Source organism: Crocuta crocuta, unplaced genomic scaffold (genome assembly GCF_008692635.1).
Source record: "Crocuta crocuta isolate KB4526 unplaced genomic scaffold, BGI_CrCroc_1.0 scaffold397, whole genome shotgun sequence".
In the NCBI taxonomy this organism is placed as follows: domain Eukaryota; kingdom Metazoa; phylum Chordata; class Mammalia; order Carnivora; family Hyaenidae; genus Crocuta; species Crocuta crocuta.
In genome coordinates, this window is record NW_027527387.1 from 101,420 (window position 1) to 245,598 (window position 144,179).

At 36.6% G+C, this 144,179-nt stretch overlaps 2 protein-coding genes and 1 long non-coding RNA gene across 3 annotated transcripts in view; 1 reads left to right on the forward strand and 2 right to left on the reverse strand.

Moving 5' to 3' along the window:
* Positions 1-2,105: 2,105 nt before the first annotated feature.
* On the forward strand, positions 2,106-105,015 carry LOC144221715 (uncharacterized). The gene is made up of 3 exons (XR_013332158.1): positions 2,106-2,172; positions 41,723-41,843; positions 104,936-105,015. It is a non-coding gene; the product is annotated as an uncharacterized LOC144221715 (long non-coding RNA).
* TMEM168 (transmembrane protein 168) lies at positions 86,798-117,600 on the reverse strand. The gene is made up of 5 exons (XM_077752232.1): positions 117,383-117,600; positions 111,309-112,565; positions 96,984-97,126; positions 95,449-95,723; positions 86,798-89,985 (listed from the first exon to the last, which is right to left on the reverse strand). Exons 2-5 carry the CDS (start codon positions 112,434-112,436, stop codon positions 89,438-89,440), a joined length of 2,094 nt encoding a protein of 697 aa, XP_077608358.1. The 5' UTR covers positions 112,437-112,565; positions 117,383-117,600; the 3' UTR covers positions 86,798-89,437.
* A 19,528-nt stretch (positions 117,601-137,128) lies between these two features.
* SAMTOR (S-adenosylmethionine sensor upstream of mTORC1) overlaps positions 137,129-144,179 on the reverse strand; it is a 136,729-nt gene continuing 129,678 nt past the window's right edge. The window contains exon 6 of the mRNA XM_077752216.1: positions 137,129-140,319. Coding sequence (XP_077608342.1) covers positions 139,690-140,319 — 630 coding nt within the window. The 3' untranslated portion in view covers positions 137,129-139,689. The remainder of the gene's footprint in view (positions 140,320-144,179) is intronic.

A 144,179-nucleotide genomic window follows, 5' to 3' on the forward strand; every position in this document is an offset into this window, starting at 1 on the left:
ATATCTGTTAAGTCCATCTGGTCCAATGTGTCATTCAAATTCATTGTTTCCTTGTTGATTTGCTGTTTAAATGATGTGCCCATTGCTGTGAGTGGGATGTTGAAGTCTTCTACTATTACGGTATTATTATCAATGAGTTCTTTATGTTTGTGGTTAATTAATTTATATATTTGGGTTCCTCTTCACTGGGGGCATAAATACTTATATTTTTAGATCTTCTTTGTGGATAGTCCCCTTAATTATCATATAATGCCCTTCTTCATCTTTTGTTACAGTCTTTATTTTAAAATCTAGTTTGATATAAGTATGGTTACTCCAGATTTCTTTTGATGACCATTAGCATGATAAATGGTTCTCCATCCCCTAATTTTATTTTTCTTTTTTAAAATTTTTTTAATGTTTTATTTATTTTTGAGATAGAGATAGAGTGAGCAGGGGAGGGTCAGAGAGAGAGGGAGTCACAGAATCCAAAGGCTCTGAGCTAGCTGTCAGCCCAGAGCCCAACGCAGGGCTTGAACCCACAAACCGTGAGATCATGACCTGAGCCGAAGTCAGATGCTTAACCGACTGAGCCACCCAGGTTCCCCTCCATCCCCTAATTTTCAATCTTCAAGTGTTTTTAGGTCTAAAATGAGTCTCTTGTAGACAGCATATAGATGGGTCTTGTTTTGTTATCCATTCTTATACCCTATGTCTTTTGACTGAGCATTTAGTCCATTTACATTTAGAGTGATTACTGAAAGATACAAATGTAGTGCCATTATGTTACCTATAGAGTTGGAGTTTCTGGTGATGTTCTCTGGTCTTTTCTAGTCTTTGTTGCTTTTGGTCCTTTTGCTATGTTCATCGTTAGTCCACTCAAAGAGTCCCCCTTAAAAAACCTGCAGGGCTGGTTTAGTGGTTACAAACTCCTTCAGTTGTTATTGGGTTTTTGTTTTGTTTTGTTTTGTTCGTCTGGGAACCTCTATCTCTCCTTCTATTTTGAATGACACCTTGCTGGATAAAGAATTATAAGCTGCGTATTTTTCCAACTCAGCATGTTGAATATAACCTGCCACTCCTTTCTGGTCTGCCAAGTTTCTGTGGATAGATCTGTTGTGAACTTGATCTGTCTTCCTTTATAGGTTGATGACTTATTTTTCCCCTTGCTGCTTTCATAATTCTTTACTTGTCTGTATTTTGTGAATTTGACTATGTTACCTTTGACTGTATTATGTGAATTTGTGTTGCTGGTGGTAGGTTTTTGTTGAATCTAATGGAAGTTCTCTGTGCTTCTTTGATTTTGATGTCTGTATTCTTTCCTAGATTAGGACATTTTTCCAGTGTAATTTGCTCACATAAACTTTCTGCCACTTTTTCTCTCTCTTCATCTTCTGGGACGCCTATGACTTGGATATTCTTCCTTTTTAATGAATCACTGAGTTCTCTATGTCTTGTATCTTGATCTTTTGTCTTTGTTTCCCTCTTTTGTTCTGCTTCATTTTTATTTATAATTTTATCTTTTATAAATATCTTTTATCTTTTATCAATTTATAATTGTTGATTTACTGCTCCACTTTGTCTGTCCTTGCTGTTGTGGCATCCATTCGAGATTACATCTCAGTTATGGCATTTTAAATTTCAGCCCGACTAGATTTTGTTTCTTTGATCTCTGCAGAAAGGGATTTTCTGGTGTTTTCTATGCTTTTTTCAACCCGAGCTAGAATGCTTATTATCATGGTTCTAATTTCTAATTCAGACATATTACTATGTCAGTGTTGATTGACTCCCCAGCTGTCATATCTTCCTATTTTTTCTTTTGGGGGTGAATTCCTTCATTTTGTCATTTTGATGGAAGAAAAAAATAACAAAATTAAAAATAAACATTTTAAAATTTAAAACAAAACAAAAAATTAAATAAAAGAAGCTAGATCCTAGGTGTAGGTTTGTTTCAGTCTTCTCGTTGAAAGAAGCTTGATAGAATAGAGAAAAAATGGAAAGGAAAGAAAAAATTGAAAAATTAAAAAAAGATATAATAAAAAATAATAAAAGAAATGAAATGGAGTAAAAAAATAAATCAAAGAAAGTAAAAAATAAAAATAAAGTTTTCTTTTTCTGTATCTAAGAAAAAGAGAGAAGAGAAAGAAAAAAGAAAACGATTTAAGCAAAAACAGAAGCAAAGAAAACGAACAAGTAAGTGAACCTACAAACATAATAAAACACAAATGAAGTTACATTCAGTTTCCCCTAGAACTGAAACTATGAAACTATAGAGTATGAACTACTCTATAGTCTGTACACTAAGAGGTGGAGTGACTTGTGCTTGTTTTCTGGGGGATGTGCTTGGAGGGCTAAGTTGGGTGGGACTTAGTGTAACAGCTCCATTCTCCACTAAGTGGCACTGCTTAGTTTACTGGGGTGGATCCCTTTGTATGTGCAAGAAAGGTGGAAATGGCTTCTCCCAGCTCTCTGTCTCCGGCACAGGAAGTTTGCACTCATCAACCTGCTATCAAGCACCCTTCCTTTGTCTTAGGTTTCTGTCCACTCCCTGCCTCTACCCTGTCCGTGTCCAAGCTGTCTGCCTGCCAGGCAGCACCTCCCTCCAGAGTTTTATCTCAGATGGCATTGTGTTCCAAAACCCACACTTCAGAGACCCCTGCAGCTTGGACCTGTGCTGACTTTCTGGGGGACAGTCTCACTGAGCAATGGCCAAGTGCTGTCTTGCCCCAGAAAACATTCATGCAATAGTGCAGTGGCAGAGGTTTAGAGAATATGGCAAATCACAACACACAGCTGGTGCCAGGTTTTGCTGCACTCTGGCATCTTTGCTCAATACCAGCAAACATGGCTGCTCTCTGGGGTCACTGGGACCTTTGCCTGGGGAGGCCCAATGGTCTCTACCAAATGCAGTATAAGCAGGGCAACCGTTTCTCCCCATGTGGCACATGGACTCCTCATACCACACTACCTGTTCCTGGGGATTCTCCCTACTCCCTCACCAGAGCACCACCAGGCACTGAGCTCTGAAACTTCAAACCCTCTGCTCCACTGTTTATAGAATCCTGGTGGTATTGAAACCCTCTGCTTTCTCCCCATGAGTGGTCTTGGGGAACAGATTTCTTGTTCTTTCCCCTGTGAGTGCTTTTACTCTTTCTCTTTCTTTTTCTCCAGCTACATTCAGGGGGAGTGCTTTTCTTACATGTGCCCAATGTACCACACTCTCCTCCTTTCTCTTTCTTTCTCTGTTTGCTGTCTGTGAATAAAGCTCCCTACCCTCCATGGCTTTTCTCTCCCCCAGTTCACCTCTCTATACTGTGTACCTGCTGTGTTTTGTGGCTCAGCTTATGCAGATTGTTGCATTAATCCCCAGATCAGTATCCAAGTGTTCAAAATGGTTTGGTGTTGATCCTGCTGCATCTCAGGGATGATACAAGCTCAGGGTCTCCATGCTGCTCCACCATCTTAACTCCTCCTTTGTCTTAGGTCTGTCTTAATTCAACTTTACTGCTTTGTGGCTAAAGGTCCAAATAGAAATACAGGTGAATTATCTGCAAATGTTCTATATGTAAGGAGGTATATCAGTTGATTGCAAGCAACAGGCCAATAAAAGATGATTGTATTAGAAGAATTTTCTCACCAGATTTCACATGGAACAAGAATTAGGGCTGCTTCAGGATCTCTGTAGCGGTCTCATCAGGGGGTTTTGGAGACACTTTGCTTCATGTGTTTGAGAGATGAATACATTAATATCTTGTGGCAATGGCTTCATCTTAACATTGTAAGTATAATTTAAAAGACCAAAAAGAGGGGTGCCTAGGTGGGTCAGTCATTTGAGCATCTGACTCTTGATTTCATCTCAGGTCATGATCCCAGAGTTGTGGGATGGATCATTTGTTGGCCTCTGTGCTGAGCATGGAGCCTGCTTAAGATTCTCTCTCTCCTCTCTCTCTCTCTCTCTCTCTCCATCTCCCTGCCCCCTCTCTTGTTCTCTCTCTTTCTCCCTCTCCAACAACAACAAAATGCCAAAAAAAGTAAAAAACCCAAACAAAAAAGCATCTAACACACAGAAAAGTACCTACTATTCATATTTTTGGAAGGCAACCTGACCATATAAATATAGCTTGGAGAATTACCATGTCCTTTGATCAAGTAATCTTAACTTCATAACATTTAAAACAAAAAAGGGTTTGTGTTAATAAGTTTACACTTTTGACATATTTTCAAACTGCAGTTGACTTTCATTTGGAGAATACCTTCATAAATTATGATTCTATGGAATTGAAAATTTAATCAACATTTCAAAATATTTTGGATAGCATTGTGACCATAGGATTTAACACTCTCAGTCAAATTTGTGACTTAGGGTTGCAGCATCCCTCCCAAGGGGCACCATTCCTGAAGATGGGCAGTCTCAGTTTGTGACTTAGGCAGAAAACCTTAATTCACAAAGAGCTGCATTAAAGCCAGGTCTCTGAATCTGAGACTCACAAATACGCCTCTGCCTCCAGCTAAGAGTACTTTCAACTTGGAATTGGAATCAAACTTAGCACCAAGTCTTATGAAATGAAAGGTCAGCTATTTAATGGCATAGTTTTAATTAAATGATAATGGTTCTTTGTGTTATATAAAAAGAAAGTAAGCAAGTTCCAAAATGGAAGACTGAAAAACTAATTCTAATGAGGAAATCAGACTTAGGAACAGACAGCAAAGTTCTTATTAATTACTTTTGTTAATGAAAATTTATTTTGTTCCATTTGCCTCTGCATTAACTTTTATAATAGAATGTATTTCCTATATTTATATTAAGTTTTTAATTACAGTAAGTGTTGCTGAGTCATCTTACGCAGAATGTGAAAAATAGAACAGAAATACTGAAGATGTATTGCTATTGGAATTTAAAATAAACTGTATTGATCATTAAAACCCACTTTTCAATACTCGCTATTTTAAAAACAAATTTTTAAGTTAGATGTAATATTAATTTAAAGTCAAAACTATTTTTGCTTCAGTATTGGCCATTTCTCTCTCAAACTGGAAATGTTTCTTGTATCTGTAGATAGGGTTATAAATGTTCATTATCAGTTTATGGTTAACTATGGTTGGTTAATTTAGATAATAGGAACTAGAGCAAATTTGTGAAGGTAATCACTAAAGTGAAAATAAAGACTGAATGATCCCCAAATTTAATATTCACATAACAGATAGGCTGGCCCATTGTTTATGTTTGGGTGAGCTGTTACTGTTTGCTCCACTCTTTTCAACATTTATCTACCCACTGCCTCTATTTCTTCCTCACTCTTACCTGGTTTTAGCCAAATTACTCTATTGAAAATTTTCTGAGAAATCCAGTGATTTTCTAATTGCTAGTACCAGTAATTTTTAATATTAACTGAAGTTTAACGTAACATGTTGAAAATTACATAGATCATAACCATATATCTCAATGAATCCTCTTATCTAAAAGTAACCACTATCCTTACCTTTATGGTTTAATTTTGCCTGAGTTTTAAACTTCATGTAAATCCAACCACAGAATTCTGTCTTTCTGACTTCTTTGCTCCACAGTGTATTAAAATTTTTTTTAATATTTATTTATTTATGGAGAGACAGAACACTAGCAGGGGAGGTGCAGAGAGAATGGGAGACACATGCTATCAGGCAGGCTCTAGGCTCTGAGCTTTCAGCACAGAGCCTGATGCGGGGCTCAAACTATTAACTGCGAGATCATGACCTGAGCCATAGTCAGTCATTCAACCAATTGAGCCACCAACGAGCCTCTCTCCACAGTGTATTTTTAAAGTCCTATATTGTTAGATGTAGGGGTGTGTGTGTGTGTGTGTGTGTGTGTGTGTGTGTGTGTGTGGAGAGAGAGAGAGAGTGTGGGCAGAGGAGAGGGGCAGAGAAAGAGAGTCATAAGCAGGCTCCATGTTCAACATGGAGCCCCTTCTGGAGCTCAGTCCCATGACTCTGGGATTGTGACCTGACACTCAACTGACTGAGCCACCTTGGTGCTCTGTTAGATGTAGATATTTATTTTCATTTCCCTAGAGTGTTCTATTATAGACTATATTTTAATTTATCCATTTTACTGGTGATGGACGTTTGAGTTATAGCCAGGTTTTGATCACTGTGAACGTTTCTGTGAACACTTCTGTACATATATTTCTTTTGAGTTATATATATATAGGAGTAGATTGATACATCATAGAATAAATATTACAACTTCTGTAGACAATGCCAAAGTTTTCTCAAAGTGGTAACAATTCATGCCTCCACCAGTGGTATATGAGACTTCATTGTACAAACATGTTAGTTTGAGTCTTGACTTTTAACTATTTCAGTAGGTGATTAGTGATATCTCATTCAGTTTTTATTTGCATTTCCTTGATTACTAATGAAATTTGTCACGTTTCACAATCTGCTTGGATTTCTTTTGTGTGCGTGTATGTGCGCGCAGTACTCTTTCAAGGCTCCTGCTTTTTTTTTTTAATGTTTTTTTTTTATTATTAATTTGTAGTTACATGTATTCACATATCCCCTCCCAGTCTGTGGCTTGACATTTTAAAAAACTGTCTTAAATATGTCTTTTGATCAACATACATTTTTAATTTCAATAAAATCAAATTTGTCAGTTTTTCCCTTTGCTATAAGTGTTGCCAGTAGGAGTGTCTGCATTGTGTGAATGGAAGTCTCAGTTCTTGGATTCCCCAGGAAAAGATTTATGTGAGGATTCTGCAATGAAAAAAGGCGGTCAGAAGGAAAGTGGCAAGCACAAAACAGTTTTTTTAAAGAAAAACTACACTCTCAAGTTGGGAGAATGGACAGGTTTCCAACATAGTACCAGCCCAGAGGTTGTTTGGGGATCGGATACTATTGGGAATTTCTGGGATGGGAGGAGCTGTGACATATAGTGGAGTGGTTTCTAACGGAGGCTGTTTCCAATCATTTTCAACCATTTGACAAGGGTGTATTGGAACTGTCATGGCAGTCTTTCTCCAGTGGAGGGTGGAGGGCCATGCTCTGCACCTGTGGCTCTTGGTCTGTCAGCCCCAACGTCTTGGAAGCAGCAGGATCTGGATGTTGTGCCCCAGACTTCAAATTTGTAACCTATTTATCACTCTCTTTGCCTCCCTTCCCACTCCTGTCTCTACAGTCCTCCCCCACCCTCATAAAGGACTTGGGGCTCTGCCTGGGAGAGCTCCCTCCACTGCTCACATCCAGCTTCTACCTAATATTAGTACTTTTTACATTCTGTTGAAGAAGTCACTTTCTTATCCTGAAGGCATGAGAGTATTTCCTATATCATCTTCTAAATGTTTTATTGATTTACCTTTTAAAGATCACTTTTGGATGTTGTGGGAATTAGAGAACAAGTCAAACAAGACTTGTATTGAGTGTTATCTAGGAAAAGTGGAGATCTTAAGTTCGATATAAATGGTTCCAAGTCAAGGACTCAAGCTGCCTTTACCGAAAAAAAAAATTACATAGACTGAAGTTCAGAAGAAGGGAGATAAAAATAGCACTTTGAGGGACAGTGATGGTTGTGGATCCTGGCATCAGTGGGCTTTGTGATTTGCTAACTGCATTGCAGTATTACTGAGTGTGTTAAGGAATGAATTACTTTGGGATGTGAGGGATGCAAACCCAGCTTCCCTGAAGACCATCAGGGGGAGCAGCTCACTTCACTCAAAGAAAGGGCTTTGAACTCCTTCCTTGTAGGAAAGGCAATACATTTCAGGTAAGAAATAGATGTTTGGAGAAAAGCATAGTACTGTTTTTTCATAGTTGAAGTTTTATCTGAATTCTAGTGTGTTTTTCACTGAACAGAAACTAAAACATGAGCCATTTCACTGAAAGAAAAAAGTATCAAGGAAATCAGCTTCACAGTTTCCTAAAATGGAATCTATTCTACAGTTTTTCTTTTTTAAAATAACTCTTATTTTATACTTCCCAATCAGCAGTATTTTCATGAAATAGCTAACAAATGAAATAAAACTATTTATAAATATGAAGACAAATATACTGGTTCCACTTGCCTTGTTAAATTAGCTTCGAAACAAAGTGGTTTCAATACTCTTGGTTGAGGAAATTATTAATGATTAAAGTAGTCAGGATTTCTGGAAAGGAGCAAGACATGAACTGTGTCATGAAGGAGTTTGATATTGTCATTTGAAAAGACTTCAGTGAAGGAATCACAGAAATGTCAATGACATGGATGAGCTAGGTTCTTGATGGGTGGGAGATGGCAATAAGGTTTGCTTATTTAACTAAGGCCTGATTTGGAGGCCATTGAAAACTAGGCAGAGACGAGTGCATTGATACATCAGGAAATGTGGGAAACTATTGGAGAAATTGAAGAGTGATGAAAACAATGTTTAAGAAAGGCTACCTGTGCCGTGCTGAGCAGAAGGAGCTGCTGTGGTGATTCTTTGGACAGCAGGCCAGCTGAGGAGTATATGTGGTCAGGTCAGATGGACAGGTGCTTTCAAATCAGAAAAGCCTAGACTCTCAGAACCTCCTTTTTCTCATGTTGGTCAGTAATCATTTGCTGGCAAGTGATTGAAAATTCAATCTAGGTTTAAAAACAAAATTTACTGGACAATTACTGGATTGACTCCCAAAGCTAAGGGAGAGCTGAGTAGCCAGCTGTTGGGAAAACAAGAACTAAGGCAGCTGTCGGGGGGGAGGGGTTCTCAAGAAATGGAACTAGAGATTTGAAACCTGTGGGAACTCTCTTCTCCTCTCTGAGGAAGAGCAGGATGCAGGTAGTTTTCACTATGGAGTACTGGAGGTGGCTACAATCACTCACTTCTTCCTAGTTCCTTCACCAGCAAGAACAGACTCTTTCCTTAGCTACAGTTATTAAATTCTGAGAAAAGAATTTATGACTTAGCTTATATCCTTGGGCAGGTTCCTTAACTTCTTTGTGCCTCCATCTTCTCATCTGATAAATGAGCAAAATATTGGGACCTATGTCATAGGGCTGTTGTGAGGATTGAATGCCTTATAATAGTTACAACGTTTGAAATAGTTGTTAGCACAAAACTACTATTGTTGTTGTTGTTGTGTCATTGTTTTTAGGGCAGTCCTGGACCATCCATTTGGCCAGGAGTGTGTGGTTTCATGGTGGACCTAAACATGCCTGGGAAGAGGGGTAAGGGCACTATCATTAGTACTGTGAAAATGTGTGGGGAAGGAGCAATGCCCCAAAAGATGTTGAGAAGAAGACAAGTGGTGCTGGAAGACAAAAATAATAGCTTTCCTCCATTTCTCACTTGTAAAAGCTTTACTGTTGGGTTGCGGTGCTACTGTGAGAATTAATAAAAATGTATGTAAAGTGTCTGTCATGCAGCAGGCCTTTCTTATGATAGCTCTACAGTCTGCACATAAGTAAAACCAAGGCATGGATGGGAATTAATGAAATAAATATTTGGAAGGAAAATCACATGGACTTGGATCGGTTTGTGGATTGTGTTGATGGTAGACAGGCACTACCACTTCAGATGTTTTACCTTTTGACAGTCATATACGTAGACCTTCATGTTAAAAACATAAGTTTTGTTAGTCCCTCCCATGGGTGGGAGGCTTCACCTGTGTGTGGGAGGTGTATCCTGCAGTCTCTCCAGCCGGGTGCTATTCAGTCCATACTAATAGAAACCAAGGTCTCAGTGTTCTGTGGGTCCTCTAGGACCCTGGGTTATGCTTCCTTCAGTCACAAGCAGTGACCTCTTCAGTCATCAGCTCCCAGCAGAACAAGCATTGTGCATGGAGGGCCAAAGAGATGCTGCTAAGCCAACAGGTTTGTGGAGGAGGAGTCTCCCTCTTTATGAGGCTAGGAGGGTATTGTGGTTTTTACCAGTGCTACAGATAATCTGGTCATTTACTCTTTTCTCCATTCAAACATTCACACTATTTAAAACCCAAACCCAACATTTATATCATCATGTTACATTGTTCATAATTTGGGGGCTAAAGGCTTTCACTAATTAAATTGTTACTGTAGTGGTTATTTTTTTTTTTTTAACAAATCCATTATGTGGCGAATTGAGAAGGTGAATCAGGTGTAAGAGAGATAATCCCAGACCTTCTCCAGGCTCAGATATGCAAGAGAGCCATGAGTCAGGATAATTCCAGGTCTTTACAGCTTCAACTAAGAAGGGGGAAAATACATTTTCATTTCAAATTCTTTGGAATATGCAAATATGCAAGCACTTGAAGATCTTTTTGTGTATGCTGTCCTCAAAATGAGCAACAAAAACAACAAATTCCAGAAAAACTTAGCATTGCGACATTGCTCTGAGAAAATTTTGTGAAAGAAGGAGATGTGTAGAGATTTAGATTTAGACATAGATTATCCCTGCAGGAAAGAAAAAGCCTAGGAAGACAAAGAGGCAGAGAAAATTGGACTTTTGATTTATCCTACAAGAGCACAGCAGACCAGAGGGAATTAAAGGGGAAGTCAGAAGCAAAACAGAAAAGGTAAAATGTAAGGGGTAGAAAGAGAAGCTGCAGAGGATTCTATAACACAGGAGATTATGAGATATTTTTGTCTCAAGATGATACTCTCCAACATGTGGAAAAGTGTGAGAGGGGCTCTTTTTTTTTTTTTTTTAAAGTTTATTTATTTTCGATAGAGCAAGAGAGAGAGCAGGGGAGGGGCAAAGAAAGAGAAAGAGAGAGAATCCTGAGCAGGGTCTGCACTGTGAGCTTGGAGTCCAACTTGGGGCTTGATTCACTAACCATAAGATCATGACCTGAACTGAAATCAATAGTCTGACACTTTACCAACTGAGCCACCCAGGCCCTCCAATGAGAAGGGTTCTTATTTCAGAGGTTTATTTGACTTCATGTTAGGTGTTTATGGTATTCATTGACCAGAGCTTATATCTAACTTTATTATTTCTTTATAGTCTTAATAATCCCTGGGCCTGCCATATGTACACACACCTGTGTATATATGTATAAATATTATAATTATTTTAGGAAACAAAGAAGCAATGCTGCTCACGTACATTTGTGGTGTGTGCCTATGGACCTATACCTCATTTACTTCTATATCAGTTTTGCGTTAACTTTATTATTAATGCACCAGTTCACTGTGCACTTCAGTTGGCTAAATTAGTTAATTGTATTGATCAAATGAATCCATAATCACCAGTCACCATCCTAATTAATTAATAACAGCAGAAGCAGTAGCAGTAACAACTTCTGCCTCTCAAGTGTTTTATAATTTATAAAGTTCTCTCACAGATTTACCTTATTTGATAAATGAGCTTGCAATGCATGTACATATACTCAACCAGGCTTTTGGCAAACAAAATGCCATATTTAAGTGGGGGTATCTCTTTTCTCATAACCACAGAGAAGGACCTCTGTTCTCAGGCCCATTTCAATAAAAAATTTATGTAGACACCAAGAGAGCACTCTAACATCCAAAATGACAGTGCTACCCCTGGAATGTGCTGAAAAAAAGCAGGCTCCATTGTTACGTAAGATTGATTGGAAGGATTTCTATGAAATAGGAGGGTGCGGTTCATTTTTGCTTTAAAAATGTTGAACATATTTAGAACTTAGTCCTGGTTTTGTGATTAACTTATGGATTATAATTATTTTTAAAACAGTTTTTGGTCTTATGTTTTTCTTACAGTTTTGCTGAGGATTCATTGACATAAATGGCATATATTTATGGTACACAATTTGATGGGCTTTGAGTTTACATATACACTGTGAAACCATCACCACAATAGAGATAATAAATATACCCATTACCCCAAAAGTTTTCACAATGCCCCTTTGTAGTTCACTTTCCAAACCCCTGCTCCCCAGGCGACCACTAATGTGCTTTCTGTCACTCCAGATTAGTTTGCATTTTCTAGAATTTTATAAAATAGAATGATACAGTAGGTACTCTTTGTGACTTGAGATTCATTCATATTGTTAATTGTATATAAATAGTTCTTTGCTTTTTATCGCTGAGTTGTATTCCATTGTATAGGTATTCTATGATTTGTTTGTTCACTCACCTGTTAATGGACATTTGTGGGGTTTTTTGTTTTGTTTTCTTTTTTGCTTTTTTTGTTGTTGTTGTTGTTCTTTCCTAACTTCTGACTCTTGCAAATCTGTTCCGAACATTTATGTACTGTCTTCCTGCAGTTATCTTGGGTAAACACTTAAGAGTGGGGTGGCCAGGTCATATAGTAAGTCTATGTTTAACTATTTAAAAAAGTGCCATACTGTTTTCCTAAATGGAAATCAAGCAGATTGTTTACAAAACAAATATTTCCTCAACATAAACTTAAACTTGCACTGTTTAGGACATTTGATTCCCTAAGGGGTGGGAGGAAGGGTCCTGTTAAAACTGGTTAATGAAAATGAGTCTTGATAGAGTTCATAATGTTTTAGAATTTCTGATTGACAAGCTCAAGTTTGTTCAAATGGTTTCTTTCAAGCTATTTAGAACTGATATGCCAAATATAATCTCATTATCCATTTGAGGCATCCATTCATTGCCTGGGCTGTAGCACAAATATGTCAGTCACTTGTCCTGCTTCTGGCCTTGTTTATAGTGAAGTTAATGGAAAGATCTTTACTAAAATTATCCAAGTTAGGATTTTCATTATATGGAGATTTTAGTTATAAATACAGATTACTGAAACCAGGAATCTCAGGAAAAAGATTTATTTCTAGAAATATATATGCATTTCCTTAGAATGAAGAAGTAACCAAGTTTGACACAGAGAACATACAGAGAGTTAAATACAAATTTATAGATCTCTCTTCCCAGCCCTCCTCTCCTATTTTTTAGGGCTTTCTTTAACATGAATGGCATGGAACAGTTAGTTTTCCTTTAGCATGATAATAGCTCTCATCCCTGTGCCATACATGGAACCAGCAACCCTGCCCCTTCCCACATTACTGGAGATCTGGGGGCCTGTGTTTCTCCTCCTTATCTCTTGCTTTGAGTTCCTGCTTTTACCAAGCTCTTGATCTCCCCTGTGCCTTGCTTCCTGCAGCTAGTCTCCTCCGTCTGCCCCACACCAACACAAATGTGGGACGGCCTGCTCTCCTGCAATCCACAAAGTAATGGGAATACAAGACTCTTGCAGTTAACAGAGTAGTATTGCAGTTTTGGGGACATGGAGGATCTAACAGGTGAAGGACAAGGAATTATATCACTGCACGGCAAATAAGAAACAAGAGCAGTCCTTCTCAAACCTGATGTATACATAGACCACGTGGAGATCCTGTTAAACTACAGATTCTGATCCAGTATGTCTGGCGTGGGCCCTGAGATTCTGCATTTCTACTAAGCTCCCAGGTGATGCTCCTGCTGCTAGTGTAACTACACATTTAGAACCACTGGTCTGGAACAGTCTAACTGCTTATCTTATTTTTATTCTCTGCTATGTTGGCATGAAGAACATACAGGAGACCTCAGCCATCCTCCTAGCATTAAGAAAAAAAAATTGTTTTATAATGTATAAGGAAAGGTAAAAAAAAAAACAAAACACAACAACAGTCTCATATTTCCTCAGCTTCTACCCATGAGCTACCCATCATAGCTCCAGCTACTTGAAGGTTGTGTTTAACTAGAGTATAAAACCAATATGCATGATAGCAAGTAATCCTCAAATAATATAAAAGAAGTGATCTTGACAGAATCAAGAACTCACCAATAGTGAGCTTCGAGGGGCTGGTATTGTCAACTCTAAGCATAACCCCACAGGGGCTCAAATTACATGAAAGGAAAAAGTCCTAGATTAGTGTAATGGTTAAAGGTAGGAGCTGGAGCCAGAGTGCCTGGGTTCGAATCTTAGCTGCACTGATGACTAGCTCTGTGACCTCGGCACAGCAACTGCATACAGCAGTATAGGGTATATAATGGCACCCGCTGGAGTTGTGTGGTGTACAGTCTGCACAGCTGTATGTATAGCCCTGGACCTTGGGCACCTCTTAAAATCATACTCTGTCTCTTTTTCCTTATTTGCAAATGGAGACAATAACTACCTACCTCATAGAATTGGGGACAGTTTTAAATGATTTCCTACTTATGAAGTGTTTAGAATGGAAGCTGGCATATGGTAAACATTCAATAAGTGCCATGTTGTCATTAGTTTTCTTTAAAATGTAGGCAAAAGGGTAGTAGAGATTTCCACGAAGCACAGGATTTCTTTGTGGCTTTTGAAAGAACTAAGAAGTAGGAAATAGAGAAAAGAGTATTTGATATATACCCTTATTATGAATACAACTCTACTAAAAATTAGTACAGCAAAATACTAGGCACTAACTTTGACTCCAGACATCCAGCTTCAAGCCTCTGAATTCAGAATGAGAGACAATTCTCTTTGACTAGGAAGAAATTGGTCAGGATTAAGAACGGTAGAAATAGCTAAAGGAGGAGGATGTGGGAAGGCTTTCGTTCAACATTATTCAACAAGTATTTATGGAACACAAACGATAGGTGCCAGAGATACAGTGAGGAACGAGATTACAAGGTCTTGCCCTCTGAAACTTATTTATCATTCAGCCAGAAAGACAGACAAGAAAACAAGCAATTACAGTGTGATCAGTGCTGCTACAGGAAAGACAGGGTGATTTGAGGGCAAGCATTTTCTGTTTCAGCCTAGGATTTGCTGTATTTTTTCTGAAAAATTTGAAGGGATGTGTTTAAAACCATTTTAATGGCAACAATTGAAATAGAGGTAAATTGTGACTGTAGAACACCCTCATCCTAAGATTTCCCACAGGGTTATGATTCTCTCTGGCCATCTCTGGGTGGAGCATGTGACTGCCTGGGTCTACCCTCTCTCCACATTTACACCTTTGGCATTCCTTCACCTCCCGCGTGCCAGGGAACAGGTTGAGAAGAGGGCATATGTGATAATATCCTGTTGCAATGAAAGGTGTTTTGGGTTAACCTGGTGAGGATCCTGTCAAGGTAATAGACTATTTGTTCTCTGTCAGTGAGACCCCAGAGAAGACAGGGAGATCAGAGGTTCCTGAAGAAACATGGCCAACTAGCTTCACTATTAGACTTTGTCCATTTATTCCTTCACTCTTGGACCAGGTCTTTGTATATCCCTTTTTGCTCCAGAATTCAGTTTGAGTATCTCTAGTGCAAGAGGGGATATGTTATAACTTGCCTCTCCACCTCAGCCCAGCTCCAGGTCCTAGTCATGAGCAGACTGTTAACCCCCCCTACTTGGTCCATATCAGCCTCATTTCATTTAGAAAACACTTCACGCACTATGACTTAAGCATGCCCACAGATTCTCTCAAGTATTGATCAATAGATCAGTCATCCAAAGATCCTTTTCTATAGCTTTTAAGGAACCACTACTGAGACTATATCTATTACAAGCATATCCCAGACATGTTGCAGGTTGGGTTCCAGACTACTGCAATTAAGTGCATATCACAATGAAGTGGGTCAAATGAAATTTTTGGTCTCCTAGTGCATATAAAACTTAAGTTGAGGGGCACTTAAGTGGCTCAGTCAGTTAAGCATCCTACTTTAGCTCAAGTCATGATCTCACAAGTCCATGAACTTGAGTCCCACATCAGGCTCTCTGCTGTCAGTGCAAAGCCTGCTTTGGATCCTCTGTCCCCTCTGTCTTCCCCTCCCTTGCTCATGCTCTCTCTCTCGCTCTGAAAAATAAATTAAAAAAAAATTTAAAAAGTTAGGTTTACACTATACTGTAAACTATTAAATGTGCAGTAACATTATGTTTAAAAATTGTGTAAACCTTAATTTAAAAATACTTTATTGCTAAAAACTAACCACTGGAGCTTTTAGTAGGTCATAATCTTTTTACTGGTGGAGGGTGTTGTCTCAGTGTTGATGGCTGCTGACGGAACAGGGTGGTGGGTGCTGAAGGTTGGGGTGGCTGTTGCAATTTCTTAAAAATAAGACAATAATGAAATCTCCCTCATTGATTGATGCTCTCACAAGTAATTTCTCTATAGTCTGTGATGCTGTTTGATAGCGTTTTACCCACAGTAGAACTTTCAAAATGGGAATCTCCTCCAATCCTGCTGCTGGTTCATCAACTAAGTTCATGTCATATTCTATATCCTTTTATGTCATTTCAATAGCCTTCACAGCATCTACATCAGGAGGAGAATCTATCTCAAGAAACCACTTGCTTTGCTTATCCATAAGAAGCACCTCCTCATCTCTTAAAATGTTATCATGACATTGCAGCAAATTAGTCACATCTTCAGGCTCCAGTTCTCATTCTGGTTCTCTTGGTATTTCCACCGCATCTGTAGTCAGAACACATGCAACCTTTATCGATTAAGTTTGCCATCTTATATGGGCATGTTTCATGCCATGTTTCATGGCAACCCAAAACAATTACAATAGTACCCTCACTGCTCACAGATCACCATAATAATACATTAATAATGAAAAAGCTTTGAAATATTGAGGGAGAATTACCAAAGTGTGACACAGAGATGTGAAGTAAGCAAATGCTGTTGGAAAAATGGTTCTGATAGACTTGCTTTGATGGAGAGTTGCTACAAATCTTCAAATGCAATATCTGTAACACACACACACACACACACATACACAGTATCTGAGAAGTGCAATACAGTGGAATGTAATAGAATGGGGTATGCCTGTATAATACTCACTAAAGATCATTGTGATTTCTTCCAGAATTTATTACCAGGCTGGTGATGGACTCTGGAAAGAATGATATAGATAGTCACAGCTGTGAAGCCACCTGCCTCAGCTGTAAGGGAATTCAGAGCTAAATTTAGTACTTAGAGGATTCTATCACCTTCAGTTTCCTTTTTTCCTATTAACTTAGATCTCTGTTTTAATTTAACTTCCCTGTGTATATATATATGTGCCTTTTCTATAAGAAGACTGGATTCCATTATGAAATTAGGAAAGTTGTAAATTATACATTTATTTTTAAAATAGTAATAAATTTGATAATGTCTCTTCCATTTTTCAAGTCATCTAGGCCCATATCTTATAATCTTCTCTTTTCCTCTCCATTCCCAAAGCTATGTCACATCAATTTTTTTTCACTAGAATATCCTTATAGCCATTTTTTTCCTCTTCATTACCATTGCCTTCACTGAAGTTCAGGCTCTTATTATATTATGCTTAGACTATTACCTCATCCACTTGTCACACTCTTAAGTGTGTCCCCTTAAATCTAGCCTCAGTATCGACATTCAGTGAGTGCTAATTTCATCATGCCACTCCTATGCTCAAAAACTTACAATGATTCTCTATTTCTTTGCTAAATTTTATCTTCATTGCCAGGTCCTTGGGCAATAATTGCTACTTGTCTGAATTTTCTTCCTTTAACCTCTATTATCCAAACTCTATTCTTGTTTCACTCGTTTCTTCACTGCCCAATGCCTGTCTCCAAAACTTTGCTCATGCTTCTCTCACAAAGGATGCTTGCCTTCTCCCTTCCCTTTCTCAGTTGAGATGCTGTTTTCCTTTTCTTCCTTTCTTCCTTTATCTCTTTGTTTCTTTCTCTCTCTCTTTCTTTCCCCTTCCTTCCTTCCTTCCTTCCTTCCTTCCTTCCTTCCTTCCTTCCTTCCTTCCTTCCTTCGAAGTATTATCTTAAGTGACATCAAAGCTTTTCTTAGGGAAAGAACAAAGGTTTGTTAAGATGGTTGAAGTGAAAACTGGGACCTTAGGGCATGGGTCAGCAGCAGCTAAAGCAGGAGAAAAATTCCTGATGCCTTTGCATTAGAGACAGAAGAGAGTAAAGGGATGGGCCAAGCAAGGGGTAGAATGCTTTAAGAACAGGGAAGTTTGGTAATCATTTTGAAATTATTTTCTTTGCTGTAATGGAAGCTCCCTCTTCCATTTTCCCCAAACTTCCTTCACTTTGTTCTCTACACGGAAGCCTAGTATGAGGGTTTCCTGATAGAAACCACAGAAATGAATTGTTTCACATTTGATTCAATGTAGAATAGAATATGTTTTTTTTTTCCTCTCTCTCTCTTTTTAATGTTTGTTTATTTTTGAGAGAGACAGTAAGGAAGGGTCAGAGAGAGGGGGAGACACAGAATCTGAAGCAGGCTCCAGGCTCTGAGCTGTCAGCACAGAGCCCAACACGGGGCTCAAACTCAAGAACTGTGAGATCATGACCTGAGGCAAAGTCAGAAGCCCAATCAACTGAGCCACCCAGGTACCCCAGGAGCATCTGTTTTCTCTCCAGTTAGATTTTAAGCTCTTTAGTCAGAAGTTACAATGTATTTTCATTCAGGATTCTCTATAGGGCCAAGCACAAAGTGGGCAGTCACATACCCAACTTGGCCAATGATGAAACTTGCCCTCATAGATGGGATGAGTAATTCTCAGGAACATTTACAACCGGCACAGTAGATAACTTACCCACGTGTAATAGGAAAGCAAATTGTTGTAAAATCTTTTTAGGGGATGAGTTAAAATATTCTCATTTACAGAAGAAGTTGGCAAACTTTTTTTGTAAAGGGTCAGATAAAAATATTCTGACTTTGTTGGCAATAACATGTTTGCCATAACTACTCAAGTTTGCCCTTCTAATGTGAAAGCAGCCATACACAACAGATAAACAAAGGACCATGAATGTGTTTCAGTAAAATTGTATGGACACTCAAATCTGAGTTTCATATATTTTTCATGTCTCATGAAATATGATCCTTCATTTGGTAATGTACAGGCACTTAAAAAAGGTAAAAACCACTCTTTTTGGTATGCTATATAAAACAGCTAGTGGGCTGGGTAAATCCTAATTTAGAAACTCTATCTTACCTGCTTATGTACTTTACAAAATAAACTCTTATTCCTTAATTTTTTAAAAGTTTATTTATTTTGATAGAGCAGGGGAGGGTTAGAGAGAGAGGAAGAGAGATAATCCCAAGAATCCCCCCAGTAAGCTCTTACTTTTAAAAATCTACATTCTGTTCTGGGAATTCCATGCATAATTTTTTTTGAAAATAAATTTTCCCTACTTTATAAAAAGTTTGAGGGCTCTTGGTAATAATTTTAGACCATCATCAAATGGTTTTATTTCCCTTGATTTATTATCGGAACCGTGATGTGTGCATCAGTGCTAATAACTATTAATGACTCTGACACATGGGTTGAGAGAACACATGTAGGGTGTAAATACCCAGGCATTTGTATATTAAATGGCTAAATCACAGAGACTGGGTCTTTTTCCAAATGTCTAGAACAGTTGGAGACAGTTTCAATTAGGTACTTAAATGTACGCCCATTTGTATCTTTGCCAGTGTTGGAGTACTTAAAATGTATCTACAGTAAATTTGTGCAACATCCCCATCCCTGAGCTTGGTATCTGGTGGCTGTAGGGATGTTATGTAAGTTTTTAAACCAAAATTCAAAAGAATATTTTGGCTTCAGACTGAAAATAATGCAAGATTGTTGTTTTCTTACAGAAATTCCTAAAGTTAGAGCCTGACTTGCCTAGGGAAGAAATTCATAATTCAGTAGACCCTGTTAGTTTTTCTGAAGCCCAGAAAAGCTTGAATTTAACTCATATACTTATACCCATCAAATTTTTATTTTGCATTTTTCCCACTGGGGGTCATTTAGCTCTAAAATCTCATTAACCATTTTCATAAAGATATCACAATATACTGAAGGGATTATTGTAAGCATTAAAAAAACTCATTCTGATCACTCATTTTACATTGATTATACCCCTGACTCACCATGGTTACAACACATTCTGTTCTAAATTTGTCCAAAAGGCCTAGAGAAAAGCTAAAGATAGAAAAAGATAACGATACCAGGAAAGTGAAATACACTTTAGTAAACTCATGGAAAAGAGGCATAGGTATTATCATACCAAAGGAATGCAAATGTATTGGGTCCCTCAGTAGAACTAAATATGACATGATTCATAATCTGATTGCCTCACAGTATATATCAATATGATTTCCCTTCTTTTTTCAAAAAAAAATCATTTATTATTGAGAGAGTGCAAGCAGAGGAAGGGCACAGAGAGAAGGGGAACAGAGGATCCAAAGCAGGCTTTGTGCTGATACCTGCGAACTGATGTGGGGCTTGAACTCATGAACCTCAAGATCATGACCTGAGCCAAAGTCGAATGCTCAACCGAGCCACACATGTGTCTCTGATTTCCCTTCTTATGGCTGTATTGGATTGTTTATGGAGTAGGTATCAATTTAATCTAGTTTTAATTTTTTTTCTATCGTAACACTGCATCATTTTGTGTTAAATAAAAATGTGTGCAGTTCATATTGCATTTAAGTTAACCAAAAGAGTAAAGAAAATTTGTCTTAAAATTGTCTTTCTTCTAGATTCTTATGGTCCCTGGACTTCCCTCACACTATTACAGTGATAAAGCTATCAGAAAGCCACACTTTATCTTCTAGCAATATACATTCAGATCTAGGTATGTATGTGTAAGTTGAGAGTTAAGTGTTAATGAGAAAATCTGTGTTGATTTTCAAGCCATTAGAAGGAAATGCAGTTTTTCAACTAGAAACAAAGCTACCAGAAGGACAGGCAGAAGCAAAAGACATGTTTGAGTCCCTGCTGTGCTTATGTGTGATGGATAATTAGTGTCAGTTCATTTTTGAAAATTCAAACTGCTTTGTAAAAAGTAAAATTTATAATTTTGTGGAGTGACTTTTTCACCTTTTTCAGAGCAGTTAGTTTTATGTTACTTAGCTACAACCTCTGCAATACAGTGATTGGAAGTGTAACGTTATGAATGATCATAAATCAGAGAGAGAGAGAGAGAGAAGAAAGTGTCTGATATTGGCCCCTGGAAATGGTTGGATAGTCTTCCCCACCGACCTCAGTGTCTAGTTTTCAAGATTATGTTGACTATAAAATTCAGTCAGTTGAAGAGGATGAGAATCAATTTTCAATTTAAAAGCTTGTCAAGCAGATTACCAAGCAGCTTGGGGGATTGTTTGTTTGTTTGTTTATATTTATGTTTTTAGTCAATGCTAGAATTTATTGGACATAATTAGATTTAAGAAGTTTTATTTTTTAAGAGGTTTTCAGTATTAAAATCAAAGTGCAATGCTTTTGATTTCTTTCTTCCCAATCTCTACCCAGAGGCCTACATGGAATATATGAAGAAAATCAATGTTTTTAAAACCTAAAAATTATTTTAGAAATTCTTCTTTAGTTATTTCTCTGTTCAGTCATAGTCAAAGACAGGGGTCAGCAAATTATGATTCACAGGTCAGATTCAACCAGCCACCTCTTTCTGTAAGGCTCATGAGCTAAGAATGCTTTTGTATTTTTAAATGGTTGAAAGTAATCAAAAGAATATTATCCCCTAAAGTTTTCACTTGAAAATAATAAAAAATTCAAATTTCTGTGTTCATTCTAAAGTTTATTGGAACACAATTATGCTAATTCATTAACAAATTACTGCTGCTTTTGCACTGTAACAGAGACCTGATGTTCAGAAAGCCTAAAATATTGACTAGCTGGCTCTGTAGAAAGGGTGTGCCAGCCTCTATGCTACGATAGTCTTGTCCACTAACTATGCATATAATTTAAGCAAAGGACAAAGTAGTGGGGGAGGGGAGGGGAAGCCCAGCTATTGACGGATAAGAACACGAATAAATTGTTAATAGGCAAGTCTGTCTTATTGATCTGTGACTGCCTGGCCAAGACATAGGAATTTGGTGAAAGAAGTTACAATGAAAGAGATTAGAGTTTATACTGTTTAGACTATATCTGTTTATTCCTTGTATATAATGAGACTGGAATTGGTATCAATTTGATCTGTGGAGTTTCACCTTTCTTTACTAGAACATGTAGTGGCTCATTAATAACCACAATTATGAGTGAGGCTACTTTATAACTTGTAAAGAGTGATATAGCTGTCAAGAATTAGATCATATTTTTAATATACCCATCCATCAAGAGCATTTAATAAGTGGTCTCAATCTTTTTTGATTGTGTACCATCAGCAACAAAATTCATGAAACATAATTTCCAGTCTTTTATTAAAAAACAATTTTATTAAGATATGATTCACACACCATATAATTTATCCACTTATGATGTATAATTCAATAGTTTGTAGTATATTTTCAATCACTATCAGAATAGATTTTAAAACAATTTTATCACCTCACAAAGAAACTCCATATTCTTTAAGTATCCCATTTTTCCACTTCTCCCAGCCCTATGCAATCACTACTATACATTTTGTCAGTATAGATTTGCCTCTTCTAGGCATTTCTTAAAAAAATTCTTTTAACGTTTACTCATTTTTGAGAGACAGTGTGAGTGGGGTGGGGGAGAGAGAGAGAGAGAGACAGAGACAGAGACAGAATCCAAAGCAGGCTCCAGGCTCTGAGCTGTCAGCACAGAGCCTGATGCAGGGCTCGAACCCACAAACTGTGAGCCTATGACCTGAGCTGAAGTCAGACACTCAATGCACTGAGCCATCCAGTTATCCCTAGGCATTTCTTATAAATAGAATCATATAATATGTTGTCTTTTGTGACTAACTTCTTTCACCTAACGTGACATCTTCATGATTCATCCATGTTATAGCATATATCAGTACCTTATTCCTTTCATGGCTCGATAATATTCCATTATACAAATATACCACATTTAATTTATCCACTCATCAGCTAATGGTCATTTGCATTGTTTCCACCTTTTGACTATCATGAATAGTGTTGTCATAAACATATGTGTATGAGGTTTTGTATGAACATACAGTTGTCATTCCTTTTGGGTACATACTTTGTAGTAGAATTGTTGGGTCAAATGGTAACTTTATGTATAATTGTTTAAGGAACTACAGAAACGTTTTCCAAACTGGCTGCACCATCTTACATTTCCATTAGTAGTGTATGAGAATTCAGCTTCTCCACATTCTCATCAACACTTGTTATTATCTGACTTTTTAATTCTAGCCATCTGAGTGGCTGTGAAATGGTATGCTATCTGGTTTTATATGTGTTTATCATATGACTGATGATACTGAACATCTTTTTCATGTGCCTATTGGCCATTTTCTTTGGAGAAATATGTATTCAGATCCTTTGCCCATAATCCATTTTAAATTGGTTAAAATGGGTCTTAACTCATTTTATAAATATATTGTATAAGTATATAAATTATGAGTACATAAATGAAGTCCAACTTATCAATATTTCATGGATCATGTCCTTGTTACTGTATCTAAAAGGTATCACCATATTCCAAAGTCATCTAGGTTTTCTTCTATGTTATCTTCTCAGAATTTTATAGTTTTGTATTTTAAATATGGGTCTATAATCCATTTTGAGTTAATTTTTGTGAAGGATGTAAGGTCTGTGTCCAAATTCATTTTGGGATGTGTGGATGTCACTTGCTCCAGCACTGTTTATTGAAGAGACTATCTTGGCTTCATTGTATTACCTTTGCTCCTTTGCCAAAGAATAGATGAGTATATTTATGGGAAGTCTTTTTAGAGGCTCTGTATTCTATCCCATTGATCTATTTGTCTATTCTTTAGTCAGTACCATGCTGTCTTGATTACTGTAGCTTTATAGTAAGTTTTGATGTTAGATAGCATGAGTCCTTCAACTTTGCTCTTTTTCAATATTTTGTTGGCTTTTATAGACCTTTTGCCTTTCCGTATGAGCTTTAGAGTCACTTTATTGATGTCCATTAAAAGAAAATTGCTAGAATTTTAATTGAGATTGCACTGAATATATAGATCAAGTTAGGAAGAACTGACAACTTCACAATATTGAGTCTTCCTATCCATGAACATGGAATATCTCTCCATTTATATCATCCTTTGATTTCATTCATTAGAGTTTTATAGTTTTCATCAAATAGATCTTATATATATTTTGTTAAATTTTACTGAAGTATTTCATTTGTGGGGAGACTAATGTAAATCATAATGTGCTTTAAATTTCACATTCTTCTTTATTTTTGGTTTATAGGAAAGCAATTGACTTTTGTATGTTAATTGTGTATCCTACAACCTTGGTATAATTGCTTATTGATTCTGAGAGGTTTTCTGTCACTTCTTTAGGGTTTTCTACAAAGATAATTATGTCATCTGTGATCAAAGGCATTTTCATGTCTTCTTTCCAAATCTGTATAACTTTTATTTCCTTTTCTTGCCTTATTGCATTAGCAAGGACTTCCAGTATGATGTTGAAAAGGTATGCCTTTCAATTAGATCTTGCCTTGAACCTGATCTTAGTGAGAAAGTTTCTAGTTCCTCACCATCAAATATGATGTTAGGTATATGTTTTTTGTAGATAGTCTTTATGAAGTTGAGGTGATAGATTACATCAATAGATTTTCAATTATTAAATCAGCCTTGCATACCCAGTATAAGTCCCACTTGGTCATGATGTATAATTCTTCTTATATATTTTTAGATTCAAATTTGCTAATATCCTGCTGAGGAAATTTGAATGTGTTTATTAGAGATTTTGGTCTGTATTTTCTTTTATTATATATAGTGAAGTTTTCATTTCACTTATTGTACTATTAAACTATGCTCTCTCCATTTGTCTTTTAAAATAATTTTTAACCTATTAGTGTTGTCTTTTTGATACAACATTGTTATCATGCCTTCATTTACTTCTTTTTTTTTTAAGAATTTTTATTATTGAAGTATAAATGACATACAATGTCCTATTAGTTTCAGATATACAATATAGTGATTTGACAATTCTATACATTATTCCATATTCACCACCTTGGTTTCCTTCATCAGTCATGGTTTGTTTTAGTTTTGGAACATATTTATAATAACTACTTTGAAGTTTTTGTCTGTTAATTCCAACATCTGATTGGTCTTACAGGCAGTTTTTGTCATATGCATTTTAAAAGATATTGACCATATATTTTTTTGTTGTTAGAAAGTAGACATTTTAGAAAATATATTGTAGCAATTCTGAGTACTGGTGCCCCTCACCAACATCAGGGCTTGTATTGTTATTTGCTTTTCTGTTTAGTGGCTGGCTGGATTTTTTTTTTTTTTTAGTGATGTCTATTTCCTCTCTCAGTATGAAGTCTCTTATGTTTCACAGGGTGGTGGAGGGGGAAAGTGTAGACTTGAGTAAGTATTAGTTACCCTGGGTTTTGGCATGGTTCTCTTAGATTGTCTTCTTCCTGACCATACCCATCTCTTAATTACTAGTAGTGTTGTCTGGTTCCTCTAAGTTTTCAGCATGCCCTGGGACATAAATTGCATCATCATCTGATCCAGTCAAATTCAGGCTTCTTTGAAGGGATACTCTATGTCGGTGCTGAGATTTTTACTGAGCCCGGGAAAACTTCTCCCACATATCTCATCCCAGCTGTCTGTTCTCTCGGACAAACTGTGTGATGTGCAGATTAGCTTTTTATCTCTAATGAATCTATCAACATCTTCCCAATTGCCTTTCACCACCACCTTCAGTGTTTTTGAGAGGATGCTTAGGCTTTAACTTCTCTACAGTCTGTTATAAATGAAGCCAATTACTTGAGGAAGAGATTTGGAGTCCTTTTATATTCTGGTTTCCACTCTGAGCAAACTCACTGAGTCAGAGCATGAGCTGGGGATAGGGACACTGTTGCTTCTCTCTCAGAATGATACTTTCACTGTAGGAGTTGATTGCTTAGTGGAGGTGATGGCAATAGTTTCAGGTCTTCTCAGCTTGCCTCTCCTGGCTTGGAACCGCTGATTAAAAACTACCAATGAGTCAAGACAAGGATGATCTTGGCCCTAGTGTTGCTAGCATGCTGCATGCAAGATAGAGCCTATATCCTGCCAGTGGGTATTAGGTGGAAGAAGGGAATGCCCACCTCTCAACTGTACTCATTCAGAACTTAGCTTCATTAATAGGTAACTGGGGGCAAGATGAGAAATATTGACATCCTGCTTCTCCTGAGATGATAGTCCTCTAGCTGGGATGGGGTGGAGAGGGAACCCTGTGTACCAGTCTGGAAAGTAGTTTTTGTCTCACTGAGCTGTGAGGAGATAGGGAAGAAACAAATATTAGTTCAAATATCATAAATTCTCTTGTTACATAGTTATAGCAAATCCTGAATAAATGTTGCTTTATTTGCTGTATGCCCTTAAAACCATTTCCCAACTTAAATTTTGTTTTAAAATAATATTCACCTGTTTCACTAGGGAGAAATTCTTGGAGCTTCTCACAGTGTCTTGCCAGAAGTGGAATTTGATTTTAATTAATTGGATATCACACAGATACACACACACACTTTACTAATATATTATTATGCACATCATAAATAATTTACTAAAATATAAAATTTTAAATGATGAAATAATTTGAAATAAACTGTTTTTAAGAGGTACTTTATATATATTCATGGTATAAAATGTCTTGCTGCTCTTATCAAAATATTATTATATAATTGTATTGTAAGTGATTATAATTATGCTAATATTTTTAGTGAGAGTAGTATAATTGAAATGCTTCCTTAATCATAAAGTCTTGGATCTCTTTCAGTTTATTTGATAGTTTGTTGTAATAATGCTTTAGCTGGAAAAACACTGACAAAGAACTCTAGATCTAAATGGAAGAAACACATCATTGGATGTACTTACTAAATCACTTTCAATTATATTCAATAGTGAGCCAAAGGCTTTTGTTGAAATTTAACTAGTAAATTTTCATCTTGTTGTGCCCATCACAACTTGCTTTTGTAAACTAAATTAGATGGTTTTGCATTTTTATATATTTTAAATGGGGGTTCAAAAGCCAATGAAATACTTTATTTGAAAGATTTTAAAACCAATTATAAAGTTCTGTTTCTAATTTTTTAAATTGTTCAGATATAAAGATTTGTCAGTGAAAAACTACATTGTTTTGCTTCAAAGAGCGCATAGCATGGGAAACATTTTCAAAATACTGTTTGTATAGCACAATTTATTTTCGGGTCCTTTCTTTTTTCTTTTTTTCTTTAACCTTTAAAGGAGAGGCAGATTAGGTGTGTTCATGTGTTTGAAAAAGCTTGATGGCCAGCATACTACTTAACAACCACCTGTTATCACAGATGTGGTCAGCAAATTTGTCTCTGTAAAAGAAAAATTGTCCAACATCTTTAAATCTGGTAGCTTTCTTAAATGTGAGGTAACCAGTGAACTTCTGATTAAAATTTTAAAATTCACTATCAGCTGCTCTTTACAAAATATTGATAAGATACTATATTTCAATGTCACAATTTTATATAATTACATGACTATATGTGTTAGTACTATATTCACTTGTAACTTTATTATTTTGCTGAAGTACTTATAGTGACCTGGAATCATTTAAAAAAAATTATTCCAGTCAATGTAGCAGTTCTACCTAACATAGTTTTCCTACAGAATATTTTTTCAAGCTAAGAAGCCATTTACTGTTAAGACTATATCTTCTTTATGGGCATTAATGAGGGCACTTGTTGGGATGAGCACTGGGTGTTATGTATAAGTGATAAGTCACTAAATTCTCCTGAAACTATTACTATACTATATGTTAACTAGTTTGGATATAAACAAACAAACAAACAAATAACTATATCTTCTCTGATGCATTTTTTTCTTTATTGATTGACAAAACAGGAACTCTGTGTTTTAGAATTTAGAAGCTTATCCTTAACAAGTGAAGATGTATATTCAAATATTTCAAATAGAAATATTTGGTTCTTGGTTCTTTCTTCTTTCTTTCTGACTTCTTATCAAAATACAATTTCATCATCATTGTTTTTACCTTGCAATATGGCTGCCAAGGGCTTATACTAGGAATAGAAGTATCAGGTCTGCCATTTTCTTACTGTTTGTCTGCATTTACCTTATTAGGTCTGTTTTTATTCCCTGTTTTCTTTGCAGACATCTTTTTAAACTGTTTATTGACTTTGTGAAGTTTATTTCATTAAGATTATAGAATATAATCTGTAAACTCCCTTTCCCAGCACACATAGCTGTAATATGTTGTATCACAATAAAAGCTAATGAATGAGGATGAATATCATGGTTACACCCCATTACCCTCCACTCCATTATAGGATGCTCACTCCTTCTTTAAGACATTCTCCGGTCATATGGACGGACTCATGAGTGGAAGGAATAAGAACGCCACTGCCTCTCTGAACACTGAACACTAATAAAGCCTAACTTGTTACTTTTAGGGAAACAATTTCAAGAGCAGTCCTGATTTTCTTCTGTTTCGAAAAAAATTTCTTATGCATCTCTTAGGCATGCACCTATCTTTGGAAACTTAGGAAAAGTTTCACAACCCAGTGTTGTTGTTTTAAATGTGAACATTCTAAAAACCAATGAGATGTAGCTGTTCTTATTAACACAAGGATTTGCTAACTCATCAAAGGTGTTACGTTTTTTACTGACTTTATATGGCATTCACTATGCACCAGGCATTATTTTAAGCAGTTTATACATCTTATCTCATTTAATCCTTATAATCATCCTGTGGAGTAAGCACAATTATTTTCTTATTTTACTTATTTAACTGAGGCCCTGGAGCTAGGAGGCTGTTTGGTTTCTAACCAGTACACTCAGCTGTCTCTGCCTATTGAATAGTTATTAGAACAGTAGAACCCAAGTTTGGAATGCAAATGGCAAATCAGGTTCCACACTTCTTCCCCACTCTCACGCCCACCAATTCCAAGGTCAAAACTGCTTCATTCTAGGTAACAAGTCCCCCATAGATGGCTCTATTTTCTCAAAATAAGTCTGTAGGTGATGTCTGGGAAAACAAGTGGTAGAATATTATTTTATTCTGGTTAGAATAAACTCTGCTCTTGGGAAAACCAGGGTTTAGGAGATAGAAAGTTCTTATAGATGGAAAAAATGAGGCTCTGTGAACCCGGGTGGTGATTAGACAAATCAGAGGAGAAAGAAAGCAAGTATCCTTTGGAGGTAAAGCAAAGTGGGCTCAATATATTTCCTATATGTTTGGGGGTAGAAGGAGAAGGTGAATAATAACAAAATGACAAAAACAAAGGAGGAAAGATCTGCCAAGAAAATTAGGGGAGTGAGAAGGAAGTGTAATTTTTAACTTATTTTCATTTTTAAACCTTTTCTTGAATTGTAAACCCTCTTTATTATGAGAAACAAATACCAAAATAAAGGTAATTATGTGCAGGACCCCCTGTGTGACCATCACCAACTTCACTCATGGTTAGTCTTATTTCATCTGTGTAATTATATTCCTTTTCTGTCAGAGGTTTTAAAAGAAAAATCTCATATATCACAGAATTCATCCATAAATAGTATATATCTCAAAAAGATAAGCTGTTTTAAAACATGATGTCAGTACCATCATCACACGTAAACAGATCTAGCAAGAATTCCATAATATTACCATATAGCCAGTCAGTGTTCAAGTTCTCTTGACTGTATCATAATTTTTTCCCAATTTATCAGCATCAGATTCAAGATAAGATCCACAAGATTGATATGTGTCTTAAGTCTCTTTAATCTATAGGTTTCTGTTATATTTCTCTCTTGCTTTTTAAAATATTGCATTTTTTTGTTAAAAATGGGTGGTTATTGGGAAAATGAACAATTCAGTGTTGCTCACATTTGAAAGCGCCAGGTGAACATCCAGGTGGAGCTGCATAGGAAACGGCTGGCAGTGTGGGTCAGTTTAGGTCAAAGCAAATTATACTGATTTGGTAAATATTTAAGCCAAGGTTTATATTGGAGCCATGGGAGCAGATGAAATCTCATATTGAGAGGCCATAGTGCAAGAGGACCAATTGAAGAGCTGGGCTGTGGAGGGAGAGTGAGAAAACATGGGGCCAGAACAGATCACGGGAGGAAAGTGCTTCAGGAAAATGTTGTTAACAGTGCCAGTTTCTGAACCAGGACTAAGGAGGGTGACTGACAAATGAATTCTAGTATATGGTTATCCTGGGAGCTCTGACAGTGAGGAGAAGCGATAGCACATTGTTTGGGGAATTGTGTTCCGTTTTACTTGAAAAATACTGGAACTCCGAGCTTGTTTTGGCAAACCAAAGAGAAATACCCAGTGGAGAAGGGAAGACGTGTGGTCTCTCCCTGGTGAGAGAGAGAGACAGTGGTGATGGGAAAGAATCATCGACGGGAAAGGTTTTGGAGGTTATGATTGACCATGGAAGCAAGTCCACAGTAGAGGAGGTGGTACTGGCAATGTGGAAGGGAGACAGGATGGATAAAGGTACAAAGAAACTTGGAGTGTAGAAAAAGGGAAGTTGAGGGAGCCAACATGGAAAGAGTTTTGTGACTGAGAGTCTAGGAAAGTGAAGGTAAATTTTGGGACATGAAGAAAAGTAACTAGTCTTTATTTCTGCTAACATAGTTTTTTTTTTCCTCATAACCTTATAATACCAATATAAAAGATGAAGAGTGGGGAGTTAGGGACTGCCAAATTGATGTCATGTCAGCTTTAGAGTTAATCCTGATGGAAATTCTGTTAGTACAAGTTTCCCAGCTCTTGTAAAATTTCTACCCTACAATAAATGATCTTCTTGACTTTGGGAAATTTTGAAATCTGGAGCAGATTTCACTGTTTGAACACCCTCCACTAAAGAGGAAAAGACTACTATTATAGACTAAATTGTGTCCCCCTCCCCCAAATCCCTGACACCCAGTACCTCAGAGTGTGATTGTATTTGGAGATAGGGCCTTTAAAGAAGGAAGTAAGGTAAAATGAGATCATATGATTGGACCATTATGCAATATGGCTGATGTCCTTGAAGATTGGACCCAGACACACAGAAGGAAGCCTAGATGAAGCCACACGGAGAAGACAGTCATCTATAAGCCAAGGAGAGAGGACTTTAGAAGAAACCAACCTTGCCAACATCTTGATTTCAGATTTCTAGTCTTCACAGTTGTGAGAAAGTAAATTTGTGTTGTTTAAGCCACCCAGCCTGTGGTATTTTGTTATGGTAGTCTTCCCTGCCATACATGTATCCTCTTGTGAAGGTCATTTGCATCCTCCAGACATCAGTGGCCACAACTGCAGGAGTAAAGACAGTTATGGCCTCAGGTACCATTGCACTGGAGAGCATGGAACTGCCCTTCAGCTCTCTGAAGCCATCACAACTCTCTTTGGAGAAGTCATCAGGACACAGCATCCTCCTGGACAGTATGTATTTAATAAAGTGTGGTGCAGTGCGGAAAAAAAAAGGAAATTGATGTGCTTGTTAGAAAGTAAAAATGGAATTTGGAGAGCCAATAAATAAAAGGCCATTTAACAGAGTGCTTTTTTATTAAATGTAGCAATTTGTCATTAGGTTCTTTTAAATTTGCCAGATGATTATCATGCATCACAGAGCATTACTTATCTCTAACATGAGTAATGTAGCCATACTGTGTTATTTTCCTCCTTTGTACTGCTAATTCTGTTTTTCTTTAAGCTTATGTATTTATTTTTAGAGAGAGAGCACATGTGTAAATGCAAGCAGATGAGGGACAGAGGAGGAGAGGAAGGGAGAGAATCCAAAGCAGGTTCCACTCTGTCAGTGCAGAGCCCAAAGTGGGGCATGATCTCATGAATCATGAGATCATGACCTGAGCTGAAATCAGCTTAACCAACTGAGTCACCCAGGGGCCGCTGTACTACTAATTCTTAAGGTTCACAGTTTCCCTCCCAATCTCCTTACTCTCCTCAGATAACATTTTCTTTTTAAAAGATCATGTGAGGGGTGCCTGAGTGGCTCAGGCAGTTGGAAGTCCAACTTTGGCTCAGGTCATGGTCTTGCAGTCTGTGAGTTCAAGTCCCGCATTGGGCTCTGTGCTGATAGTTCAGAACCTGGAGCCTGCTCCAGATTCCATGTCTCCATCTCTCTCTGCCTTCCCCTGATCTCTCTCTCACTCTCTCTCTCAATGATAAAACATCATTTGATAAGGACTGGAAACAAGATAGGGGAAAGCATCTAGAGAATTGCAACAGACAAACACGCTGATACAGTGGAGATAGAGGATTATATGCATTTATCATTTTTGTGGTTATCTTAGAAGGAGTTCTTTAATCAGAAAAAAAGGAATTTGCCAAACTGAAAGGGCAGGAATTAGGATTAGTCAACTGAAAATTTTGATTCTGTTACTTTTTGTTCTTTGTCTTAAATAAAATTTGTCTTCTGTTAAATAGACACATTCCAGTTAGGACTGATAACAAGATTGTAGTGGGACCTTTAGGGCTCCCATTGGGCATAAAGTCAAATGTTTAACATGCATGACTAATTGATTTTGTGGCTACTGATTACCCTAGGAGAGAGCAAGGACCTCCTGGCCAGGCAAAGCTCTGATAAAGATCCATGCCTCAAGCATTTCTGGACTGCTGCAGTGCCTCATCCAGATGAGTTTCCTGATAGAAAGAAACAGAACACTATCCTCCAGATATATATAAATGGTAACGGATAGGCAGAACTGATATACCCTCTGTAGAGGTGGTTATAGAGATGGGAATAGTTTAGATTGGTTATGTCCTCTGAGAAAGCTTGTCATTGTCTCATTTATGAGACAAAAATTAACTGTTCCTTAACTCTACCATTTAATGTAGCATCATTCTAAATATCTTTAGGCTGCACTAACTTCAGATTACACTGATATTGATATCCCTGTGTTCTATTTTACAAGATTCATAGGGATACTATTATCAAGAAACAAATAGGAATTCCTAATCCATGGGCAGACATGATATCAGTAGGCTGGGGCATAAGGAAAGTGTATGGACAATTTGGTATAGAGGAGGTCAGGCATGTTAGTCTCGCCAGAAAAATTTCACATAGAATGGTTAAAATGTGAATAAGTACTACCGCCTCTCATCCTTCAATCTGACAGTTTGGCTATTCTATTTAACTTGCTTCTGATAATTGTGGGAGAAAGCAAGGCATAATGCTGAAATGGGTGTGCCATGATTTATCTTCTGGGATTCATTTCCTGGAGGTATGTTAAGTAGTAAAATTAGTAGTAAAACAGTAAAACTAACTGGGGTACTGCTATGCCTTACTGTTACTAGAGGGATAATTCCTAGTTTAGCCTGTGGGAAGATATCATTTATAAGTTAGTTCCCATTCTGCCCACCATCAAAACACCCAGAACAAACAGAGCCCCATAGCCAGCAGACACACTCCTCTCAGCAAGGGCAAGCAAGGGAGTGGACAGTGTTCCAACTGCAGCTGCCCACTTGACCACCTTGAAGTTTACAAAGTGACCCCTTTTCATTCCTTGGGTCTTTTGACTCTGAACTTGAAGCTTTTCTAAAAGCCACAGCAATCTTTTCTTTGGGGCTAGTTTTGAGTTATCATTTCCTATTTTTTTCTCCAGGGATCTGACCCTGTCTACTTTTCATTTTTCAGGTATTTCCCAAAGATTTGATCCTCCATATTGTTTTCTAGTGTTGTTAATAATTTATTATTTTTAGAAATAAATTTTTTTCTTTGATGAAGGTTGGAAGGAATAGGAAAACTTGCTATCTTGATTCAACAAAAAATGAAAAGTTACTTTTAAAAGGAAATCATAGTTTTTAAGAAGAAAACTCATTTATTTACCCTGGGTGTTAAGCTATCATTTTATTCATGAATGATAGATATTTAAATAAATACATAGATAATTTTAAAAGCTGTTTTCTAGGAAGTCATATACCAAAGTCATAAATACCACAGCTAATAAAACCTGGAGATTCATTTTCAAAGAATACTTTCTTTTTTCCTTCCTCCCTCCCTTCCTCCCTCCCTCCCTTCCTTCCTTCTTTCCTTCCTTTTTTCCAGAGAGAGAGAGAGAGAGAGAGAGAGAGACTGAAATAACGGGCAGGAGAGGGGCAGAGAGAGGGGGAGAGAGAGAATCTTAACCAGACTCCATGCCTGGTGCAGAGCCAATGTGGAGCTTGATCTCACAACCCTGAGATCATGACCTAAGCTGAAATCAGAAGTGGATGCTTAACTGACTGAGCCACCCAGGTGCCCTGACAAATCATATCATTCTAAAGAGGATACCTAATTTATATGGAATGAAAATTATTTTATGTTAAAGAAGATGCCGAATTTATAAGACAGATTAAGATAATATCAAGTTAACCAAATAGATGCTTAAATACCCTTACATTTTCCTATCTATTTTCTAGTTAGATGTTCATGTTATTTTGCAACCTATTCCCCTATCCTTGCTCCATGTTAAAGGTTTTTAGGTAATAACCACTCTAGAATGCCAGAAGTAGCAACTTATTTATTGCTAAACATATACATCCATATATCTATTTGACTCTACTCTGACTACTTCAAAATTTAGAATTAAAGCAGTAGAAATACTTTGAGTACAACAATAATACTGCTGGGGAATAGGAAAGAGACGTTTTCTTACTTTTGGTTGGGAAAGCACCTAGAGAGGAGGATAGACTCTTAGGTAAGGACCAAAAAGCACAGGACCTGGAGAAGAGCATGACCTCAAGAAGGTAGGCCCTCTGTAGAAAGGGAAACATTAGTTCATCATGAACATGCCATGTCTTCCTGACTCCCAGGAGATTAAGCAGTTGCTGAATGGGTGAGCTAAACCTATCTTGCCATTGATAAGTTTGGATATAGGAATATTAAGCTGCAGAAGTTATCACCAGTACGTTAGCAGGGAACTGGCCCCTTGCCTACTCCATCGTGATCATCAGCCCACAGGGACAGAAGTCACTTTGCCTGCCACCTTTCACTTAGTATACCTTCAAATCAAACCTGAACTCAGTCAGTCAATAAACAAAAATAACATCTAAGGGAACCTAGTATCCAGAAATGAAAATTAGGCCAAAAAACCAAACACATAGTGAAGTAGAGCTGTTACATAAGACAGATTAAAAACTCGATTTATAAAATATCAGTATGACTTAAGGGGATCCAAATGGAAACCATTAAAAATACTGTCTGAATTTTATAAGTGGTAACAAAACATAGTTCTTTAATTAAGTGATTTAGTAAATAAATGACTTGAATTAGTGACCTGGAACGTCCAGTAGGAGAATTATCTTGCAATAATTTCCTGGGGCAGCTGTAACAAATTACAATAAATCGGGAGCTTAAAACAATAGGAATGTAGTCTCTTACAGTTTTGGAGGCTTAAAAGTCCAAAAAGTCAACAGGGCCATACTTCTGCTGAAGGTTCTAAGGAGAGAATCCTTTCTTGCCTCTTGTTAGCTCCTTGTGGCTGCTTCCAGTCTTTGATGTTCAATATCTGTCCTCATCATTGCATGGCTTTCTTCCATTTTGTGTCTCTTAGTCTCCAATTTTTTTTCTCCCAATAACAATATCAGTCATTGGATTTAGGGCCTACCTCATCTTCACTTATTTACATCTACAAAGCCCTCATTCCCAAATAAGTTCACATTTCATAGGTTCTGGGGATTATGACCTTAACATATGTTTTAGGGGACACAGTTTGACCCACAATATATTTCAAAGCAGAAACAAAAATATAATGAGATATAAATCATTAGAGGAAAGGTAAGAGAATTAAGATCTCTGGGAAAGTAAACCTAGAAATAATAGTAGCTCTAGTAGAAAGGTAAATTTGTAAATGAAAATAAGGTTACAATGAAAGCTCAGTGTCCCTGAGCTGCAGATCTGAATTTGTAGATTGAAATGTTCGTTCCTGGCCAAATTGATGAGGAGAGACCTATACTTAGACATATCATAGGAAGTTTCTGAGTTCTAAATATAAATAGAAAATATTCCAAACTTTCCGTCAAAAAGAACAAGCTAACCATAAAGGGAAGAAAAATTGTACTGACTTTGAACTTCTCAATTACAACACTAGAAGCTAAAAATCAGTAGAATAGTATCTGAGGACTATTGAGAGTAAAGAATTCAATCTGAGAATCCTATATACAGTTGAGAAATTATTCACCTGTTAAGGCTAAGTAATGATATTTGAGGATATGCAAGTGTTCAGAGAGGAAATTAACAAGAAAAGGCTAATAAAAACAAACAATAAATGTCATAGAATACATCAAAATTCTAAATATGGGAAATCAAAGACATGAGAAAGTGATGAGCAATAATTGTTTATATATTAAATCAGTATTACCTATTCAATTGAAATTCAAATTGATAAAATGATTATAAGTAAAAACCATAGACACAGAAGAGATGTACAATAAGGGATATTCTAATAATAGTTTAAAATTAAGTGTATTAAATTGGGGCACCTGGGTAGCTCAGTCTGTTAAGCATCCGACTTTGGCTCAGGTCATGATCTCACGGTTCGTGGGTTCGAGCCCTGCATCAGGCTCTGTGCTGACAGCTAGCTCAGAGCCTGGAGCCTGTTTTGGATTTTGTGTCTCCCTCTCTCTGTGACCCTCCCCTGCTTATGCTGTCTCTCTCTCTGTCTCTCAGAAATAAATAAAAACATTTAAAAAAATTAAAAATTAAATTAAGTGTATTAAATTATATCGGTGAAACTCAAGAGTTAGTAAAGAGTAGGAAGGGATAAAAAAAAAAGAGTAGGAAGGGATAGAGATGGGAAAGTCAAAGTGTTTATTGGGAGAGGAGAGGAGGTAATAAGGGAAAATGAAATTATTTAAAAATCTCATCTTATTGGGGAGGAGTAGAAAAACATACTGTCTTTGTGGCATCTTGTTTTCAAATAGTAGTAGAGATGTATATGCCTCTTATATGACCAGAGGAGAGAAAAATAATTTTAATAAAAATTTTAAAAATAGAATAACTTTCAAATTAATAAGACCAAAAAATTGAATGAGGTACAACTTGATCAATCTGATAAACAAGATAGAATATCAATATAAAATAGATAATAAGTAGAATAACATGTTAGAAAACTGAACTAAAATGTCATTGCACTAAATATAAATGGAATTTCTCCACTGAAGGGCAGAGAAGATCAGATTGAGTTAAAAAGTAAACCTAGTTGTAAATTCTTTATAGGAAACACATTTAAAATACTAAAGAAGTGTTGAAAATATAGAAGTGGAAAAAGAGATACTAGATAAACTAAAAAATTGTAGACAATATAAGATAATGTAGAATTTAGAGTAAAAACACTAAAAATATAGAGGTAATTTTGTAATGGAAAAGATACAGTCGGGGCGCCTGGGTGGCTTAGTTGGTTAAGCGTCCGACTTTCGCTTAGGTCATGATCTCACAGTTCGTGGGTTTGAGCCCCGCGTGGGGCTCTGTGCTGACTGCCAGCTCAGAGCCTGGAGCCTGTTTCAGTCTGTGACTCCCTCTCTCTCTGACCCTCCCCTGCTCACGCTGTCTCTTTCTCTCTCTCCTAGAAATAAATAAAAACATTAAAAAAGAAAAGATACAGTCTATGAAAAATGCACACTCATAATTCTCTGTGAATCAAACATAATAGATAAATATATAAAGCAAAACCAATCAGATACACAGGGACCTTTTTAAAAATGAAGTTACATTGTAAGACTTTAATACATGATTGGAAATATATAACTTAAAAATGTGATGTAGTGGATAGAATGTGTGTGTACTTATTTTCTAGCTCTTTAATAGAAAATAAATTTTGTCTCATATATTTCTGAAGAGATTTGTAAAAATTGATTATACTACAACTATAAGGAACACCTTATTAATTTAAAGCAATATCTTATAGTTCATAGTCTTTTCTTATCATCCAGTAAAACCAGAAATATGTTAAAAAGAGTGACTCAAAATACCGTAACTCTTGAAAATGAAATATCTTATTCTTTGGGGCACCTGGGTGGCTCAGGTGGTTAAGTGTCTGATTTCAGCTCAGATCATGATCCTGCAGTTTGTGGGTGTAAGCCCCAGGTCAGACTCTGTGCTGACAGCTCAGAGCCTGAAGACTGTTTTGGATTCTGTCTCTGTCTCTCTCTCTCTTTGCCCCTCCCCTGCTCACATGCTCATATTCTCTCTCTCTCTCTCTCTCTCAAAAATAAATACATAAACAATAAAAAAAATTTTAACTTCATAAATATTTCCTTTTTAGATAAACCTTACTTCAAAGAGGAAATCAAAAGAAAATTTATAAACTTTTAGAAAGCAATGAAAGAATGCTTCATTACACTTTACAAAAACGTGAGACCCAGTGAAAACTTAGAGGAAAATTTAAAACCTTAAATTTTTTCACTATTAAAGAAAAAAATTAATACACTAAGCAGTTCTTACTGCAGTATTTAAGTGGGCCCAATAATACACGGCACTCCTCCTTCTTCACCAATAAGAGAAAGTAGTAAGACAGATGATATCTAGTATCACAAAATATGACCTTGATCACTTCCCATCTTATTTGGTTGGCCAAAGCAAGTCATCTAACCATACCTGAATTGAAGAGGAAGTGCATTCTTACCATTTATCCACAAGTCGAGAGAACAGGAATATTTGTGAAGAGCCCTAAAGACATCACAGTTCTCATTCCCAAATGTTACTTGTCTAGAATTTAGATGTCTGTGTAATGAGCTCTGATAGTTGTTTTGTTTTGTTTTGTTTTGTAATACAAGTGTCCAACTTAAGCTTTGATTGTGGACACATCCATTTCAAAGAGGCATCCACTTCAAAGATGACTATATCAGGTAAACACACAGACAGCCACAGGATAAAGTCAAGAGCCTAGCCCTCCCTGCACTGAGTCTCCTTTGTTTTAAAGATCTTGGTTGATTTTTATAACTGACCATTTGGGTTACTTGTCTTTTCCCTATACTTTAAATTCCTGCCTCATGCTTTAAATTTGCCAATAAAGAGTGATCCCACAAAACTTGACTGCCATCCTCAACCCCAGTAAAACCAGACCCCGTGGCCAGTGTGTGCATAAGAACCACAGTGTGGGTCCAGCCATAACATTGATTTGGAAAAGGGGAGAGGTCTGTGGAAAGCATATTCAGGCCCAGGTGAGTGAGTGCCCCCATACATTTCTAGCCTATAGCATTATTATTAATAAGCTGAGTCCAGCAAAAAACAATGGCATGTTCATATTCACCTTCCCAATCTTGAAGCCAATTTAATATAAAAGTAGGTGAAATAGGATTTATATGTGCCTTTAACCATTGAAAATTTCAGCCCATTAACTCTGAGCTTCCTTTCAACATACTTGAAGCTCTTTGGGACTGATAGGTGAGTTGGAAAAATCTAGACTTACACAGATTTCTAGGCATTAGTGGGTGAAGCATCTGGTGAGATAGTAACAGCAATGAAATTTCTGTATATGTGTCATTATTAGGTTGTTAGTAATGTAGTGTATGTATACCTCACGACTAATGGAACCTGTAAATAACTTCCTTGGTTAGAAAGTACTGGTCTGAATACGTTATTTTATGATGTAGGTATTTTTATTTGGTGATCGTTTGGTGATGTACAGTATTTCTGTTGGGGGGCAGCTCTGTATCTTATTGAACTAATAAGCAGGGCTTCTGTGAAACATAGCAGTCAAATCATTAACATAGTGTTTTTATATTGTATATTTGCATTTATATTTGCTACCCAGTGAGTTAAAAGATTATGCTTATACTGGGGTGCTAAACTGTTAGAAAAAAATTATTAGACTCTTAGAAAAGAAAGTTATGTCTGATTCATCATTTAAAATGCCAACAAAACACATCCTGAATAACATTTCAGTTAATAAAGGAAAAAATTCACAATTTAAAACTGTACACTGCTAAACAAACTTTGGAATATAAAAAGGATATTGTAGAACATTTGTGTTGATTCTCTGGAGAGCATATTTTCTTTTTTTTTTTTTTTTTACTTTTTAAGTGTTTTTTATTTATTTCTGAGAGAGAGAGGTACAGCGTGAGCAGGGGAGGGTCAGAGAGAGAGAAAAGAATCTGAAGCAGGCTCCAGGATCTGAGCTGTCAGCACAGAGCCCAACGTGGGGCTTGAACCCATGAACCGTGAGATCATGACCTGAGCTGAAGTGGGACACTCAACCAGCTGAGCCACCCAGGCGCCCTTGGAGAGCACATTTTCAAAGACAGCACAAAGAACTCCAGGACTATGTTCTTTGTCTTAATAGTAAGACTTCCCTGATTCACCAGTGACAAAATCATCCACTATCTCTTTGAGCAAAAAAATAATTAAAAAAAAAATTCCTTAATTGAAAATAGAATAGACATAGAAACAATCCACCATACATAATATGTATACCAAGAACTATGATTTTCATTTTTCTCTCTGTCTCCTCTCTCTATTGATTGAATAATTCTTTTATTATTGATTCCTTTATATTTATATAATATGTAAATATATTTATTGTTTATTAAATAACAATAAGTTCTGAAAATTCCAAAGTCATTTCAACTTAGCATTTTCCTCTACCTTGTATTAATATATCAGGATATAATTGATTTTCTTATTTCCTTGGATGCGAAACATCTTATATAAAGTCTTACAAAACCATTGATTAGTTTTAATTCACTTCAACTCAGAATTTTTCTAAGCTCAGTTTTCTCTCTCCTTTTCACCATCTGTGTTATTTTTGGAATTCTTAAAATGTTTGGAAGATCTTTACAAATATCCCTCTTTAGCATAAAACCTTCCCCTCATTGTTCCCTCCTCTCCTAAACCTGGGGCAGACTGTTGTGTTTGATCCTCTGTTTGCCAAAGGTACTCAGATTATAATGAGTATTTAAGCCAAGCATGTTATTTGGAATGCTCTAAATAAATGTAAAACTACTAATAGATTTTTATAAAGGTGTGGTTATCTAATACCAAAGGGACAATGGAACCAAAAAAGTGCCTTGCTGGAAGGAAATAGGCCCATGAGTTCCTTAAACGTGTATGTTTGCTTATGATTACAGAGTGAGTACATGGTCATTGTGAAAAGTTCCAGAAAGAATAAAAAGACAATAGAAATAATAACTTCCTCACCCAGATATAACAATATTTTGATTAAGTTTTGTTTTCAAATAGACTGTAAGCTGCAATAGACTTCCATAAGACAATAAAATTAAATGTCTTTGTCTTTTTTTTTTCCCCCTTTTGGAGACTCTAAAGAACAGTAGTAAGCAAAAGAGAAAGGAATGAGCAGGAAGAGGCGAAATTAAAAGCCACCATCTATTAGCACACCAAAAGAGAGCCACTCATGCTTTTTCTGCAACAATATTTTAAAAAAAAGTAGTTAAATTAGGCTGTTACTCCCATTTGGCAAATTATAACAACCATGATTTGCAAATATTGTGTTCTATGATATTGGTATTTGACAGTTTTGGTTAAAAAATTAAGCTGTGATGGTTTAAATATGTCTGACACATGGACTCTGCTTGCATCTTCAGTTTTCTTTTTTTTCTCTCAGCCTATGTATTATTTCAGTGCTTTAATCAAACATCTTCCTGTGCTTTTGCCATGTTGTTAAGACAGAGAGTGTCAGTATCAGTAAGTTTACCTGTGCTGTGAGTTTCATGAAACATCTGGTTTCTAGGTCAAGCTTTTATAATCTATTTCCTCTGTCTTGATGCACCTAGTATCTGTCTTTGCATCTTTTCTAAGTTGTATACATATTTTAGAGGATACTGTACATTCCTATTTAACCTTTGCTTCTTCAGTCTATTCTTTAAAAATAATTTTTTTATCGTTTATTTATTTTTTGAGAGAGAGAGACAGAACATGAGTGGGGGAGGGGCAGAGGAATTCTGAAGCAGACATCTGACTTTTAGCTGTCAGCCCAGAGCCAGACTTGGGTCTCAAACTCATGAACCTCAAGATCATGACCTGAGCCAAAGTTGGTGGCTTAACTGACTGAATCACCCAAGCACCCCCAGGCTATTCTTCTTTATATACTCTTTCCTTGAAACCCAATTTTTATAAATGAATAATTCTTATTTCCTTCAGGATCACCTGAAGATACTTTTCCCTGCCTCCTTCAATCTTCACTTGAAAATATAATATTATTCAAGACAAAAAAGTTTTTGACAAATACTTCCACTACTAAGACCCCAAGATTTTATAACAGGTAAGTATTTGAAGACTTTAAAGTTAGGTGAGATGTTTACCCTTCTATCCTGATTCCTTATCTGCAAATCTCTATCTTTCTTATTTCTCTTATTTTCTTTTTTTATAAAATATGTTTATTACTCTTAAATATAGCTCACTGGCTTATGCTTGAGCATAAAAAAGTTATCCTGTCTATTTTCTTCTGTAACAGTATCATATTAAAAACTTTTCTGTAACATAGTTCTACATTTCATTTTCAGAAAATATTAGCAAGATTGCATTTCCAGTATAAAAGATAAAGCTTGTTAATTGAGAAATCAAATTAACTTTAAAAAATGAAATGGCTTTTATTTAAATGAACTGTAGCTCCTAGAAAACTCATTTGAAAACAGACAACCATCCGATATTATATAAATGGATAGCTCGAAGATAAAATGATTTTAAACAGAAAACTTATGGTTTTATACATGACTTGGCTAAGTATATTTTTAAAAATAAGTGGATAAATATAAGACTGGTTAAATGCTTCTTCTATAATATATTTCTAAAAAGTAAAGTGATTACTTCATCATGTAATAATAAGTATATTTTGATGCCATAATTAATTGGTTGATGATAATGCTCAGAAACATATCTGAAATAGGAAGCAGTTTTTAAAAAATCCTTAAAAAAGGATTTCCTCAAAACTGAAAAGATTTCAAAATGTGGCACTAACCTATTTGTTGCTAACATTCAAAAATACATATCAGTAAAACACTGAAATCTAACAATTCTTCTAGATCAGAATATTATAAAATCCATTTATGCTTTAATTTGCCTTGGAACTAGATTATTGATTACATGATATATAAGATGAATTTCAAACCAGAAATCTTGGCTCAGGATTTTGAATACAAATGAAGAATCAACCATTATGGAATAAGTTATTTCCCAAAAGATATAAGCCTAACTCTTGATTCTTCTGAGTTTGAATCAGATCCATACTAAAACTTTTAATTTGCTGGAGTACGCTGCTATCTACTTAATGTTTCCCAAATGCTCTTAAAATTTATTCCCCGCCCCCCCTTCACCCTCTTTTCTTCCTTCCCTGAATTCATTGATGGACACATTAATTCATGTATCGATTTCTTGTTGATTGCCTCTAAATGCCAAGAACTGTGCTAGATATTGGGAATAGAAAATTGAACATTTCTGCTTCTAACTATTACAGAGTAATTGGCACTAGATTAGTTTTCATGCTGTAGAAATCATATAACTGCACAAAGTATATGAGGCCATTGCTTTCAGTAATTGGATAATGAACAGCATAAGACTGTGATTCCTGAAAAGAAAACTCAGGAGATAATATCCCATAATCACCCTGGCTCTCTTTCTGGCAACAATTAATCAACTGTGGCACAGTGAGATAAAGTCCAAGCAGAGCCTGGAAGTCCTGCTTGGAAGAAATTTGATTTGGGGAAGATATAGTCACTGCAATGTGTGGGGTAGGAATTGGGTAGGGAGCCATGTTGGAGAAGCATAGAAGTTTATGCGTGAGGTGAGACTACACAGAGAATATTTACAATGAGGGAGAGATTTAAACAAAGATTCTAAATGTTGAGCAACTTGGGGAGACATTATAGTTCTTGCCCAGAATGTTAATACCCCAGGCACCCTGATGAGGCACCAGAAAGGTCATGCCTTAAGAGTAAGACCTATCCTTTCAGAGGAAATCTATTCTAGATCCATCCTAATAAAGCCAAAACCCACCAACTTCAAAATCTGTATCTAGTGAAATCATCTTTCAAATGTGAAAGAGAAATAAAAATAAAGACTTTCTTGGACAAATGAAAATTGAGGGAATTTGTTGCTCGTGGATTTGGTTTGCAAATGCAAAAGAAGTTCCTCAGAAAGAAGGAAAATAACATAGGACACAAAATTAGATCTACATAAGGAAAAGAAGAATGCTAGAGAAGGAATAAGTGAAAGTAAAATAAAATCTTTGCTTCTTCTTCTTGACTGATCTAACAGGTAACAGTTTATTCAGAATAATATTAGCAAGAGTCTATTTGATAATTATGGCATATGAGTATGCAAAGTGAATGACTGTAACATAACGGACAGTAGGGATTAGGAATACTCTGTTATAAAGTACCCACACCATGAAGCAGTGTACTATTATTTGAAAGTGGACTTGGATTAGTTAAAAATGTATGTTGTAAACTCTAGGGTAACCACTGAAAAATTTTTAAGAAGTATTATCGATCGGCTAAAAGAGAAAAGGGAACCATGTGACATGCTCAGTTAAAAGCAGAAACCATAGAAGGTAGAAAAGAAAGAAGACAGGAGGACCGGGCACCTGGGTGGCTCAGTCGGTTAAGCGTCCGACTTCGGCTCAGGTCATGATCTCACGGTTGGTGGTGGATTCGAGCCCCGCGTCCGGCTCTGTGCTGACAGCCAGCTCAGAGCGTGGAGCCTGCTTTGGATTCTGTGTCTCCCTCTCTCTCTGACCCTTCCCTGCTCGCGCTCTCTTTCTCTCTCTCAGAAATAAATAAAACATTTAAATAAAACATTTTTTAAAAATTTTAAAAAAGACGGGGAAGAAGAGAAAGGTAGAGGAGGAAGAAAAGAAAGAGCAAGAACAACAGTAGCAGCAATAAGTGCGACAAATAGAAAACAGTTATGAAACTCATCAGTATTGATCTGTCAATAATCCTTTTGAAGGTGAATGGTCTAAACATATCAGTTAAAAAACAGAAACTGTCATAGTGGGTGGGAAAACAAGACCGACTATATATTGTCTACAAGAAACCACTTTAAATAAAAAGATAATTTAAAGTAAAACATTGGAGAAAGATATACCACACCTAACACCCATCAAAAGAAAGCTGGAGTATCTGTATTAATCTCAGACAAAATGGACTTCAGAGGGGCACCTGGGTGGCTCGGTTAAGCGTCCGACTTCGGCTCAGGTCATGATCTCGCGGTTAGTGGGTTCGAGCCCCACGTTGGGCTCTGTGCTGACAGCACAGCTCAGAGCCTGGAGCCTGATTCGGATTCTGTGTCTCCCTCTCTCTCTGACCCTTCCCAGCTCATGCTGCCTCTCTCTCTCTCGGAAATAAAAAACAAAAACAAAACGGACTTCAGAGTAAGGGCAATGATTAGGAATAAAGAGCATCATTACAAAATGATCAAAGGGGGTCAGTTCTTCAGGAACACTTAACAATCCTTACTGTCTACTTGCCTGATAACAGAAGATCAAAATATGAGGCAAAAATTGATAGAACTGCAAGGAGAAATAGATAAATCTGTTATAGTTGGAGACATCAACACTCTTCTATCAGTAGTTGACAGTTCCAGCAGGCAGAAAATCGGTAAAAATGTAGTTAAACCAAACAGTACCATCAATCAATATATCCAGTGGACATATATAGAATGCTTCATTCAACAACACACATTCTTCTCAAGCTCACATGGAACATTCACCCAGATGGACGACATTCTGGTAAGCCAGTTAAAACATACTTCAACAAATTTGAAAGATGTATGCTCTTAGACTGTAATGAAATTAAACTAGAAATCAATTTCAGAAAGAGCTGGAAAATCACCAAAATACTTGGAGATGAAACAACAGATTTCTAAACATGGCTTAAAGAAGACTCAAGAGAAATTTTAAAAATACCTTGAAATAAATGAAAATACAACTTATCAAAATTTGTGGATGCCATGAAAGCAGTGTTTAGAAGGCATTTTATGGTGCTGAATGACTAGTACACAAGAAAAATCTGTAAATAATAATCTAAGCTCCCACTTAAAGAAAACTAGAGAAAGAAAAGTTATATAAACCTAAAGCACCCAGAAGAAATAATAAGCATTGCAGCATAAATCAATTAAATTGAAAACAGAAAACTAATAGAGAATATCAATAAAACCTAAGTTGGTTCTTAGAAGAGATCAATAAAACTGATAAAACTCTATCCAGCTAACAAAGAAAAAAAGAAAACACAAATTACTAACATCAGAAATGAAAGAGGCTACCACTCTTATCCCATGGACCTTAAAAGGTTGTGTTTCTCTGGTGGAAACTTGAATGACACAGGTCCATAGATGTACATTCATACATGTATGTCAAATACAAGGTGTGGAAAAATACCCTTCAAAATCAATAAAATGTCTGCCTTTGTGAAGGGACCTGGGATAGACTTTGAACTTGGAAGTGGGTTTGACTCTTATCAAGACTTTTTTTTTTTTAACCAAGAGAAAATATTCATATATTTCTTATGCACTTAAACACTTTTCTTCAAAGAAAAGACCAGCTGAAAGTCTGGATAACCATACAGTCATTATCACATGAAGCAAAGTAAGTGTTAACACAAAAGTGCACAAAACAAAGGTGAAAAGCTTTCTATCATTTCTGATCACATTAGACACTTTTGATAAGTGATTGTGATATTCGAGCAAGATACTAGGGAAAAAAACAAAGAGACAGAATGGTGTCTACCCTTCTGTGAGGGAGACATCATCATCAATACCATATCTTGTGCACCTACTCTTATCCCTAAAAGTCAATATTTATTGAGTACTAACCAAATGCCAAGCACTGTTCTACCCATTTTGCTGTGTTTTTCATGTATTTTCCAGTCAACTTCCAATATAATCACATGCACATAGGGATTGTTTTTATTATCCCTATTTTAAAGATAAAAAACTAAACACAGACCGATTAGTTACCCTGCTTAAGGGTGTCCAGCTAGAAGCTGAAATTCAAACCACGCAGTCTGATCACATAGCTTGGCTTCTTAACCACTATGTCTTGCTACCAACACTGCTTTGTGGTCTCATTAAATCCTCACCAAAACCTGGCTAAGTATTATCTGCTATTATTTGCAAGTAGAGAGACTGAAACCTAAGAGGTCATGAAGTTGGTGTAGGTCACACTTATATTAGATGGCAGAACCTTGGTTTTAATCCAGCTCTTTCTCCAGTATTCTTCTATGTGAGGCTGTAGGAATAAATAACTATAATAAAAGGTCGTAGAGGCTTGGATAACAAACACCTGCTGGCTGGGCCTCTTGGCTACTCTCTCTCTCTCCTGTACCTTAGTTCCCCTGTCTCTTTCCCCTTGTTACTCCTTTTCTTATTTCTCTGAATGAATTTTCTCCTCAAACTTTGTCTTTTTTTTTTTTTTAAAGCTTATTTATTTATTTGAGAGAGATAGAGACAATGAGACCAAGGAAGGGGCAGGAAAGAGAGAGAATCCCAAGCAGGCTCAACGCTGCCAGCGCAGAGTCCAATGTGGGAAGTGAACTCAGGAAACTATGAGATCATGACCTGAGCCAAAACCAAGAGTCTGATGCTTAACTGACTGAGCCACCCATTGGCTCCCCTCCTCAAATTCTTAATGGATACTTTTTCTGTCAGTCTTTCTCCCTCTCCTCTCTCTCTGCCTGCCTCTCTTACACCACCCCTTCTGAATACTTAACACCAAACTCCCAAGTTAAAAAAGAAAACTCTTTAGTTCTCAGTTGAGAGAGGGGAAGGAGAGGAAGTGCTTATGCTCTTGTTTAAATTCAGGTCTTTGACTATTAATCAATGATTGCCTGTAAAGTTAACAGTGTTTTCTTTCTGCTCACATCTCACTGTTAATGTGGTTGCAATGGTTTTACATATGCATCTGAGTATCCTTCTACATGATGTAAATAAGTGTTGATGGAATATTCCTTTTATTGGTAAAAAGTTGCCAGCTGGTGTCTGAGTGCTTATACTGCCTATGGCTCTTGAATCACATGCTGAAACTTCATAATGAAACCCGAAAATCACAGAAGCATAAACACAGCTGCTTATGCCTATAAAGTAAGGGAAAGCATAATCAGTGGAATCTAGTGTTTAGTCAATTATATTAACAGCAGACAAATAGAAATCATATGTATTTGACAGGAGGCCATTTTAAGAAACTGTATATTTGTATGTTGCAAGCATAATGAGACATCTTAAATGTCATCCATTATTCATGAATTTGAATACGATACAAAGGGCTTTCCCCTAAAAAGAGAGTATTAAAATTCTGTTTAAAATGTGAGGGTTTTGATTTTAATAGATCATTTTATTTTTTTTAGTTTATTTTGAGAGAGAAAGAGAGCATGTGGGAGGGGCAGAGAGAGAGAGAGAGAGAGAGAGAATCTCAAGTGGGCTCCACACTGATAGAACTGAGCCCAGTGCAGGGCTCTGTCCTATGACCCTGGGGTCACCACCTGAGCCAAAATCAAGAGCTGGATACTTAAGCCACTGAGCCACCCAGGCACTCCACTCATTTTATTTCTTAAATTTGTTCAGAAGTGTTTCTTTTGTAAGTGATTACAACCAACAAGATCTAGTATCTCTTAAATATGCCAAAGATACTGTTTCAAAAAACCTGTATATTTGGGGATTTCTAAGAGTGTAAGAAGTACTGTCTCTATCAGAACTTGAACTGGGTGGAGAAAGGCCATAGAGAATAGTCAGACCCAGCAGAGTGTGGCAGCTGATCCAGAAAGTTACCTTGATGGACAACAGAAGGTAATCAGTGAAGAAAGGGGAAACTTGTAGATGTAAAGGTTGGGGATCAAGCCAGAAATCTCAAAAGACCCACTGCTGGTTCACTGGTGGAGTTTCAGCCCTTGAGATCAAAACACACAAAAAAACACCGTTGATAAAATTGAAGAGAAACCGGGAAAGAGTGCTGTGCCAGGACAAGAATGCGTGGCCTCAGCTACTGGATTTGGGATGCAAGGCATGGGCCTGACACAATGACCATTTCCAGGATGTCCAGATGTAATGTAGTGTAGCCATTTATTTCTTAAATTCTACTGATTAAGGGCTGTTTTGAGAGCCTGAAATGGGGCTGAGTCTTCAAGTTCCAGGAACTCTGTCCTCATTATAAGTTCTGTGTAGAATGGGGGAATTCAGGTTGCAAATGATATTTTACTAATCTGGTGTTACTGCAGTGATGATAAATCAGTAAAGGTCCAGTGAAAACAACTAGTAGTCACAAATNCAGAATGGGGGAATTCAGGTCGCAAATATTTTACTAATCTGGTGTTACTGCAGTGATGATAAATCAGTAAAGGTCCAGTGAAAACAACTAGTAGTCACAAATTTCACAAAGCATTTCTAAATTTCAATTATTTGGGAACCAGATGTCCTTAAGGTATCTGTTAATAAGTAATAGATAATAAATGGATAAGGTGCATGGCTGTAATTAGCAGAGATCCCTAAACAATAATAAATAAATTAGTTGCATCAGAATCACTTGGTATTTTAAGAACTAGCTTCCGAGGCCCATGGGCAATTTATGAAATCAGGATCTGAGAGAAAAGCCTAGGAATCTGATTTTCTGCAAACTCCCTTTTAGAGCCCTGTCTAATTCATTCCACAGAGAGCATTTCAAGTGCTACAGAGAATATAAGAGTTTTTAGCCTTTGTTCTTTCAAATAGTTTAAGCACTCCACTTCCAATAGTATCCTGTAAATACATAGGTAAATACAGTTCCTTATTATACCATGTTGTGTAGCTTTAGCTCAGTGCTTCCCAGAATCATCATGAATGCCAATTTCATAGGTCTAAAATTAGTGAACTTTTAATTCCAGAAAACCATCCACCTAAAATCCTCCTTTTCTCTGCAGTTGTACCATACCTCCATGTGGCATATCTTCCCATGGAGACAGCGTGCTTGGAACAATCCCAGTCTGTATCTCTGTTTTGTGTACTTTATTTCCTTACTATCTTTCCTGTCATGCTGAAAAGAGTTTTGTCTGGTGTAGTAGACATGTGAGAAGACTTGATCCAGGTCACCAGTCAGATTATTGTCCCCGGGATATAGATGAAGACACAGAGGTGCAGAAGGCTTTGCCACCTGAGTAGGCTTCTTGTTCCCAGACCTCTGAGAAGGTCTCTCTACCCATCTAACAGAGATGGTTTTCAAGTCTGTACATGGTCCCTAGCAGTTATTCCAGACTCATGGAGAGGATTCAAGACCAGAGTCCTGGTTTTGCCTCCAGTACTGGCCTGCTTGTGACCATGCCTAAATAGTATCTCTTTTCTGTGCTCTAGTTTCTTGTATGAGCCAGGATTTGGATCCTAACTGCACTTCATTTATATGTAACTTTGGGCAAATTATTTAGCATCTAGTGCCTCAGTCTCCTCTATAAAGCAGAGGTAGTAAAAGGAGCCATCTCAAAGGGTTATTGCAGTTTATTCAGATAGTGTCTGTTAAATACTTAATATAGTGCCTGGCACCAAGATTCCTATAGCTAAGTGTTAGCTATTGTATGTAGGATGAAGTCAGATAATAGATGTGAAAAACACTTTGAAATGGTTCAAAGTCCAGATGTACACAAGAGGGTAAGTGAGAAAGACAATAGTATTAGTTAGCTAATGCTGTGTAACAAATTAGCAGCTTAAAAACTGACAAACCAGAAATTAATTATATCATCTCACAGTTTCTGAAACTAAGTTGTTTTGGCTTAGGATCTCAAGTATCAGAAGCTCAGCTAACCTGGGGAGACAGCTGAGCTGTTAGGTGTTGGTGTAGCCAGTTAAAGCTAGAGGCCAAAATGGAAGAAATAGTGAAGCCTTTAGTCACTTAGGGCCACAGTATAAGAGGTTAAAACCAGAGAAGGTGAAGACTGTACCTGATTCCATTTTGTTCCATGGAACAGTGTGCCTATTCAGGGTAAGAAGCAGTGGAAATGAGGGCTAGGAGTGGAGGATACAGGGTACTTGGCCTCAGAGAGGGGGAAGTGTCTTCAAGGTCATCCCTGAATAAAGAGGCATCCACAAAGTCACCTTGGCTGAAGGATGCTTGAGCTAGAACTACAAATATACATAGGTGCCTGCCTGGCCACAGGGACTTGAGTCCTTGATTGAAGCTGCCTTCAGAGATATTAGTGCATCAGCTGTGCAACAAGTCTCAAAGGGAGAGGGCAGTGTTTCCTCATGAAGCCTGCTGGGTAGAGACTTTGTAACTGCCTATGGTCAGGCCTGAAAAATCACACAGCAGTTTTGGGTCAGGAGCTGAATTCCTCAACCAGCACAAATCACATCTGTGCAGGGGTAGTTCCAGCCTTCATGCAAAAGGCAGACTCAGAAGCAGGGCATCTGATGCAAGGACTTATGGCCCAGTTAGATAAGACTGGAGGGGAAGTGCAGGGAGGGCCAAATAAATCAGTCCAAACAGACATACATAGGAAGTCAGGCAAACAAAGCTAACAAGTATCAGAGGGCCAAGAATAATTCCACTAAGGCAGAACCCAGGACTTAAGAGTTGCTCAGTGTGTTGTGCTGGGACCACCTGTGTGGTCACCTGAGAAAATTACTAACTACTCCAGACCTGACCCTCAGTTTCTCACTAGTTTTAAAATAGAATAAGGACCTTTAAAGAACACTTTTAGCAAGTCCCCCTGTGATGTTAGTGCATACAGGAATTTGAGTACCACTAGATAAAAAGGTCAGCAATGTGGAGGAGAGGCATGGCAATGACAGGGCCAGGACATAGGCACTGATTAAGTACCATGGTTGGTTTTGTTCACCTCTTTTCCAGATGGGAATATTCTGTCTTTGGTTAGATCTAGCCTGGAAACACACACACACACACACACACACACACACACACACACACACACAGAAAGGTCATTGGGAATGGTTAGTAACTAAGAACAGGTATGGCTCTTAATAGAGGTCCTTAGTAATTACACCATGCCAAGCACCAAGACTGATCCTCTTTCTGGCTTGGATTTTCCACCACAGGTGGAAAATGAAAACTTTGATTGATCTATGAACCAGCAGGGTTGCTTCTCACACATGATCTGCATCCCTTGTGGCAGGTTGATGAGAACTATTTAGCTCAACTTGCTTTTTCTGGTTCAGCCTCTTAGGAATATTTCAGATTACACTGAACTCACAGCAGTGAAATCAAAAGTTATGTTTTGCTGTGAGAAAGCCAGCTGGACCTCCGTGGTCCTCTGAGTTAGAGTTCATTGATTCAGTGGTGTAGTGATTGTGGTCACTGGTCATGATGCAGTGAATGAGTAGTTAATGAAGTATGCAAATCCTAATGACCAGTACCTAACTGAGCAAGAGGGGAGAATCGTAGAACTGTAAAAGTCATAATTTTCATCCTTGGTAACATGGTAGAGTACCATCAGCATTTGGTATTTGTATCCACCATCCCCACTGACCACAATCAGCGGTCCAGAAAATAATGCAAAGAGTATTCACAAAAATCTAAATGTCCTTAGGATCTTAAAAAGCCCAATGGCATAGCCTTAAGAAATATGGATGGGACTTGTACTCATCTACTGATGGTTTTCTGACCTGATTATATATTATACAGAGGTCTGCTTTAGTGGAGAGAAAGGTTTCATACCAAAGAAAGAGTAGGGGACCCATGTTTAGCATTATTATGAGTCAATCTTCTGAAAAGTCATTTTGCTGAAATACACATAGGGCCCAACAAATATACTTTTAAAACTGGCTGAGTCTGCAAGAAAGTAAAAAAAATTCCCAAGAGCCAAAGCAAAACAAAACAGTGAGTTGAAATCAGGGCAGCCAGCAAGTGGACATAGAAGCCTGACTCCCCTAGAACAAAGGCTGATATATAACTGAGTGTTGGGATTTATAATTGCTAAGGAAATGAAAGGGTAAGACTATGTCCATGAAGAACAAGGACATGAAACTGGAGATGCATATGCACAGTCATAACCCGTTGAAAGGCTGTGACCTCAACAGAATAATGTGTAAGGAAGAAAAATCCAGTAGGCAGTAAACAGAAGCTGAGAGGAAAAACAACAGTATCATCCCTTCTGAGAATTTTTAACCTTATCCATTTGTGATTTGGGCATTTGAATTACACTGTGCATTGAATTTAGACTACCCACAAGCAGGAAAATCCCAAACTGAACAATAAGGTAATCCTGGATTGGAAGTGCTCCCTCTTGCCTGGCATCAGCAAATACTGATCCTGGGGAAAGCATCTCCTGCTCAAGGCCTTCAGGATTCCAGTATATTTGATTAAAACAAATAAAAATTCTCAATGTAAAGTTACCAGACATAAGAAAACAAGCTCTAATGAGAGAGAGTCAGAAAACACAACAAACCATAGGTCTAGATCATAAGGAATTCAGAAAATGGAATTATTCAGTATTGGCTATAAAATAAGCTATTTAAAGAAATGAAAGATAAATGCAAAAATGAAATATTAGCAAACAGAATCCAATATCACATTAAAAAAACTAACACACCATGACCACATGAGATTTATTCTAGAAATATAGAGTTGGTTTAATATTAAGAAATTTAGTAATATCCTATACCATATTAATTGTTGGGGATGCATGTACACCTTTTAAATAGTTTTCTTGAGATAAAATTAACATACAATAAATAATACATATTTTAAGTGGACAATTTGGTAAGTTTTGATACATGTACACTCAAGAAACCAGCACCAAGGTCAAAATAATGAAAATATCCATCACCTCCAACAGCTTCCTTGTACTACTTTGTTATCCTTTCTTTCTTTTCCTTCCGTGGGCCCTCCACAACTTCATGTGACCACTGTCTGTATCATAAATTAGTTTGCATTTTCTAGAATTTTATGTAAGTGCGATTGTACAGTATATGCTCTTATTTTGTTTGGCTTCTACTCAGCATAATTACATTGAGATTCATCAGTGTTAGTGCATGTATCAATAATTCATTCCTTTTTATTGCTGAGTGTTCCATTGGTTGGATCACTTGAGAAAATTAGTGGTAGGTTCTTTCCAGTTGAGTGGGCTCTAGTAATTTTGCAGCTAAAGAGCAATGGAAGAGAGGAAAAGACCTCTACTTGCTTCTTGAGATTTGGCTCAACAGCTATAGGTCTATGTGGATTCGGAAGCATCAATAATCCTTAAGTCTGGATCATCCCATGGGATCCCATCCTACTGGAAGTGGGACTGTGAATCTAACTTGTTTTAGTTTGTGACTGCAGTGAGACAGAAAACCTGGCCAGTGTACTGTGCTCTGGGTGTTTGCACTGGTATTCATGATGGGAAATTGAACCACACTGGGGGGCTTTTCATCTTGATTTGTTCAGAAAAATTTGGTCAATTCACTCTGGCCAAGGTTTGGTCCCTCTTTATCATGGGAGCCCAGAAAGAAACTAACTCAGCTCTTTACTGAAGATATTACATGGAGAGAGGTAAGGGGATAAAAACCACTTTGAAAGTGGAAGCAATAATTCATAACTACCCAGCAGCATGCTTATCAGTCCTTGGATTTCTTATGTAAAATGCTCAGGTAGGGGAAGAAGATCCAGGTAAGGAAGCAAGAGAAGAGCTCAGGAAGACTCCTAACTCATCAAAGATACAGAAACTTGTGGGTCCACAGCAATTTCCTCAACTATCTTTCATGCTAGGGTGCAGCGAGCAACAGACAGACCTGCCACATGGTCTGAAGAAGAGTCCAGGGAGTCAAGGGAGAGGATACAGCAGTTTGGAGATACATTCCAGCGGTCAGCCTGGCCTGATAGTCCAGGAAGCATTGCAGGGGGCCAGGACAAACACTGGCTGAGGGTCAGGAGGACAAACTTAGAGTGAGCACGGGGAATAATCAGAAGGGTGGGAAAGGAGACTGAGAAGTAGCATGTGACCATGTTAGGAAAGGTAAGAATGAGTGATAATGGAAAAAGTAAGCCATATTCAGACTTGGAAGATCTATTAGCCAAGGTCATTAGCCACCTCTGGTCTTGCAACATTACTCCCTTCTAACCCATACCAGAATCCATTCTCAAGCAGGCTGTCACAGAAGCAAACAGAAAGAGATGGTGGAGAAATGTTGTGACTGAAGAGAAACTTAACTTTCTTACGGGCATCGTCAGCATGCCTGCAAAGGCAGTTAGGTGCTTACGGAAGTTTTTTGAATAGTGGCTCTCCTAGTCCCTTAAAAATCATTTGATCTATATACAGCATTTCTGCTTAGTAACCAACATAACCTATTCCAGAATAATAATAATTGTAATTCCAACAGAGCTGTAATCCTCACCCTGAGAATAAACATGAACTATGTCTAAGTAGTCATAGCAGCAGTAGCAGCCAACACCAATTTAGCTTGCAATGTGTCAGAGGCCATTCTGAATGCTTTCTAAACATTAATTTATTTAATTCCGATGGCAGTCTTAGGAGGTAAGCATCACTATTATGATTTTATAGAATAACCTGTTGACATTTCACTGGGCTAACAATGCATTCATCAGACTAACTTAGTATTTTCCTAAAGATCATATAATGAATATGTTAATAGTATTTGGGAACACTTAAAATCTGTTCCACTAATGTTGTAAAATCAGTTATGATAATCATCACATTCATTCAATGAACTTTATTATCTAGAGATTTTTCGGTGGTCATGTACTGACAGGAGGATCTTAAACAGAATGTACCTGTAATCTCTTTCTTTTTTTGATGCTTTTTTTAAAAATTTATTTATTTCTAGGAGAGAGAGAGAGAGAGAGAGAGAGACAACACGAGCAGGGCAGGGTCAGAGAGAGAGGGAGTCACAGACTGAAACAGGCTCCAGGCTCTGAGCTGGCAGTCAGCACAGAGCCGGACGCGGGGCTCGAACCCACGAACCGCGAGATCATGACCTAAACGAAAGTTGGACGCCTAATCGACTAAGCCACCCAGGCGCCCTTGTAATCTCTTTCTTTGAAAAGAAATCCTTTCTCTTGACGATGAAAGAAATGCTTAATTGTGGATATAGCAGAAGTTTCTCTGGATTTTTTTTTTAACTCTCAGTGACTTCTGGTTTCTCCATTTTGGTGATGATTTATATTGGTTACCTAGGGCAGTTTACATTCTAACCAGTGTACTGCCCTAGAAAATGACATGGAGACATGGATAGAATAAACAACTTGCATTTTAAGATTAATTGTTATAGAAGATAAGTAATGCTAAAAATGAAACTAGTTCTAAACTGATTCTAACCTGTTTGAGTTTTAGAAGTTTTACATCTTTACCAATGGTCATTCTATGTAAAGATGTAATTTTATTAAACAATTTTTAAGGAGAAGCTCATTAGATGAGTAGTATATCAAAGATGCTGATGACACTCATGTCATGTAAAAAGAATAACACAAAATGTCTAAAGGCAGTGTTTTCCCTGCCCCACAGTAAATTTGTTTAACTAATATATCAAGTGTATGTAGGAGATTGGTAAACCTCTCTCCGCTCTGGGTGCATTAGGAAGAGGGAGAAATAGGACAGAGGACTTCTTCCAGAACAATTGGAAGAAAGAAGGACTTTGTCGTGCAGACAGGTAGAGAAAAGAGCTCAGTTTTAAAGGACATCGAAATGCCTTTCTAGCTAAAGGCTTTCATCCTACTGGCCTGACTTGGGACTTGATTGTTGGAAGGGTTAAAGCATAAAATCTCTATCTTCCATGACAATTTAGCTATGCAATCATTTTGCATTTTAGACTGTAACTTTTTTTCTAGTTTCTTCCCATCCATTTCTCCTGAAAAAAAAGGAGTAGAGAGAGAGAGGAATAATAACATAGGACAAAGGGCTTAGTATTTCTGTAGAACAGGCCCAAGCTAAATGCTCATGGGAGACGCTGTGACCTTAAACACCTTGAGGACCCCTTCAGAGCATGGACTACATTGGGTCTTACTCGTCTCCACATGATGAGAATGATCCCTAAATGCAAGTACATAGTGTTGCAGAGAGCTGTTAGCAAGTCAGCTGGACACCAATCCCTGATCTTGCCTTTTCCACTCTTAAGCTTTCCCCAGTGGGGCTTGGTATTATGGCTGCTGAAAGCATCTATATTCTGCTGACTCCCACATTTTAAATTCCAACCCAAACCTCTCTTCTGAGCTACAAATCCATATAATTAATCTGCCTATTCAGCATCTCCACTTGAATGTCTCCCAAGGCACTGGGACACAGCAATGAACAAAATAGGCAAAAAACCTGTCCTCATGAAATTCACATTCTAGCTCATAGTCAGTATGTCCCAAACTAAATCTACCTAGCCATTCCATTGCTTTAGCTAAAACCACAACTTTTTATTTATTTTTTATTTTTTTAATGTTTATTTTTGAGAGAGAGAGAGAGGCAGGAAGGGAGGGAGGGAGGGAGGGTACACAAGTGAGGGAGGGGCAGAGAAGGAGAAACAGAATTTGAATAAGGCTCCAGGCTCTTAGCTGTCAGCACAGAGCTCAGTGTGGTGTTCAAACCTACGAACCATGAGACCATGACCTGAGCCAAAGTCGGATGCTTAACTGACTGAACTACCCAGGCACCCCTGGCTAAAACGACATCTTACTAGCTTTACCTCTAAGGTATTTTTCTTCTTTGGAACCAACACATTTATCCAAGAAATCCATCCTTTCTCTCTTGAGCATCTGTAAAATGCTCTTAACTGGTCTCCCTTCATCTACTTTTATTTTCCTCCATTCTAAGCTAGAATGGTTACTTTATTTCATTTTCTAAGAGTGATCCTATTAAAGTGCACATCTCGTCAGGACAATCCCCTGCTGAAAAATTTTTGAATCCCCTGCAAATTGAATGAAACTTAGAGCCCACAAGACCCAGCATGATCTGGCTCTTATTCTCCTCCCCAGATTTTCCCTTTTGGCTCTGAGTTCCAGGCCCAGTGACTTTCAGTACATTCTTAACTATGCTAAAGCTTTTTTTACTTCAGTGATATCCTTCATCTTGTTTGATTCTGCTAAATCCAAATCATTTTCAGATCTTAGGATGAATGTCATTCTTTCTGGTCTACAATTTCAGTCACACCACCATGAGTCCCTTTATGTATACATTCCTAGTATATTTTTCCTCATGCTTGCTAACATTGTAATTAATTATCTGTGTGATGATCTGCTCACTGTCTATCTCCACCACTAGACTGTAGGTTCCATTAGGGCAGGAGAGGTATCCATTTTCCACACCACAGACTTTGCAGAGAGATCATAGTGGAAATAGTAACCACATAGTATGCGTTATATTTGTTGAAGATAAGGAAAAGCTACAACTCATTTTATTAAGCCACTATTATAACACATTAATGAGAAATAAGAATTCACCATGAAGGGTGTAATTATGGAAAAGGAAGGAGTCCTAGTGGGCTAATTAGAAACAATAATGTAAGTAAAAATTTTGTTCAGATGACAAAAGTGAATTAATACGAATGTTACAGGGGAAAATTAATGTTGATAATGAATGAGAGTAATAGGAACAAAGAAAAAGAGTGTAGGAGCTCTCATCTGGGAAGACCAATGGTGGAAATGTCATTAAGACATGTAAGTGATCTTAATGGATCCGGCAGACCTCACTGTGTTAATAGGATTTCTAGGGGCCCATCCAGTACCAAATGTCTTTGAAGTTGTGATCTCCCTGCATTCAGATATTCAGATGTGGTTGGATAGAATTGTGTAAAGAATAGCATCAAATGCTAACCTGGAATGGGTGGAAAACTCAACAGCTGGTAAGTGGAGAAAGAAGAAAATACTGAATAGTGTGCATGCAGGTTGATTCCCATGATGACTTTTAAATATGGTTTATAAGGGATAAATACTTAATGAACTGAAAAGCTTTAAGGTTGAGAGTGGCCTTGTGCAGGTAGGACATGAATTTCTTCTGCACATAACTCCTGTTGATTTCAGATTTCAGAAGAAGGGAGTGGACCAAAATTATTTTCTATGCAGTAATGATTTCATAATGGGAATGTATGTCTCAAGGTTTAGAACCTCCTAAATTCAGAAATCTGAAATTTTTATTTTTCAACCTCACATGATACAGTTTCTTTTTTTTTGGAAGTTAAAATGTATCTAGATTTCTGAGAGCTTGTCTTTAGTAAAAGTAAACCAAGGTAAACAGGTTTATGTATTGGGAATATATGGAATACATTTCCCATATTTGATTTAAAAAATGTTGAGCTAAACATCGAGAATCTGTTCAATGCGACATATTACATCAATATACCATGTAAGCACTACTGATACTGAGTTCCTAGGTCAATGTTAAAGGTACTTATGAAATTTTCATTTGTGTTTATTAATAAAATGCTTTTCTTTCAAGACACCTCATAATATTGTACCATCACCTTTTCTCATTAATTAAGCTATGATAAGAGGGTCTGAATAGAATTTTAGTTTCCTATTCCTATAAAAGAACTAAGCTTGAATAAAAATGTACTCTCATTTTCTTTTTCTTGTATGGTCATTGTTAACAATAAACAGGACTACTCTTTGAAAGGTAATTATCAGCCTATCTGGAAACAGTTCGGCAGTTTCTTAAAAAACTAAACATACAACTACCATACAATCCAGCAGTTGCACTCTTGTGCATTTATCTCAGAGATATGATAATGTCTCGTATAAAAACTTAGGGGTGTCTGGGTGGCTTATTTGGTTAAATAACCAACTTTTGATTTCAGCTCAGGTCATGATCCCAGAGTGGTGGGATCGAGCCCCCTGTCAGGCTCTGTACAGAGTGTGAAGTCTCCTTAAAATTTTCTCTTTCCTAAGAGAGAGCATGCATGTGCGGGCAGAGGGAGAGAGAATATTAAGCAGACTCCATGCTCAGCAAAGAGCCTGATGCAACACTTGATGCCACGACCCTGGGATTACTACGTGAGCCGAAATCAAGAGCCAGATGCTCAACCGACTGAGCCACTCCGTGCCCCAACAGTGTCATAAATAAAGTGGATAGCAGGGCATCCAGCTGGCACTACATAATTGCTCAGTATGGGGGGAAAACCCTCCTATTTGGTGGTGAGAAGTACCAATCAGAATATAAAGAAGAATAGGAGTTTTTCCTTTAAGGATGAGTGGGAAAAAAAAGTGTTATTATCTTGACAATATGTCTTTTGTTGAAACCAGATTCCCACTCAATAAACGTTGATATTAAAAGAACAAAAAAAATTTCTCTTTCCTTCCCTCTCTGCCCCTGCTTGCTCTCTAAATAAATATATAAATATTTAAAAACTTATAAATGAATGTCCATAACAGCTTTATTCATAATAGCCAAAACATGGGAAATAACCAAATGTTCTTCATTGAATGAGCGGTTAAACTGTGGTACATTCATACCATAGGATGCCACTCAGAAATAAGAAGAATGGCTTATTGAGATAGGCAGCAACTTTATGAGTCACCAGGGAATTATAGTGAGCGAAAAAAGCCAATCCCAAAAGATTACACCCTATGTATATGATTCCATTATATGACACTTCTGAAATCACTAAATAAAAATGGAGGATGCATTAATGGTGTTTGGGGGCAGACAGGGGATGGAAGAAGGAGGTGGGGCAGGAGGTACAGTAGCAAAGAAAGTGGAGTGTGGTTATAAAAAGACAATGCAGGAATCTTTGTCTTGATGAAAATATTCTGTATCTGTTGATCCATTCACTAGCCAGTGGACATTGGATTGATTCCATTCTTTGGCTATTGTGAATAATATTGCTATGAATATTAATGTATGGGTCTTTATACTGATAGAAGGTTTCATTTTCTTGGGTAGATACCTGGGGCAAAATTGTTACATAATTATAAGTTAACTATGGTAATAGTAAGTTAGTGTTTAACTTTTGAAGTAATTGCCAAAAATGTTTTCCGAAGTGGCTGTGCCATTTTACATTCCCATCAGCAATCTAAAAGGATTCCAGATTCTTTTCATATTTGTTAACACTTGGTATTCAGTCTTTTTCTTTTTAGTCGTTCTGATGGGTGTGGAGTGGTATCTCACTGTGGCTTTACTTTGCATTTTTTTAAATGACTGAAGATGGTGGGTATCCTTTCCTGGACTTATTAGCTCTTTGTATATTTTCTTAGTAAAATATCTGTTCAAACCTTTTGCCCATATTTAAATTGGGCTACTTATGATTGAGTTTTAAGAATTCCTTATATATAATGAATATAAACCCTTTATCAGATATGTGATTTGCACATGTTTTCTACTAATCTGTGGTTTATGTTGTTATTAATGATACTTTTATTAAAGAGCAAAAGTTTTAAATTTAAAAATTTAAATTCTCATTTATCAACTTTTTCTTTTCTTTTGTGGATCATGCTTTTGTTGTTACTAAGAAATCTTTCCTAACTCAGTGTCACAAAGATTTTCTCCTATGTTCTCTTTTAGAAGTTTTATATTTGTAGCTCATATATTTAGATCTATGATCCATTTGAGTTTATTTTTCTGTATGGCATCAGCTAAGGGTCTAAATTACTTTTTTTTTTGCCTGTGAATACGCAGGTGTTTTAGCATCATTTCTGAGGAGACTTTTCTTATTGAATTGCTTAGCATTTTATCAAAAAAAAGCCTCCCAATCTACAACCATGCTATGTGTCTCCATTTATTTAGGTCTTTAATTTCTTTTAGCAAAGTTCATTGCATACAGTTATGTGTCCCTTTTGCTAAATTTGATCCTAAGTATTTTATTCTTTTTGATGATACTGTGAATGAAAATAATTTTGTTTTAATTTTGTTCATTGCTAGCCTATAGAAATATAATTTATTTTTTCTATATTTTGTTTCCTGAAAACTTGCTAAACTGTGTGTGTATGTGTTTGTGTGTGGATTCTTCAGAGTTTTCTACATATAACATGATGTCATCTCCAAATAAAAACAGTTTTACATCTTCCTTTCTAATCTGAATGACTTTAACTTGTCTTCTTGCCTTGCTGTGATGGCTAAACCTCTGCTACCATATTGGATAGAAGTGGTACAAATGGGTATCCTTCCTTTTTTCAGGATTTCAAGAAGAAAACATTCATTCTTCCACTGGGAAGTATTATGTTAGCTATATGGTTGTGTTTTGTGGTTTGTTTGTTTGTTTGTATGGGGAGAGTTGTGGGGTTTTGTGTTTTCTTTTGTTTGTGATTTAAAGCTAAAATTTTCAGCACTATGTGCTATCTTATCCTATAAAATTAGGAGGACTTCAAATGACCTAGCCACAACTTCTCCTTCCTGTTCTTTTCCCGTGGATAAGGTCCCACAGCTAACAGTCCTGCTTATCGCATAGAACAGGTGGAGTTCATGCTTATCTCTCAGTATAGGTTTTCAGTTCCCTGCCAGCCCATGGAATTATTCAAACAAGCCAATCATAATCTCTTACAGGCACATTGGGGCAACTCACCCTTTTGATACTACAAAGCCTGCCTTTTATAGCCCCTGAGGATTCACTCTGGTCCCCACTATAACCACTGCGTGGTCTTTAATGGCATGGGGTGTCCTCCTCCCCGGGGCTGTGAGCATATGTAACTAATAAACTGCCATTGATTTTATCTGTCAAGATAAAATCTGTCAGGTGTTGTGTGTTCAGTCATCCCCAGAACCCTAGGTGATAAGAATCCCTCCCATACCACTAGTGCGAATAGGAGGCAATTAAAACATTTTGTAGACTCCCTCCTTCAGGCTTAGGAAGCAGTCTACTTCTAGTTTAAGTTTTTATCATGAATTGATGCTGGATTTTGTTGAATGATTTTTCTGTCTATTGAGATAATCATGTGTTTTTGCATTTATTCTATTAATATGCTGTATTATATTAGTTACTTTGCATTTGTTAACCAAGCTTATATTCCCAGGATAAATCCCACTTGGTCATGGTATGTCATCTTTTTTATATGTTGCTAGATTTAATCTCTAGTGTTTTGTTAGGAATTTTTGTGTCTGTTTATGCCAGTCTGTTTCTCTCCTTTCTTGTAGTCTTTGGTTTTGGTATCAAGGTACAATTAACCTCTTTGAATGAGTTTGGAAATTTTCCTTACTCATTATTTCCCTGATCATCAGTGCTTTTCTGCTGTTTGTTTTGGGTTTAATTTGCTCTTTGTTCTTCTAAAGGAAGAAATTTACATTATTGATTTTGACACTCCTTTTAGATATTGATAATTTAGAGCTATATATTTATTTTTAAGTACTGCCTTAACCACATCCTGTACATTTTGAAGTGTGCCTTTTTTTTCATTTGGCTCAAAAAATTTTTTTAATTTGCCTTGTGATTTCTTCTTGGCCTCCTAGATTATTTATAAACATGTTATTTAATTTCCAAGTATTTGGAGATTTCTCGTTTATTTGTGTTATTGGTTTATAATTGAATTTAATTGTGGTCAGAGGACATACTAGTTTTCCATATGGTCTGTCCTAAAGAGTGTTCCATTGGTACCTGAAATGACTCTGTATTTCTCTCTTGGGTGGAATGTAGGTGGTTGCCTGCATCTTAATTTATTACAATCTACACCAAGCTATATGGATTGATAGTGTTGTTCAGTTCTTCTAGATCCATTTTGATTTTTGTCTATTCGTTCTATCCATTACTAAAAGTGGGGCGTTGAAATCTCTATAGTTGTTTGTCTGTTTGTCCTATGGAATTTGTCAGTTTTTATTTCTTCTGATTTGAGGCTCTTGTTAGAAAAGTATAAATTAAAATTTGCTTTATTTTATGATATATAGACTCATAACTATAAAATATCTTTGTGGTAAGAATTCTTAAAGTCCATTTTGTCTTAATGTAGCCACTCCAACTATCTTAGTATCCTTTTATTTTCAAAGTTGGTGTCTTGGAATCTATATTCTGTCTCTTATAGATAACACATAATAGGATGGTGCTTTTTATATCCCGCCCGACAAGCTCTGCCTTTTGATTATAGTGGAATCGCTGTAATGTAATTATTGATTTTGTTGAAAATGTGTCTTCATTTTGCAATCTGCCCTCTAGATAGTTCATGTATTTCGTATTTATATGTTCCTCCTTTGTGGCCTTCTGTGTCAAATATCATATAGTATGCCATTTACATTTCTCTGCCATTTTTTAAAGCAGACTTGTGGAGTTATTTTCTTAGTGGATGTGCCAAAAATTATATATGTCATAATGTATCACAGTCTCTGTCAGGTGAATATAGACTTAATTCTGGTAAAATAAAGTAAATTTGCTCCTTTGCAGCTTCTTTTCCTTCCTCCTTCTTTGTACTATTACTGGCATAGAGATCAAGTTAGTTTATAAACTCAGCAACACAGGGCAATAATTACTGCTTTATACAAGCTTATGCCTCTTAATTAGAAGAAAAACATATTATATATATATATATGTACATACATACATACGTATATTTGGTTGTTATCCACATATTCACCATTTCTGGTGTTCTTGGTTTCTTTTTATAGATTCAGATTACCATCCTAAGTTGTTCCCTATCAGTATGAAGGACTTTCTTTAGTATTTCTTTTTAGGCAGATATAGGTTCTCTCAAACTTTTCTGGGTACAGAATTCTTAACTGGTAATTTTTTTCTCCAGCACTTTGAATGTGTTCCTCTACTGTCTTCAGCCCTACACTGTTAAGGTCATCTTAATTTGGCTCCTGCTTTCTTTTTGAACTCAAAATCCAGGTCTCTTCTACCCTACACTTCTGGCCTTTGTATCGTCCTATTTTAGACAGTATTTCTGTGTGTTTCCTATTTGTCCTAAAATCTCCTGAGCCTAGGTGATTATGCCTTCCCATTATACGTGGACTAATCTTTGGGGGGGGAAAAGGTGAACTTTTTGTTACTTGTTCATAAAGGCAATGCTATTGCCATGGCTTGCCAAAAAACCTTCATGAGAAAATATAATCATTGACTCTTGATATAATTACCTCTTTATACAACTAGACATCTTTCTACCAACCTTTTAAATCTTTGTTTTTTTTTTTTTTTAATGTTTTATTTATTTCTGAGAGAGAGAGAGAGAGACAGCGTGAGCAGGGGAGGGTCAGAGAGAGAGGGAGACACAGACTCTGTAAAGCCGAACAGGCTCTGAGCCAGCTGTCAGCACAGTGCCCGATGCGGGGCTTGAACCCACAAACTGTGAGATCATGACCTGAGCCGAAGTCGGACGCTTAACTGACTGAGCCACCCAGGCGCCCCTAAATCTTTGGTTTTTAAATACTCTGATAGCAAATTATTAAAGAAATCAGACTTCTGGTTAGGCTTAATATTTAAGCTTCTAGGGCCACTGTCTTCATTTTTTTTCCAAGCTACCAAACATAAAAATTAGCATAGGGGTGTCGGGCTTTTCTGACCCATACATGATTCATGCAGTCATGGATCTAACACAACTCATTTATACATTCAAAGGATGTAAATTACAATCTTTACAATAAGCACTTTACTAAAAATGTTAAAAAGCATTTTTAGCTTTTTAACAAGAAAGAAAACTGTTTTACATGGTTCCTTGTTAACAGAAACATTTTATTTAACAAATATTGAATATCATGAGAACATCTTTGCATTAATTGCTCAGGAAGAGTATGTGACTGGGTTAGGAGGCACACTATTTCATGTAAGTGAACACAGTGAAAGAAATGGCTGGAATCCGTTTTATCCATTAAGATCGAGTCAGGAGACAGCAGTCACACTAGCCATTTAACAGAGAGAATACATAAAGAATAAGGTATGAAGTGAATTAGTTGAACAAAAAGACATAAAGAGAAAATAAGGAAGCAACTACAGGAATCAGCTTCTACCTGTAGGGCTGGGTAAACAAAGGGAAAAGATGATGTATTAAAACTTGTAGGCTTAGTGAAGAAGCCAAATGGAGCTGAATCTCAGATTTCCAAAGAAGAGTCTCCAGGCAGGGGCGCCTGGGTGGCTTAGTCGGTTAAGCGTCCGGCTTTCACTTAGGNGCACACATACCACACACACACACATTACCAAACATATAAATATGCCACCATATATACACACACTACACATACATTACCACATATGTCACCACATACACATCAGTCATCACAAACATGCACCACATATACACAAACACCACATACACACCACTACTTACACAGACACACCCATACACTACAGTTAGCAGAGCTTAATAGGGAGCCAACTGGCAAAGCAGAAATGTGGCTTGCAAAGTCTGCATTCTGACACCATGTAACACAGTTAAAAGGGTGGATTTGGTGCTGAAAACAAAAACTTAGTAACTGACATATTTGTTTAATTCTCAATAAAGCCTTTCCCTTACCTGTCTGGTGTTTTTGTTTCCTTTGTGCTTGAGATCACTGGAATATTCCAACATGAAATAATCAAATGTTATTGTGGCTTATGGTTTCCTATAATTTTAACAAAAGTTGAATCAAAGTTGACTTGGACTTGCTATTATTTGGAGGGGTTATTAGCAAAAAAAGGGAAGGGCTACTTTTCATTTCCATAATTGACATAATTTTATTGTTGACCACCTCAAATATATTGGAGATACATGGAGTGTAAGGTATAATTAAATAAAACTAAGCTGTTTCAACTAATAAAAGAGATTCCCAACAATTTCCTAAGTGTATGACCTGGAGAGAGGGGTACAGTTTTAATGGTGGCTATTTCAAGTTAGATAGCAGGAGATGATGGAAAAAGAGATGACCGTTGGAGCAAATAGATGCAACATTTCTTCAGTCTCGCCTGCATTTCTTATTCACCTGAGGGCCACCAGCCTAAGTGTGTAGCATCTTCCAATTTCTGGGTGGAAAAGCCACATCGGATATACAGAAAATGACAAAGGACATATGTATCTAAAATAATAGAGCTAAGATTTCCTTGAATTAAGAGCAAGGTGGAAATATGAGCTGCTTGGATGGCTCTGTTGGTTAAGCATCTGACTCTTGATCTCAGCTCAGGTCTTGACCTCAGAGTCATGAGTTCAAGCCCCACACTGGGCTCTATGCTGGATGTGAAGCCTACTTAAAATACAAAAGCAGAGTGGAAACAATGACTTAAAACCCTCAGAGAATACTGTTGAATAATCTTTGGTACATCAAAAGAAGGAGACTTTAATTACTTTTCCCCCTTTAAACAAGATTTTAAAAACTAACAGCATCTTTGTTAATTTAGATATGAGAGAATCTTTAAAATTGCTGTAAAAATATATACTGATACATCTTGTTATGTGACCATACTTAATATAAAACAGGATGTTTTTACTTATGCTAAAGAAAGCTTGTTACATAAATGCTTTTAAGCATAGAACCCTCCTCCCAGTCATAAAGAAAAATGGTCTATAAATTCCTAAGGATCTTGAAACTCTTGTTTGGCTTTAAGAGTTTTGAGGAATATAGGAAATACAGGCTATACTACATATTTTTTTTAATGGTGGTTATCAGTATAATATAGTCTTGCAGAAGGGATTAGCAGGTGGGTATGGGTTCTTTAAATCTTTTCCTAGGTGACTTTGATATTTGCCCCCCACCATACACACACACCAGGTGTAAAAACAGTAGAAGAATTAAAAACAAAACGGGGCACTGGGGTGGCTCAGTCAGTTAAGCGTCTGACTTCCACTCAGGTCATGATCTTGCAGTTGATGAGTTTGAGCACCACGTTGGGCTCTATGCTGACAGCTCGGAGGCTGGAGCCTCCTTAGTTTCTGTCTCTCGCTTCTCTCTCTGCCCCTACCCTGTTCGCACTCCGTCTCTGTCTCTCTAAAAAATAAATAAATATTTTTATAAAAACAGTGGAAGAAGAAATCATGGGGGTGGAGAACTGGAACATCAGAAAAGATGTTACCCTGTACAAAAAGATTTTCATCTGATGATGTTTATGATTATTTTATTATTTTGCATTATAAACTGTCTTACATAATGATAACCAGAGCTCTAACCACCACCACCACCACCACCACCACCACACACACACACACACACAAAAAGATATAACTGGGAATTAAAATGTCCCATTAAATCAGGCAGCCCTGCGCCCAGTGTGACTGGAATCTGTCACAGGGAATATTAGATTGCACAAAACAATGGAATGGAAATGAGGACAAAATTTAATTAGGTGAGGTCTTGTCATGCTGAGATAAGGCCAAGGGACATGGAGATCACAGCGTGCGGGGCTGCCCTCAGGGTGAGCACAGGAGACAGTAGACCTGTCGGGAATGGAGAACTGTCTTGGGAAGGGGCACTTCTCTGGAGACAGGGCCCAGGATACAGGCTCTTGTTTCTAATTTTTCTGTAAACAGCTAAAAATGTTTGCCGTGCCAGGTCACCAGCCCAGCTGAAGACTTTTCCTTTTCTTGATGAGGTTTGTGATTCTACTCTTGCAATTTCAGATTCCCTTGACTTGGAAAAACAGTCCCTGAACCAAACCAATTTCCACATTACCCGACATCATTATCCCACGTTTCTCCTGTATTAATCCATGTTAGAAAAACTTAGTTATCAGAATAACTTCATGTTGCTCTCTGTGGTCTCAAGTTTTTTTTAAATTTTAATTTAATTTAATTTTTAAGTAAACTTTACTCCAAACATGGGGCTCAAACTCATGACCCTGAGCTCAAGAGTCACATGCTCTACCAACTGAGCCAGCCAGGTGCCCCTATGGTCTCAAGTTTTTAAAAGTTTTCATAAGAAACTATATTTTAAAAAGGATGTATAAATATATTATACCCTTGGCATTTTTAAAATATCTGTGATGTTCTCTACTCTCATTTGCAAAATGTCCGTGTCATGTGTCATTTTAAATGAAGATAATCTACTGTAGACTGTAGGGTTGTTGTGAGGATGAAATGAGATGAGAAGAGTCCTGACCAGGAATGCAAATGTCAGAGGCTGAAAGTCTACAGGATCAGTTTTTTGTTAGGGAAGAATCCACTGACAGGCCATTAATGCGGTTAATGACTAGTTCCATTTTCAAGATTCTTCAAGGGTTCCTGTATATACTAGAATTTCTTCTCTGCCTTTAATGAAAGAAAACATGCTATACTCAATTGGAACACTTCAGCTGAAAAGCTACAGCTTAGGATAGTGGTTAGAATCAGGCTTCGGAGCCAGACCACCTAGGTTCCATCACTCCTTTTCCTACTGAGTGACCTATGTAAGTTAGCTTACCTCCCTGCCTCATTTGCTCCCTACCAAAATATCAGTAATAATAGTACCTCCTTCATAGGATTTTTGAAAAGATTAAATAGGTTAACATATGTCAAGTCTGTCAACAGAGGTTGGCTGTTCATCAGTGTTAGCTATTCTCTAGTGGTAAATTCAAAAATATCTCCCAAATCAATCTGGCTTTTGGAAATTTATTTTTAACTTAGTTCCAATAACAGCAAAGCTAGCCTTAGCCGTTTTGCCTCACATTAAGGGCAAAATTACAAAACCATGTTTAAAATCTCATTTTCTACTTTTTAAAAAATGTTTAAAAAATTATTACAAGAAATTGTACAAAGCTCAATGAATTGTTTATTAAGTCTGTGGAATTGGCATCTCCATAATCCACTTTGAAAATTAATATATTCAGCTCACTGTAATCTGCTTTGTTCTGACATGCAGCAATTTCCAAATCCGTTATCTTTCTAACAGTGACAAATACCTAGAACTGCAGATGGCCTCACTGCAGTATTGCCAGAAACCTGGGCTGAAAGATGCCATAGAAAGACAATCTAAGAAAGCAACGGTACCTTCATTTTCCAAAAGTATCTTCATGATATGTTGCCAATTTTTAAGGTCATTTCAAATAAAATATCAATTATAGCTGCCACATTTGACATTTCATAATTAGTAATTTGTCACACAAAACAAAAATGGCTCATTGGCTTTTTGTTTCTTTGTGAATTATTCTTTGAGATGCCTTATATAGATAACATAGTACGCATCATGATGTAACTAGTTCATCTTATAAAACCTAATATAAAATGTGTATAAAGAATGGAAGAAGCTCATAAATGATGAACATAGGCATTAAAAATCAGTTGCTGATATAACTTGGACATAAAGTTAATGAGGCAGTTCATGTTTTCTGGTAATTTTTCATCAGTTGCATGGGATTTTCCATTGGAAACAGAATTTAAGGACCAGTGTGTCATCCGTTTATTTTTTCTAGTGACGATTTTTCTTTCTCCAATTTGTTCACTTATAAAGATCTTGGGACAAGCTACAGTCACTTCAGCATTATATTGTTTATTAAAATACAGTAAACAGATCAGTCTAGAAGGTATTAGGAAATAAGCAGTAAAAAAACAGTGAAGAAAATAGAAGTGAATATACCTGGAAGTAAGTGACCTGAAGGAGAATCATCAAAGTCTTCCTTTTTTACCATTTGGGCAACAAAGTTCTCATTTTGTGGTAAATAGATAAAGCATTCCTAATTCTGAAACAGTATAAAAATAGATTGAATCCCTTTAAAAAGCAATATGGTTGGACTATAATTGTGCGGTGTAAAGAATCATAGCCAACATCAGTTTCTTCTTGGGAAGTCATTAAAAGAGAATTGATTAGCAGGTTTGATATTCTTTGGCATAAATTAGATTTTATTTTGGACAAATCTTGGCTGGAAATGAATTTGCAAATTAAAATGTCTTCTAATGTAATTACATTGTCTTCTAGTATAAATCATTTCAGAAATGAAAACTCTAGTTTTAACAAGAAATGAATACATATTCTTAGCAGAATTAAATGGAGATCCAAATAGAAACCGAAATGCATATGCATTGTGGAGCACAGAATGGAAAAATATAGGATGCATAGCATTTCCAAAATGCTTGGAATCTAAGTAGCTGCACACAGGACTATAGCCTAAGTTTGGCACATTGTTTTTAAGGATCTATTTATTTGTAACTTGAGAAATCTCAGGAATTTGAATTTTTTAAAGTGGGGTTTGTTACAAAACTTTTGTCCATCTGTTTCTTCTAGGCAATTAAGAACTTAGGATGTATTTAAATAACATTGACTAAACTGTGTTTATTAAATGGTGGAAATTGTGTCTTTGTGGGAAGTGTGTTGAGGTTGTGATGAACCTGAAGTGGTTTGAATTCTGTTTTGTCATTTACTATCTGAGCAACCTTAGTAAATCCTCATCTCTAAAATGGGGATAAAAAACCTACCTTGCAGGTTCATAGTGGTGACAAAAAGGATAGGTGAGAGTGGCTTGCTGATGCTCTGGGTTCCCAAAATAGTTAGTGAAATAGTGATTTTTAAACTTTACAGGACCTTACTAAAAAGATCTTAAGACAAGGCAAGCTGTTGAACTAAATTACTCTCTTTTCTGTCGTGCTCCCAATTTCTCTCCCCGAGTCTTAAAACAGTAAATGTGGGTTTAAATCTACCTTCCTGTCTATGTAGCATGCCTATTTTATGTTCTGTTTTTCTCCCTTTGCTTTCTTTTAGAGTCATTAATTTTTTATTCCATTTTTTCCTTCTATCAGACTGAAGATATTCCTTATTTTATGGGAATAGATTCATGCAACTTTTTACCCTAGAAATTACTAGTTAATTAGTATTTTAACCCTCCCATGGGAAAATACAACCAATATGCTATTATTTGCAGATGGTCGTTATTTTAATTTTCTCTGTTTTTTATACCCCACAAGACTTATTATCACTTAACATAGTGTTCATTTAGATTTAAAAGCTTCTATATGGCTTTCTTTGAAGATTTTATTTTATTTTTGAGAGAGAGTATGTGGGAAGGGACAGAGGAAGAGGGAGAGAGAGAATCTCAAGTAGGCTTAGCCTGACCCAGGGCTCAGTCTCATGATCATGAGATTATGAGCTAAACTGAAATGAAGAGTTGGATACTTAACTGGCTGAGCTACCCAGGCTCCCTTTGGCTTCTTTGAAATTCTTTTCTTCTACAGTTAGTCTTCTAACTGGTATTATTTTCTTCTGCCCAAAATATACACTTCCTTCCTAAAGATCTTCTGGAAGCAAATTCTCTCAATTTTTGCCTGTAATGTCCTTACTTCATCTTCATTCCTGAAGGATATTTTTGCTGGGTATAGATGTTGGTCATTATTTTCTCTCAGCATGTTGATTACATAATTCTTTTGTTCTTTGAGTTTTCTTGTTGCTATTACTGAAACAGAATTGTCCATATACATTTTGCCTCTTTGAAGATATGGTCTTTTTTTTTTTAAATCTACTTTAGAATTTTTTTCCTGCAATTTCATCATGAAAGTCTAGATGTAGATTTTTTAAAAATTTCAACTTGGGGCACCTGGGTGGCACACTCACTTGAGCCTTGATTTCAGCTCAGGTCATGATTTCATGAGTTCAAGTCCCACTTTGGGCTTGCTGGAATTAGCCTGTCAGTGCAGAGCCTGCTTGGGATCCTCTGTCCCCCTCTCTCTGCCCCTTCCCCACTTGTGCTATTCCAAAAATACATAAATATTTTTAAAAATAAATAAAATGAAATTTCAACTTGATCAGGATCCATCACTGAAATCATTCCTTTTCACATCATAGTTAGTTATGAGATCATTCCTAGTTAGAAACCCCCATCTGCAAAAATCGAGTGTTAACCACAATTTTCTATAATCTTAATATACACTATACCCAAAGGAAACAATTTCTTGGCTTATAAAACAAAGAAACATTGAAATGTTAACATTTATTTTCCACCTCTCTTCTGAATGGCAGAATGTGAATATAACAATTATTATCTTCTTCAGCTTTCCATTCCTGTAGATGGGAGGTGAAAAATAAAGGGTAAGTGGGGCACCTGGGTGGCTCAGTCAGTTGAGCCTCAACTCTGGCTCAGGTCATGACCTCACGGTTTGTGGGTTTGAGCCCCATATCAGCTTTGTGCTGACAGTAGGGAGCCTGCTTCAGATTCACTCTCTCCCTCTCTCTGCCCCTAGCCAGCTCACATGCTCTCTCTCTCAAAAATAAATAAGCATTAAAAAAAAAAATGAAAGAATACTAAAGATGCAAGAAAAACATTGAATGGTTTTAATGAACTCCTTTTTTTGAATATGGAAAGCCTTTTGGACCTGAAAAATGGTTTTTTAATCTACTGTAGCAAGCGTGACCAGAGGAAGTGTTGGCAGTTATGACCCCAAAGTTAAATGGTTGCATTCATGCATTATCCAGAAGGGTCAAACATAAAGGCCTTGGCCAGGGTACTTCAAGTGCTTCAAAAGCAATCATGGATTTTGTTGAAATTCTTACGTGAAAGGCTTTTATCTCAGCCAGGACAAAGCTGTCATTCATATGGTAGGAATGTCTAAATTTTAAGTGCCAGAATAAGCTAGACTGTATCTCTTGGTAAATGATCTTGTTCATAAGTGACTTCAGTAACTGCATGCAAGGGGAAGAATCATTTTCTAAAGTTGGCCCAGGCATTCTGTTGAAACATTGTCTTGTTTCAAGAGATAGGGAGAATGGCTCTATGTGAGGAAGGTCTGAGTTCACTCATGCGGTGGAGGTTTTATCCTTCATGGTTTAAGAGGTATCCCAGGAACCCTGGATTTGAAAAGTGACTTAAAGTTTCTTATATATCTTCTATATCCTTGGAGAAAGTTCTGTGATTTGGTTGTTATCTAAAATATGCCTTATCATATATATTAACTGACAAACTTCCCAGGTATCATTTGACCTGTAAAAAATGAATTTCTATATTCTGTGTTTGGACAGTGTAACTAATCTTGCCTCAGTGCTGGCTTTATTCTAGCATTTGCTTAAAATACCAGCAAAGCAGGGGTATAAAAACAAAGTATTTTGAAGAAGTTTGACATATAATAAAAATATTTTTAAATTTCCCTTGTGACTGTGACCCAGGAGTTACTGAGAAGTATGTTACTTTATAGTATTTGGGGATATTTCTAGATGCCTTTTTATAATTGACTTTTAATTTATTTCTGTTATGGTCATAGAAACTATTTTGACTGCAGTCATTGTATTTTAGTGAGACTTGTGTTTTGGTCCAGCATATGGTCTATCTTGGTGAATATTCTGTGTGCACTTAAAAAGAATGTATACTCTGCAGTTATTAAGTGTACTATTCTGAAAATATCATAGAAGTCAAATTTCTTAAAAGTGTTCAAATTTTCTATAACCTTAGTGATTTTCAACTAGTTATTCTAGCAATTACTGAAAGAGCAGTGTTTCAATCTCCAAATAGGATTACGATCTTTTTCCTTTGTTTTTGTCAATTTATATTTCATGTATTTTGAAGCTTTGTTATTAGGTGCATGCACATTTAAGCCCTTTGAGTACGTAGGTTCTTTTGATTGTGTTGAAATATCTCTATCTCTGAAAACGCTCTTTGATTTCAAATCTGAATTGACTGATATTAACATAGTCATACCAGCTTTCTTATGATTAATATTTGCATCTTTTCATTATCCTTTTTCTCTAAAACTATTAGTGTCTTTATATTTAACATATATTTCTTGTAAATAGCATTTTGTTGAATCTTATTTTTCATCTAGTCAAGTGGTTCTCAACCAGGAGAGGTTTTGTTCCACAGGGCATATTTAGAACTATCAGGAGACAATTTTGGTTTTAGTCATAACTGAAGGGAAGGGGTTGATGATACAGGTACCTAGTAGGTAGGAGCCAGGGATCCTGTCAAACATCCTGTAATGCACAGGACAGTTTTCTAAAACAAAGAATTATGTGGTCCAAAATGTCAGTAGAGGTGAGGTTGAGAAACTGATTTAGTTTGACAGTCTCTCACTTTTAATTGAAGCAATTAGTCCATTTGCATTTAGTATAATTATCAATAATGTTAACTTTATAATTTTTAAAATGTTTATTTATTTTTGAGAGAGAGAAAGACAGAGCTGAGCTCTGAGCACAGAGACTGATGCAGGGCTTAAACTCATAGACCGTTGGATCATGACCTGAACCCACATTGGTTGCTTAACTGACTGAGCCACCCAGGCGCCTCAATAATGTTAACTTTAATTCTGGTATCTTGATATTTTTTCTATTCTATTAGTTCTTTGTTTCTTTTTTTTAATAGTTAATGGTCAAGTTGGTTTCCATATAACACCCAGTGCTCATCCCCACAAGTGCCCTCCTCCATGCCCATCACTCCCTGCCCCTCCCCCCACCCACATCAGGCTTTAGTTTGTTCTCAGCATTCAAGAGGCTCTCATGGTTTGCCTCCCTTTCTCTCCCCAACTATTTTTCCCCTTCATCTCCCCCATGATCCTCTGTTAAGTTCCTCCTACTCCTTCTATACGTGCAAACATATGGTATCTGTCTTTCTCTGCCTGACATTTCGCTCAGCATAACACCCTCGAGTTCCATCCACGTTGCTACAAATGGCCAGATTTCATTCTTTCTCATTGCCGTGTAGTATTCCATAGTATAGATAAACCACATCTTCTTGATCCATTTGTTCATTGATGGACACTTAGGCTCTTTCCATGTTTTGGCTATTGTTGAAAGTGCTGCTATGAACATTGGGGTACATGTGCCCCTATGCATCAGCACTCCTGTATCCCTTGGGTAAATTCCTAACAGTGCTATTGCTGAGTCCTGGGGGAGTTCTACTGTTAATTTTTTGAGGAACCTTCACATTGTTTTGCAGAGGGGCTGCACCCATTTACTTTCCCACCAACAGTGTAGGAGGGTGCCTGTTTCTCCACATCCTCGCCAACATCTAGAGTCTCCTGATTTGCTCATTTTGGCCACTCTGACCGGCATGAGGTGGTATCTCAGTGTGGTTTTGATTTATATTTCCCTGATGAGTAGGGATGCTGAGCATCGTTTCATATGTTTGTTGGCCATCTGGATGTCCTCTTTGGAGAAGTGTCTGTTCATATCTTCTGCCCATTTCTTCACTGGGTTGTTTGTTTTTTGGGTGTGGAGTTTGGTGAGTTCCTTATAGATTATGGATATTAACCCTTTATCTGATATGTCATTTGCAACTATCTTTGCCAATTTTGTCGGTTGCCTATTAGTTTTGTGGGTTGTTTCCTTTGCTGTGCAGAAGCTTTTAATTTTGATGAGGTCCCATTGGTTCATTTTTGCTCTTGATTCCCTGCCTTTAGGGATGTGTCAAGTAAGAAATTGCTGCGGTTGAGGTCAAGGAGGNTGCACCAATGCAGCCGATTTCTGTACGTTGATTTTGTATGTATCCTGCAACTTTGCTGAATTCATGGATCAGTTCTAGTAGGCTTCTGGTGGAGTCTGTCAGGGTTTCTATGTAGAGTATCTTGTCGTCTGTAAAAAGTGAAAGTTTGACTTCTTCTTTGCCAATTCNTCTATTGACAGATCATACGGTTTTTAACTTTTCTTTTGTTAATGTGATGTATCAACATTGATTGATTTGTGAATATTGAACCAACCCAGGAATGAATCCCATGTGATCATGGTGGATAATTCTTTTTATGTGCTGTTGAATTCGATTTGCAAGTATCTTGTTGAAGATTTTTGCATCTGTATTCATCAAGAATATTGGCCTGTAGTTCTCTTCTTTTGCTGTGTCTCTGTCTGGCTTGGGAATCAAAGTGATGCTGGCTTCATAAAATGAGTCTAGAAGTTTTCCTTCGATTTCTTTTTTTGGGATAGCTTGAGAAGAATGGGTATTAATTCTGTTTTAAATGTCTGGTAGAATTCCCCAGGGAAGCCATCTGGCCCAGGGCTCTTATTTGTTGGGAGATTTTTGATAATTGATTCTATTTCTTTATTAGTTATGGGTCTGTTCAGATTTTCTCTCTTCCCATGTGAATTTTGGTAATAAGTGTGTGTTTAGGAATTTGTCCATTTCTTCTAACTTGTCCAATTTGTTGGCATATATTTTTCATAGTATTCCCTGATAATTGCTTGTATTTCTGAGGGGTTGGTTGTAATAAGTCCATTTTCATTCATGATTTTGTCTATTTGGGTGCTTTTCTTTTTGAGAAGCCTGCCTAGAAGTTTGTCGGTTTTGTTTATTTTTTAAAAATTCCAACTCTTGATTTCATTGATCTGTTCAACTGTGTCTTTGGTTTCTATATTGTTTATTTCTGCCCTGGTTTTTATTATCTCTCTTCTCCCACTGGCTTTGGGGTGCTCTTGTTGCTCTCCTTCTAGTTCCTTTAGGTGAGCTGTTAGAATCTGTACTTCTGCTTTTTCTAATTTCTTGAAATAGGCCTGGAGTGCAATGTACTTTCCTCTTAGGATGGCCTTTGCCGCATCCCATAGAGTTTGGATAGTTGTATTTTCATTTTCATTTGTTTCCATATTTTTTTAATTTCTTCTCTAATTGCCTGATTGGCCCATTCGTTCTTTAGTAGAGATTTCTTTAACCTCCTTGTTTTAGGAGGTCTTCCAGACTTCTTCCTGTGGTTGATTTCAAGTTTCATAGCATTGTGATCTGAAAGGGTGCATGGTATGATCTCAATTCTATTATGTTTATTGAGGGCTGCTTTGTGTCCCCATATGTGATCTATCTTGGAGAATGTACCATGCGCACTTCAGAAGAAAGTGAATCCCATGGCCTCAGGCTGTAAAGTTTTAAATATATCTGTCAAATGCATCTGGTCCAGTGTGTCATTCAAGTCTATTGTGTCTTTAGTGATTTTCTGTCTAGTTGACCTATCCATTGCTGTAAATGGAGTATTAAAGNCTTTTTTTATCCATTCTGCTACCCTATGTCATTTGATTGGGGCATTTAGTCCATTTACATTGTGTTATTATTGAAAAATATGGGTTTAGAGTTATCATGTCCTTTGTGGGATTCATGCTTGTGGTGGTGTCTCTGGTACCTTGCGTTCCTTGCAACATTTCCCTCATAGAGTCCCCCTCAGGATTTCTTGTAGGGCTGGTTTAGTGGTGATGAATTCTTTCAATTTTTTGTTTATTTGGGAAGACTTTTATCTCTCCTATTCCGAATGACAGGCTTACTGGATAGAGGATTCTTGGCTGCATTATTTTTNGCGTTTAATTTTATGACTATTATTCTAAATTCTTGTTCAGTTATGTTGCTTATATCTGTTTTGAGCAGTTCTTTAGCTGTCAGTTCTTCCTGGAACTTTTTTGGAGGAGAGTTCTTCCATTTCATCATTTTGGCTAGCTTTCTAGCTCTTGTTAGTTTTAAAAACTTGTTATGCACTCTGAACCTGTGAGTGCTGCTGTACCAAAGAAGGCTTTTTGACTGTCCAGGGCCTGTCCATTCAGNCTGAAAGGGGAAAAGGAAAAAAGGAAGGGACACAGACAAAAAAAAGAGGAAGGAGGGAAGACAAATAGTAAAATACATAATTTAAAAAAAAGAAAAAACCCAATAAACAAAGGACAGTCTAAAGCATAGAACCAGAATTCCCAGCCACAAATAAAAAGCCGTGTGTATGCTGTACTGATGGAAGAGCATATACAAGGAGAGAAATGACAGGTGGGGAGGAAGCGAAATTGGAAATGAAATGAGCAGGCAGAAGGACTAAGAGGCTTAATTCAGAGAAAGAAAGAGGGGAATATGGTTGGAGAGGAGGCGAAAGAAATGACAATAATGCTACTCAGAGAAACTATATAGTCTGATTACTCCAGAGAGAGAGAGAGATAAAAAGGTAGTGGTGGAGGTGTAGAATTTACATCTAGAGAATGGAGTAAATGTGACTGTTTAACCAAGCCAGTGACCAGAATTAATCACAGCAGTGCATCCGTGTTGGTCTTGCCCAGGCTCCGGTAAAAAAAAAAAAAAAAGGCAGCTCTTTAGCTGGGATGGGTGTGGTTTGGTCCAGTGCATCCGTGGGGGTCCTGCCTTGGTGGTTGTGGGGAGAAAAGTGGCGACGATCCAGTCCCTTTTTGAACCAACCGTTGCAACTCACTCTTTGGGGTGTGATCTCCCTTACCGGGGGTGTAGCCAAGGTGGGCTGTGCTTTATATCCGAAGCCAGGCCTCGTTTCCAGATCTCAGTTTGCGTGCCCCGTTGATACTGCCCAAAATATAAACTCGCAGGCAAGTCTCTCAGAGCAGTTTCAAGCCTCTTGCCTCCCCGCTGGGGATCCAGCCAAGCCAGTAGCACAAAGGCGCGGCTTCAGACGCTGCTCGCGTCCCCTCCAGGTCGAGTTGGCGAGCGAGGAGCAGTTTCCCCAGGGGTCGCCTGGCACCAGGGATCCCACTCAGGGTCAGCTGGACAACAGGAAACCAGATCCCTCTGTGTCCCAAGAGGAGGTTTTTCTCTTCTCCAGTGACAGGGACAGTGTCTTGAGCAGTTTTGGCCACTCTTTATTTTTTTCCCCTAAACTCACCTCAGCTCCCCGCAAAGCCGGCTCCCTTGCCTCCCTTCGTGCCTCTGGGTCTGGCTCGATTTTATCTTCCCCAGGTCACACTCACGCTATAAGGTTTTCTCAGCAGCCTCTGTCTCCTTTTCCTCCCAATCTCCTGGATTCTGTTGGGTTCCTATGGTTTCAGGCCTTCTCAGTTTGAGAGATGGGCGTGAGTGAAATGAACAGAGCTCCCTACTTCTCTGCCATCTTGCCTCCTCCCTCTAGTTCTTTGTTTCTTTGTTCTCCTTTCTTATTGTTTTGAATTAATTTTTTAGCATTCTTTCTCCTCTATTAATTTTTGTATTATGCCTCTTTGTTTTAATATAATTATCCTGTTCATCAAAGTTTGTATGTATGTATGTATCATGTATATCAGTATGGGCACATAGTTTCCTCTTTTACTCATTGGACAATAATCTGTTACTATCATTGTTTATTGTTCACATTGTCTCAGTTCTGGCCATTGGGAGTTACTTTAAGCTGATGTTTGTGCCTTTTTAACTGCTACCTCTTACTTTATGAATATTGATTGCTTTCTGCAACTAACAGATATTCCAGTCTTATCTTGTTGTTTTGCTACTCCAGCAAAAGTTGTTTTGCTACTCCAGCAAAAGTTACAAGAAGTAATCAGTTATTTCTCCAAAGAGCCCTGGTTTCTTCTAGTGGAGAATAATATTCATAAGCCACAATATGGGATCTGGGTATATTCATTGCTTTTTGGGCACTAGTAATCTCAAGCTCTCTTACAGACAAAGGTAAGGATTATATGTAGAAAAATATACCTACATAAATGTTTACACGTATTTACATCTCTGTTAATTTCTCTATCAATACTTCCTCTTCCAACCCAACATCTTAGAGGTTAGTATAGTTTTCTACATTTCCATATTTGCAATTCCCTTTTTCAACTGAAAAATATGCTCCTATCATCCTTAATAAATTTTTGTATTTGATAAATCTCTCCTGTGTAACCAGTCTCTGCATTCTGCTCTCCCCGATCGCTGGCGCACCCTTCTAGGCACAAGCCAGCCTATTGTATCCATTCTTTCCTATAAATTCCTCAACACATTTTAGGTTTTTTTTAATGTTCTTTTTTGTTAACATTTTATTTATTTCTGAGAGAGAGAGACAGCATGAACAGGGGAGGATCACAGAGAGACACACAGAATCTGAAGCAGGCTCCAGGCTCTGAGCTAGCTGTCAGCACAGAGTCCGACATGGGGCTCGAACCCACGAACCTGAGCCAAAGTCGAACACTTGACCAACTGAGCCACCCAGACACCTCACATTTTAGTTTTTTAAAACATTCTTGTCTGCTAGTAACCTACAAGTGTCTGTTGACTGCGTCCTCTTCTTAAAAAATATTTACTTTCTTTTTTCTTTTTTTAATTAGTTTAATTCCAGTAAAATTAACACACAGTGTTGTATTAGTTTCAGGCATAAAATATAGTGATTCAAAAATTCTATACATCGTTCAGTACTCATCATGATGAGTGTATTCTTAATCCCCTATACCTATTTCACCCATTCCCCCACCCACCTATTCTGGTAACCATCTGTTGGTTCTCTATGGTTAAGAGTCTATTTTCTTGTTTGTCTCTTTTTTTCTTTGTTTATTTGTTCTGTTTCTTAAATTTCATGTGAGTGAAATTATATGGTATTTACCTTTCTCTGACTGATGAATTTTACTTAGCACTATACCCTCTAGATCCATCCATGTTGTTGCAAATGACAAGATTTTATGCCTTTTATAGCTGAATAATATTCCAGTGTGTGTGTGTGTGTGTGTACACAACATCTTCTTTATCTGTTCATCTGTTGCTGAACACTTAGGTTGCTTCCATAATTTGGCTATTGTAAATAATGCAGCCAGAAACACTGGGGCACATATATCTTTTTGAAGTACTGTTTTCATATTCTTTAGGTAAATACCCAGTCATGGAATTTCGAGATCATATGGTAGTTCTACTTTTAATTTTCTGAAAAACCTCCTTTTCCACAGTGGCTGCTCCAGTTTGCATTCCACCATTAGTACATGAGAGTTCCTTTTTCTCCACATCCTTTCCAATACTTGTTTCCTGTGTTTTTTATTTTAGCCATTCTGACAGGTATGCGGTCATATCTCAGTGTGGTTTTGATTTGCATTTCCTTGATAAGTGATATTGAGCATCTTTTCACGTGTCTGTTGGCCATCTGTGTCTTCTTTGCAGAATTGGCCGCCTGCCCATTTTTAGTTAGATTATTTGTGGTTTTGGTGTTGAGCTGTATAAGTTCTTTATGAATTTTGGATACTAGCCCTTTATTGGATATATCAGTTGTTTCTCCCATTCATTAGGTTGCCTTTTTGTTTTGTTAATCATATCTTTTACGGTGCAGAAACGTCTTTTGATGTAGTCCCAATAGTTTTGGGGTTTTTTTTGCTTGTTTTTTTCTTTTGTTTTTCTTGCCTTAGGATATATATCAAGAAAATTATTGTTCTGATCGATGTCAGAGAAATTACTGCTTGTGCCCTTTTCTAGGACTTTTATGGTTTCAAGTCTCACATTTAGGTTTTTAATCAGTTTGAGTTTATTTTTGTGTAGGGTGAAAGAAAGTGGCCCAGTTTAATTCTTTTGCATGTAGCTGTCCAGTTTTCCCAGCATCATTTGTTGAAGAGAGGGTCTTTTTCCCATTGCATATTCTTTCATGCTTTGTCAAAGATTAATTGACCATGCAAGTGTAGGTTTATTTCTAGGCTTTCTATCCTGTTCCATTGATCTATGTGTCTATTTTTGTGTCAGTACCAGACTGTCTTGATTACGACAGTTTGTAGTGTATCTTGATATCTGGGATTTTGATACTTTCAGAGTTTGTTCTTTTTTTTTTTTCCTTAAATACTAGTTAGTTAACATACAGTGCACTATTGGTTTCAAGAATAGAAATCAGTGGTTCATGACTTATACACAACATCCAGAGCTCATCATAAGAGGTGCCCTCCTTAATATCCATCATCTATGTAGCCCATCCCCCAACCCACCTCCCCTCTAGTAACTCTGTTCTCTATCATTAAGAGTCTCTTCTGGCTTGTTTCCCTCTTTTTTGTTGTTCTTTTTAAAGATTGCTTTGACTATTTGAGGTCTTTTGTGGTTCCATACTAACTTTAGAATTATTTATTCTAGTTCTGTGAAAAATGCTATTGGTATTTTGATAGGGATTGCATTAGATTGTTTTGGGTAGCTTGGGCATTTAAACAATAGTTTTTCTCCCAATTCATGAGCATGGAATATCTTTCCATTTATTTGTATCATCTTCAGTTTCTTTCATCAGTGTTTTATAGTTGTCAGGTCTTTCACCTTTTTGGTTAAGTGTATTCCTAGGTATTCTTTTTGGCGCAGTTATAGATGAAACTGTTTTTTTTTTTTTTTTAAGGTTTCTTTATTTTGAGAGAGAGAAATAGAGAGCGTGCACATGTGCACATGGGTGGAGGAGGGGCAGAGAGAGAGTGCGAAAGAGAGAATCCCAAGCAGACTCTGCTCTTTCAGTACAGAGCCTGATGAGGGACTTAGTCCCACAGACTATGAGGTCGTGACCTGAGCTGAAACCAGGAGTCAGACACTCAAATGACTGAGCCACTCAGGTGCCCCAAGACTGTTTTCTTAATTTCTCTTCCTGCTACTTCATTATTAGTGTATAGAATTGCAATGGATTTCTGTCTATTGATTTTTTTTTATCCTGTGACCTTACTGAATCCATTTATCAGTTCTAGTAGTCTTTTGGTTGAGTCTTGAGGGTTTTCTATATATAGTATCATGCCATCTGCAAATAGTAAAAGTTTTACTTCTTCCTTACCAATTTGGATGCCCTTTATTCCTTTTTATTTTCTGGTTGCTGTGGCTAGGACTTCCTGTTGATTGCTAACTCTTGATAATGGATCCAATTCTTCCCCTCTTCATGTCTTATAATTTTAAAATATGTATTCTGTATTGTATGTAAAAGAACAGTGGAGAGTAAAATGTAAGTATGTGTCTGTTGAAGGAGTGCATGCCTTTCATTCTATGGTGATTAGGGTGAAGAACTTACCCTTCTGAATTCTCCACAAGTTCAGTTGAGCTAGAGCTGGGCTGCAGCTTTAATTAGACTGACATCACCTTCAATTAGCCCAGTCCCTAATCTCCCATGCTTCATCTGTCAAGAGACTGAGCAACTTGATGATTTAAATGTTTGAACTGGAATGAGAATTGTATTTCTCATTGTATTGTATTTCCCATTTAGTTTGGATTCAAATGTGGTTCCAACTCTGGCAATTAAGTGTGATGTGCAAAGCTATATACACTCTTTGCTTCTAAGCCCTCCTCCTCTGCTAGTTTCTTGGAATAATTCCAGGGTAAGGGGGCATGCTTGTTGGCTCAAGCTTTTAATGCCCTTTCAGACCATTTCACCAGCCCACAATGTCAGAAGTTCAGCCAGTTTCCTCTTTTCTGCAAAATCTTGTCTATGGCTGTTCCACTTCTAAATCACCAGCACCCAGTCACTCGCCCCACGTATTAAAAATGCTGCAGTCTCTGTTTACTTATGAAGAACTCCTCTCTCTTTAGGATTTATTTCATCTAGACTTGCTTATATATAGTACTCTGCAATAGCGCCAATAAAGAATATGTTTATTTTATCTGGAATTTTTCTCATGTTCCTAGTGGATCAAAGTTCTTTTGTATTTTATGTCCTAAATACAGAAGTCAATTTCACCATGTTTTTGTAAAAGTGAAATTTATATTTACTTCAATTCAAGATAGTGAACACATGACTTTATATCACCTCCGGTTCCCATTAAATTACCATCTCCAGTTCCCATTAAACAAGCACATGATAGCATCAAGATGTAGAGAAAGGGAGGATTTTTCATTAGACCAGTGATTTCAGTACACATCGAGAAGACAAAATGGATAGAAGAGTGTGAACTGGGAAAGCAGAGGGCAGCAAGCTGTAGCCTAGTAGTCTCACAGAAAAGACTTCTGAGGAGGAACCTCTGACCAGTCCAGGTCAACCGCAGAAAGGCTTCAGCATCAGAGATTGCTGGGAAATTAAGGAAGGGGCTAAAAAGTGAGGCTGATACTAGTACAGTTAATAATCAAAGGTCTTTATATTGACCAGTTGCCCTTCTTGGGTATGCTTATGTGCTTGTAGCCAGGTGTTTGGCCCCTTGACAAAATACTCAATGAAGTCAGTCAGTCAGAGAAAGACAAATACCATATGACTTTACTCATATGTGGAATTTAAAAAACAAGCAAAGGAGGAAAAATGAGAGAGAAGGTGGTGGGGGATGGGAGAGGAGAGTCAAAACAAGAAACACTCTTAATTACAGAGAACAATCTGATGCTTATGAGGGTAGGGGTGGTTCAGTAGGTGATAGGGATTAAGGTGGGCACTTGTCATGATGAGCACAAGATGCCGTGTATAGAACTGTTGAATTATTATATTGTGCACTTGAAACTAGTATGACACTGTATGTAACTGGAATTCAAATAAAAATTAAAAAACAAAGTTCTCTAAAGTCATGTATTTATACTCGAGAGTAAAACCTTCCTTGGCACGTGAGGATCTTTAGAATATAAAATCTGGCTCAAAGCTGAGTCTGAGACCCAATTTCCTAGCTGTGTCATTGGGGGTAAGTTACTTAAGTTCCTTGCATCAGTTTCCTCATTTATAAAAGTATATCATTTGCAAAAGGTGGTTATAAGGACTTAATGAAATCTTGTATACACAAGCACTTTGCACAGTGCCTAAAACAAAAAAAATATTCAATAGATGACAGTCATTGTCATTTCTATTGTTCTTGATGAATCAGTTGCTTTATGTAGAAAAGAAGAAAGGAATCCAAAGATTAGGTGTTGGGGGAAAAGAGGAGTACCTCTTTTAATTAGGTAGAAGAGAAATAGCTGAGAATGGGTATTAATGTAAGTGGATGTGGATTACAAATTAAAATCCTCAGCCCACTTTCTTTACCAATACCTACTTATGTAGAAGGAATCAATTTATAAAAGGACTCCAAAGAACCTAGAAATGTCTATTATAAAATTGTATTAAAATGGCATCCATCTGAAATTCCAAATATACAGAAACATTATTTGTTTTGATAAAATTCATGTGCTATTTATATTTCTAAGCCAGAAGATGATTTTTTTCTTAAAGGATTCTCTATACAGTGTTATTAACATCCAATATTATATCCAAAGAATCTTTAGTGTTCTGGGGTAGGAAGAACACATGGCCAGCTACAAAAATGAAACTGCTTTGAAGTCTTCTGTTTTACACTAAAAATTAATGTAAATCTTGCTTATCGATACATCGGTATGTTTTAATATAAAAATACTTTTACTTTACATGGAGCAAGCATTGAGGTCTAGGAAGATATACCATGTTCCTCATTTACCTTTGGCACACTACTAAAACCTTTGATTTGGGATAGATCAATATTTTTAGGTACCGAGCAAATAATAATCACCAAAGTTTACTAAAATTATCTTATTCTAAGTTCATACTTATAAAATGCTGAGAAGTCATCACACAGGATGACTGGGCCATTTGATTTTTTTTTTTTAATGTTTACTTTTGAGAAAGACAGAGAGGGAGAGGAGGAGAGAGGGAGCTGGGGAAGAAGGCAGAGAGAATCCCACTTTCCATGTCATCAGTGCAGACCCTGATGTGGGGAGATGTCATGAGATCATGACCTGAGCCAAAACCAAGAATTGGGATGTTTAACTAACTGAGCTACATAGGCGCCCCTCAATTTGATTTTTTAAATCAATCAAAATGTTTTTTATGTACTAATGTTTAAAAATTTATTGATTAACCTATAGTTTTCAATTTTGAATCAACTTTGGTCTAAGAATAATACTTTCTAATACACATAAATGTAAAATACTGTCAATAAAATAGTTGCTCATAGCAATTACTACTTAGAGGTCATTGTTTCATACTTTGTATCTATATATCACAACTAGTGAATAGGGAAGATACTTCAAAAGTGAAACACTTGTAGTTTTCCTACTTGTTCTGAACATCCTTAAGTTTATAGGCCAATTTTTTTCTGACTTTACGGTCTAATTGTCACTGATGAGCAGAGCCAAATTTCTTCTTTCTTCATCAGACTGTTTAAAAAAAATGTTTCCATTTGTGAGAAGTCTCTGATCATCTCTTTGTTTCTAATGGGGTATCAAAGAAAGTTTCAATCTTAACCATATCAGATTCCTAGTAAAAACCAACAAAAGGCCATCTTTTTAATGACATCAGTTATGTTTTCATTCACTCAGTTTTTTCCTTCTCTGATCTTGACACTTATTACTCTTTAAAAATGTGAAATGTTTGGGGCACCTGACTGGCTCAATCAGTACAGCATGGGACTCTGGATCTTAGGGGTCATGAATTTGAGCTCCATGTTTGGCATGTGCTTACTTAATAAGAAAAAGTATATTTTTAAAAATCTGAGATGTTTGTCTTTCACTGATTCTGTAATAGGCTTTAGTAATTATCAATTTAATGAGGATGTGGAAATAATATCCACTAAAAATTATAAAGAAAATGAAGTAATTTACAATCAAATTATTCTAACTTCTCCTTGGGATTCTAAATTCACTCACAAATATTTCTTGAATACCTCCTATTATGGACAAGACACTCTTCTGGGTAACTGTGTACCAGAAATACCAAGATGTATAAGCTTCTCCTTGAAAAGAGAGGATAATCTAGTATGTTTCCAATAGAGATGCTCAAAAGGACTGCCATATCTAACTGTTTTGAGCATTTACTATGAAACATACCTAACCACATTCTTAAAATTAAACCGTTTTCTTCTGGCATAATGTTAACTGTCACATCACCTGTTGAAAGATAATGTAGAACATTACTTCGGAGGAAAGTAAGCTCTAAATGTGAAAGAATACATATAAAAAGGTAGTACCCAAAACAGCAACTATATTTAGACCAAAATTTACAAACAAAATGTATAGTTACAAATAGATTCTAATTAAGAGTTTACTTAAAAAAAAAATCTACCCACCAATGCATTAAATATAAATGCACTTTAATCAGCAATGCAATTTTTAATAGACTTATGAAAACACTGATCATAAAAATGGTCTTCTGTACAATTTTGTATTTATTAAGAAGAGTAAGATAGAAAGCTATGCAAGGATAAATCCAAATATCCCAGGGAAGAGTTTAGTCAGAGCAAATTGAAACAAAATTTTTTAATAAAATAATAGCATGAACTGAAAATTATAGGAAGAGGAAGAACTGGACTCCTTAATTCATCACAGAACAGAATACGCTTTTTTAAAAGACGTTTTTAGGGGATAGTGCTTTTGTGGTTTTAGCAATGTATCATATTAGGAGACAAATTCAATCAATGTTAGGTTGAAAAACATCTCCATGTTAACTGTTTTTTAGTGGGAATGGTAAGGTTTTGCTCTAAAATAATTTGTATCACTCCAAGTAACTCCTTCATAAACATATGGTATATAAAATGAAAGCCATAAGAAAATTAGCTTTATTGTCAGATCTAGTTTTTAATCTTTGGGTTAAAGTAACCAATCAATGTATCCCTCCTATAATACTCTTTCTCCATATTATCAGTTACTTTGATGTAAATGGTGGCTTTCATTTAGGATGCTACCTCTTAATTGTCATTTTATAGTTTTTTTGTTTGAGGAGGAGAATTCATCAAAGTGGATATGCTGTAACTCTGTGGTGAATAAACTGCCTCAAGTCACATTTCTAGCTCAGAACTTTTTTGGTCGCAGGAAATATCTATTAAAATATTAGCTTTGTGGCTGTAAAGTTGTCTGCTACCTTTTGAACCTGATTTTTAGTACCATCTTGAAATCACTTTATAAAGAATGCAGAATATACACCTTTGTATTTGGCTTTCTCAGAGTAAAGAGACAGGCTTTAACTAATTTGCTTAATATTGGCCTGGAAATTTGAAAGATTTTACTTAACGTTAATTTAACTTTTTTGTAGCTATAACCTCATAATTTTAACACTGTCTTTTCTGCTATACTATTTCATTTGGATAAGGGTGATACAAATACATAACCAAATACTGGAAAATTTCAAATCAACCTGCTGCTACCAACCATGAACTCTAATATATGGGTATTTTTTTTATGACTATCACTTTTGATATATTAAAATTATTCAGTAACTGTTTTTTGCACATTACATGAAAAATTAATTTTTAGTATTTTATTGAAAGCATTAGGAAAATCATATTTGAAACAAATAAGTGGACTGTAACAACGCTGCATAGATAGTGGTATACGAGTTCCCTGACACTAAGTGACTTCTAGCTAACAAAAATTTCAGTTTTCAAGTCACCAGGTAGAAAATGGTAGAGGCATTGTTTCCTCTCTCTGAGGCTGCAAGAATGGCTTCAATGGTGAGAAGTCACACTATTTAAACAACAAAGATTAGATTATCCCCTAATTTAATTCCACTCCCCTCTTGTTAGTTCTCAGATATGAAAATTTAGAATGTTAAGAATTATTGGAAGGGAACAGGAGGTAAATTACCTCTTAGGGGATACCCTGATAAGTGCCTGCTTTAATCAGACAAAACACTGAATTAAGTTTTTAAAATTACGACCACACCATTATGCATAACTAAAATTGCCAACATGAATATTTTTTTTAACATAATACATTACATGTATATAAGGAAAAAAATGACCTGTTTCCAATCCTTTGACCTTCAGTAGAAAAAAATGTCACCACTAATGGGAGATTTGAAAAATAATTTTCATGGCATAGCATTAACTCCACAGAGATCAGAATCATTTTTGAAGAGTGAAAATAACCTAAATCAATGAGAAATTGCTAAATTTCTTTTAAATGTTTACTTTTTGAAAGGAAAGATAATTTATTTGGAAGGAATTTGCCACTGGAAACACTGTTCATTACAACACTGTTACCCTGAGAAAAACTCTTAAGATTGCAAGTGCTTTCAGAGCCCCAACAGGAGTGGAGGAAGGAGCAATCTGTAGGCTTCTGGCTTCTTACAGTTCCCTACATGAAGGATGTTTCGATCTTACAACAAGTGATCTTACAACAAGTGATCTAGGCTTCATTGCTACACTGGTAAGAGGCCACAACCAAGACATCTGAATGTGGTAGACGATAAGTAAATTTTTGCATTCATTTTAGGCAGGCTTCTTCCTTTATTCTTTTTTAAGAGCTTGTAATTCTTCAAATGGTCTTGGACCCAAGCCTACTGTTCACAAAAAATAATCTTTTGTAAGCAAATTGCAAGTTTTCTTATAATAGTAAACAAACTGGTCTACATTCTCTAACCTATGCCTAGAAAATAAGGCATTAGTAATTCTTCACTGGCCACTGCAGAGCATCGACAAGTGTTTTCTTTCTAATCAGAGGCATATGCAAACATTCCTCAAAGTGCATTGTTATTCTTAACATCTCTTATGCATTTACACAGCGTCAGCATTTATGACTCCTTACATACTTTTAGGATAAAATGCTTATTCCCAACATCTTACATACACCATAATTACTTGAGAAGAGACAAAGTGAAACGAGCTACAGACGTAGCAAGATATTTTTCACAAATGAAAAAACAATATACAAAAAAATGGCAAGTTAGTGATAACCGGTAGTATGAACTCTCAGTAATATTCCACTTTGGGATCCAAATTAAGATTTGACAAGTTTGAAGCCTTGTCCTGTGTCCAGCACAGTAGGAAGAAACCAACTCATTTTTAATCTTTTCAAACACCTAAAACAAGTTTTGCATATCCAAAACAGGTTCAGACCACACAACCAATTGGCCAAATGCACGAGTGGGTATGTGATCCGAGGGAAGTGTAACATCCAGTGCTTGGCCACGTCGCTGCCCGTTGGCAGATGCAGAGTGTAGTCACTCCACCGTTTTGACACCCCGTACACCGCTTTCACAGTGCGTCCCTTTTCAGTCCAGCAGATGGTATTACTGGGGTTGCAGTTATATTCTACCCAGTCTTTTGTGAAGTCGCCCAGCTGTGGCGGGTCAGCTTCTTCAATATCGATGGTCTTTGTCATCTCGGCTCCTTGCACTGCAATGTACTGATCGTTGATTTTTCTCACTTCCTTCACCCAAGGGGTTGGATTCTCACTGTCTAACACGATAATAAGGCGAGAACAGAAGGAACCGTTCTTTTCTCTCCACCATTCTAAAAGTGTGTCAAGGCGCAGTATGTCTCCGCCTGTGAACAAAAGAAAATTCAACAGAATAATAATTTCTGAAGGCTCCTGTTACATATATTTTCTTTAACTTCTTGGAATTAAATATGTAGGCAAAAAAAAATAGATGGAACTTCCTTTTAAAGTATCTTTTCAGAAGAGTTTCTGTTTTTTTAAAGAAAGTTTTACCTTTCAACTTCAGGTAAAAAAAAATCCTTGTTACATTAAAAAAGGGATACAGTATAATAAATTAAGAAAATTGATTTCTAAGGTTAAATTTAGTGAAAAAATTAAAATTTAGAAATAAAAATATTTAGTGATAAAAATTAAAAGCTAATATTCCACATCAGGGGCAGCAACTTATGGCTCATGGGCGAATTCAGCATGCCACCTGTATTTGCATGGCCTGAGAGCTAAGAAGTGATTTTACATTTTTACATGGTTAAAAATCAAAAGTCTTCAGTGAAAATCACAGGAGACTTAAATTTCATATTATTGTTTCCATAAATAACATTCCTTTACATTCTGTCCATGGCTGCTTTTGCTCTATAATGCCTGAGCTGAGCAGTTACAATAGGGACCTTAGGACCTACGAAGCCAAAAATACCTGGCCTTTTACAGAAAAGGTTTGTCAACCCTTGTTCTACATTACTGATAAATGAATGTTACTTTGCCTCGTATGTAGGCACCTACCTAAGGAAAAAGAAACACTTTTCCTGCCTGTCCCAAGAATGAGTTTAGAATGGATTTTTAAATTCATTTTATACCTGAGAAACAACACAGGATTTAAAAATACACACACACACACACACACACACCCAAAAAGGTCTAAGCAAATTTGTCTTATAGCTAGTAGTTTGTACACCTGGTTCATTATACATAGGGTTTTTTTTTGGTGTTAATTTTGATTTTTAAATATATTGCACTAAAATACTATCTTGACTATTCAATTTTGGGCATCTTCTTAAAATTTTGTGCCGTAGGCAATTGCCATCCTCACTCAGCCTACTCCTGGCTCTGTCTCAATGGTACATTAATATTAATCATTCCAATTCCAGGAATGTATCCTCAGGAAAGGGCAGAAATGGGGACAAAAATTACATATAAAAATCTTCTTCCTACTGCTAAGACAGTGTAAAATCTGAAACAACCAGGGGGAAGGGAAATAAATCATGAGGGAGTTTTATAATAAAATGGTATTTATAAAAACAGTTTTAATAATGAGAAAATATCTATGATACTAGGAGAAAAAGCATGACATGGAAGTATACCTACAAATGTAACTGCAGTGGTTATTGCTAGGTGTTTGGATTTTAGGTGGTTTTTGTTACACTCTCCTATATTTTCCACAATTTTCACATTAAGTTTTTGTTACTTTTATGATTAGAAAAAAGTCTTCACCAGGGGTGCCTGGGTGGCTTAGTCAGTTAAGCATCGAGCTTTGGCTCAGGTCATGATCTCATGATTTATGAGTTCAGGCCCTGCACCGGGCTCTCTGCAAACAGCTCAGAGCCTGGAGCCTGCTTTGGGTTCTGTGTCCCCCTTGCTCTCTGTTCCTCCCCCCACTCACATTCTGTCTCTGTCTAAAAATAAATAAATATTTAAAAAAACATTTTTTTAAAGAAAGAAGAAAAAGGTCTTCATGGTATAATTTACGAGGACAGGCTCCAACAACCTCAGATACATAGTTCTACCTAGAGCAACCATCCTCTTTGCTAAACTAACAAAATGACAACACTGGAGAGAGAGGGAATCCTTTAGAATTTGAACTCCATGAGTAATCTGACCTCTGAAGCCAGGGTGTACAAATTCTGTATTTATAATTAATACTCCTCTATTCATCAGCCTGCTGTATCTTAGATTTCTGACTATGAAAAAGCTGTTTCATGAATTGCTTTCATACTCCTGCTTATCATTTCAGAGGTGCTATTTCAATACATGCCCTCTCCATATTACTAATGTTGCTTCACAGAGACCTCCAGAAGATACCTTTTATTACATGGTGAAATATTAACTTTTTATTATTGCCAGTTCTATTCAATTTCTCTAGGAATCAGAGAATGACACAGATTACAAGAGCTATTATATAAATTCCATCTGCTGCAAAACATCATTGTCTAACTTGCCTTCTACAACTATTTCAATAAATATTTTAAAATGAACATTCTACATGAATTCCCTTACATACATGCTCTTTAGATATCAATAAGAGATTTAAAAGAACATTAAAGTCTTTTCAATGAACTATTTCTCTTCTCCTGTTTTGTTTTTGTTCTACTTTCTCCTGTGAATGGTTCTATGTTGCATTTGGCTTTTGGCCCAGATGCAAAGTACTTACATTTATCTCAGCTAACAACCATCTAATGCAGTTAAAAAGTAATTGAGACTGTTTTTTTAAAGGCTTTGTTTATCTGTGATAAACTGCTTTAGAGTTTATCTACTTTTTTTTCATTTATTTCTCTCGTCATTATATTAATTGTTTTTTACCCTCAAACAAAGAGGCAAAAATATCAGGTTCCTATTATGAAACCCCATAAATGTAAGAAGGCTACATATTCTAAGCAGCACTGTGAGTAAAGGTAGGTGATATAAGTGCAAATACAGATTCTCTTTCTCAGAGTGGTATTTAGTTCTGGACCTGATCTTAACTTGCTAACTCAGGTAAAATCCAGTCATGATGTTTCCTATTTTACGGGTTTTTAGAAAGATAACTATTAATAAATTCTCAGGACTTAAAGCTCTTTGTCACGTGGGTTGGACATTTTCCTCTGTGCAGGGTGCTCAGTACTATTTTTTGAGTACTATTTGCCTTTGAAGGCTTTGTCTCGGGTAGCCCAGGACAGGAACTGACTGAAAGGAAGGCTCTGCCTCTGCTCCTCATTTGACCTGGTAACATAAGTGGGCTTGGTGTCTCAAGCTGAGAGAGTATAAAGTGACCAAATTAGGGGGCCAATCGATACCTCCTCTTCTGGGAGAAGGCAAAGCCATGTCAAGTGATGCTTTCTCCATTGTGTTTTTCCACTTTTTACAATAAAATTTCCAACAAAGAAAGTTGCACATACAAGAAAAAATCTTCTTGACTAAGAGAGGAATTCTATAATGAATGGTTAACTTACTGGTGACATAATTTAAAAAATATTATAAAGATACCTTTCCAGAATGTAACTGCTAGACATTTAACTAAAATAAAACCATACTCTAGAGTTTTTAAGTCTTTATAAATTATTTCTAACTCATAATGAATGAAAATTTAAGAACACTCATGAATATGTTACTTATCTTGGTGTCTATTATTTTTTCTATGAATTAAAAAAAAAGCTGATATAAATAGTAGTAAATTGAACATCTAGAATTTATTTCCAAAGCCATCTTTTAAAAGATACTTGAGGGGCACCTGGGTGGCTCAGTCTGTTGAACATCCGACTTTGGCTGAAGTCATGATCTCGTGGTCTGTGAGCTCAGGCCCTACGTTGGGCTCTGTGCTGACAGCTCAGAGCCTGGAGCCTGCTTCGGATTCTGTGTCTCCCTCTCTCTCTCTCAAAAATAAATAAACATAAAAAATTTTTAAATAAGATACTTGAAATAAATTTTAAAAGATTTAAGAGGAAATATACAAACTTTGTAAAAAATGTTTCTATTAATCCTTCACATATACATACAAGCTTACTTTTAATACTACTTTCTTAAAATACTTAAAAATAACTAAGGATACATGCATGACCACCAAAATTATGCCTTTTTCTTCATCTGATCTGGGGAGAGTTTATTATAAGCATTGCAGTAAGTTTTCAATAATCAATCCCTAGTTTTTACTCTGAAATTCTATTTCTGTGAAGATTTTTGAATCTTCTGTGCTCTAAGGAAAAGTACATAGAATGCTGTACTTTACCTAGAATTAAAATAACCATAAAGGCTAAAACGGGATTTTCTACACTGAGTTCTAAAAAGTTACAGGCCAAGGAAAAAATTGCACAAACTCTCTGATGTTGACTACCGTTTTCTACAGTATTTAAAAAATGGAAAAATGATGCAAACAAAAATACATACTTAACCAGAACATGCAATTTCTCTACCATAATGGTTTTTGCTGCTGGCAGCACATGGTACGATGGGGAGAAACATACTTTATGGGTGAGGCAGATCTGGATTTGAATCAGAGTGCCTTCACTTACCAGTTGTATGACCAGAGACAGGTAACAACTTTAAGCTCTCATTTTATTCTTTGAAAAACGAAGATGACAGAGGTGAGAGTGTTTAAAGTATTTCAAGTGAAGATTAAATTTAAGGTATATCAGGAACCAAGCATAGTAACTGTGCTTCACATGTGCCCGATAGATTTTGCCTTTACTTCTAGATAGCCATTAAGTTATTAAATATTTGCAAAACCAAAAATTACAAGAATACTTTTATGATAAAACCCTGGTTATAAATCTGGCATGAAATCTGTGAGACCATGATGGTTTAAACTCATTTCTACTTTAAACCTTGAGTTTGTTCCCTTTCTTCTGGAGTTCTGGTGTTAGGAGCCTCACCTTTGTCCTCCCATAATACTTGTTTGTATCAGTCCTGCATCTGAACATCCATTTCTACTTTATATTATGTCTATTTTACTATTTGTACATGTTCTTAGTATAAAACATCTAAATATTTACGGGAAAAAGCGGGATATAATTAAGTTCTATGATATTTTTAACATAAAATAAGAAAATTACTTTTTTTTTTTCATTACTGATTCAATGATTTCATCCATCTATCAGTTACTTAGGGATCCTTAGTACATGCTAGGATCTGTTCTAGGTGCAAATAATTCATAAAACAAAGCCCATGACTTACATGGTCTGTGGTTAAGAAGCCCGACAAACAAATTTACATATAAAATAGAGATCACTTTACCCTTGGCAGGGAGATTTAGGATTACTCCCTCATTTTACAGATGTGAGAACTGCAACTGAGTGAAGTTAGGTAAGTTGCCGAAAATAACACTGTTGTGGCAAAATCAGGGCCAGAACCAAGGTCTCCTGACCTAAGTGCTATTCCCACCATATCACATAGCCTGTTATTTCACATCCTGGTGAGCTTTCTAATACAAATAAAACGGACATGTGCAGAACTAACATTTAAAGACTAAGAAATCAGTGTCTATAACATTTAAAGACTTAGAACTATTAGTCAAGTCAATCAGCTTCTGAAATATGTAACTATATTTAATAATTCTGAAAATACATTAAAGGGAAACTGGTAATAAGTCTCAGATTAGGCAGATGTTTTTCCTTCCAATCAATACAAGACATAATTCTCAAAACCTTTATAGAGATTACTAATACTATGCAAAACGGGTATGCTAAAGAAAAAAAAGTCCCATGTATACTAGTAAACTGTGAAGTAGAAAATGGAGAATTTTGGAAATTTAATGTTCGAGTGTGAAGGGCAGATTTCCACAAATAGGTCTATCTTCATGACAGTGAAACTGTCAGAGGTGCATTTACCTGCAAGAGCCCACTCTCCTGTGCTGTGGGTATGCCCACTGTAATACAAAATGTACGTATCGTGTCTAGGTCCATCCACAGTCCGAAGTTCAAGAAAAGCTTTCAGTTTGGAATGAAGAGTATCAAAAGACAGTCCACTTGTGGAATAGTCACATCCATAGGTTTCAATCATGTGATACGCAAAAAATCTTTGGATCGCATTGAGCATCCCAGTAGACCTCAGATTTAACTCCTGTACATGTTCTGGTGGGAGAAGTGTTGGCTGACCGTCAGGACTGAAGGAAAAAAAAGATCATTTTAAAAAAAATAATCTCCATGCTATGTCACATTCTTATTCTTCATTTATAATTATCTAAGAATCATAATAGTTGCTGATAACTAAATGGCACGATTTAAATAAATGGCATGATTTAAAAAAATTGTGCCATTTAGTTATCAGCTTTTCTAAAGTTCCTATAATGCTAAGAATTAAGCTTGAACATCAAAGGTTTGTTTCTAAAAGTTACCTTTTTTCCCCTTGGTTTATGCTTATTTTAATAACAAAAAAGATGAACTACCTTTCCCGTTTTACTTCAGCAGACTAAAAGTTACATTTTTAACCAATAAAATAACCACTAAACTGAAAGCTAGGAAAAGATATCCAAATGTAGATAATACTATTCTTTGCTGTATACTCCTATCCTTTCCCCAAATGACTGATAATTGAATAAGGCTTTCTAAAAGCGAGACTATATGGACTTTACCTGTGTTTCAAGAACACGCCAGGTGGGGGGCACCTGGGTGGCTCAGTAGGTTACGCATCCGACTTTGGCTCTGGCCGTGATCTCACGGTTCCTGGGTTTGAGCCCCATGTCAGGCTTTGTGCTAGCTCAGAACCTGGAGCCTGTTTCAGATTCTGTGTCTCCCTCTCTCTCTGACCCTCCCCTGTTCACGCTGTCTCTCTCTCTCAGAAATAAATAAAAAAAAGACATTAAAAATTAAAAAAAAACAAAACACCCAGGTGGGAACGATAATAAAAGAACTTTTTTATTCCTTGAGAAAAAAATTTTAACAATGGAAGCAATATGTTTTATATTGCTATATTGAAAAAGACAGTCTTTAAAAAATTGCATTCATGTTCTACTAACTTAAGGAACATAAATGACAGAAGAAATTATCTGTTAGTAAATGGCATTTTAAAACTATTAAAATTTCAGTTCACTGCCTTATATTACTGAACACTAACTGAAGACAGATCTGATCCTAGAAACCTTTTCTATAGAAAGGGTAGGACCTTTCCTTAGAATAATCATATTTTCTACTTTCTAGCTCAAGTATCAGCTAATCCCATTTATCAAAAAAAAAAAGTTTAAATTGGACCCTAAAGAGTCTATCATTACTCAGAGTAAATAAAAGTTTTTAAACATTTGGAATAAATTAAAAAGAACTACAAGAGTATTATATTTTGAAAATAGTACACTTTTGAAAAAGTGAGCTATCACATTTTATATTCATATTCATACAAATATTAGGAAGATTATACTAGATTACTATACCTGCAGAAGTTGGTAGGAATCACAATAGCATATCCAACAGATGTCCCTCCTAAACAGTTACCCAATTCGTGGAAGAGCCCATGAGCCATGGATTCCAATGGTAAAACTATCAGAAACATGCTCAAGAAGATTCCATTTGTTGGCTAAAAGAAATTTAAAACAGCATGTTTATACAGTGTGTGTGTAACTGTGCTTATGTGTGTGCATATGTACATATATTTACATACATGAATATTTAAATATTTTGTTCCCACTTCCTAAAAAGATAAAAAGATCAATAACCTAAAAACAATTAGAAGTTGAAGCAGAGAAGTATCTATGGAAGAGCAATGAAATCTAAATTAATCTTGAAGCTTCCTGGAGATTGTGGCAAAGCAAATATGGCACATCATATTTTTTTAATTTGTCAGGTAACATCTTACCCAAACTAAAAAACAGAACACAGGGGCGCCTGGGTGGCTCAGTCAATTAAGCGTCCGACTTCGACTCAGGTCATGATCTCACAGTTNATGACAGGAAAAGTCAGAAAAATTCTTTCCTGTTAAAACTCACATACTCTTAATCACTTTTTATAGAGCAGACTCAAGTGTTGGCGGTACAGAGGTGAGTATACCTGTCTTTCAAATAACATACTCCATTACTTTATGAGAACAGTTACTTTAGAAAGGGTTCATTTTTTTCCCTGCAAAAAGGCCAAAATTGAGAGTAAAATCTAACAGAAAACTTAAGATTCTAAAGCTATCAAAATGAATCCTATTCTTATATTTAAACTTTAAAGTTTTCCTTTTAAAAGCTCTAGACTGTAAATACAAAATTGTAAAAACAAAGTGTAATATATATTAAAAATATATTACACTATATATATAAAATATGTCATATACACACACATATATATAAAGGGCATTTAAGCATACTAAAAGCAGAAAATAAAAAGGTAAAAATAAAAATAAAAATAGGACCCATTTAAGTGAAAAGAAAATGGAAGGATGATAGTCACTCAGTCGTCATCCACAGCTTTACAACACTGATATTATTCCACATTCTCTGTGTTGCTACTGCACATATTATACAGTTATGCACTTCTGTGCATGAACACACATTTTTCTAATGCTAACAGATGATTGTTTCAATCAGAATTTTAATAAAAAATAGGTGATTCCTATAATGGAAAGACAGATGTAATACCCTATTTTTGGTTCATTGTGTGTTCTCAACTGCATAAAATATAGTACATGCTCAATTTAGAAACATTAGAAAATACAAATAAAGGATAAGTGATTAAAATCACTGCAAGTACTGTCCTCCACACATGCTTTTTAAAATATTACCAGACTTCACACTATATACATTCATGTTTGTTTTTTTAACCAAAGTAGGATAATGTTTTGTAAACTTTCTAATATATTGTAAGCCTATTAGTAAAATTCTAAATCATTTGTAAATAAGAAATGGCATTCCTATGTATAAAATTTTAATTACCTGTTTCCCTATTATTGCTACTTAGATTCTTTTTAATTTTCTATTGTAATAAAACCAGAGTAAGTATTGAGTTCTCAGATTATTTTAAATCCCTTTGATAATTTGAGTTTCATCTTTGGTGAAGTGTAAATATTTTGCCCATTTTTTCATGGGGCTGACTTTTTAATATTGATTCACAGCTTTGTTTCAGTTAAGACTTTTGTGGGATGTATAGCAAATGCTTTTCTCCCCCTCTTAATGTTGTTTTTTGCTTACTTCGCATGTTTTTAATTGTAATGTCATTTTGTGTAAATTAAATCTTTCTCCACCCAAAGGTCAAGATTATTTTACATTACCCTTTAAAGCCTTTATTATTTTGATCTTTGCATTTTTAAGTCTATGATCCAAAATTAATTGATTTTTGTTTGATTATAATCTACTACACTTTTTTCTATTTGGACACTGATACCCAACCCCCACCCAAAAAAAAAACCTCAACCATTTCACAGTATTCTACAATGATGTTTCTGTCATACATCACGTATTCTGGGATTTGTTTTTATACTCTCTTCTGTTTCATTGGTCTGTCTGTCTTTTCAAGTATTTCCTTCAGCCTTTATTTCCTCCTTTCTTTTGGGACTCCAATAAAATAGAGACCTTCTCATTGTGTCTTTTCTGAGACTTACTCTTCTATATTTTCCCAATTTTTCTTTTGTGCTCCTTCATACATAGCTCCTTCTGAAATGTATCTTTGAATTCACTAATGCTCACTTCAGCTTTATCTAATCTGTTGGTCTTGCACAATGAATTAATTTTGCTATTTCATGATTCTAAAACTTGTTACTTTTAAATCTGCCTTGTCATTATTTTATAGTTTCCAACTTCTTACCATTATGTACTATCTTTGCTTTTTTTCCAGTTTTGTAAATATGATGTGTTTGAGAATTCCATTATCTCAAGACTTTTTGGTCATCTCGTCTGTTGTTCCTGCTGCTTCTTGCTCTTGATACCGTGTGTGTGTGGGTGTGCCTGGTTATATTTATGAGCTGAACATGGTCTGCAAAAATACACACACATGCAGATATATGACTAATTTCAGGCCTAGGATAATGATACCTTTCTCCAAGGGGACTTTTGTCGTTTCTTCCAGGGAGTTGGGGCTATTACAACTAAGTATCATAATCCAGGTTGGACCACTTAATCCAGGTCAGATCACTAAGAGAACACAAGCTCAGGATACAAATTCACGAGCACACTACATAAAGCTCTACCCTCTTCCTTCAGTGTGTCATCTTAAAATAGGAGGCAATTTACCAGAGACCCCCACCTCTAAAGTTCTAGACTGATTTTTGCTCTTCTTGATGGAAACAGAAGTGCAGCTCAGATTTAACCTTTCCTCCACCACTCTGTCCAAAGGGCCCAGTGTCATTACTATCACAGAAGGTATGACTTGTATTTTCACTTATTGAAGTCTTTCAAAGGTTTCGCTGGAGTTTTCTATTACTTTGTAAAAATGTCATAAGTTTCTTTTAACCTATTTCTAGGCATTTTATGTTTATTATTCTTTTTTTAGGCTTATTTATTTAGAGAGAGTGCACACTTGTGAGCAAGTGGGAGGGGCAGAGAAAGGCAGAGGGAATCCTAAGCAGGCTCTGTGCTGGCAGTGCAGAGTCCCACATAGGGCTTGAACCCACAAACTGTGAGATCACAAGCTGAACCAAAACCAAGAGTCGGATGCTTACCCAACTCAGCCACCCACGCACATGTTTGTTGTTCTATCAATGGAATGATTTCCGTTACATTTTCTAACTGATTACTTCTAGGATATTGATTTTGGTATCTTTACATGTTACTATTTGCTCCCTGAATAGTATTAAAAATATATATTCTCACTATACACCATTTACTTCTTCTTATACTACCAATACTATACAATTCCAAGAGAATCTGCATAGTTTCTCTACTGGCTAGGTTAATGATAATTTATCAACAAAATCAACCTTTTATGACAGAGTTTACAATGTTAGAGATGCAGAATAATTCTCACAACTATTCCTACAGCATTTTCACCTGATTTTTCAGTTCACTCTTCAGTTTGCCAGGTACTCATCTTACCTACAAATACTAATAATTTAATTTCTTTATTTTCCAAAGCATCTATTGCACATGTTGCTCCTCTTTTGTGTAGAGGTTTAATTGATCAAAGGATTACTTCTACATTTTGTCAGCCATTCATATAAAAGAATTACTAAATAACATGACCAATATATGACAACTTTATTATTTCTACCTTTAACTTGATGTAACTAGTACTTTTCTGATCAAGATGGTAATATAGGAAACTAATTCACTATGTTACAATTTATAGCAAGGGTCATAAGCACCTTCAGGGTTGTGAAGCAGCTGTGATAAACAGTGGTAAGGATTCTAAAGGAAAGTGCATTGCTGCTTAAAGGCAAACATTTTCTTTTTTTTTTTTTTAGAAGTATTTAAATAATTTATTGAAGTATAATTGACTTACAGTGTTAGTTTCAGATGTACAATATAATGGCTTGACAATACTATACATTACTCAGTGCTCACCAGGATAAGTGTAGTCACCATCTATCTCCATATATTTTCACAATATTATTTATATTCTCTATGCTATACTTTTCATCTCTGTGACTTATTTTATAACTGGAAGTCTATACCTCTTAATTCCTTTCATCTATTTTGCCCATACCCCCACCATTCACTTGCCCTGTGGCAACTACCAGTTTGTTCTCTATATTTAAGAGTCTTAGTTTTGTTCATCTGTTTTGTTTAGATTCTACATGTAAGTGAAATCATACAGTATCTGTCTTTGTCTCATTTATTTAAGGCACATATTAAAAAATGTTCTGGCTTGGGGCGCCTGGGTGGCTTAGTTGGTTGAGTGTCCGACTTGAGGTCAGGTCATGATCTCATGGTTCAAGGGTTTGAGCACCACGTCCAGCTTTGTGCTCTGGTGGTTAACCTCTTAAGTCCAACTCTTAATTTCGGCTTAGGTCATGATCTCATCGTTAGTGAGATTGGGTCCATGTCAGGCTTAAGATTCTCTCTCTCCCTCTCCCTTTCCCCCTCCCACGCGTGCAGGAGCTCTCTAAAAAATTTAAAAACAATTTTTTTAAATAAATGTTAACTTCTCATTTTGTTTAATCAAAACATTTTTCTTTAGTTAAGACTTTATTAACTTGCTAACTCCTCATCTTTCCTATTTCCTACAGTAAAAAGAATGGAAGTTTCCGTTCCTAAAAGCTGGCCCAGAAATATTTAAGTTTGGCTGTATTTATCAAATCATGTCAAGGGTAGAGACTACCTTTGTTTAAATATTCATGTGTATGCAATACAACTGGTTATAACGGACTTCTTTGGAATTATCTTAAAGAATTTTATAAATCTAAAAAAAATTTTTTTTTTTTAATTTCTGAGAGAGAGAGAGAGAGACAGCGTGATCAGGGGAGGGTCAGAGAGAGAGGGAAACACAGAATCTGAAACAAGCTCCAGGCTCTGAGCTGGCTGTCAGCACAGAGCCCGACGAGGGGCTCAAACCCACACATCATGAGATCATGACCTGAGCCAAAGTTGGACACTCAACCGACTGAGCCACCCAGGTGCCCCATAAATCTAAAATTTTTATTATGAAATTAAAATATACTATAGTTTTACCATTAGAAAAAAGCATTGCATTAAACAGTTTATAATTTAACAATGAACTACAGTAATGATAAACTTCAAATGCCAGTCTGTGTGTAACTCAGGTAGGAAGCCTTATTAATTAATTTAAAATTCCAATTAAAATGTTAACTGACAGTGGTGATATTCAATACTCTCATGTCAGTTACACAACACTGATAATATTTAATATAAAAGAACTAAATAAGCAGATATTTAGAGGTTTACTGATCACAATTTGTATACAACAGATGATCTGTTTTTATAATCTTAGAAAATTGGTAATTTTATGCTGTCATTAATTTTTAAAAATTTAACAAAAAAATCATTAAATATTTTTATTAGGTTATTTTGAGTAACCAAGCTTAGAAAAACAGTATTAAATATACTATCAAGATAACATAACACAAATAAAAGTGAGCAGTTTGGCAATACAAAAAATTAGCAGTCTTAACTGAACAGATGGCAAATATGTCCAAGGGGAGAAAAAACAAATTTAGGATGTTTTATTCACTTGCCACTTTCAGAAGGCTTCAATTTTACTGGCATGCAAACATTTATAGCTTTAACCTAAAAGGCATTTGTGACTCTTGGTATACTCTAATATTTTAAACAACTCCCTGTAATAAATATGATCAACTTACCTAATCAAAACTATTAAGTGTAGGTACTTTCCTAGCTTTGTTTCTCCAAATAACCCTATGGTCACTATCAAACTATAGGACATGATTCAAATTTTAAAGCAGATAGAAATTGAACATACTGGCAAACCAATAAACAACTGTTAAGTAATATCCTTTGTACAAAAGTAGTAACTAGCTATTCTCTACTCAGTGAGGCTTTCAAGTCATGGTCAAAATACTCAACCCTTTCATATCATAAAATTTCTCTGATAATAGGAAAAAAATTTCTTTATGTGATATACAGACACCAATTACAGAATTTCATTTTTAAAAATATGACATTTACATAATAGATAAAATTATTGTTTAGAAGTATTTTTGTACCAGTCACATTAAGTAAACCAGATATGCAAAATAGTATACATGGAAATCTAAAGAAAATGAAAGTCCAACCAAGAAACAGAATATATAAGTGTATATTACAAAGCAATATATAAATGGAGGTATTATGCTCTTTAATGTGAGAAATCCATATTTAAGAAATAACAGGCAACCTCCAAAAATTTGCTCAGTACAGGAAATTTTAAGAACATTTACAAAAGCTACTTCACAGTTTTAAAGTCAAGAGATATCTTTATACAGACGCAATAGGGTCTAATGGAAAGGGCTCAAGCTTTGGAGTTACACTTTGATTCAATCCTAGTTTAGCCATTTACCATCTGTGTGTACAAATTAATTAACCTTTGAGTCTCAATCTATAAAAGGGGACTAACATTTATACTGTGAGCTTATACTACAGATTAGAAATATGTGAAATATGACTAGCACAATAAATGGTAGCTATAATTTGCAATGAAGCATTTTCAAATTGAAATGAAGTCATTATGGGGCGCCTGGGTGGCTTAGTCGGTTAAGCGTCTGACTCGCTTAGGTCATGATCTCGCAGTTCGTGGGTTCGAGCCCCGCGTTGGGCTCTGTGCTGACTGCCAGCTCAGAGCCTGGAGCCTATTTCAGAGTCTGTATCTCCCTCTCTCTCTGACCCTCCCCTGCTCATGCTCTCTCTCTCTCTCCTAGAAATAAATAAAAATATATATAAAAAAAAAAAGAAGTCATTATGAGCAAGACAATAGAAATCTAAATGACTATTACTTTTTCATCTAAATGACTACTGCTGTGTAGGAGATATTGATGTAAAGTTAAAGTTCTAGTAAATGCATTAGAAATCTTGTTTTTCTTGAGTAATCTCAAAATAGAAACAGCAAAGATAGACATTTTTTTGACTACAACCCTAACAAAGGTGAAACAACAGTGGTATGGGAATCAAACTCAGTCTACTTTATCTTATTTTTCCCGTGGTCAAAATAAAGAGGTTAAATTAAATAATCTTTATGCTCATTTCCAACTCTAAAAATACATGGAAGTAAGTAAAGTGGTTAAAAGTTGTGAAGGCAGATTGCCTGGATTCATACCAGGTCCGCAGCCTTGAGGAGGTTTCCTAACCTCTCAAGCATGTTTCTTCTCTATGAAATAGCAATAATAATGATACCTATATCTCAGAATGTAATGAGAATTAAATAAACACAAAGTACATAGAATGGTGTAGAGCACACAGAAAACAGTTAACAAATGGTAAATCTTATTATTAAAATGGAAAACATACTCTCCGGTCATTAAAATGTTTAAAGATTTTTCAAAGCTGGAAAATCATCCAGGAGAAAGATGAAATACCTTGTTTTTACTTCAAGAAAAACAAAATTAGGGCCACTGTTGGTGTCTTAGAAAAAATAAAAAAAGTACTCCTGCTTCATAGTGTTCTGGCAGAAAGGATAAAACATCAAATGAAAAGAATGCCTTCTAGTTAAAAAGAATTCATGCTTCTCCCCCTTTGCCATCTAGACTAAAATAGCTCAAAACTTTAGGAAGAGAAATGAAACAAAACAAAAAATTATGAAGCATGTGCACTTCTAGTTTTGGCAGCAGATTTAAAAACTCCCTGCTCCCCATGCCAAGTGAAGTAATATGGCTGATCCTGCCATCTTGCTAGAAATGAAACTGCTACATCTGTGGATTTCATCCCTTCCTTGGATGCGAGGCTGATCTTGTTCCATCTGTCACACACAGTGATTGCCACTGCTTCTCCTATAGAGAAATCAACTGTGATTATGGTTTTTCTAGTTTGAGTCAAAAGGCTTCTGCAAAAAGTTGCTTCAAACTCCCATGGAATCTGCAAATGACAATGGTTGGCAAGGAAAGGCATATAAAATCTCATGTGAATGATAAAGAGAATCTCTAAACATCAGAGTGAGCCATGGGGTGTACTTCCTTGGGTATCTGCATGCTTTCCTCTCCTTTTATCCTTATGTGAATTATAAATTATCACAATTTCTAGAAAGCCTATAGCTGAGCAATAATACTAGCACCAAATGTTGTGGTACTGTGTAAGTCTGTCTTATTGACTTATTTTTTTTTAAAAAGGATAAAAGAGGAAAGCAAATAGCACATTCAATGAACATAATACAAATTGCAGGAAACATCAGCTGTAATGTTCCATTTTAAAGCTAGAATGAGATTATGAATAGAACACAACAGAAGTTAATGGTAGAATTCCAGATTTTTAATGTAAATGACTTAGAAAGATACTACTGACTCATTCTGAGAATGTTATTAAACTCAGTAAAACTAAGGAAAAACAAAAAACCAAGCTATCCATGTGGGATTAGCTAACATTCTATTCAAGTGAGGTCAAAGATTTCTTAGATATGACATCAAAAAATTCTTAAAAAAAAAAAACTGATAAAATGGACTGTGGCAAAATTTAGAAATTTTGCTCTTCAGAAAACATGTTAAGAGAAAAGATAAGCCACAGACTGGGAGAAATATTTGCAAGTCATATATATGATAATGGACTTATATCTAGAATATATAAAGAACTCTCAGAACTGACTATTAAAACAAGCAATCCACAATTTTAAAAACTGCCAAGACATCTGAACAGGTGCTTCACTAAAGACACAGTGTAGTAAGCAAGCACAGAAAAGATACTTAACATCAACAGTTATTGGGGTAACAGAAAATAAAACCACAATGAATTATCACCACACACCTATTAGAATGGTTAAAAAACAGATAATACCAAGCACCGGTTATTACGTGCAGCAACTAGAACTCCTATATACTGCTGGTGAGAATGCAAAATGGTATAGCCATTGTGAAAACATTTTGATAGTTTACTAAACATAATTCCTGTTTATTTTATTTTTTTAAATATTTATTTTTGACAGCAGGCAGGTATATATGTGTGAGCAGGGGAGGGGCCAAGAGAGAGAGGGGGACATAGGATCTGAAGCTGGCTCCACACTGACAGCATAACGCCTGATCATGAACTGTGAAATCATGACCTGAGCCGACCGAAATCAAGAGTCAGATGCTCAACCAACCAAGCCACCATAGCACCCCCATCATTCACGTTTATGACATGACCCAGCAATCCCACACCAAGTAAAATAAAAATTTAGCTTAACAAAAAAACCTATGAATATTTATAGCAACTTTTATAATTAACCAAAAAGTAATTTCAATATCCCTCAAGTGAGTAATGAATAAACTGTGAGATGCCCATATGATGGAACACTGCTCTGCAATATAAAGGAACAAACATTTACAAACAACATAGGTGGATCTATATGAATTATGCTAAGTGAAAGAAGCTAAATTCAAACAGCTATATACTATATGATTTCAACATATGACATGACATTCTGTGAAAGCAAAGTGTCTAGGGAGAGAAAACCGATCAGTGGTTATCAACTACTGGGGTTGAGAAAGGGAATGACTCCAAAGGGACAGAAGAGAATTTTAGGGGGTAACTGAACTCCTCTATATTTTGATTGTGGTAGTGGTGATCACACAACTATATATATTGTCAAAACTGCAGAATTATACACTAAAAAGGATAATACTGTATGAAAATTTTTCCTTAATAGAAAATTTTGTATATAATAGCTAAGTAAAACTAACAGAACCCAAAACTAACATGCAAAGAAGCTTAAGATAAGAAAAAGTGGCTAAGCCTATTTTTGGCAATGAGGGTCCAAGCTACAGCTGTACTCCACTAGGAAGCTTAATCTCATATTTTTGTTTGTTTGGTTTTACTCCTCCAGGAGTAAAATAAAATTTTTTTTTCACTCCTAAAAAATATGCTTTAAAAAATAAACCTACTATAAAATGTTTTGTAAATTCCAAATGCTGCTAGGTCATTAACTCAATGAAACCCATTATCCTACATTTCCATCTGTTCCCTTTATTCCCTCTGTATCTTTTTAACATTTTTAGACTACTCACACATCAGAACACTATTCAACTCTACATTTCATCAACTTATTTTAAGTTCTCTTTAAATTTTATTTGTCAACAAGATCTTAGGGGGAAAATTGCTGTGCTAAAGGTAAGACTATCACCTTAGCCCAGGTGCTTACCTTTTGCTCCTAGCTATACTTGATTTCCGGCTACCTCTACTTTCACTAATCCTATCTTTGGCTGACTCATCTAATCAAAAAGGTTTCTTTAATTCTTTTTACTTAGTTATTTTTTCTGCTATAGTGGGTCTGCCCCCACCCAATCAGTGGAACTATTATTCCAGTTGAAATCCACTAAAGGATATTTTAATGAGGCAATGGGAAGTGTCAGTTTTCACTTGGAGTGAAAACTCATTTCTTACTCTCAAAGAAATGTGAAAAATGGTTTTATATTATATTGTTACAAAGCTAACCAGTATTAATATCATTTAGGAATGTTAAAAATAGTTCAATTTTTAAAAAACAATTAAAATCTAACTTAAAGAATTTGATATAGGACTTAAAATTTACTTTAACAATGATGTTAGGCCAAAAACAGTCCTGGCCTTTCATAAGGTCAAATTTTTTGCCTTTCACTGTATAATTTTCTGATGCTTTCATCAGTCAAAAGGGTTAGAACTACTATAAATCCAGTGAAGTGTGTTTCCTGAATTATGTTTCAAACAGAGGTTAATAGGTATGGTTGGGGGTACCTCTTAATGAAGGGTAGAAGCAAGAATTTCATGGTCAACTAAGTGTGGAAATGTTTCTCATTCTTTGAACACTTTTTCTCTGGGTATACTCGTTAACATCTTACAGAACGCTGGGCAGAGCACAGTTTGGGAAATCTGTACACAAAATGTTAAAATTAAGTTTAAAAAATGTAATTGCATCCAAGACACAATGCCTCCACCATCGGCAGCAGTTACCAAATAGCAACTAATTGGGGAATGCAGACAAAACTCAGGTAGATGCATGTTGGTCTTAAATAGCTAAATTAATACCTTGTTACTCAATGGGTATATTTTTGACCAGGAGTTTCTGTATCACCTTTAATTTTTCAAGCTCTCTCCCAAGATCAATTTCAATCTTCAGAATTTTAACAATATCCCCACATGATTTCAACGCATGTTAAAGGGTGAGAAGCACTGGCCTACAACAGGAGTTGGCTCTTTCTTTAAAGAGTCAGAGAGTTAAAATTTTAGGTTTTGTGAGCTTTGTGGTCTGTACTATAACTACTCAACTAGGCTGCTTATTATAATGATAAAAAGGTCTATAAAGAAGATATAGTAATTAAAGATGAATACAGATACCTTGGAACAGAACCCCAAAATACATGAAGCAAGAAAAAGACAAAATTGAAAAGATAAACCCAGTTTAGCAATTATATTAAGGATTTTTAATATCCCTCTCTCAGTACTGATGGAATCAGACAAAAAAAAATCAGCAAAGATATAGAAGAATACCAACCAACTTAACCTAGATGGTATTTATAGAATACTCTACCTAACAGGAACAGAAAACTCATTCTTTTCAAATGAACATGGTTGTTTTCTCCAGAATCAAACAAATGCCAGGCCACAAAACAAGTCTTAATAAAAGACTAAAATCATACAAACTATGTTCTCCAATCACATGTAATAATATTAGAAATCAATAACCAGAAACGTGGGAAATCCCTCAAATATCACAATATCAGACAACCAATTTTTAAATAACCCAATGTCAAAGAGTAAATTTAAAGAGAAATTAGAAAATACCTTGTGAGACAGCCTCGTACTAGTAGAAGGTCAGACACATAGATCAATGGAGCAAAAAAGAGGGCTCAAAAATAAAGCTTTACATTTATATTTCATTGATTTTGGACAAAGGCGCCAGGCAATTTAACAGAGGAATGAAAACTTTTCCTAGAATAATTAGAAAGCCCTATTTTAAAATAATTAGATCCTTATGTCATACCATAGACAAAAATTATTTTAAAATGGATCAGGCACCTAAATGTCAAAACTAAAACAATAAAATCACTAAAGAAAACTAATTATAGAAGAAAATCTTTGTGACCTAGGGTTGTGCAAACATTTCTTAGATAGAATACTAAAAACACAGTCAATAAAGAAAAAGCTGGTAAACTGTTCTTCATAAAATTAAAACTTGTACCCTTCAAAAGGTGTCATTAAGAAAAAAAGATATGTCACAGACTGGGAGAAAACATATCCAAATCATATATTTCTATAAAAGGGCCTGTATGCAAAATATAAAAAGAACCCTTAAAACTCAATCATAATAACTCCATTTACAAGGGGCAAAAGATTTGAATAGATACTTCAACAACAAAGACAAGTGAATGACTAATACATTAAATGATGCTCAACATATTAGTCATTAGAGACATGCAGATTAAAGCCACAAAGAGATACCACTCCACACCTAAATTGAGAGGCAGTCCCAAGTAATTCAACTTTTATTATTTTTTTACTTATTTTTCGGTATTTCTTCTCTCATTTTTTTTTTAAATGTTTTTATTTATTTCTGAGAGAGAGAGAGAGGGCATGAGCAGGGGAGGGTCAGAGAGAGGGAGATACAGAATCTGAAACAGGCTCCAGGCTCTGAGCTGGCTGTCTGCATACAGCCTGACGCCGGACTCCAACCCACCAACTGTGAGATCATGACCTGAGCCGAAGTTGGACTCTTAACCGACTGAGCCACCCAGGCGCCCCAAGTAATTCAACTTTTAAAAAGAGTAGAATGGAAGGAGAGAATCTGGAAATTGGTTCTCTTAAAATTATTTTTGCTGACATAGTCTTTGGAAAGCTTTTGTGTACCTCCAGTAGGACACAGACCACTGGTATACAACCACTGGTATAAGAAAACAAGGTACAGTGACTTAGAAAATAATTGGTTAGCCAGATTTGATGTCAAGCATGAGTGAGCCTGACTTCAAAAAAAAAAAAAAAAGGTAGTTAGGGCTGGAAGGCTGGAAAAGGAGCTAACCTGGAGGTGAGGGAAAGGAAGTAGAAATCTTTTTTTTTTTTTAAAGATTTTTTTTTTTTAATGTTTTATTTATTTCTAGGAGAGAGAGAGACAGCGTGAGCAGGGGAGGGTCAGAGAGAGAGGGAGATACAGACTCTGAANGGCATCATCCTCCATCATCATCATCATCATCATCATTCTGATAGTCCCCAGCACTGGCAAGTGACAAAGATGGCCTGAGTCAACATCCACATTTTTATCATTTAGTTGACTCCCACACAGGCTCTCCGCCCTAGCCCACACTTGACAAAAAGGAACTAGGCCCAGACAAGTCTCTACATTTCCCTTCAAACACTCACATCTAGAAATCACTCTGTAGCAACTGGTGCCAAGAAGAAAACTGCACCAAGTACAGGTGCCCTTCCTTTTTATCCTACATCCTAATCTGATATACTCAAACTACAGCATTTCTCACACTGTATTGTTTATGTCTGCCTCTTCCCTCTCCCATTAGAAATTGTGACTTCTTTCAGACAGAAATATTTCTTACTCACTTTGAGATCTTCAGCAACCTGTATGGTATGCGACATATAGTGCAGTCAATAAATGTTCAAAGAATGGAAGACTAGGCTTGTTAATATTATAACAACATTTGCAATTTGAGTATCTTTGTCTACAAAAGACCTTTTTTTTTTTTTAACATACCCTTGGGCAGCAAATAAGAAACCCATTTTTTCTTTCTTAGGAATGTTATACATGTAATTACCTCTTACATAAATAGGAAATGGCTATATACATATTAAAAAAAAGATGTAGTGAAAAGACGAGTGGACTAGACAGGAGCTAGGTAACATGGTTACGGCTAGTACCAGTGATTTTGGATTATGTCTTCTCTGGCTTTCAGTTTCCTCAGGTGTGAAATGAAAGGATTTAAGTGCAATCTCTAAGCACCCTTCAAATGTTAATATTCTAAGGATCTTTATCAGTGTTTAATAAACAATTAGAAGGTAGGAGGCATGTCATTTGCTGACTATTCCTAACATCTTGGTAACTCTCTGCTAGAGAACAAACTAAATTATACTGTCTATTCATTCAGTACTTCAATTCCATGAACAAAAATAAGCACCAAAAAAAAGTCTCCTTTTGAAATCAAGAACGTGACTTTTGAATTCTAATAACTTAGCTCATGAAGCATTTAATCACACATCATAGGCATTGACATAATAAACAAACTATACACTTACCTGCCAGGAAACTGCTCCTAAAACTGCTGTTGCAAGAAGACTAAAAAAAACTAACTGCTCTGAAATTAAGCAAAAGTGACGCATCCCTTTGGATGCCATGATTCTGTCAAGGCTATTGTTATCTACCCTGTGGGTAAAATACACTTTATGGCAGTCATTTAACTTGGTATGGAATCCCCAGAGAGTTAAGAGGAAAATAATATGGCAAATCATCCAGAAAATTCCAAAAATGGAAAAGCCTGGTATTACAAAATACCAGAGGTGAGTGTCTCTAAGTTTAAATGCTGAAAGAATAAAAAAGGTAAGCTCAATCATTCCACTGAAAACAACTGAGAGTCTTCTGCATATTCTTCCACGGTATAGAAAGGGTTTCCACCTTTCAGTCACTGAAAGTCCACTAAAATAGATGTCAAGGAAAGGGTCGGTTATCAGGCAGATAAAAAAACACGCAAAAGCAACTGGATTTTTGGGAGTTTCCAATGAGGAGAAAAACAACAAGACTGCAAAAATAACTAAGTTTGGAATAGCTAAGAAAGACTTCATTCTCAGGTCAATAATCAGCATGGCCAAAGCTACAACAAGTAAAATGACACTCAGAGACTTCTCCACCAACATAGTTGTGCTGGCAATAGCAAATCCAACAAGTTCCAGAAATTCAACCGTGGTTAGTAAAGTGGGTCGATGACGGACATACCCAGAAATTCTCTCCACCAAAGCACATAATATCCTTAGTACTATGGAAGTCAGAAGCAAATATTTGGTTGATTCTTCTTTCACATCATTTTTAAAGGTTGAATTGTCAAGAAAACATAGGAGGCCAAGCAAGAATCCAAACCAAAGATTGGAGAGACTTAAACTTGCTGCTTCCATTGAAAAATAATAATAGAGTATGCTGGCAATTCCAAGAACAAAAAGACCAAGAATAAAAATTACCAAAATTAAGGAATTTGCTGTTTTTTCCCATCGTACATAAAGACCTAAGCATATAGCAACCAGTAAATTGATTCTGGCTAAATAGCCAAGATAACGCACTGAGGAATGCATGTTCACTTCTCTGTTTACTTCTTCCAGTCTTGTCATTGCTAAATAGAGACAATGACTAAAGCAGTAACGCAGTGATTTACACATGTAATCTGGCAATTCGGGCTTTCTCCCCACGTTACAAAAATTATCTGCTTGTATTTCATCCAGCAAATCCAAAGTATCCGTAACTCCTATTTCCTCATTTCCTCTGGCAGAATTTTTGTTTATAGTGATCTAAAAAGAAAAAAAAAACCATATATGTCAGTATTAATTTTATATAATTCATCTTTTTCAACTATCGTCTTTGTGCAAAATAATAAATGAGACACACGGTTTCTTCTGAAACCCAGTTTTAAATTTGACTTGCATGTATCTTAATGGTTATTTTCCCTGGTTTAAAAATTCAGTTTATCCAAACAAAAATAACAGTACTTTTTACTTAATATATGCTAAGACTGTATGACTAAATCGCCCCATCAGTGAAACTGTTTTTCCAGAGACTAAGTCATTCTTACTTCAATATTTGCTTTTTCAACTACATGCAAATATGAGATATTCAACCTAACTTAGGTTGTAGCAAATGGATTTGGCACAATCAAAAGCTACTGAGAAGCTAAACAGAATGATGGACTTCAGCCTCATCTCTAATTTGAAAAACACTAGTACCCAATAATAACAACTATTACTATCTGCCTAAGATCCTCTACATCTTTTTATAAGACAGCTCTAACATGCTATAAAATCTTAGTCTTTACAGTATTTAACTAATATACTTACTAGAAGTATTAAAGTTACTCACTCTCTAAAGTGAATCTACAAATTTTCCCTATAGTTTTGTCTCTACTAAATTACTTGGATTTTCAAACCTCCTTTCTAAATCTAAATACTATCTCTGTAGCAAACCAATTCCTGAACTTTCTAGTCAAAACTGTAGAGTTGGAATGCTAACCAATATTTATTGTAAATTAAAAACTTTGTAATCTTATTAAAAAATTTAACAATTATTTGTTAAAGGACCCAGATAATTATTTCAATCCTTGATCCCCCCCCCAAAAGTTGCACTTGAAACATGACAGTGGTCAAAAAAATGCTTTAAGTGGGGCACCTGGGTGGCTCAGTTGACTAAGCATCGGACTTCGGCTCAGGTCATGATCTCACAGTTCGTGGGTTCGAGCCCCACATCAGGCTCTGTGTTGACAGCCAGCTCAGAGCCTGGAGCCTGCTTCAGATTCTGTGTCTCCCTCTCTCTCTGACCCTCCCCTGCTCACGCTCTCTCTCCCTCTCTCTCAGAAATAAATAAAACATTAAAAAAAATTTTTTTTAATGCTTTAACTATCTACCAGATAATTCTTCAAATTTTCTAGTATACTGTTTCAAAAGAACTGATCCACTGAACAGTTCACAATCACATTAAATGTCCATGGAAAACTCAACTGGATAAAAATTCAAAAAAATGACTTATTTGTGATCAGCTTATTTATACTTTCTTAATAGGGCACTAAAAGACCTGATAGAAACATGAGATGGCCTGGAATTAACCGTTAATTACCCACCTGGCTAGAGAGAAATGCAAATGAGAGATAATCTTACGGTCTAGGTCTCTGGGAAGTTCCAAGTACTATTACTAATTCTACTTCAAGAATTATATTTTTTACAGATAATCCTATTTAAGTACTCTAACTGATTTTCCTCAATTACATTCTCATCCAATCATTTCTTATCTAAGATACCATACACCACTAAAGAAAATGTCTTACTTTGGTTTATTTTGGTTTTACCTTTTTTCATAAGTTTAAGACACTGAAAAAAATCTAGAGTGCATTGCATTTTTTTAACATCACTCCTCTGTATGTTATATAATCATTCAATAAATATGTTGGAATATGTATCCCCAAAGGGTTGATGGTACAGTCTGGGCTTAGACAACTGAACGCTGCTAGAGGAAAAAAAATCACCTACCAGGTTAAATGGATGCCACTCAAATCATGAGAAATCCCTCTGTTTCTTTGGTCAATGCTCTCCCATTCTCTGTGACTATCCAACCTCTCTTCCTCTCCTCACATCTCTGACACCCACTTCTCACTGCATTCCCACTCTATGACTACCTCCAACAGAGGTGTCTGAAGAGAGACTTGGGTTTCCACCCCTACAAACCCATCTCTAACCTACGTCTCCTGATAGCAAGGAAAGAAGGATGTCCCTTCCCTATCTAAGGGTAAATCTTTCATCCATACTAGGTATGTTTTTCCCTCTGCCTCTTCCAGAACTTCACAGTCTCCTCTCTCTTCAAACTCCAACTCTTATCCATTAGCACTTAAAAGAGCTTTGCAAATGTTTATTTGAGGCAAATGTTTAAGTTTATTTGAGAGACAGCGGAAGCATGTGTGCACAGGGGAGGGGCAGAGAGAGAATTCCAAACCAACTCAGCCTTGTCAGCGCTGAGCCCGATGAGAGGCTCAAAGCTATGAATTGTGAGATCATGACCCGAGCAGAAATCAAGAGTCAGATGCTTAACTCACTTAGCTGCCCAGGGGCTCTGCAAAGCTCTTTTTAAAAATAATACTGGGCTGGGGGGCCTGGGTGGCTCAGTCCAGCATCTGACTCTTGATTTCAGCTCAGGTCATGATCTCACGATTTGTGGGATAGAGTACCTCGTAGGGCTTGATGCTGACAGTCAGGAGCCTGCTTGGGATTCTCTCTCCCTCTCTCTCTACTCCTCCCCCGTCTCAAAAATAAACTATTTTAAAAAAAAAAATACCAAAAACCAGAAACAACAAACAAAAACAATTCTCACTCATCCCCATCTTCTCTTCCAAGTTCAATCTTCTGTCCTCTCGACAGCTGTTATTTGATTGCTGAACTTTTCCCACCACTCAACAATGGTTCCCACCATACAACAAACTGCTCTGCCAAAGTCTAAAATGAGCTGTAAGCTCCTAAAATCAATGTGTACTTTTCACTTATTATCTTGCACCTTTTTCAAACAGCTTTGACATTGCTGACAACTCTCAACTTCTGAAACCTGCCTACTTTTTACCTTTCAAAGACTAAACTCCAGATTTTCTTCCTAACTCATTGGTCTTTCCTTTTAGGTCTTCTTGCAGACTCTTCATTCTCAATCCATCCTTTGCCTATTCAATCCCAAGCTTAGGCTTTTCTCTCACTATACACTTTCTATGAGCAATCTCATCTATTTCCATGTTTTCACTTATTCTCTCTCCCTAATCACACCCGTGTATTAATCTATGTGATAGAAATAAAAGTGCCAGCTCTGTTTGTTCTTAGAGTAAACCCTGGACAATAAGGTAAACATGTAAATTATACCCATAACGTTCATATCATAGAATATACACAACTATACTGCCAAAATCAGCATGGCAGAATATTTTTAAATGGCTAATTTACAAAGTCTTTCCACATTCTGACCTTCAAAAGACAAACTGGCTGAATCAGAGAGTAAACCAACAAAGCAACACAATCTTTTCAATTGGTCTGCCATTACTTGATTCAATGAGAAATTACCTGACAGACAGATAAAACTGGAGCACAGCAGAGTCAATCTGCATAAGGGGAGTTTACTAATAACTCCCAGAGTCTGTTTTATAAAACCTACATACTCCTCTAACCCTCCTCTCCTTCACCACCTATATTTAATCGTCACCAAGTCTTTCCCATTCCTCTTCCTAGACATGTCTTAAACATTTCTACTTCTTCCCATCCCCAAAGTCAAAATCCCAATTTTGGCCACCATCATCTCACGCTTAATATCTCCCTGTATCTACCCCTGCCTTCTCCAAGAAGCATTCCTTTTGAAACCAAAAATTTGTTAGGTCAATCTGTTATGTAAAACCTGTCAATAGCTTCCCATCATCTTAACCATTAAAATCTACACTCCTTAAAACGCCTTATAATGCTCTCCATATCGAATGTGAATAACGTTCCCGCTTCATCTTTTAACCCTCTTCCTCTTGAACTTTATATTCCAGGTGACCTTTCAATTCTCTACTACACCACTGCTATTCCCTCTTCAGGTATACTCCTTTCCTTCCTCCTAGCCCCATCCCAGTCCTCACCTAGCTCACTCCTACTCTTCCGGTGTCACTCAAATTACTTTCTTAGTGAGATCACCCCTGACCCATTCATATGACCCCTGCACTTCCTCTGTAATAGCAAAATACTGATCATCATTTGTTTAATGTCTGCATTCCCTGTTAGATCACAAGGTCTCTGAAAGTTTGTCGTTAGTACTGTGTACCCATGTTTAGAAGAAAATTTGGCACCTACTAGGTGTTCAACAAATACCTGTTCAAGAAATGAAGTCTAATACAAAAATAACTGTTTAATAACAGTGCTAGTTACTGGACACTTATTTATTACACTAAGAGGATAAAGAAGTTGTCCAATATCCCACAGCTAATAAGTAGTAGAGCTAAGGGAGATTCCATAAATGTTTGGAATTACTCTATGCCTCGCTTACTTCATTCAAAGTCCTCCAAACCAGTTAGTTCTCTTCCATGTCCTACCTCTAGGGAATGGCTCACTAGAGTCAAAGACACACTTTAACATTTGCATCAGCTTTGGACTCAGAAATTATTTCCGTCCCATCTAGGGGAAGCTTCAAAAGCTAAAAGAACCATACTGAACAGCCTGGGGAGTGGAATCCCAGAGCTTTAGCTCTATGAATTCATTTTAATTCTTTGGGCCCATTACATACAAGGAGACTAGCACCATAAATACTAAATCTCTCTCAGTATTGGGGCAGCAAAAGCAATTCTTCCAGAAAGAGCCCGCCTGTTCTCTACCACTCCTTTACTTTGGGAGAAGGCAACCACTACTGGGGACCCGGCTGACTTGTTAATCGCGGAGGATACGGAAAGGCGCACCCCACCTTCCATTTTCCAACCCCCACCGTCAACTACTCCTGGGGCAGTTACGGCAATCCCGGCCCCAAGAGACCGGCTGGGCGGAGCTTGGGGCTCGAACTACGCAGAGCCCTGGGCGGTGTCTGTGCTCAGGTCTCGCCACCCCACTGTTCACCCGGACCCCCCTACCTGACTCGGTCGCCGCCACCAACGCTCTCTCAACCCACGGAGTCGGCTCTGGGGCCAACACAGAAAAGGGAGGGTCCCTGGGGCTGAGCCTGAGACTCGGAGCGGGGAGGTGGCACGCCTGGAGCGGGGGGAAGGGGATCGAGGGCCTGAAGCCACACGCACTAATACAGGCCAGTCTCGATGGAAACTTTCTCCGTTACCGGCCGGGCTGCGGCCGCCATATTCTTACCGCCGAATCCGCGACGGTACGGAACGCCGCCGGGGTCAAACCGGGAGGCGCGCTTCCTCCCTGAGGCCCGGCCCCTCTCCCCGCCCAAACCCACCGCGCCGCCGCCACCCCAGGTGCGTGCGGCGCTGCACTAGTGCACGCGCCCCACTCAGGGTCCCGGCTGAGTCCAGTGTCTTTCTCCTTCTGGGACTCGGAATCGGCGGCGAATTGGGAGCGGGAAGACAGCAAAGGATCACGTATACCGTGCCCTTGAAACCTCTAGGCCGCCGCCTCGGGCTAAACCGAAACTGGGGCCAGACAGGCTGGACGGCCACACGTGAACTGTAAATAGCGCGGGAGGCTTTGCTGTGCTTTAGCATTTGACCTAATGCATGGCTTTTGTGTCTGCTGACCAGCAAAAGCCCAAACTTCCTTAGGCTCGCCTTCAAAGCCCTTCTCGCCTCCTTTTCTAATTAAGACTCCTTCTAACTCACCACCTGGGTTTTTAGGCCACCGGCAGCACTGAGCTCCCCAACCCTGGCCTGTTCCATTCTCTTTTGTCTCCCTGTCCCCTAAATATTCACCAACGTCGCTTCCTAAAGGTCATTCAAACGCCCAGGCCAGTTTTTATTTGTAATGAGAACTCAACTGAAGAAACCTAAGGGGATGTTACAGGCAACGCTTTACAACAGCTGTGGGCCCGACGATTTTGGGGTTTAGATCCTGGTTCCCCTTCTCTTTTCGTAACCTCGGTTCCCCTGATAGACTAGGTAGGTAGGTAGGTAGATAGGTAGGTAGGAAGGAAGGAAGGAAGAGAGAGAGAGAAAGAAAGAAAGAAACCAAACCTTCCTTGCAAAGGTGTTGTGAATGTACAGCGAAACAATTTTTTTCTGGCAGAAGGTAGGCCCTTAAAAAGTATGAATTCCTCTTCCCTAAGAAGCCCTTCCTGCCTGCCTTCTATCCCTCCCATCATTTTCTACTCCTTGTAGCTCTTAGGTCAGTTAATCTGGCTGAACCTCGTTTTTTCATGTGTTAATGGGATACTAATAATACCCACCTTACAGGGTTGTCGTAGGGATTAAATGAGAAGATATATGTAGAAAAATCCCTTACAACCTTTAGATGTTTTAGCCCATTTAGGATAAAACATTCTTCAACAAGTTCTGTAGTCTGGCTCTTTTTTACCTCTGGCTTGACATCACAGAACACTCCCCCAGTTGTCTGTACCCCAGCACGCTTTCGTTTCCTATGGGACATGTCCAGTTTTGCTCACCATTAAATCCACCTGGTGCAGTAGTGCCTGATACGTAGTTGGTACATAAGTATTTGCAAAGTACACAATAGGCCTTCAACAATCACTAGTTCTCTCCCACTTATTTTCTGTTAGTGTCCTCTATTCCTATTTCTGCTAATAGAATGTGAATTTCTTCATTTTTTATTTAATAGATATTGGGGGTCAAGGTGGGCAGCACATGTATAGTGATGAAGCACTCTCAGACTCAGATTCCTCCTTTGCAAATAAAAAGTGTGAGATTGTGTCCAGACTCCTAACTGTAAACGCAATCACCAGCCATCTCCCAAAGCTGTAAATCTGGCGTATGGTAATAGAGAAAGTTAGTATACAATAGGCAGAGAGGAAAGGTTAGGACCTGAGGTCTCTGGGTGGGGGAAAACAAATTTTGGAACAATACTGGTGGAGGGTCTGATTACAGCAACACCCCCTCAGGCGTAAGGTCCCTCTTTTTTTTTTTTTTTTTACTGTTTTATTTATTTTCTGGGAGAGAGAGAGACAGCGTGAGCAGGGGAGGGTCAGAGAGAGAGGGAGACACAGAATCTGAAGCAGGCTCCAGGCTCTGAGCTAGCTGTCAGCAGAGAGTCAAATGTGGGGCTTGAACCCACGAACTGTGAGATCATGACCTGAGCTGAAGTTGGACGCTCAACCGACTGACCTACCCAGGCGCCCCAGGTCCCTCTTAAGACTGTAACAGACACCACCCACTCCCGTTCAGGTTTCTCTCAGGAACTTGACAAAAGACCTGACTAAAAATAATTAGACAATATGTGACCCACAAGGAAGAGTATGGCCATAGACCACCCCCCATACAATGGAAACAAGCCAATCAGCAATGGACAACCCAGCACCTAGAGTTGTTTAGCCTGTAAGAGTAGGACCTGAGCGTCCGACTTTCCCTTAGGGCATGATCTCGCGGTTCGTGGGTTCGAGCCCCGCGTCGGGCTCTGTGCTGACTGCTAGCTCAGAGCCTGGAGCCTGTTTCAGAGTCTGTGACTCCCTCTCTCTCTGACCCTCCCCTGCTCACGCTGTCTCTCTTTCTCTCTCCTAGAAATAAATAAAACATTAAAAAAAAAAAGAGTAGGACCTGAGAAGGAATGAGGGTGAAGGGAAGGTGGTGATGACCAAAACCCTCGCCTATGGTCACAGGTATTCCTCATTCCACAGGATGAGTGGCGTCAGTAATTCAAGACGCCTGTGCATGCCTGCTGCAACTCTAGAGCCCTCTTCCATCAGTTCAGTGCTGTTATTATTGGCTGTAGACTCTGACATGCAGGTCCAAGGCTTCATTTCTAGCAATCCTCTGAGCTACCCAGTATCCTCTAATAAATTTCTTTTCTGCTTAAATCAGCCACAGCTGTTTCCTGTTCCGTGGCACTAAGACTCCTCATTAAAACACTGCTTTTTCATTTCCCTCAAACATGCTCCACAGCCTTGTGACCTTGAAACTGTCTTTGATGCTTGTTATCTTGTCGGTATACTTTAGAGTACTTCAGTGAGATGTGTATGTGTTTCAGAGTTAACTTTAATCTGCGCACTCCAGGGTGGGTAATTAGCATTTGAAAGACTAATCAGGCATCTTCACTCTTAACGTTGGCTGCACAAGTGCTTCCACCATCACTGTTAATCTGCACTAGAGGTATGTTAATGAACATAAAAGATTATAAATAATTTTTCATTGTGGAAATAACAGGTGTTCAAGATATGTGGCTGGCTAGCATATTCAGCAGGCACTTCTGTTCTTGCCTCAATGTAGCATGTGAAAAAGTCTTCTGAATATAGCACCCTAACAGCCTTCAGAATGGCTCCCTGTTCTAGAACGCTGTTTAGTACTTTGGCACAAAATATTTTTTGTGTAGTGTTTTGTGTGTGTGTATGTGTGTGTGTGTGTGTGTGCGTGCTTGTTGATGAATATTTTTCTGTATAGTTGCATGAAATCTGAGACTTGCTTTCACTGTAGGACACTAATAGTAAAAGAAGAGAGTGTAGTAGCTCTCATCAATTTTCCGTTGTTGAAGGCTGCCAGTATTGACTAAAAGAACCTGACAGTTGTGAAGACCAGGTGTTTTTCGTTTTCATTCACTACATTTCTTGCATTTATCATTTCTTTTCAAATTCCATTGCCACTACCCTAGTTGAGGTCCTAACCCCTGAATTACTTCAGCAACCCCTGTGGTTTGTCTTCTTGACATCAGCCTTACCCAGTCTAATCCATCACATTGACTGATATTCTCAGAGCACCATTCTGTGTCACTTCTTAGATTATAACCAATGAGTTCTACAGGCTACAGAATAAAGTCCAAACTCCTTAGCCTGGCACCTGGGGCCCTCCAGGGCATGAACTAAACTCCCCATTGCCTGGTGCTATTTATCCCCAAATTATAAATATTAGGGTCAGTTCCTGACATCTGGCACAGCCACAGCCAAACACCTGCATATAAAACAGCCACCTGGGAACCATTGCAGTGACAGGAGATTTCAAGCTGCAGTTACTGATGGCAGTGTAATGATCCTAACAGCAGGAACATCCATTCTCCAACGCTCGTTTCTATGCAGGCAAGGTCTGTGTGCTCCAGGCCAAAAATTTCACCTAGAGGAATTATTTCAGACGAGGAACAGCTGTTGAAAATATCTTTTAAAAATCAAGGGAAGGCGGGAAGACGGCACCTGTGGCAGGAGAAATGGATGGTTGTATCTTTCTCAGTCCTCTGTGGCAGAGAGTCACAGGTGAGTCCTACATTATTTCTTCCTATGTTCTCTCTTGTTTTTCTCCTCCTTCTTCTAATTCTTCAATCCTGTTCCAGAGCTGAACCATTTCAGGATCTCCACAGATGATCTGCTGGGTCTACTCCCTTGTTATATCTGTGTAACACTTTGAGATTACAAAGTGCTTTCACCTCTGTCACATAATTTGATTTCTACAAATCCTGAAGAAGTAACTGTCTTCATCACCATGCTATACGTAAAATAAACAAGGTCCATAGAAACTATGCTGTCCTGGGGCAGGGACTTAAACTGCAGTCTTTTGGTTTCAAGTTCTAGGTCATCGAGTGCAGTTTTCTAAATATCATTTCCTTTTGTGGGTGAATGCAGGTATTTCAGTCTCATTATTGCTGTAAACAGTTAGCAGAAAAGGGTTACAGTGTTCAGCTTGGCATACTCCTTAGAATCATCTTGAAGATTTTTTATCTATACCCATACCCAGGCCCAGCCCAGATCAAATAAGTCAGTCTCCTCTGGAGTGAGGGCCAGGTAGCTGTTGTGTTTTATTAAAGACCCTCCCTGCCCTCTTTCTTGCCTCCCTCCCCAGTGATTCTAATGTAGAGCAAGTACTGAGAACCACTGGGTTATTATCTCCAACTGTGCAGTGGCTCTACAGGTGTGGTCCCTAAATCAGATGCATCGGCATCACCTGGGAACTAGTCAGAAATGCAAATATCAGCCCCCATGCCCAGATCTACAGAATCAGAAACTCTAACAGTAGCACCAGATTAGGTGCAGGTGTATGTATTGCAAAGCTCAGTAACCATAGCTTAATACCCGTTTATTTCTCTCATGTAAAAAGTCTAGAAGTAGGTGTTCTAGAGCACATATGGTGCTTCTTGATATTAAAGACCCTAATTCCTTCTCTCTTATTCCCCTTCCACTCAGAACATGGTTTCCTTCTCAGTGTGCAAGATGTCTGCCTAATTTCCTGCTATCACTTCTAATTCTAGTAACAGAAAGGAGGAAGTACAAGAGGCAAATGTACTCCCCTCACCCCAACTTTAATGACACTTCTTAGAAGTTATGTGAAACACTTCAGCTTATATCACACTGACCAGTATTTAGTATTTATAGAATCTGGGAAAAGTAGTAATTGAGGTGGCCATATGCCCATCTAAAAATCAGAATTCTCTTTCTGAGAAGAAGGAAGAATAATGGATGACAATAAGCCATGTTTGCCAGAGTTCAACTACACTTTTTCCTTACATCTAAAATTCTTAAGTCAGGTAATAAATGTCATTATTATTAACCACTTTGCACCTTATTTCATTAGCATTTACACTGTATTAACAATGGCAAATGTTGCATCATATGGGTGAGCCATGATTTAGTTAACCTTTTCCTTAATTTGGAAAGTTTCCAATGTTTTTGATTTTTGTTATCAAATTCTGCAACTTTGGCTCATTGCACTTGTGATGTATTACATTTCTATTCCCTTTGGAATAGATTCCTAGATGGGTTAAATAATATGAATATTTTTATTTTTTANCTTAATTCATACTGCTATTTTCTTACCAGAAAGAAACCGTTTTTGTGGTCCCACTGACAGTTAATTACATTTTTGGCAGCAGAAAGCTTTGTCTTAAAAAAATTTCTGTTGCTAATATTTCTTCAACATTTTGAAAATAATGCATTTTCATTTCATAGACTCTTACAATCTAAAGATGCTGATAAAAAGTCTAGTGCCAGTTTAGTTCCCATTCTTTTATAGATAAATTGTCTTTTTTCTCTCTTAGCTTTAGGAAACTATATCCTAAATCTTCTGAAATTTTGTATGTTTATGTTTAGGAAAACCCTATATTTTTACTTAACAATCCTTTTTTAACTGAAGGTTTCCAATAATTCTTAAATTCTGTAAAAAGTTCATTATTTTTTCCAGTATTTTCTTTCTTTCATTTCTCTTATCTGGAACTCCNGTAATCCTTTTTTAACTGAAGGTTTCCAATCATTAAATTCTGTAAAAAGTTCATTATTTTTTCCAGTATTTTCTTTCTTTCATTTCTCTTATCTGGAACTCCTATTTCTAAGATACATTTGAGCTACATCTAATATTCATGTTTCATATTTGTGACGTCTTTATTTCTTTGTGCTCTTTTCTGGAAGAATTCTTCAGTTTAATCTTATAGCTACTAATTTACTTCTTAGGCTGTTTTAAAAAAGTTTTCCTAGACATGTTTTAACTTGTGCTCTTTTTTTTTTTAAGTTTACTTATTTATTTTGAGAGAGAGAGAGAGAACAGTGAAGGGGCAGAGAGAGAGAGAAAGAGAGTCCCAAGTAGGCTCTGCACTGTCAGCACAGAGCCTGACACAGGGCTTGAAACCACCAACTGTGAGATCACAGCCTGAGCTGAAATCAAGAGTCAGGTGCTTAGCCAACTAAGCCACCCAGGTGCCCCTGAATACTCATTTTTTAAATGTTGGCTCCATGCCCAATGTGAAGCTCAAACTCATGACCTGAAATCAAGAGTTAGTTGCTCACACAGGCTGAGCCAGCCGGGAGCCCCACAAATGCTTACTTCATTCCATTTCATCAGTTTCCAAATTCTTCCATTTGTTTTATTCATCATCTTTCATGGCATTGACTTTCTTCAAGTGTTAGGAGCTTCTTGCTTGGCCCCCATCAGCTTCCCTGCTCTGGTCCCTGAGTCTTCCTGGCTTAGTCTTTTAGACTGAAAACGTTTCCGTTGTTTCCTGTACTTAAAGATGGCTCACAGTTCTCAGGAGACTTACCTTCTAATATTCAATGCAACTCTATTTATATTAAATGATTTAAAACATATTTTCCATTATTTCTCTGGACTCAGTGTGTAGGAAGAGGCTATTATTACATATGCTTATTAGGCCTTCTTGAATTTTGTTTTATATTTTCTGAGCATTACTTTATGAAGATACATTTCATTAAAAAATTTTGGCCATCTCACTACATTTTTTAAATATTAAGTGTTCTTTTCTAAAAATAATGGTCATTTATTTGCTTTTCATTTGTTATACCTCTTACTTTTGAATCTAACTTTAAAGCATTGTATAATAATTTTTGCTTAAGTGCTGAAAACAGGTTTTCTTGGTATGTTCCCGACATTAACGGAAACGCTTTTAGTATGGTCACTCCTAAGCATAATCTTGATGGTTAACTTAAAGGGAATACTTAAAGAATATATTCTTTCATTCTTATTTAACATTGTGTGTTTTATTTCACATATTGGTTTTGAATTCAAATTATTTTTAAGGGTCTTTTGAGATGTTCCTATGGTTTTTCCTCATTGATGCACTATGATGTGTTAACTTCATGGTAACTACTACTATTTATCTATTTTTGTAATTCTGGAATAAATCCTCATTGACATTTTTGTGAACTATTAAATTCAATAGTCAAGATTTTAATTTGGATATTGATATATTTTTAAGTGAAAAGTGTACCTGGTTTTATTTTCTAGTATTATCTTTTTAGGTTTTGGTGTAAGTGATAGATTTGTTCTATTCAACAAACTGGGTAGCTTTCTCTTTTTTTTTCTTCCTATTTTGTGCAGCTGATTATTTGGTATGGAAATCATCTTTTCTTTAAGTTTCAGGGAACTAAATCCTGAAGCATGTGAATCTGGAGGTGGTTTGTTTTTCGAGGGATAATTCCTTGATATCACAACATATTCTATGCTCATTGGTCTTTTAAATTTTCATTCCTCCTTGAGTTTCTTTTAAGAACTGATATGTTTTCAACACAGGGACCAGTGAATCAAGATTTTCTACTTTGTTAGTTGAAGAAGTATCCTGTATCCCTTCATATGTTTAATTTATAGATTTAATTTTTTGAGAACTTGTGTGATATCTTTTATTTTTCTGTTCCCCATATACTTTCCCAAAATATCTTGTCCCAAGTGTTCTGCTGGGTTACTCTCCTCTCTACCTCATACCCTCACTCCTTGGCTTAGCTGTTTGGTATTTCCTATGAGAAGCCGTAGAGAGTAGCAGTTAGGACTGACAGTTGTGGAGCTAGGCTGTCTGAGTTTGATTCTATCCATAATTCTGTGTCCCATGTGTAAAATGGAAGTAGTATTTATTCATAGGGCTGCTTTGAGGATTAAATGAGTTAATATATGTCAAGTATTTGGAACAATGCCCGACACTTAGTAAGTTCTTGTTTGTTAGCCGTTTTCATTTTTATACAGATCAGTATAACCTCTCAGGACTTCATTCAGTTTTTCCCTTCTCTAATTTTTCAGATCAGCTGCTTAATTAATACCCAGAGCTCAGCACAGGCCCAGAAACCTTGTTAGGAAACAGGGAGAAGGGAGAAGGCTACAAGTACTCAAAATACAATATCCTTTCTTTTATCTTTGTCACGTCTAATTATAAAAACAAAGATGAAACAGTAATTTTTGACTTTTATAAATGAGGAAATGTAGCTCAACTTTGCCTTTCTCCTACTTATCCAATGATTACTTTCCCACATATCCTAAGAATTTAATAGTTTTCTTTGAATATTTTAGTAATTTTTATGAAAATTATTCATTCTTTATTTATGTGGGTTTATTCAGTTTCAGTGTTCGCTATCTTTCCTTTCATTCTAGAACTCAAATTATATCTGGCTGGGAACTACTTATATACATAGATTTTGAGATGCCACATACAAACTACTGAATATTAAGTTGCACGGCTACTGCTTACATACTAGTATTCTTTAATTTAATGTACTTGTTCCTGGGTGATTTTCATGAACTGCTATGTTTGGGAACCACTTCTCTAACCAACAGAAAAATGAAACTAAACATTTTAAGACAAGTGAGGGTAGTGGTGGAGAGATGGTGGTGTGGTTGACACAGACCTCTTCTCCCTTCCTTTGGAAGACCCGTGTTCTACTTCTCACCCTACATCTCTTTGCTTTATGTGAATTGTTTTAACAACCAGTCTGCTTCCTCCTGAATAGATTTTTCTCTAACATTCACTTTGGTCCTCTTTTCCTCTGTCTGCACCCTTAGTTAGATCTTGATGTTAACTTTGACTTCTCTGCAGCTAATTCCCAAGCCTATCCTTAAAGCGCTTCCGAAATCCTGGCCGCATTTTAAACTTGCCTAAATGCCTGCCTCGCAGACCGGTCTCCTCTCCTCACCTGTCCCTCATGTATTCTCTACTCAGTAGCCGTGGCTGCATCTTCCTCTGTTTCCATGTCTCTACCACAATGCATGCTCATGTCTTTTGGGAAGGATAATAGCTTCCAGCTTCCAGTATCTGCCCTTCAGTGCAGGTATCCAGTTAACCTTTCTAGAGCATCATTCTACTATTACACAGTGCTTAGGCTTGAAATCTTTCAGATATTTTCAGTTTGTAGAGTCAAAAATTTTAGTCTGATAACCAAGATTGTCCAAAACTACTGTCTTAACTATGATGCTCTTAACTCCTAATAATTTCTCTTTAGTGCCCTAAACTCTGTGAAATGGAAATATTCCCTAATTGAAAGCCCTTATTTCCCCCTTGTGTGTTCCTGTATCATTCCTCTACCTAGAATACTTCTTCCTCAGTTTTACTTTTCTAATGTTAGCTTTTCCTTCAAAGCTCCTTTCAAATGCCACTCCCTCTAGGAACCTTCCCTGACTGCCCAGGTGACAATATTTTTTTCCTTTAGATTTCTCATACATTTTATCTGTTAGGTGACTAAAGATACCTCACTTTCTTCTTTGTATTTTCCTGTCCTTGTTGTTGTTTTGCTTTAAAATGCACAAACTATATGATATACACAATGCAAACAACTTATATTATACAGAATAGTATAGTTTAGAAGTTCTCTTTCAGTGAGTGCACTACCAAAGCCACTCCTGAGCCGGCAGGAAAACAGTGTTACAGTGTGATACACCGTATCCTTCTGAGTCCTGATCTCTCAAGATTCTGGCCACAGACTCTCAAACCGAAATTACCTGGGAGTTTGTTGAAGATGGAGGTGCCTGTGCATCAACTCAGACCTACTGAATCACAATCTCATGGAAGTGTCCCCTAGTATGCCCTTTTGGTCATTCTTTTTTTTTTTTTTTAATGTTTATTCATTTGATACAGAGCGCGAGCGAGTGAGCATGAACAAGGGAGAAGGGGACAGAGGGTCCAAAGCAGGCTCTGCACTGATAGCAATGAGCCTGATGCCCAGCTCGAATTCACGCATGACCTGAGCCAAAGTTGGTCACTCAACCGGCTGAACCATCCAGGCACCTCGGGTTATTCGCAATCATACTGTTTTCTGAATCATCGATCTTACCCTTTTTCCATGTGTATCAGTAGGAGTTCTTATACAAATGTGTAATTTTATATTTTGGTTGTTATGTTACTTCTGTTATTTGACTTGCTTTTTTGTGTTTTCAGCAATTACTTTGGCACTGAAAGATGTGCTCGAGACAGGACATAGAGGTCCCTGTGGAGTTTTTGGTTCGTTAAAAAAAATTTAAACAACTGTATGGGATGAATGTACTATGTTTCTTGTTAACTATTTTTCTGTCGAAGGACTTTTAGAGTTTCTAGTTTTTTTTGCTTCAGACCTATGCTTCAGTGCCAAGTGTAAAATTTGCAGACATGGTGATATGCTTATGGATTAGAAACTGCTGGATTAAGTGCATATTCAGAAAGTTTATATTGCTAAATTGTTTACCAAAAAGGCTTTTTGAATTTATAACACATTTCTACCAGTAGTGACAGAGAATGTTCTTATTCCTATATTTATGTCAATAGTTCATATTATCATTCTTTATTTCTCGTAGGCTGGTAGATGAAAAATGTACTTACTGTTTTAATTTGTTCTAAAAAGAACTCATTACTAGTAAGTTGATCCCCTTATCATTTTATTTTTTCCCTTATGTTAACTGTTCCTCTGTTTTGTTCATATTATCGTTTATTGAATTATCTGTTATCAGCACAATTGACTTGTCCATTGTTTCTCTGCTAATTTGAAATGTCACATTTGTCCTGTACTGAATACCTGTATGTACACTGGATAGTTTTGGACTTTATATTCTGCTCTGTTAATCTCTTTTGCGCCTATGCTATATTATGTATATTATTATATCTTGTATGGTTTTATAGCAATATCTTCTCTATTCTTTTTCTAAAAATTTCTCACCCCTTTTTCATATGAACTTTTAATCAGCTTATAAAATAAATACAAAAATCTTATTTAGATTTTGGTTGAGATTGCATTGGATTATTGAGTAATTTGGGGCAGATTTGACACTTCCAAATTTTGATGTCTCCCCAAATCACAGACTTATCTCTGATATTTAGTTTTCCCATCAGGAATCTGACAGTGTCTATAGCGAGTTAGTCTTACGTTTACTGGTAAAGTTTTAGTGTTTTCTTTGTATAGGTCTCAGTATATATTTTTTAAATGTTTAGTTTATTGCTAAGTATTTTTCCTAGTTTTTCTGTGTTGTTTATTTTTGCAGCCATGAATGGGATAGCTTTTTCTGTGTTTTTTTTTTTTTTAGCTAATTAGTTTTTTTATCATGTATAGGAAAGCTAACCTACCAAACTTTCTATTAGTTTTCTTGTCATTTCTCTTACACGGTTTAGTCAATGATATGTATAGGCCATTGATTTTATCTCTTCCTCCCCAGTATGAGAGTTCATTTATTTATCTCATTTTACTACATTAAGTCTGTACATCAAATAGTCATGTTGCAAATGTGCATCATTGTTATTCTTTTGCCTTTAGTGAAAGGCTTCTAGTGTTTTTTTATTCTGAAGCTTTCTATAGGTTTCTAGTAGATTCTTTTGTCATGTTAAGAAGGCTTTCTGCATCTATTGATCTAAGAGTTAATTTATGAATGGGTGTTGGATTTAATAAATGGGGTGCCTGGGTGGCTCAATTGGTTGAGTGATCTACTTCAGCTCAGGTCATGATCTCATGGCTCCTGAGTTTGAATCCCTGTTGGGCTCTGTGCTGACAGCTCAGAGCCTGAAGCTTGCTTCCAATTCTGTGTCTCCCTTTCTCTTTTTGCCTCTCCCCGGCTCATGCTGTCTCTCTCTAAAAATAAGCAAACATTACAAAAATAATAATAATATAAAAATAAATGCTTTTCTTAGCATCCGGGTGATCACTGGGCTTTTCTCTTTAATTGGTGGATAGAGTGACTTAACATTATTACTTGCCTGAATTCATACTTGGAAGAAAAATAACTTTTTGGTATTACTGAATCGTGTCAATATATGACTTTTAATTGTTCTTTTCCTCAGTATTTTATTTACTAGTTTTGCATTAATAGTTATAGCTGAAATTGCATGTGAGGTTGGCAGAATGCTGGCCTCCCAAAGATTTCCTAATTCATGAATCCTGTGAATAGACAACCTTACTTGGTAAAAGGAGTTTTGCACATGTGCTTTAGGTTAAAGACCTTCTGCTAGGGTGATAATCCTGGATTATTCTCATTGGCCCATTCTAATCATGTGTCTTTAAAAGGGGGAAATCTTTTCCAGGTGCAGTTGGAGAAACAGAGGAAAGAGAGAGGGGTAGGCTGATGATTGAAGGGGATTCAGAGGTCTGATATGAACAAGACTTGACCTGGTTCTAAAAATGGAAGAAGAGAGCCATGAGCCGAGAAATTCAGGTAGTCTTCAGCTAGAAAAGGCAAGAAAATGGATTTGTCCTTGGAGCCTCCAGAGAGAACACACCTTGACTTTAGCCCGGTGAGATCTATGTTAGACCTCTGACCTACAAAACTGTAAGATAATGTTGTATTTTTTTATATAGTTTATTGTCAAATTGATTTCCATATAATACCCAGTGCTCATCCCAACAAGTGCCCTCCTCCTTGCCCATCACCCATCTTCCCCTCTCCCCCATGCGCTCTCAGCCCTCAGTTTGTTCTTAGCATTCAAGAGTCTCTCATGGTTTGCCTCCCTCCCTCTCCCCAACTATTTTTCCTTTTCTCCTCCCGCTTCGTCCTCTGTAAACTTCCTCCTAATCCACCTATATGTGCAAGATAATGTTGTATTTCTTAAAGCCAGTAAATTTGTGACAATTAGTTATAGCAGCAGTACAAAATTAGTACAACTTATGGTTTTGTCTGTGTGCTCTCCAAGTTTGAATCAATTCTAGCTCAAAGTTCCCTTTTTCTTTTTTCTTTTTCTATGCTTTGGAATAGATTGTAGGGGGAAAAAAAACCTCACAGAAATTTGATAAAATTCACCTGTAATACTCTGGTTCTCGTGCCCTTTTAAGTAAAAAAATATTTGACTCCCTTTTCAATTTCTTTGTGACATCTCTTTTTCTACCTTGTATTATAATTTTCGTGCATCTATTTTGTCTTTCTTACTAGACGTAGTAAGGTGTAATCTGATTCACATCTTGTAATCTTGAAGTTGTAATCGATTTGTCTGGGGATCAGAACTCCATACGTAAAAGAATGCCTACCACGGTGTAATGGAAACACTTAACAGAAGCCTGTTATTCAATTTTGTGTCCAGTTTTTGTGAAACTAGTTTCAGAAACATACTTATTCAGACAGCCGTATTGATTAGGCAACTCAGGTAATGTGGTGAATGAACATAAGCTTTCAAGTAGACCCAAGATACATAGCGGCTAAGTCACTTTTCTAACTTTAGACAATTGTTAAACATTTCAAAGACTTGTTTTCCTCACTAGTACCAAAATAATAGTACTTTATAGGATTGTTGAGATAATGAAAGTGAGGAAGTGTTTGTAGAGTGCTTAGCATAATATCTGATACATAATAATGGCTTAATAAATGATGCTTGATATGACTATTGAAAGGACTTTATTTAGAATAGTGTTTTCTTTTTTTTTTTAATGTGTCTCTTCTGTTGTTCTTGTTGTAGTTTTCTAGGCTATTATGTCAAGTTTCCAATCTGTTCTTCTGTTCAAGGCCTCTGTAATGTCAAACTTTAGTGGATGGATTCAGACAAGTATTCCCATGGAAGAGGTTATAGTCATAACTTGGGATGTGATGGAAGCAATAGTAGGTGTGCTTTTGTGGAGCTGGAGAAGTCAGAATTTTAGAAACTGAACTCTGTTTCAAGGGGTTTCCCACCTGATGAAATAATCCTCATCTCTTCCTGCGTTTAAATAAAATTGGTTATATTTCTGTTGGAAGAGGTCACCAAAAAGATATGACTGCCAATTGACCCATGAGCTGGATCTGGGTGATCAGAGGGTCCTCACACCCTCCCCTGTTCTTGGAATGTGGGTTCTGCTTGCCTTTCCCACTCCCAGAGGCTGCTGCAAGGACTTAGCCTTGCCGTAAGGATGTGATATTGACAACACCTGAATGATACACATGCCTGAACCCAGTTAAGGCCTTTCATAAGCTTTTAAGATTTAATGAGCAAGTGCAAGATCCATTTGTCTTACTGCTGCCACGACAAACTTTGTAGAGAAGTTCTCTTTGCTTATTAAAACTGCCACCTACCAGGCTGGAGTGGCCTCTTTCTTTAGTCTCTTCCTGCCCTTTGCATCCAGAGTCTGTTTCAGATTACGTCAGGAAGCTCTCAAGAGGGTTATGAACCAAAACTACTTTATATTAACTGTTGTCCTTTATGGAAACTCTTTCATGATAATTACGATAGTTGAATCAAACATACTGAAGCAGTGGTTACCCATTTTTATTCATCTTTGACAGAGACGAGACAATCTTGTGTTGAGATTTCTTTTGTAGTTTCCATTGAAATCTTGCAGGGTAGGTTGTAATGGACTGGGTATATCTTTTCCTAGGAGTTTATAGGGGAGAAAATCAAATATGAGAAAACTGAACACAATTTAACTTGGTATGAGCCTAAGGAGTAGATACCAGGGGTTTTCAATTGGTGGTGATGGTGGAGATGAAATGGTCAGTGTGCATGGAAAGCACAGTATAGTCAGGACTAAGAAAATAGGAACAGAGTTATTAATGGCTGTTTGCTAAAAGAAATAATAGAAACTATGTGTTGTATTATCCTATGTGACAAGGTTGTGTTATTTAAAGAAATTTTAAAAACCTATCAGTAACCCTGCAAATGAATTTTGTAGATTAAGAAACAGTTCCTGGGAAGAATTTGCCCCAGATCTCATTGTATAGTGGTAGAAACCTATCCGGAAAGTAGTTGGAATTATGCCTCCCTTATATGAATTAAGAAACTGCTGAAATGCTACTTTTCTTGTGGAACCAAAGAGGTCAATAGTTGAATCTTCCTTAGATATAATAGCTAATGATTGTCTACGAACTTAAATTCTTTCATTGGCAATGAGACAGAGGTAGGGATTGGATGGCATTGATGGAGACATGGTGAGAAAGTAGGATCTGAGGTTAAGATTGAACAAATTTAGATGGGTAGGAGTAAGTAGAGGGAAGAAAAATTATATGGCTCCAAAATCACTAAATTTTGATCTAAGTGAAATTTTATATAAGCCAATTTCAGACTTTTCTAAAGTATAATTTGATCTATATCTTAATTTCGAGAATATATTAATGAACTAACAGAAATAGATCACCCCATAAGCTTCATAAACTATCAGCCATGGTTCTGTGTCATCTCTGGTGCGTTTTATAAGGTAAGATGAATTTATTTACAAATATTTATTGATCACTTGCTTTGTTAAGGCACTTTCATAGGCTGAAGATACAGAATAGGATAGATGAGGTACTTGCCCACATATATATAGACAAGGAAAAGGGTAAACTTCAGATAATTAGTTATGCAGAGGCTTTACAGTGATATGAAGAGACTACCTGATTAAGTAGTCTGGGAAGGACACCCATAGGAGGTGACACGTAAGCTAAGATCTGAAAAACAAAAATGAACTAGTCCTACAAATCCAATATAAAAGGAAGAAATTCTAGGTAGAGGGACTAGCTGGTGCAAGGATGGGTACAACCCCACCTCCCCCCGGGGCCTTATCATGGAAGGTTGAGGAGAGCATGTTGGAGGTTGACTTGGAATGGTGGAAAGGGGAAACATTATTGCCATTTAGCACTTGCATGATGAGGGATATCCATATTTGAATAAATTGCATCTTGACTGGTTATGAACATTGTGCCAAAAGGTCATGTGAACAGGTTTCATTGATAGGTACCAGATGCTGAAGTGCTGTATGATATCATGTAATTTGTTGTTGCTTCACATTAAAGCTAATGCATTGATCATCTTTAAGTTACATTGTGCGCCCTGAAGAGGACACCAGACCTCTATTCTTTATAGTACCTTGTCCAGTGTAATAGTGCGGTAATTAGGCCTTAACTAATGAATCTGTATTGAGTGAATGGTAAAAAACTTTGCTTTTAATCATTGCTACAAACTATATCCCTAACTTGAACTAGCTATTTCACAAATAGTCCGCATAGTTAGTAAAAGGGACTATAAGGCCTAGTTGATCAGTGAAAATTCATTACTCAAAAACAATTCTAAGTACATTTTGTAAGTAATACCATATACAATCTAAAATGACCTGTTGCAAGATCTGAGCCTGCTCTCTTCTGAATTTCCTGCTTCATATTCTTTGGGAAGTAAAATTACAGAAGTATTATCATCCACCTCTATTTGTTTCTAATACTATCTCTACACCAATGAGGTTAAAATGTTGTTGCTTTTTTATACTTGAGAACTTTTAGGGAGAAAAACATTTGTTCATTTCATGAAAAATATCTTGTGTGTCCAGTCACTAGTAAGACTACAGAGATGACTTATCACCTCCTAACTCCCATTCCATAGCTCCTCATTCCAGCTGACACCATTCTCCAGTCCACTAGGGTTCCCCTGTCTTGGTAATACTTGTGGTTAGACAAGCTCCAAAAGAATACCTATCCTCTCTATTGAAATGTTTTTTTCATGCTTTAAAATTCCCAGGTCCTCACTGTTTCTACAGTAACCTCTCTGGAATGTTAATCTGTGCTATTGCTTTGGTGAGTTTAGAAAACATAAAGCTCCGTTTTTATAGTCAAGCCATACATAGCCTCTCCTTCTGTCTCCGGTCTATTTTCTTAAGCCTTTTGCAGGAAGGCTCCAGGAATTTGGTCTGCCTACCTCTCTCTTTCCAGAAATCACCCATCTACTTTATTTCCAGGGAATGGTTCATCCATCCTTGCCTTTGGGAAACAAGTTAGTTCTTGGATTCCTGAGGAAAAGGTCTGTGGCCATTAAGGAGATTGGTCATTTGCTGACTTTATTTTTTACATTTAACCTGTCTCTGCAAAGTCTCTCATCTGAACAGTATGTGTTATGGGAGATTGAAGAAGTAAATACTGGCCATGGCCATGTTTGTATCCTCCTTCCTGGGTACAAGGCAACAGGAGTAACTAAAGTGTGACATTAATTAGCTGCAAAAAAGATTTGTAGGTATCGGGAACAAATATAGAGGACTTAAATGTGGATACTACCATAGCTTCACAGAATGTGTCCACAATCATTTTAGTCTTCCAGATACCTGATTTTTTCCATACCAATTCAAAGAACTATAGCATGTTATCAGGCACTACTATAGGATTTACTTGGTTATGACTGCCTTCAGTAGTTAAAACATATATGCAATAAAAGTATCCAAGTATATTCTCCTGGCTTTTCTCCTTAAAGACCTGCATATAGGCCTGGGTTTAGGAAATACAATTGGTATTGTCTTTTGAGCAATACTTGCTACTATTTTTTTTTTATGGTTTATATGGGCATTCTAATCTAGTAATATTTACACATTTGTTTTACAGCCTTCTAATTATTTATGGAAAACTCCAGAAACAAATCAGTAGCCAGTATCTATGAGCAAATTCTTTGGATTTTCCTTTAATTTTGGAAATCGAGAAATAGGTATTACCTTGGTATTACCAAAGGGTCCAATCATAGAAATAGTAAAAATCTATGATATAAGATAGTTGTCAGTATTTCTGATTACTAAAAACATTCAGTGACATTAATAAGTGTTTTAGGGGCACGTGGGTGGCTAATTCAGTTAAGCATCCAACTTTGGCTCTGGTCATGATCTTGCAATTCATGGGTTCAAGTCCCACATGGGGTTCTGTGCTGACAGCTTGGAGCCTGGAGACTGCTTTGGATTGTGTCTCCCTCTCTCTGCCCCTCCCCCATTCTCTCTCTCTCACACACACACACACACACACACACACACACTCACACACACTCACTCTCTCTCTTTCAGAATATTTTTTAAAAGTTTAAAAATGTTCTATATTGCAAAGAAGCACAATAGCTTTCTATTAATTGAACAAAAGTATTACATTTGAAGAAATACAAAATAAGTTGAACACTGCTGATGTTGACCCAAAATTTCCCCTCAGCAGTTCCAGATGTAACTAGATTTCTGCTTGAAAAATGCATATAAAACTACTGAACTCATTCTTAAATTTAGGATGATAAAACATTCAAATCTAAGTTGAAGATAAAATCTTTTCGATTGTGAAGTTATGAATTCCTCTAAGACTTAGAAAACCTAATACTTCGTTCCTTTTATAATATTTAGAGGTCCTTTATGAAATTGTTAGCTCTTGTAGCATGCTTATGGAGTATTGTGTAATAAGGCCACCACTAATAATCTTGGGGAACTTTTCATTGGCAGAGGATCATGGGTATGAAATTCTTATTATGAATAAAATTGGAGGTTATTGCAGTTAAGTTTTATTGGAAAAACAAATTTTCATAATATGAATATTCTTTCTTTGTAACAAACATTAAGATTTTTGGACTAGTAATTGAGAAAGTTTTGTCTCCCACCTTTGTAATACTGAAAAGGAACCAAATATTATGTGGGCCTTTGAAGAATACCATCGTAGCACTGTGCTCAGAAAAATGTGGGGAAAATGAAGTAAAAGCTTGATTTTCCCCCTCCTCCCACTGCCTTTTACCATCAGAGAATTGGTTTGTAGCTGTACTTTTCTAGAGAGGCGAACAATATATCCCTCTTATCCACAATGTGTTTGTAATTCACTATACAGTTACGTTTAAAGCTTTTTTGCATTCTGTTCAATTTTTGGTAAACAAATTAAGGGACTTGAGCAGGGTCAAAGATGTAGGATCAGTAGGCAATCATTCCTAGATAGAGATACTGACTCCATGTAGAATGCTTTTCTTCTCCCTTAGATCATAAGCCCCACAAAAGCAAGGGGACTATGCCCACCCCAATCCTGACGTTTCCTCAGCATACTGCGTGTGGTAGAATTCAAACATTTGTTCTATAGATAAAGAACTGTTTGATCTCATGAGAAAGCCATCTGCTGCAGTAAAATAATATATTTATTTCTGATAAAATAATTTTCAAGGAAAGTAGACATAAAATGAACTAGAATTTATGCTGGCCATTACACTTTCTTTGTCGTGTATTGTCAAGCTGTTTATCAATCTGATAGTCACTTGACTATCTGAATCTTAGAGAATGAATTTATAAGATTAAGGAATTTGAGTAGGTGAACCTAGCTGGAAAATTCTAGATGTGATTCAGATTCTAAATTTCTTCCCAATTCTGAAATCACTTAGTAAGCAAAGACCACAAAATTTTCAGGTTATAAGTAATAGACAATGAATATTAGAAAATTTAAAATTTTTAATAAATGTGCTTTGTTCACAAAAAGTGAAAAAATACAACAAACACAAACATACAGTTTTCAGGTATGCCACCTCCCACTGTTTGGCAACTATGGTAAAAACCACTTTTGATCTAGTCATGATCCTGAAGAATCTAACCAAATGATCATTTAGTTTTGAAACTCCAAATTATTTTGGAGAATCCTGTTGTGAAACAGGAGACCTTTTAAAACTTACTTACATCCAAATGAAATCATTCTTAGGAGTACCAATCCAGTATTAGAAGGCTTTGTTAACGTCTGTCATTACATACACAATCTGGCACCAAGCCACAGGACTGCTTATATTTTAACACTTAAACATTAATTGGCTTTGGTGGAATATGTATTAGTTTAAATCCTGTACCAACCTAATTTGAAGCTGAATTTACAGTAACAAATGATATTTATAAATGCAAACAAATTTATACTAAGTGGGAGTAGGTTTTATAAACAGACTTTTCTTTAAAGTACTACTTAAAATATACATCATGCACACTTTGGAGCATAAGCAGAATCAACATCTGTAAACAATCAGAAGAATTTATAGCACCAACATTTTAGCTGTAACACAAAGGCTGACTCCAAGATCATACACCAGCCTCTCAAAAGCACTGTTGTCATTTACTTTCAAAGCACTTTAATTAGATACATTGTTTTCTTTGCCCTTAAGATTGTATTCAGCCAAGTCAAAGGAAATGGGCAGTATGGTAAAAGGGGTACTACCAAAACACAGTCTTGTTACCTTAACACTGTTTTTTTTTCCTTTCTTTGTGGGAGCTACAAGACGTGACCTGTAGTGCTTAATTGGAAAGGAAAGTCAATCCTACTTATTTACTCTTAAGCCACTGAAAGTAAATGAAACCTTCCACGTTATTCTTCACATATTTGAGTAATCAATACTGCATTTAGTCAACTGACTTTTTTAGGTTAATTACAATCCTGTAACTTTCATTAATTTAGAATGAGATTTCATGTGAAATACTGGGTATATATACCCAATGATTTATATCTTAAAGGGTAAATTTTGTATTTCTAAATAAGTTTGACATTCAAAGTTAACTACAGCAACTCACAATAAGCACAAAAACATCAGTTTTACCAAAGAAGTGCAGTTTATGAAATTTAGGATCAACTATTGAAAATGCAAGTTTCCTTTAAACACACACACACATACACACACACACACACACACAAACATTAACCATGAATTCTGAAACTGCGATATTTCAGTGCAAAAACCTCAGTATGAGGTAATTTTAATGTAATAACCACTTGAAAAAAATCCACACAGTGGCACTCTTAAAAATGATAGTTTACATGACAATTGCTGGCTGACAAGACAATGTGGACTAAATGTTCTTAGCTATTTAAACTAATCTTGTCTTGTTTGGACATTTTTTTCTCCTTAATCACTTCTGATTCAGAAACACAGAAAGTCAGTTATTGATGTGGAAAGGGAAAATTCCCACAGCCAACTAATTGGTTTATGTATTCAAAGAAAATTTTATGCTAGAATTCTGATAGAAATTAGACTACCAAAAGGTTGAAACCATTTCATGAGCTTACTAGCAGAGGGTTAATTTAAAAATTTTCTATGTAATTCCAGACTAGTAGTGCAGCACACCTCCTTAATGGAAAGGTGAGGACCCTAACATGGTTGGTCTAGACAGAACATAAACTCTTACAAGTGCAAACCTTTTCACCAAGGTGTTACAGGTCAGGATTGAGTACTGTTCCTTGCTTAAAAAGAAAATTTTGGAAATGAAAGCTAAATTTAAAAAAGGTAAGAATGAACTCTCACAGTAAAATACACTTAACACCAAGGCCTAAATCATTATCAAAGATAGGAACATTCTACTTGGGCAATGGTGTTTATTGTACTGTACTAATGAAATTAGAATACATACTTGGGGGAAATCTTTCCCCAAATGTCTGATGCTGAGAAACGAGCAAAAGAGGGGGAAAAAAATCAATTCTAAAAAGTTGAAGAAATGCTGGTCATCAGATAAAATGGAACAGAAAATGACTTTCTGTAACATAACAATTTTTCTAGAAAAGAGAATAAGTGCATCACAAAACAACTAAACCAGTCTATCTCTGTGTCACATTTAACTTGTGAGTCATCAAAGTGCAAGCTACATCTTTCTACATATCATTCTCATTGCAATGGTTTAAAGTCAACACTGAAAAGATTAAAAAAGGGAAAATACACAGCAAGTTATGCTTCATTTTTCACAATAGCACTAAAGAAAAAAGGTACCTTTCTATGATATCTTAGTGCTAAATGCTAAAGTAACAATGGTTTCTGCTATGACAGGAGTCACTCTGCATGAAACTTTAAGCTTTCTATATAAGAATAAATTTTAAAATCCAGAAGTAGAAAAAAATAGCAAACTCTGTAAACCTTTGCATTTTTCCTATGCAAACCAGGTTTTAAGTACTGAGTTCATGTTAGTATTTCTGATTAGTGTAAGCAATTAGTTTAGGAGTCTGGACTGAAAGGGCCTTTTACTTTGATATTAACTTAAAAGTAATATGGGATCTTCTAGCTCATAGAAAGGAATAGAGCTGGCTTGACTTTCTCCAGAATCTGAGTCATAGGGAGCATCAGGGAGCTCTGTGAAACCATATGCTAGTTGTTCATCTTCTATATCTGATCGAACGTAGCAGGAAGGGTTAGAATATTCCTCTTCTTCTATACTGTTGAAATCTTGAGGAATATATAACATCCCTGGGTAGTTCCTACTAACCAAGTCACTTGTGGTTTTTAGGGAGATTTTTCTAAATGCCATCAAATGCATATGTGAAAACTTTGAATACTTGAAACGTTTAAAGCCCAGGGACTCTATAGCAATCTTCCAGCTTTTCATCATCATAGCATGACGGTTCTGATGGGAGGAATCAGGTGTGATGATAAGCAATAAACCGTTTAACACTAATAGTTCATGGGCTTTCTTGCAGCAAATCCATCGTTGGTAAGGTGATGGAAAATAAGAGAGAAGAAGAGAGAAAACAACCACATGGAAAAGTTCTCCAGGAAGAGAATCAATAGGGTTTTTCAGCTGCTTCAAAAAGGCATCTATAGCATCCTGTGCAAGCTGGAGAGGCTGCTGAAGCTGCAGGTTCAGGAAGTCACATTTATATACACTCTGCAGAAAGGAAAAAAGGACACTTTAGGAATTTGAAAATTACTTCCACCGTATCAGAGATTTTACACCAAACTAGTGGACAGCATTTCTACATAATCCAAGCTTTACTTCTGAAACTTTCCCTTCTAAATTATTCTACTTGCACAGACACTGAACCTAAACTTTTACTCCAAATAATCTTAAAGAGCAATCAAGCCTGGAGAACTTCTATTCAAAAATAAAAAAATAATTATTTCTGCGGAGCAATTTGAAATTTGGGTAAATGTTTTCAGGAATGATTTATCTAAACTTAGTCATATTTACATTCACTTCAACATTTACAGTTCTCAAAAACAGGTCAATGTAAAAACTTTACACAAAAATACCATGAAATAAAGGTGAATCAAAGATATCAAAGAAGATACTGAAAGAAAGGGGTGTTATAAATTCATAAAAGAACAAAACTTTCGATGCCATGAAAAATGTCTTTTAAACCATTAACTGTAACTATCTTAAAAGTAATTTTAATTACATTTATTCTATCAATTAATACCTGGTTTAAAACTACATATTAGAATTAAATTATGACCATGGAAAACACCACAACTAAGGGAATAAATAGCACTGAATAATTTGCTGAATATTACAACTCTATGAAAATGATCCAGAATAAAAATTTAAACTTAGATAAAAATTAGTTGCCCTCTTCATAGGATACTTGAGGCCCTTATTCTTGCTAGTAACTAGACAAGCTGGCGACATATGTGGACTATAAATTAGGCAAAGTGATACATAAAGTTCTATTACACAGAAAAAGATGTATGTTTTCCTTTTTCCATTTGCTTTTTCCTCTTAAGATAGCTTTACTGAAGTATAACTGACGTACAAACAAGCATGGCTGATGCACAACCATACTGATTGGTGTATGTTTTGACATTTAAGCATTCGTGAAACCATTCCTATAATCAAGTTAATGAACAGACTAATACTCCCTGAAAGCTTCCTCATGAGCCTTTATAATCCCTTCTTTGTACTCTTCCTGTTCTTCTTCACCACTAGGCAATCACTTATGTGATTTCTATGACTATAGTTTGTATTTCATAGAATTTTATATAAAGGGAATAAGACACCATAATGTATTCTTGATTTGCCTCGCTTCTGTAAGTATGCTACTGTATTAAGAATATATTATAGTTTGTTCATATACCTGCTTATGTACATCTGGGCTATTTCTAACTTTTGGCTATTCTAACTTAAGCTGCTATGAATAACTCCTGTTTGACTTTCAAAGGGCATGCTTTCATTTCTCTGGGGTACAGATCAAGGAAAGGCATGGCTGGATCATATACTAGTAGGTATGTGTTTAACTTTAAAAAGAAATTCTAAGACTGTTTTCAAAAGTAGTTAAACAGTTTTACATTCCTACCAGGAGTGTATGGGAATTCCAGTTCCTCCAAATATTCATCAACATTCGGGATAGCTAGCCTTTTAAATTTTAATCATTGTAATAGAGGTGTGTAGTGGTATACTGTGGTTTTAAATTGCATTTTCTTAAAGAGTAATAATATTCATCTTCATATGTACTTATTTGTCATCTGGAAATCTTCTTTGGTCAAGTGTTTATTTAAATCTTTTGCTCACTTGGTAAGTGGGTTGCTTTACATGAAAAAAAAACTGTTTTCTTATTCTGAGATTCTTTATTCTGGATACAAGTTCTTAATCAGATGTAGGACTTGAAAATACTCTCAGATTGTGGCTGTATTTATTCTCTTATCAGTGTCTTTGGAAGAGGAAACGTTTTACATTTTGATGAAGACCAATTTACAACTTATTCCTTAGTGCAGTGTTTTTGGTGTTCTATCTAAAATTTTTTTCCTGACTCACTGTTATATAAAGTTTTTCTTTCAGTGTTTTCTTCTAAAAGTTTTATAGCTGTATGTTTTACGATTAGGTATGTAATTAATTTGAATTTACTTTTGTATATAGTGTGAGGTATGGACTAAAGTTTTTCTTTTATATATGGATAGCCAATTGTTCCAACCACCATTTGTTGAAAAGGCTATCTTTTCCATCTGAGTTGAAAATTAGTAGTCCATAAATTTGGCCTTATTTATGGGCCATACGAGTGTCTGTTCTACTTCATTGATACTCTTGCCACCAATGCCACAGTGTTGTGATTACTGTAACTTTTTCATTTAAAATTTTTTAAAAGATGTTTATTTTTGAGAGACAGAGTGTGAGCGGGGAGAGGTAGAGAGAGAAGATGACACCGAATTGGAAGCAAGCTCCAGGCTCTGAGCAAGCTGTCAGCACAGAGCCGGATGTGGGGCTTGAACCTACAAATCATGAGATCATGACCTGGGCCAATGTTGATGCTCAACTGACTGAGCCACCCAGGTGCCCCGGATTATTGTAACTTTGAAATAAATTTGAAAATCAGGTAGCGTTACTCTCAAACCACTGTACTTTTAAAAAGTTACTTTAGCTAATCTAGGTCCTTTGAACTTCCTCAAAAATTATAGAGTAAGTTTTTTAACTTCTATAATAAAGCCTCCTAGGATTTTGATCAAGATTGCCCTGAAACTATAAATAAATTTTGGGAAAACAGATGTATTTACAATATTGGATTCTTCCATGAATAAACATGGTATATTTCTCTACTTATTTAGGTTTTCTTTAATTTCTCTCAATAATTTACACTTTTTGGGGTGCTTGGGTGATTCAGTCAGTTAAGTTCGGCTCAGGTCATGATCTCATAGTTCATGAGTTCGAGCCCTGGAGTGGTTATGCAGACAGCTCAGAGCCTGGAGCTTGCTTCAGATTCTGATTCTCTGTCTCTCTCTCTCTGCCTGTCTCCCACTCATTCCCTCGCTCTCTCAATATTAAACATTACAATTTTTTTTAAAAAATTAGTTTTCAATATATATTTTATATAAATGTCTTACATTAAATATGTCATATTTTTGATGCTATTGTAGATGGTATTGTTTTTAATTTCTACTTGATTGTGGCGTGTGTGTGTGTGTGTGTGTACAAGTTGACTCTTGTCTTTTATCTTGCAACTCTGCCAAACTCCTTTATTCTACTGGCCTCTCTCTAGATTCCATAGAATAGCCTAATACATGTTCAATGTCAAGTGTGAATAAAGACAGTTTTAGTTTTAGTTCTTTTGAATCTTGATGCCTATTGTTGCTTTTTTTTTTTTTTTCCTGGCTCTATTGCACTGGGTAGAATTTACAGAGTATGCTAAATAGAAGTGGTGAAGGTAGATGCTCTTTCCTTGTTCTAGTGGGGAAAGCACTGTTGCTTTATTATTAAGTATGATGTTAGTTGTAGGTTTCTCAGACAGCCGTATGAGGTTGATGGAATTCAATTCAATCCTTAGAGCTTTTATAAGGAAAGAATGTTGGGATTTTTCAAATGTTTTTCCTATGCCTATTGAGATCTTTTTTATTAGTGTGCTAAGGTGAAAAAATTGTCTTTTGAAGTGCTGTTTGGATTACTACAGCTTTCTGTTATAACCTGAAGCTGGGATTGTGATACCTCCAGTTTTTTCTTTTTCCAGACTGCTTTGGCTATTCAGGTCTTTTGTGGTTCCATACAATTTTAGGGTTTTTTTTTTTTTCTAGTTTTGTGAAAAATGCTGTTGCTATTTTGACAGGGATTACATTAAATGTGTAGGTTGGTCTTGGTAGTATAAACATTTAAGCAATGTTTGTTTTTCCAATGCCTGAGCATATAATCTGTTACCATTTATTTGTGTCATCTTCATTTTTTTCATCAGTGTTTTAATAGTTTTTCCCTTTACTTCTGAATGGTAAGTTTGCCAGGGAAAGTCATTGACTGGCAGTATTTTTTCTTTCAGCCTTTTGAATATAAAA

Excerpts from the sequence above, each read along its gene's own strand:
- TMEM168 (XM_077752232.1), bottom strand. The coding sequence starts at position 112,436 with ATGTGTAAATCACTGCGTTACTGCTTTAGTCATTGTCTCTATTTAGCA. Across the intron at positions 97,127-111,308 it reads TAGGAGCAGTTTCCTGGCAG|CCAACAAATGGAATCTTCTT; the intron begins GTAAGTGTATAG and ends AATTTCTTTTAG. Across the intron at positions 89,986-95,448 it reads AGGAGAGTGGGCTCTTGCAG|GCGGAGACATACTGCGCCTT; the intron begins GTAAATGCACCT and ends TTTTGTTCACAG.